Source organism: Perna viridis, chromosome 5, assembly GCF_037379345.1.
Source record: "Perna viridis isolate PV_CMFRI_1.1 ecotype Kerala chromosome 5, ASM3737934v1, whole genome shotgun sequence".
Lineage (NCBI taxonomy): Eukaryota > Metazoa > Mollusca > Bivalvia > Mytilida > Mytilidae > Perna > Perna viridis.
In genome coordinates, this window is record NC_142449.1 from 30,883,541 (window position 1) to 31,003,526 (window position 119,986).

General features: G+C 33.1%; 4 protein-coding genes and 1 long non-coding RNA gene across 6 annotated transcripts; 2 read left to right on the plus strand and 3 right to left on the minus strand.

Moving 5' to 3' along the window:
• Positions 1 to 14,853: 14,853 nt before the first annotated feature.
• On the minus strand, positions 14,854 to 17,097 carry LOC148617050 (antitrypsin-like). The gene has a single exon (XM_088584338.1). It carries the CDS (start codon positions 16,968 to 16,970, stop codon positions 15,816 to 15,818), a length of 1,155 nt encoding a protein of 384 aa, XP_088440464.1. The 5' UTR covers positions 16,971 to 17,097; the 3' UTR covers positions 14,854 to 15,815.
• A 7,278-nt stretch (positions 17,098 to 24,375) lies between these two features.
• On the plus strand, positions 24,376 to 27,325 carry LOC148617051 (neuroserpin-like). Its single transcript, XM_088584339.1, has 2 exons — positions 24,376 to 25,582; positions 27,179 to 27,325. The coding sequence occupies exons 1-2, from the start codon at positions 24,450 to 24,452 to the stop codon at positions 27,198 to 27,200; spliced, it is 1,155 nt and encodes a 384-aa protein (XP_088440465.1). The 5' UTR covers positions 24,376 to 24,449; the 3' UTR covers positions 27,201 to 27,325.
• Positions 27,326 to 28,900: 1,575 nt separating this feature from the next.
• Positions 28,901 to 30,654, minus strand: LOC148617052 (leukocyte elastase inhibitor A-like). The gene has a single exon (XM_088584340.1). It carries the CDS (start codon positions 30,576 to 30,578, stop codon positions 29,148 to 29,150), a length of 1,431 nt encoding a protein of 476 aa, XP_088440466.1. The 5' UTR covers positions 30,579 to 30,654; the 3' UTR covers positions 28,901 to 29,147.
• A 21,771-nt stretch (positions 30,655 to 52,425) lies between these two features.
• LOC148617053 (uncharacterized) lies at positions 52,426 to 73,605 on the minus strand. 2 transcript variants are annotated; one of them, XR_015922381.1, is made up of 3 exons: positions 73,308 to 73,605; positions 53,396 to 53,448; positions 52,426 to 52,593 (listed from the first exon to the last, which is right to left on the minus strand). It is a non-coding gene; the product is annotated as an uncharacterized LOC148617053 (long non-coding RNA). The 2 variants fall into 2 exon arrangements; XR_015922380.1 differs by lacking the exon at positions 73,308 to 73,605 and adding an exon at positions 57,781 to 57,822.
• On the plus strand, positions 56,423 to 119,711 carry LOC148617054 (A disintegrin and metalloproteinase with thrombospondin motifs 18-like). Its single transcript, XM_088584343.1, has 27 exons — positions 56,423 to 56,741; positions 66,094 to 66,145; positions 75,292 to 75,593; positions 88,923 to 89,070; positions 90,598 to 90,848; positions 91,275 to 91,358; positions 92,420 to 92,579; positions 93,110 to 93,215; positions 95,329 to 95,466; positions 96,469 to 96,622; positions 97,755 to 97,853; positions 98,922 to 99,070; positions 99,688 to 99,751; positions 100,236 to 100,347; positions 100,882 to 101,012; positions 101,644 to 101,767; positions 103,722 to 103,966; positions 104,305 to 104,434; positions 104,980 to 105,106; positions 105,930 to 106,137; positions 106,999 to 107,190; positions 108,159 to 108,362; positions 109,062 to 109,206; positions 109,829 to 115,402; positions 117,942 to 118,109; positions 118,840 to 118,936; positions 119,464 to 119,711. Exons 1-24 carry the CDS (start codon positions 56,694 to 56,696, stop codon positions 109,942 to 109,944), a joined length of 3,489 nt encoding a protein of 1,162 aa, XP_088440469.1. The 5' UTR covers positions 56,423 to 56,693; the 3' UTR covers positions 109,945 to 115,402; positions 117,942 to 118,109; positions 118,840 to 118,936; positions 119,464 to 119,711.
• Positions 119,712 to 119,986: the final 275 nt, after the last annotated feature.

Here is a 119,986-nt window from a genome sequence, read left to right on the forward strand (position 1 = left end):
TGGGGTAATATTTGAGTGCATTTTATTATTTTTCTAAATTTCCACACATTAAATAATGGGACATGATTATTCCCTTTGAAGATCTTTTGCCACTAGTGCAAACCTTATACATTATTTCATATTAAAATACTTGTCGGTGCATAGAATATAATATATCGAAGTAACGTGCACTTTTTTATAAAATATATGCAATGGGTAAAACGTGAGAAAAATAAAAACTTTGTGCTTTGGATATTTAGCCCATTGATCCTAGGGAAATGGGTCCTTGATTCTGCGACTAAGTGTAACTCTCTTTTTTTTACTTCCTATTACAATTAGAAATATTTTTGCGCATATGTTGGTTGATTGATTGGTTGGTTCTCTTTATTTCCTCCATACAAGGAGGGTTCTACATATGAAATACTCAAACATATTTACATCTCACAAATACAGAGGGAAAAATAATAAGAATAAGTACTGGTTCATGTCAAAAATAAATCATGGCTGATTACGCATAAAGCAAGATTCAATATATTACGAATATATATATATATGTGACAGTACAAATCATATTTAAATTCATGCAATTTGTGCATGTACTCTGCCATGTAAGAAATTGCTGATCCCATAAGTCTGACGACATTTTTCGAATAGTGTCGGTCATGCCACCAAGCATCGCTATCTTGAATTCACTGTCCTCCTGGTTGAAGAAAGAGATCGACTTCTCTATCGGAAATACATCCACTATTTCATAGAACATATCGTTTCGTATTTGGAGAAGATTCGTGCAGCTCAGAATATGATGCAGAAGATTGTCGTTTGAATAAAATTTACACAATGAACAGTTTCCGTCTGTATTAGGAATTGAACCTAGCTTTACGATAAGAACAAATTGTCTTTTTTTCTGTTAGAGTGTCGTAAATTTTTTAGTATTGGAGTAAATCAGATCTCTGTTCCAATGCATTTTTCTAACGGGGTTCCTTCGTATCTGTCACGAAAAATATAAAATAAATGTCTTTTTCGTGTTTGTATACGTTTATTGTATTTATCATTTGTGTTTTTCATTCATATTTATTATTCATTCATTCATCATACATCATTTGCATATTCATTGACGAATGACTGACGACGTATCGAGCACACCTTGCATGAACTAACTTAACCCTAACTTAACCTGTCTTCAAATACATTCCATTATAGGCGTTGACTTTAACAGTGGCTGACACCACCTCAATTGTATTTTTGCAGATTAGTTTCTGTCTAAATTGAATTTATTTCAATATTTCATAAATTCGGAATATCGGTTTTCATATCAATTATATATACTTTTAAATTATGCAATTTATTTATGAACGTTTTGGTTAATTGTATTTTTGCAGAATAAAATATGGCATCCTGAATTCGAAATAGTATTTAGCCACAAGGTAATGACAAAAATATCGGCGACAAATTTGGAGGCTCCAGCGAGATGCCAGCTGTAAATTCTGCCTGATTTACTGGTTAATTGCGTCATTTCCTTGGTTTATTTTGTCGTTTAAGTTAGTTTGGCCCAACGATTGTATGTTTAATTTTCATCGTCGTTTGGCCAATCGACTAACAACGACATGTATTAAGTTTGGCCCAACGAATGAATATATTTACAATTTTCGTCGTAGTTTAGCATAACGACTTCTATACATTCAACGACAGTTTGTAGTCAACGACAAATTTATTTCAATAGATGGTGATGCGAATTACTGAAATATTAATTCAGCGATAATAAAATAGAAATCATCGTCATGAAATGGTGAAAAAATTGTCACGTACATGTATTTATCATATGAGTTTCGTAACATAAATGGTGTGTTCGATAGCGAGTGATTATACTTACGGAGGCTAGCCAATTTAATATATTATATATGAAATTTGAGTACTCAGCGCTGTAAACAGTGTGTAAATATTTTTTGTTTGTGTAAATGTCTTCGCCCGACAGTACACGACAAATCTCCGCCTTGTAGAATGCGCATCATCTGTCAACTTTAAAACTAGTGTCCCTCATCGTAGTATTTTTGAAAACCGTAAAGAATCAAACCTGCTAGAACAATTTACAACGCTCTGGAAAAATAATGTACAATAAAAATTTAATCATTTTGAATAGTTAAGAAATCGTTTATTTTATATATTTTATATATTATATATTGTTGAAACTGATTTTGTTTATTCATAGTTGATTGACTTTCTGTTCATTATGATTACCTGTATATGTTTATAACATATTACCTGTATTTTTCAGATTTGGTGTACATGTTAGGTGTAATGCATGATTGAAGCAGGAGTCTTTGCACTTCCCTTTTTACACTTTTGACTGATGACTGAAATTAAGATGAGTTGATTGTGACCTGTATCATCAATTATTAATCCAACAATCATTTAGTGTATTGTCTTGTGTAATTTGTAGAGTTTTGTTTGTATACAAATATTTTTTGACTAGTTTTCAAAATTATGGCAGATAATAAGTCTAGATTAGAGGTTAAGAGTGAGATAGAATTGGACGAAAAAGATGTTCAGAAAATGATTCAGTATCTAACTGAACGCACTAAGTATAAAGTGGTGATTGACGGTGAATTTAATTCGATGTTTCATAGACACAGTACCCCAAAATAGGTACTGGGGCATGAAAATGAAGAAAATGCTCCTCCTAGATCGCCTCCGCCTAGTTGTAATTTTGAACTTTCAAAAATACCACCCGCTACGCCAGTTAGAAATTTGACGTCGCTTGCTATTAATAATAATTTGTCAAACTGGAAGAGACCCAGACTCCCTACGTTTTCAAGTGATCAAAAAAACTTTTGACGTATGGAAATTTGAAGTCAAGCGAACTAGTCTAAGTCGAACGTTTCGTCGTCAGTTCAACAAAATTGTATTTCTCTCGAACATCAGAAGCTTAAGGAAGTATGGAAAAAGCTTGACTGCTTCAATAGGCGAATGAATTCGATGGAATCGGAATTAAAAGAACTTAAAAGTAAACAAACTGACCACCAACATTTACCCCTCCAAGTAATAACAGAGGTCAAGGTCAAAGAGGTTATTTTAATAGCTCAAGTTACAAGAGAGGCAGAGGTAATTTTGAGGACGAGGTCAGTTTAGAGGAACAGGACCAGTGAAGTTAAGGATGATAATTAAAACGGGGAGTAGTCTCTAATGAAGGGCAAATTAGGGACTTTGCTATTTCATTTGATGAAAACAATAGCCCTGATAAAACTGAAAATTTGTACAAAAGAATGTTTGTATTTAGGTTACGTTAAGGTTGAGTTGAAGGTTCCTTTTGTAAATGGGAAAAGTTTACAAGTGCCTTTGCATGTATTTCCTGTTAAGATGATAATAGTAAGGTTCCAGTTGTGATCGGTACTAGTGTTTGAATTTATTCAAATATGATATGAGTGAGAATACATCTGGAAAAATTCCGAAAGCTTGGAATGTAGCTATGTCCTCTCTCACGAGTGAAAATACAAGTTTGGTTCATTACACAAATAAGAGAGTTGTAAAGTTGATGCCTATGTCTATTAAAACAGTGTCTGGAGTGGTTAGTGCTCAAGGTGACACAGGTTCTACCGTAGTTACTGAGAATTTAGATTGTGAATTGTCAGATTGGGTATCAGTATGTCCTAGGGTTTTAGAATTGAAGAAATCTGGTAAATGTAGAATTCCTGTTCGGATTTTTAATATGACGGCAACATTTTTTGAAATCAAGCCAAAATATATCTAATGTGCACTTAGTGATGTCAAGGTTATACGCCATATCGATGATAGTATTCAATATGTAGATAGTTCTAAAACCAAGAGTGGTGTTTTAGAGAAAGATATAAAGAAACTTGGTTGTAAGGTTGATGAAAATTTATCTGATGAGGTTAGACAAAGACTGTTCAGCTTGTTAGGCAAATGGAAGTCCGTGTTTTCAACAGGTCCTACAGATCTTTGGTATACAACATTAGTCGAGCATGAAATTAAGCTGACTGATGATACTCTGTTAAGATTGCCTTTTGGTTTGACTAACGCAGTAGCTTGTTTTCAAGATTGATGGAAAAATGTATAGGAGAGATGCATTTGAGAGAGTGTCTGATATTTCTTGATGATATTATCATTTTTTCAAAGACAGTTGAGGCACATTTGGAAAGGTTAGATTCTGTTTTTCGTCGTTTGAAGGAACATGGTTTGAAGTTGAAGGGTTCTAAGTGCGAATTTTAACACAGAGGTCAAATATCTAGGTTTTGTGGTTTCAGAAGAAGGTATTAACTAGATGACGAGAAGATTGAGGTAGTCAAAAATTGGCCAGATATTCAGAATGTAAAGGATTTGAGGAAAGTTTTGGGATTCACCTCGTATTATAGGAAATTTGTAAAAGATAATGGGAAAATATTGAAACCTCTTAACGATATTCTTATTGGTCATTGTACCAATATAAAGGGTAGGAAGAAGTCTAAGACTAAACCTAAACATCGGCAATGGGGTGATCTGGAGGCAAACGCTAAGAAAACTATTGTAGAAAAATTTACCAGTCCTCCCATATCAGGATATGCTGACTATAACCTCCCATTCATAGTGCATACAGATGCGAGTGGTGATGGCTTAGGTGCAGTTTTTTATCAGTGTCAAATGGAGTTGAAAGGGTAATATCATACGCAAGGAGAGGTTTGAGAGGTTCTGAAAAGTTATATCCTGCACATAAGAGGAAATTTCTTGCCCTCAAATGGGCCGTTACAGATAAGTTTCATGATTATCATTGTGGAAACCGTTTTGAGGTAAAAACGGATAATAACCCTTTGACTTATGTCATGAATAAAGCTAAGCTCGATGCTTCATTGGCAGACTATAATTTTTCTGCCACTTATAGAAGTGGTAAATCAAAGGCGATGCCGATGTTTTGTCTAGAATTGATTCAGGGAAGAGTATTAAAAGTGAAGTTGTCAAAGCCGTTTGTACGTCTATAGTTTTTTTCTGAGAATCCTGGTATTTTTAGCTCAAAGTGTAAATTCAGAGTCCGATGATGTAAATGGTCCTATAGATTTGTGTGATATAAATTGGGCCGATGAGCAATTAGCCAACCCGAATATTTCAGAGGTCCTTAGGCTTTTGAAAACCGGCCATAAGCCAAGAAAGCGTGTTATTGCACAGAAACCGCGTGAAGTAAGAAAGTTGTTGAATGAGTGGAACAACTTGTATTTTAAGGACGGTGTTTTATACAGAAGTGGTAGTTTACAGAGTGATAAGGTCCAACAACTAGTATTACCCGATGTTTACCGTAATGTGGATTTCACGGGTCTTCATGACGATGTGGGTCATCAGGGGTGCGATCGCAAAATTATTTTTGGTCAAATCACGATTTTTCTGGCCTAGCATGGATAAGGATGTTGAAAATAAGATATCCAATTGTTCAAACTGTATTTTGCGGAAATCAAAGGCAAAGAATGCTGCTGAGATGGTTAGCATCAAGTCATGTGAACCGTTAGAACTGATCTGTATAGACTATTTGAGCCTGTAGAAATCCAAAGGAGGTTACAAAAACATTTTAGTTATAACAGATCACTTTACGCGATTTGCACATGCTATACCCACGAGAAACCAGTCTGCGTATACAACAGCAAAGTGTCTTTGGGACCATTTTATTCAGCACTATTCATTCCCTGCGCGTATTCATAGTGACCAAAGTCGGAACTTCGAAACTAAAGTTATACGTGAGCTTTGCAAGATAGCTGGAATAAAAAAAAATCTCGAACGACACCGTATCACCCACAGGGAAATGGCCAGTGCGAGAGATTTAACAAGACTTTGTTAAATATGCTTGGTACATTGAATGATAACCAAAAGTCTGTTTGGAAAAGCTACGTCTCGCCGCTTGTCCATACGTACAATGCGACACAACATGAGAGTACGGGTTATAGTCCTCATTTTTTAATGTTTGGATGGCACCCTAGATTAACAATAGATGCATTTTTTGGCACACACTCTGGACTTTTATCTAGTAAGAATCCTGATAATTACGCTGCGAAACTCGAAAAACGTCTCAAGTTTGCCTACAAAACAGCCGCTAGCGAAGCAGAGAAAGCTAGTAAACGTCACAAAGCCAGATACGATTTACGTGTTAGAATTTCGGTGCTAAAATCAGGCGATCGAGTATTAGTCAAGAACGTTATTTTGCGGGGCAAATATAAGCTTACAAACAAATGGGAACGCTGTCCGTATATTGCACAGTCCCAACCAGACCATGGTATACCCGTATACGCGAATTCGGTCGTGGAACAAAACGTACAGTTCACAGAAATTTATTTTTACCGATTGGCAATACAGATATCTCATCAGCTTCCGACAATCCAAGCGATATATTGTTAAATAATCGCCACTGAAAGAGTAGTAATAATACTACAAACTTAATCACTCCGAATAGCGAGGAAACTAGGTGGTCGGTAGAAGAAGTACAGACTGATGGTGATCTTTCTGATAGCTCAGATGATAGTGAGGTGTGTTTGAATCGGTTTGTTTCGATGGGCGAATTAGTGAAATAAACGAGTCGTCTTGTTCCTTTTGCTCCAGAGTTTATCCCAGCTTTGCGAACGAATACTAGTCATCAAATTCATCTCGTGTGTCAAATTTAAACTTTTAAACATCTGGAGATAAATGTATGCACACTACGAGTTCAGAAGCAGAAGCAAGCGTTGTAAATGAAAATGCATCGCAAAATTTAAGAGTTGCAAATGAACGGTCAGAATCGTTGGAAATTAGTAAAGAGAATGACAGACAGTTGAATGAAAGTAGTAGACATAACAATAATATGGTAGCAGAACCAGAACAAATTGTAGTTCGTAGGAGCAATCGAATGTCAAGTCCGCCTGAACGTTTCAGAGATTATACCAGATACTGAAATTTCATTATTATGAGCGGAAATCGGTTCGTCGCGATGCACTTACCACATGCATTTGCTGATTTTCCCACATAATTATGATACATTTTTTTTAATTTGATTTTCAATTTGTTTTTTATGGTTTTTATTCTGTTTTTTATAGATATGAGTTCCTATGTTTATGCTTCAAGTAGAGGGAAGGGTTTGAAGGATATTGAAAATGCCATCGTTAATACTAAACCTGGTTGAAAATACTTGGACTTGTTGAATAAACCGAAAAGTAATTTGCAATATTCGGATGGTAGACAATTTGTGTATATCAAGTGTGGCATACCAGACATTTGCAAACTGGAAAGAGATAAAGCTTGAAATTATGAAGATTCGTTTTTTTATCTGGACAAAAGTGTTAATCAAGTATTTGATGACAGTGTTTGTAAAATTAGGCAGGTTTATGAATGTTAAAATCAGATTGGTTATAAAGTTGTCTTTTGTACAGTATGTACAATGAACTTTGATAAATGGAACCACAGTAGATTGAATCAGGGTAAAAGATCATTTTTTGAAGTATGAAGACAAGTATGTCGTTATGCAAGATCATTTGAATTATCTTTTAAGTAGATTGAATCAGTTCATTACTGAACTGGATGTTTCAAAGACCTATGTACACCATTCACTCATTCATATGTTCACCAGAGATGTGCGGGTAGTAAAATCCGTTACAAATATTCGAAACTTGTTGATGGTGTCCATCCTTCTCTTGAATTTAACAATCAATGGTTGACACATTTGCAAAAAGTTATCTATGATAACGAACAGAAATTTTTGTAATTATGCTTTTTGTAGATTATGAATGTGTAAATTTTGACTTTTTATTTTTTTTTTATTTGAATAATTTTCCTTGCATTTCAATTTCCCAGCGCGGCATTGCCACATATGAAGTTGGTATACTTTATATAATTTTGAAGTAAATTTTAATCTTGTGATATAGAAAATTCGATGACGATTTTTTGTCCGAGGGGAGGACTATGTGATGGAAATATAAAATAAATGTCTGGTTTGTGTTTGTATACGTTTATCGTATCCATTATTTTTCATTCATATTTATCATTCATTCATTCATCATACCTCATTTGCATATTCATTGACGAATGACTGACGACGTATCGAGCACACCTTGCATGAACTAACTTAACCCTAACTTAACCTGTCTTCAAATTCATTCCATTATAAGGCGTTGACTTGAGTAGTGGCTGACATCATCTCAATTGTATTTTTGCAGGTTAGTTTCTGTCTAAATTGAATTTATTTCAATATTTCATAGTTTCGGAATATCGGTTTTCATACTAATTATATATACTTTTAAATTATGCAGTTTATGTATGAACGTTTTGGTTAATTGTATTTTTGCGGAATAAAATATGGCATCCTGAATTCGAAATATTATTTAGCCACAAGGTAATGACAAAAATACCGGTGACAAGTGTTTCTATTGACTGGTTGAAAATAGTTGTTTGTTAAGTATCCTTTAAGAAAAAAGGTGAATTGATATTTTACCAATAGTTCAAATAATTCATACGCGACCGAATTTTTAATGCATTCATTAGTCAACAATATTATTTTTTAAAGTTTACGTGTATAATTTAGGCTTCGCTCTGCATAATCGACCAAATAACAAAAGTTTCATTTTGTCTATGAATCAATTAACATTCCCCTAACCTAGGTTATTTATGTAGGTACAAGATGGGATCCGCTTATAGAATCTCAATACGAACCATGCGAAGTGACCTTGAGTGATTTCCGGTAATTCAATTTGTCGGTTTGATATAGGCCCACGTTTCACACACAAAAAGTGTTTCCATATAATACAGTTTGTTATTGTGTTCATACCTCGCGAGTTAAGACCTACTGAATTCAAAGAATGAAGTTTTTTTTTGTTTTAAATTTTTTCGGCGAATTTTCAGTGCCGTCAATTGTTTGTTTGGTTTTTTTTTTTTTTTTTTTGTTTTTTTTTTTTTTTTTTTTTTTGTTTTTTTTTTGTTATTGTTTTTTGTTTTTGTTTTTATTTTTGTTTTTGTGTTTGTTTTTTGTTTTTCGTTTTTTTTCGGTTTTTTTTTTTTTTTGTTTTTTGTTGTTTTTTGTTGTTTTTTTTTTTTTGTTTTTTGTTTTTTTTGTTTTTGTTTTTTTTCTTGTTTTTTGTCGACATTAATTTCTTTTCCGGTACACGTAATCTTGCATTTCTATTCAATTGTCGTTTCCCCCAGATTAGGTGTAGTACAATTTTGATAGACGCATTGTCACTGTGACGTTTTAAAATTCAAAGCATTACTTTTACTTGCGTTATTTTTCATATTCCATTTCTTCGCATATTCGAATACAGTGTTCAACATAACTTGAGATGTTACAATAATGACCGTCCACCATAGATTTTATGCTCATTTGTTACATCGTCTTGCCCGGGTGACTTTGATGTTTTCAGTCCGTACTTGTTTTTCTAGTTCGTCAACCATCATGGACGAACAGTCTGCTGTAACATTAGCTGTAACAGAATTTGACACGTTTTAGAAAGATTTGCATCACCGTGTTTATTCGGCTGTTCCGTATGTAACTGTCCGAAGTATTGTCCCTAAAAACTTCACCAGGAATAGAATTTTCTTTTATTGTAACTTATAGAGGACGGCAGTTTTTCGGTTTTTTTTTTTTCGAACTGTTCTATTGCATTCTCCTGTATCTACTTCCGCTCTCCTCATATTATCTATTTCTGTTCCACATAGTTTCAGCTTGACGTATACGTTTTCTGAAATCCCGTTTTGTTTCTTTGTATTCTATATACAGTTTATCTATATTGTCTCTGTTTGTCGTTGGCCAACCTCTTATGTCAAGGTCCGCGTTACTTAAAGTAAAATGCATGCAGTCAGTAGGTCTTATAGTATGGTTTGAAGTAAGAGTAAAACTTTCCAAATGGAATGTTAGAATTAACACACATATGCATTTAATTAGACATACAAGTGTTATATTGTTGAATATCGTTAATAGTACTACATTTAATTTTCGGAGCTTTGAAGTTTAAAAGTCTGATTTTGTTTTTTGGTTTTTTTTTCGGTTTGAGACATACGGATTTCCAAATCATTTGCATCGGACCATTTCATAACCTTTCTTTTTGATTAGCATATGTGTCACATATCAGATCAGTTGTCCGAGACACAAAAAATGGGAGAATGATCAGATCTCCATATGGACAATCCCCACATACCTTGAGATTTAACACACAATTAACTACAAATTTAGGTCGACATACATAATCAATAAAACACCTTTTCATCTGTGGCAACATCCCTTCAGCGCCTGCGTATAGAGTGCTCATATCACAACTCATACGTTATGCCAGAGGTTGCCGAAACTACGCAGAGTTTTTGTATCGCGCTAGATTTTGAACAAATAGGCTTCTGGAACAGGGTTATATTACTACAAAATTGAAGTCAGAAGTTTTATGGTCGTCATCAGTAACTCTTGGATCGCTACGATGTATCTGTCTGCGTTCCCTTGATTACTCTTTGAATATCCTTTTTTCTGTATGTATAGTTTGGACCAACTTTTCTTTGCAATAAAGGGATCGCCTTAAAGATATCGACCTATGGTAAGGGAAATAACTCTTGAAATCACTGATATGTTTGTATCATTTTCAATTTTACCAAATTCTAGATACATCTAAATGTTTCAAATATTCGTCTTTAAAATGGCGGATATGTTACAAAGTACATACTAGTATAACCACCTGAACCCCTACATGTATCATTAGTATTTTTGCCAATACTGTAAATAATATGCAAGTCATCAGCAATAGTAAACAAAAACCATAAACTCTTCATTTAACCAATGTTCAGTCAAAAAACGAATATCGGTATTATTTAAAGAAATTGCAAGTATGTCCTGCCATATATGACACCACGACACCTCTAATGGTCAACATTGAAATCAATGAAAGAGTAACATCAATAACCCTTATTGTCGCTGTCCTCCTGATAACCCTTATTGTCGCTGTCCTGATAACTGTTCTTGGTAAGTTTTATTGTAAGACACATATTCTCACAAATAGATGTCTATCGGCCAAAATGTTTAATCCTTTACCTCAGTAATGAAGTATATTTCTGCAATATTAATTCGTATTATGTAAGTTAAGAGTCCTCTGTTTTCTCGTTTTCGCAAGAGCTTAGTAAAGGGTCACCTTCACACTTTCTTTTTGCGAAAGGTTTTACTACTTACTGACAAGTTCGTATGGCTTATCACCTTTTACATTGTACAAACCTATCGTTTTGTGTTTGTCTCCTGACAACACTTTTGAAATATCATCGTCCGATGTAAACCTATCAGTCTATTCCGGAATGTCATCACCATGTGTTAGCGGAATACGATTACGGTTTATGTTAACTAATTGTTTCACTTGTTGAAATTCCGTTTACTTCTTCCTAGGTTCATCGATTGTGGTTGTGTAAAGTGTCTTTTTGTGCGCTAAAGGTCTAGTTTTACCACCGTTGTGTGATACATACGAACAAGGGTCTTCATATATGAGAAATGTAGTTTCATTGTTAGCTTTAGTATTTTTTTCAATACTCCCGTTATTGTTTGGCGCACTATCTACTTAAAAAACTTTTTTGTTAGGCTTTGTTGTTACTCATGTTCTTTGGTATATTCCTGATTTTTTTTTCTTGCGGTTGTAGCTTTTGTTCTGCATGTATGTTTGTGTTTTGTGCTCAGATGTCCTTTGTTTGGGCTTTTAGAATTGTCACTTCTTCTTTTGTTTTTAACTTGTTCTTAAAGGACTGAATTTCATTGTCTAGTTTCTTAGTCAAGACATCAATTTTATCGTTTGTTTGGTTTGTTGATCCTGAAAAACCATGCTTTAGCTCATGTAAGGTACTAAAGATCTAAATATTTTGATATTGTATTTATTATTCAATTTCGTGTAAATCTCATTTATTGCAGAACTGTCGTCGTCGGTATTTATGGTCCCTCTTCTACCCTTTGATATGCAATGTCGAAGCTCGGATATGTCACTATCATTCCCCAGATAGTGATGTATTATGTAGATATCATCAGCCAGTCTATCTGATAGAGCTGTACCACTTGTATTTGTTTTCTCAATACGTTTGCCGACTTGTAAATATGTTTCACGCTTGCAGATTAGATTTCCTTATGAAATTCATGTCTTGGACATCTGTGATTTTCACTATAAGTTCCTTTTTTCAAATGTTCTACGGTCTTTAATTAAAGTCATTTTCAGATGATTTTCAACCAAATTACAACTACATACAGTTAGTCGAGCACATAACAAGGTCACCAAAGAAATGTCAAAAGTTCTTTATAAATCCTGTAATAATGATTTCACTTACTCGATCTTTTTACGTTGACTTTTCAACTAGAGGAGCTTAAGAGGTAGACCTAAGGTAAGAGACGCAACTCTTACATATCATCGGAACGTTTGAATTCAGTATTTTATGTCAATCTCATGTAAGCATCAAAGTAACTTGGATTAATTTCATTCTGTTTCAAATGAAAGCTTAATAAGCATTGGTAAATTGAATATGATACAAACATTTCACTAATTTCAAGAGTTATGTCCCTTACCCTAGGTCTACCTCCTTAATCTTAAATATGTTCGGTTACTGATTTCTAAATAAATTTTGCGTGTTGTTTGGATTTTAGTTCTTCTTATTTTTCCCTTTTACATTGCCTTTTTATTAGCACTTCATTTTAAATCTTTATAAGATAAGAAACGGTAGAATATGTAAAATAAATTATGTGTCAGTAAATAAATCCTGAATCAAAGAAATGAAGCGGGTGAAATAGAATAAGAGATTTTTTAATCATAGTGCAAAATACTAGTAGGCTTTAGTTAAAAAATATTCAGTTGGAGCTGTCATACAGTAACGTAATTAGGTAGAAGTATTAATCTACTCATTATACTATTGTATTAATGTTTTGGCTCGTCAAATCTAAATTGATAACAAATCTTCAACTGCAAAACCGTTATCCCCATTTTAACTGAGCAACCGTCAATTATATACAACTCAAAATATTACTAAAATAAACTGAAATTAAATTATAATTATTATTATGACTGTTATATATTTTCGGTTTATGAGGAAATAACCTCAATCACGTGGTGCACACTAAATTACCTGCGTAGTAGGTTATTTTCAAGTGGGCGCCACGGGTATTAAGGTTATTTAAAATAGACCGAAAAGTATAAGTCATTCCTTACAATTTTACTTTATTATCAAAATTTAGTAAATCAGCAAAAAAGGTTGATAACGTCTCCGTCACATTGCAAAATCTGGTCTATGAGTAGATCTTAAATAAGTGTAAACACACCTTAAGGCAAAGACAACAAAAATTCATTGTAACTGTCAAACTTAAAGTAAAATAACGACAGAAACACGCATTAATGCACACTTTTCACTTGAACAACCTATAAGACATTATACATAATTGCATGGAGAAAAGAGATCAAGCGGTATATACATTGAAATGTCATTCCTTTTTCTATCCGTCCGTCCGTCATTACGTTTGTTATTCTGACTATTGTTAGTCGCACATTTGTATCAACAATTAATCCAAAACACTGGATGTGGCATAATTATCAGATAATGCCATTTTACACCTGCTGTTTTGATTTTTGATCCGAATGAGTTTTTAATTCTAATAAGCATCACATTTACTAAAACAGTCCATTCTGTATCATCAACTCCTTCTAAATCACTGCGTAGACTTTAATGAAACTTCAAGAAAATGACAATTAGAGTTCTGTTACTATGAAGTGTATCGATTTTGTTGTCGAGGCCTCCCAGGGCTCACTTAAATATGTATTTACATGTGCTGAAGACCTTTTTGGTGATCTCAGAAACCATATCCGTTCTTTTTGGGAGGGTTTTGTCAACCGGTCGTTTTTTTATAATTTACAATTCGAATAAATTATAAGTTTAATATACTGAACATGAATTTTACCAATAACTTATGCAGATGGTAAGGGCATTTGCTCCTCCTAAGCCAATGAGTGAATTTTCATGAAAGTTTTAGATTATAATTTTTGGTATGCCAATGCGCAACTGCTATTTTGATTTTGATTTGTATGAATTTTCAATTTGTGTTATCGTAACATGGACTGCCATTGCCTCAGGTTGATGGGGTACCCATTGTTTATCTGAAACTTCTGTTTTGTAATGAATATTGTGTAATTGTGTATTGCAATTGTGCACATTCTTTTTTAATTTTTTTTATGATTTCAATTTGGCAGAATTTAAGGTTTCTTGTAGTTTAAGTTTCATTCGGCTATGGACTGCGTAGATATAGTCTTACCTGATCTGGTCAGTAACAGGTTGATTTTCAGACTCCCTACATACTTCGGACGTTGGTCGGGCTCAGTTTAGGTTGTTTACGTAAATGTTCATGTTGAAGAATAATCAAGGGAACCAAAGCTATAGCGGTAATAAAAAAATTGTAATCCAGGGACAAAGACCAGACATGGAAATAGACATACACAACAACGAACATAAAGTAACTAAAATCATGCATACAAAGTAACAAAAGCAAATGAGCAACTCGGACTCCACTAAAAATTGGGAGCATGGACCAGGTGCACCGGTAGGGTAGGGAATTATTGCGATTTTCTCCTTGTAAAGAAAAAAGCGATTTTAGTTTTCGCTATTTAAAAAAAAGATCCCACGCTGGTTATCAAGAAAAATTTCAATGCGAGTTCTAATTGTTGCGATTTGATATCAGTTGGATTGTTCGCAATAAGTTGCAAACTTACAATGTTCGTATCGATTCATGCCTTGATACTCTTAATTACATGTATTTGTTCAAGTAATTTTAAGATCATGTCGATTTCATGTAGTGCTGTCTGAATATTTTATAAGTTTTCAGAGGGTAAAGTAAAAACTGTTTTTATTTTTTAAAAGCGTTTATGAACTATAAGGATAGTTGATACCAATACAACAGGCATGTTTTCATTTTAAATAATTTATTAATAGCACTCATAGAATTATTTTGAAGATGAGTGCATATTGTGATAAATTCATTTGCACTTAAAGCGTGGTAGTCGATGAGCATGCTTGATATGTACACTTCCGCTGGTGACTTTCTTTTGTTCTATCCCAAGCCCAATTACTTCGTGGAAGTATATGCCCCGTATGTTCATTAAATACCAAATATTTAACACAAAAGGGTTTATACGAGATATGTTATTAAAAAAATACAATGCTCAAATTGTACACTCCTCTTATTTTTAGCAATCAATCATTTGTTAGTTCAAATTTTTAATGAAGTTAATTCGTTAATGTAAAAAAAAATCATAAACTTGGAGAAATAAACGAGTAAAAGTTGTTAGCAAACTTGATAAGGTATAAATAAATCTTCTTAATTAGGGCATTTTAATTAATTTAATTAAAATTATGTGGTAAATTGCGAAAAAAGGTCACTTATTTTTTTTTGGGGGGGAGGAGGGGGGTGTGGGTTGGAGTGGGGGCTAATATTTTATCTATAAATGGACAATATTTTTTCAGCTAGTGCGTTTTTGTAAAGGTATATGACGTGGAAGTTACATTGTACTAGCAAGTTAGTTAGAGTTGTCTTCCTTTAAGTGATATCATAGTTCATTTTCAAACAGTAGAACTATACGCAACCATTGTTGAATTTCAATGCGTAGAAACATTCTGAAGTACATATCAAAAACAAAAATATATGATCTTTCGACTCAAAAACCAACTCCTACATGATACTCAGATGAACAAGTATTTCACTTAATATACATTGAAACCAGTATAAGCCGAACCATTTTTGGACTTTAAATAAAGTTTGTTCAGTTTACCCAGATGCGATATTTAAATTGATATAAGAGGCTTTAACAAGTGACCAGTTTAGAAAGGATTTGGATTACTCTGGGGTCGGTTTATACAGTTGTACCGTACTAATTTCCAATGTAACGTCCCATGAATATGACAACGCTGTCCTTTTTGTTGACATTTTGAATTATGTAAAACAAAAATGGTTTGTCAGCAATGAATCTTCTGAAAGGATTATTTTCTGCTTTACTCGGTTCTATTAATGTTTTCTGAACTCCATTCATTTTCGTCACAACGTTGTGCACTGCCCCAGAAACGTATATTCTTTTATGTCCTTTGAAAAGATTATTAAAATCATTTTCGATTGTGTTAAAAATTCTTTTGACGCCAATTTTAGGCAAGTAGTCTTTTAAATTGATTTTGTTTTTCAGGAACAATTTAGGCAATGTGATATCAATATTATTAAACTTTGTACTCTTCTTCAAATAATGCAAAGCATCCATTGTAACCATCGCCTCAAACTCTGGCAATGTTTCTGGATTTTCTGGCAAAATGACAACGAGATTTAACTGTTTACCTTTCAAAGGCAAAACTAGGACTTCGAATGCATTAAATTTTCCATACCTAGCTTTCTGAATACTTCTTATCATTGTCAAAGGCACCGTGTCATTTTTCGAGACATAAAAATCTTGTGCTCCCGTAACGGGGTGAAACTTTTTCTTCCATTTCATGTTGAAAGTCATTGCATTAAGAAACACTGCAATTGTATTTTTGGTAATCATATCAGGTGTTATGAGATTGTCAAACTTTCTTTTAGTGTATCTCTTTATCCATCTATTTATTCCGGCAACAGAACCTATAGGATTATGATGAAAATTTTTTCGCCTTATTGTCACGTCAAAATATTTTTTCGCTTCCTGTTCAAGGGTTTCATTTAAGATGCATTTCCTATCGATGAATATTTCATTCTGCAGATTAAATCCAATGCCTTTTCTTGGTGGAGGCAATACAGAGTCAAGCATTCTGAAAAGATGATTTGGCTTAAAGTGGTGTCTTCTGTGTCGTGGAAAAAACGCAGAGGACATTTGAGACTTAGTTCTTCCATTTGCACCCATCATAAGCAGCATAAGAATAGCTGAAAAGCTGTATGGAGATATCACAACGCTTTGTCCGTTTGGTGAGCCGACTGTTGTTAAATTTCTTGTAATGTTTGTATCCAAGGCAACATGATTGTGTGGCTGTAGTTTGGTGAAAGTTACCCAAACCTCTGATATCTCCATAGTTGTACAAACTAATTAAAGATAGCTTACACTTTTGCCACTGTGTTTTGCCCTTTTTTATATATCGCTTTTTAACTTCGATCTCTTCTTAACTTCTGTTCTCATATATATTTGATGTTGCAGACTCACTCGGTATATCTAATTTAAACGGAACAAATAAGATTCTACTAAGAAAGTTACATGAATAATAAGATTTACCGAGGTTCATTGTTTGAAACGTTGTGTTTGTAAAGATTGCAGTGAAAAGGTTGCTACGACATTGAAACATAATGCGTATTGGAATTACTTTATTGTTATGTGAACAATGAATATAATCTTCATCAGTTTGCAATTTGCCTACATCATATTTTTACCATATCTTATCCAATGTATAGTAAATGATTTTGCATTAATGGTTTTTATGACTTACTTTGAAACTTGGAACGTCTCGGATAGAAAAGAACAATTGCGCCAGGACCTAATAATACAAAAAGTGATATGAATTTTCGTGTAACCAAATTTAAGTTGTCATTAAAAAAAACTAAGACTGATTCGTTGTGTATTGTTGTTTATGTATGTATTGTTGTCATGTAGTAATTTTGTTTTTGTTTTTGTTTTTGTTTTGTTTTGTTTTGTTTTGTTTGTTTAGATTGTTTGTTTGTTGTTTGTTTTTTTTTCTTTTTTAGCTTCTTTTGCATTTTTCATCAAAATCCAAACATGCACACAAAACTGCATAATATTCAATGTTGTTTGCATGGCAGATAGTGCCAGAACATTGCTGTGAGCTGGTATCATGCCATAGTATCATTATATGCGGAAATCATTATTGAAAAAATTATTGTGCACCAATATAGTTCGCGAACATTATCGTTAGCTAAAACAGTGTCGAAACCCCATTGTGCGCTTGAAATTGCCATAACACCATTGTGTGCTAGAACATTGCTATAACATAATTGTGTACTACTTCCGTAACACAATTGTGTGCTAGAACACCGTTATAACATCATTGTATGCTAGAACATTGTTATAAACCTAACTATTTACTTGAACACTTTCATAACACCATTGTAAGCTAGAACACTGTTGTAACATCATTGCGTACTAATGCATTGTTATAACATCATTTTGTGCTAGAATCATTATCAACATCATGAGTGCTAGGATAGTGCAAGAATAATTGCCCCAATTACGTCACAGACATAAAGCACTTTTAAGAGTGAAATAATAACAACATAGAACAAACATAAAACAAACATGAATGTTGGCGTTCGAAAATAGGCGTAAGTAGTTAACACAACTTATCAAAACAATCATACTAAAAACAGATAGATACCTTACTGGTAGCAAAATCTAGCTTATACGTGTCAAGTTGTTGAAAATCATTTTCTGCTAGTACTGCTTGAACAAATATGTACTCTCTTAAAATAAAACTTTGAAAAGTTGTGCATCAGAAAGTCGCCATGTGCATATTATCAGGAATTCAAGTTTGCACAAAATCTACAAAACTTCGAATCTCGTGTTATTTTGTTCAGAATATTTGTCTTGGTTATAATATTACACCCTTTTTCATTGTAAGTGATTCATAATATATTGTTTAGGTGTTATGTCCGCAACTCATCGGAATTCTTGTTACCCCTTTTTATGTATTTTCTTGAATTTTTGTAGAATTGTGGATATCATCATACTTTTGTCGTAGCATAAAATAAAGAAAAGAATAATATATTATTTACTTGTACGCAAAATACATAGAAAACAATATATATACAGTTCCCACTGCCCACTTGGTCCATGTCCCGTTCCCAATAGCCCCATTCCCCATTGCCCTACCCAATCGCTTCATTCCCCGTTGTCCAATGACCCATTCCTCGTTCTGAAGAGAAAAAGTAAGTAAATGTTTAACCACAGACATGCGTATTACGAGATGCGCAAAGTTCTGTGATGTAGTAATAATAAATCAATATCAATTTTAGAATCTTAAGCCGAAATCGCGTGATACTATCGCCACTCCGATCGCGAGCTGCGTGATTAATAATCATGATTAATATTCTTAAAACAATAGATATATGCATGAATTGTGAACACATTCAATTTTGAAATTGATTATAAATGAAGTATTTATGGATATTCTTGATCATTTACATCAGATTATAAGGGGAAACCCTCATTTCCAAGTGTATATATTCCAGTCTTTATTCTGAAAAATAACATACTTCTGCAAATTTATGTCTGTGCAAACACATCTTATTTCAATAATGGAATGATATTATTGATTAAAATGTTAAATTTGTCAAAAATTTGCATCTTAGTTATGGATGCGACATATACATTTCAATGGCATATTTCAGCAAATTGTATGGGTGCGAACATTTTTATATCCAAAATCATTGCTTAAAATATCAAACGTAGCAATATCAGTATCATGTTTGTTGCGCCACTTGTATTTCTGTCCAAAACTTTCAAAATTACATATTTTGCAAAGTGTATGTGTTTGAGCACTTTTAATATACTTATCAGTCTAAAACTATTGTATAAAATGTTAGAATTGTCGATATAAGTATTATGTGGATTACTGTGATACATATACATCAGAGATAATTCTTAAAAAATAAGATACTTTTGCAAATTGAATGAGTGCGAACACTTGAAATTGTCTCAAATAGTTTAAAATGTGAAAATTGTCAAAATAACCATCATATGTGTGGTTGCGGTACTTAAAGTTCAGTCCAATTTCTAAAAAAAATTACATATTTCTGCAAATTGTATGCGTGCAAACACTTTTAATTTCAATAATGGTACAACAAAATTATATATGTCTGAAAAATTCTCAACGATGTAAGAACTGTCAAATTTGAAAAGCAAAGTTTTGGTCGTTCTCTCCGCGGGACTCGAACTCGTACCGCTGTGACTTCTGTGGCAACACCGCCTGCACAAAGTCCAGCGCCATAGACCACTCTGCCAGCTAGGCTATATAAAAATATAGCTTTCGCTGGCCGGGTCATTCCTCCTCGTAGGATTAATATAAGGCTTCAACTTAATACATGATGTATGGTAGTACGTTACAGTTCATCTGTGTTAATATGTAGGATAGAGGATCAAATTAACGATACATGTCACAAGGAAGCTATATTATTATACGTATCAGAATGTGACGACTCTGTTCGCTTCACTGCTCCTTTGGATCAAATTGATACAGGGGAGATAACGAAAGTTTAGAAGGGTCTGAAAAATTTCCAACGATGTTAGAACTGTCGAATTTGAAAAGTCAAATGTTTGGTCGTTCCCTCCATGGGACTCGATCTCGTACCGCTGTGACATGTGTGGCAACACCACCTGCACAAATTCCAGCACCCTAGACCACTCGGATATATATTATATTAAATATTTAAAATGGCAATATTACTATCGTATTGTTGGTTGCAACACTCATATCTATGTCAAAAATTATAACAAATGACATTTTTTCTGCCATTGGGAGCAAACATTTTCAATTTCAAAAATGGTGTAATATTATTTTTTTAATATATTAAATATGTCAGTATTAAAATCATGCGATTGTTTTGTGACAATACATTTATTTAAATCAAAATTGTCAAAAATGGCATATTTTTCAGAAATTGTATGAGCCCGAACATTTTCAATCGGTAATTGCCAGAAATTAGCTATTGTACTAAATATTAAAAATTTCAATAAATAATGAACTGCGATATACGATATATTCCAAATTCTGTTAAATGATGGGTTTTTTTTCTAAACACTTTCAATTGCCGTCATAGAAATATGATAGGTTCGTACCAAAGCGAAAAAGGCAAAACAAGTTTTTCGATTGACCATGCAAAATTATGCCCTTGCACCATTCCCTATATTCCATGCCCATTGCCCCATTCCCAATCTTCCAATTCCCCATGCCCCCAGTGCCCCATACCCCATAAAATGGTAAGATTATCCAATACAAAAACTGTAACCGAAGCAAACTTTAAAAAGCACTACATCGATTTAATAACGATTGTTGAATAGTTCATACAAGCACTTTTCACATTAAGCAGTCTATTACAAGTGTAAAATATACGATGCTAAGTTTGCATACTGTACTGTCATCTCATTGTTGGTGTGTCGCTGTTTCAGGTCACCGATTTTGATACCGATTTCTCTGTGTTTTTTTCTTCTGTTGATTCGTTTACAATCGGCGGCGTACTGCAATATTTGACATCTGGAAGCAGCCTCTTGGCGTTGTAACAGCTCGATAAACTTGAAATATTTGGGTGTGTAGTCAAGACGGTTTCTTAATCTTTAAGTGCCAAGTTGTTGGTTGTACTTGGTCCTACGGTGTTGTAATGGTTCAACAGATGAAAGTTGCTTTCTACCTAATACTCGGTCATGTAGTCAGCAAATCTTGTGGTGTTGGTGTCGGTATCTGCGTCCTCTAACTCTTGGAGAGCTTGAAAACAAACGTCCTCCACCTCCCCAGTTGGCCAAATTGGAAGAACTGCGACTCTTCTCGCCAGTCTGTGGAGGTCTTCGTTGTTCGAAAATGGAACTTGCAGGCCTTACTCTTGAGTTTTCTGCCAGGTACACCTGGTGTAGTGGAATAAGCAACCTTTCTTGGGGAAGCCAGGAAACACTGTAGATGCTGCATTATGTTCTGCTGTCTCGTAGTCAAGTACTGTAGTCTCTGGTTGAAGTTGCAGTTGTTCTTGTTGTCAGTAATCTGTAAATGGTTAAGAAATTGGTGTAAGCTGCTTGGACTTTTCCTGGCAATAACGCAAAGACGAGTGGGTACATCGCATCATCCACAAAGCTATGTCTGCCATGTTATTTAAGGGTGTTTTTTTTAATTCAATTAGCAATTGAATTTCACAATAAAATTAAAAATAATGTAAAAAATTATATGTACAAACTTTGCATACAAAATTGTGCAAAACATTTCATATTGAAAATTGAGAGGAAATATGAAATAGAAGATGGGATGGGACTGGTTGCATTTGATATTTCTGTGTATATAATTTATGCATTTATTATTTATACAGCATGTCTTATCTATTGTTTATTAAAAAAAAAAGTTTAAGAGGGTCTTCATGCAAAAACCAGGCAACGGGTGGCACATGGCAAATTTTCGTTTCAAAAAATGTTCACCCTTTCATATCACAAAACAAATGCATTCTTTCTGGGAGTTGAATGTTAGTTTTGGATTAACTGCAATGATTAATGTGAAATAAATTTCATAGAAAGCATTAAAATTCATTGAAAAAAGGGGAATAACTCTTTAATTTGAGCAACACTTGGTTGATTTGTTAGGGAACTTTACAATCATTTTCTGAGCCATACATTGTCGATTCAAAGGGAATTTTACATTACATTGGAACAAAAAATCAGTGGAATAAAATTTATCCTGTGCCACTCATATCATAGGATCTGCTTGTTTTGTTTACATTGACAGCCTCGATCTTCGAAGCATATAAACCAGCATTAAACTTGCATAAGTATGGGCATCTACACTTGTGGACACCATGGGCGAAAATAATCACAATTACATTGTTTCAATGACATCAAAATGTTATTCGGAGACAAATCTGGGGTCATTCTGAGCAAAATGACAAGTGTGAATTCATGTATTGCTTAGCCCTGGTAAAGCCAGTTCATAATGCATAATTATTTCCCATTTTAATAGAACTTATATAAATATATAGGCAATTGAAATAATCCTAAAAAGTAGGAACCATATTTGATCAATTTTGACAATGAAAACTTACTAATCATATAATTATTCAAAAAATTATAATGATATGAACTAAGATAGAAGTCTTGACAGAATTAAACCAAAGGCATTTGCGATGAAATTTAAAAAATCTTTACTTTTAAAAGTTTAACATGGTACATGCATGTATAATCGTAAGAAATTTGATAGCTCTCACTATGATTTTTCCATAAAATACATTTCTTGCGATACAAGTACATGTGCATTGGATAATTGAGCTGAAACACTTTAGTTTTTTATATTTGAATACTAGACCATAATATTAAGAATATATTGGATATAGACACACTTTGAGATTTATTTCTATTGTAATCATGAAAGTAATCGTGATTGCAGGGTAACTTGAAATGTAAATGACTAAATTGGTTACATGTAATCAGTTACTTTTATGATTAATGATTAATCATTACAATTATTACTTATAAGAATATAGTCAATGACAGCTGATTAATTATTACAATTACAAGTATTCCATCTCTGATCATGTGTGCTAGAATAGTGCAAGAACATTGCTGTGTGTCAGAATAGTGCCATGGCATCAGTGTGTGCTAGAAAGTTGTTATAACTTTATTTTTCCTAGAATCATGTTATAACTTCATTTTCCTAGAATCATGCCTTAACATCATTAGTGCTAAAATAGAATAAGCACATTGTGTGTCAAATAGTGCCATAACGTCAGTGTGTGCTAGAACACTTTTATAACATATTTTTGCTTAGTTTTGTTATTTTGTTTTTTTTTTTTGTTGAATCATACCTAAAATCATGCGTGCTAAAATAGTGCAATAAAATTGCTGCGTGTCAGAATAGTGCCATTACATAAAAAAAACAACGTCATTTATCAATGTGTATTACAATAGTGTGTCGCATCTACAGTGCAAACTGTGTGATGGAAAACTAAAATTCGACGAATTTTCCGCACTTTCTGAATTAAAGCAATGTTTACTAGCGTTATACTAAGTGTAAGTGTTTGTAAGAATCTGGTAAAGTGGGAAAAATCAGAAACATGCATGTCAAAAACCCACCGATCTGACAATAAAATATCATTCAAGGATACATTCTTCATTTGGAAAGACCATCTCTGCATCACTGGCTTTGCTAAGAAATTTTTAAATAGAATGTTAGAATTTTTTATTAAAAGAGTTATCTGCCCTTGAAATGTTTATTTTCTGTGCATTTCAATGAAATTGTAACTCAATGGTCCAGCATGATATGGAAAATCTTGTCTGTTTTCCTTGATTCTGATGGTGCAAATAGTCAAATTACACTATCACACTGAAATGGTTGTTTTTTTTTAAACAATGTTTCACCTACTGCCTGATTCTTACAGGAACTGATACTTAATAATATATTCAAAACAATAAATGGGCCTAGTATAGCTTGATAACGCTCAAAATACGAGTAAAAATATTACAGTGATTCATATATTTACATCTATGGAATTTAAGCGGTTTTCAGTGTATGAATGCAGCCAACAGATGTCACTAAATAAGGCTATGTAATGATTTGAATTAGTTTTTTCCTTATGTATGTAAATTGAATTTTCCAGGATATTTGTTTTCTATCCACATTTACCGTATATATTCATTGCCAGAATTATTAATCAGGTGATGTAAGTTAAAAGAAATAATATGATTAAACACAATTCTGAATAAATTTTTACGTATTCATTGCATAATGTTGTTATTTGTATTATTTATTTTATAACTGCTACTTACCTTATCCGAGAGAAGCAGTTTAAGTAATTGCAGATGGAAACAAAAAATATTCAGCCTTCTTTTGAAGACAGCTTGATAAGTTTTTCTTATGATATTTACCGGGAGATCGGAAACGATGAGAGCACCTGCGTTTCCCCGTATAGTATCATTTCTGCGCTCCTGTTGCTCATGGCTGGGACCGCTGGAAACAGTAAAAGCCAAATAAAGTCAGCCATTTTGAAAAATAAATGGGATGATCACGTTATTTATGATGAATATGGGATCTTAAAGGACTATATTTCTTACGGAACGAAAGGAGAGCTTTATGTTGCTACAAAACTCTTTGTCATGAATGGGCTCACCGTTACAACGGGTGTTCGTGATGTTGCGAAAGGCACTTTCGATGCTGATATAAGCTTTAAAGATTTCCGGAAACCCAAAATATCTGCTCATCACATGAATAGATACATTTCTAAACGAACAAATGAGAAAATAAAAGACTTGATTTCATGGAAGTGGCTTAATGATAATACCATTATGGTCCTTGCTAATGCTGTATACTTTAAAGGCACATGGGAGAGGGAATTTTATCCAAAAAATACGAGAAAAGCAGATTTCTTCTTGAAAAATACTAAGACCGAAAAATTACAAGTAGATATGATGGCCATGAAATCATTTGTGAACCTTTACGATGGGAAAAACTACTCAGCGATTACCTTGCCATATAAAGGAGGATCTTTTGAAATGATGATAGTCTTGCCAAAAGAAATTGAGGGACTGAAAGATTTGCAAATGTCCTTTTCACCTGATGATGCTAAACACATTGATAAAAATTTGAAGAATGTGTCAGCTGTTATAAAAATACCTAAGTTTACTTTTTCGGCGGCAACTAACCTGAAAACCCTGTTGCCGAAGGTAGGGATCAAAGATATCTTTAAAGAAGGCGTTGCCAACTTTTCAAATCTTGTCAATGAAGTTAATAGAAGAATATACGTGTCTGAAGCCCGGCACAAAGTTGTTATAGATGTTAACGAGAAGGGGACAGAAGCAGCCGGAGCAACAGCTTTAGTGGTAGAAAGGCGATCTAAGCATCAGCCAAGATTCGTCGCCGATCACCCATTCATGTTCTATATACGGCATGGATCTACTGGTACGATCCTATTCATGGGCCATTTCAACCCGAAGAAGTAAGCAGGTTGTCATTAAATTCATGTTCTCTTGTCGTTAACTTGTTAATGAATACAAACCATTCGCAGAAAACACAAGGGCAGCCATTGTTTAAGTGAAGTCAGAATTTTAAAGTCATGGAACAAGGACAAAGCAACAAAATCAGAGACAAAACAAGAGACAATATATAAAAGCAGAACTAAATCACAATAAAAACTTAATACAAACTGGCGATCCGGGCTGCGTCATTAAATGTTACCATGGAGAAACATGACAACGTATGTTTATCGTCCTCTATAACTTTCCCTATTTAGTTGTATATTTCATAAGTTCATATTTATGTATTCGCTGCAAATCAAGAAATGATGAATATGCTATGACAGGTTCATTGCCGTACAACCTGTATAATTCGAACTCCCCTTTAAACTGTAGGGGTTTTTTTTATTGCCTCCGTCGGTAGTTACGTGATTGCCTCGATTGCGGAAGGTCGTCATTTCGATCTCCCGACAATCACACAGAAGACTTAAAATTAGTATTCACAGCTTCTCGGCCAAGCACACGATATTTCGGAGACAGAATGGTGACTGGCAGGCTCGGAGTCAGAATGATGTGCGCAAAGTGGGTGACATGCCTATTAATACCTGCGGGTTTTTGTTTCTGTGAGATACCTGTAGCAAAATAAAACTCCGGCGCAATGTCAGACTATTAAACATATACGTTAAAGAGTAACCATGGGAACCAAGATTCTAGCGGAAATCAAAAGAATGTAATCAAGGGACAAAGACCAGACATGGAAAACAGACAAACACAACAAAGAACACAAAACAATCAAAATAATACATACAAAGCAACAAAATTAGCAATTGTTTTAAAATCCGTGAAAACAAGTCGGTTGTTTAATTTAGTTTAAACAGTATTTTATACAGTATAAAGCTGAAATGGATTGGGCAGCAGGCTAAGCCTATATAAGCCCTCCCCATGATACAAAATACAAAATTACAATTATCAATATAAAACAATATTTGATATATGAATTATTAATCAATGGACATGTGGCAGCAGGCCATGGCCATTTTGGACAATAGATTTCAGAGTAACATATGTAAACACAAGTAGTGCAATAGAATATAGAATAGAAGTAGGTTGTAGTTCATAACGCGTTGTACTTTCTGACAGAATCCGCATGAAATCATTCTGTGTATAAATCTTTCCGTATTAATTAACAATTTAATATAGCTGTAATTCGGTATCGTCTCATATGTCAGTTTTCAGCGTACAACTTAGTTAACTTTAGGAAATCGAGTTGGACTTTCTTTGACTACCTGTCGAAATTCCTGAGGTAGTAAACTGGGTAATGATTTTTAACTTTTTTTTTTGTTTTAAAACTGTGTCTGATAGAAATATTATATTTCCTTGTTAGTTCTCCAGTTGACAATGAAAGACATTTCACCAGGTTAATGATTATTCAATCATGGGGAGACTAACTATTTTCCCTGAAGTTGACTGCATTACTTGTTGTAAAATACCATCAAAACTTAAGAGTTGAAACAAAGGCACCTAATACGGCCTAGTACTTTATTATTGTTACAGTTGTTTAGCAATTTGTTTTTTTTTAGGTTAGCGAAGCGTGTTGCATAGGAGAACACGGTACAAGAAACGTATATATGTAAATCAACATGTGTAGCCAAATATATTTCAATAAATACAATGTACAATGATTGTAAATAAATGATATCCTGCAAAACCAGAAAGCACTTCATATTAGAAACAAAATAAGTAGATCCAAGAGACGCGAATTTTGGAACTCCCACCCCTAATGCTGCAAATTTGGTTGATTTCGTGCATTTTGGGGGCGGAATTAGAATATTAAAATTCTGGACCATCTCTCTGACTCCGCCTGTGCGTGAATATTGTAGTTTTAATTATTTGAAAACATGTGCTCGAACAGACTAATCTTGCTTTTTTGTTTATCATAACCAGGTTTGATATTTCTTTATACATGTAACACCAAAACAATCAATCGTATTTTGATTACAAATGAAGAGAAATGTTATCTCGGTAAAAAAAAATCATGTAAACAATAACTTTGTGTTGCCATGATAGACTAGTCACCGCCTACTGGTTTATAGAAATTTATACGGAGGAAAATAACTCTCACACCAGACTAAATAGTTTGCGGTCTTTTCTTACACAGGCAAAATTATTTCACATGATTTTCACATGAATTGAGCAAATAAACTAAGTGACACAGTTCACGTGAAATTTGGGCGAATGGAGTCTTCACGTGAAATTAACGCGAAATGTTCACATGAAATTCGTGTTAATTTCATGTTAATTTCACATGAATTTAATGTGAAGCTCGACTTTAACATGAATTTCACGTGAAAAATATTTGCCTGTGTAGGCTTATACTTCCTTTGAAACTAAAGCGATTTGAATGGTTGTAATTATTCGGTGATTTGGTACAAAATGTAGTAATTTTTACAATTTTTTCAGATAATTACTCAAGTTTAAGAGGTTTTATTCTCCGAGAAAACGTTAACTGTTTTTCCTACTAATATTCAACATGATGCGTTCAATCAGTCTGTCTGGTGAACGAGTTATTCCCCGCTGCATTACATTAAGTATAAGTGTTTGTAAGAATCAGGCAAAATGGGAAAAATCAGAAACATGCATGTAAAAACCACTCAAGGATGCTTTCCCTATTTTGAAAAAAAAAAAACATTATATGATCTATGCATCATTGGATTTGCTCAGAAATTGCTCCATTGTTTTTGACAGAGTTATCTGCCCTTGAAATGTTCATTTTCAGTGGCTTTCAATTGTTCAGCATGATGTGGAAAACTTTGACTGTTTTGCTTTATTCTGATGGTGCACATAGTCAAATTACACTATCAAAATGATGGGCTTTTTATACCATGTCTTTTTTTTTCTTTTTTTTTCCTTTTTTTGCTACGGAGTTCTACATTAAATTCAATATACCAGTTTTCTCAATATTTAAGATTTGAGGGATGTCTGAGTTTCTCTGTAGTCTCAGCAGCTGTATTGCCTTTGTTCAAGCTTTGTATCATTGTAGGGGATTTTTTTTAACTGTCAATTAATTAAGAGTCTAATAGATCCATCTAAATATTGCTGGGGGGGTCACTAAGACGTGAATTCATTTTGTTTTATTATGGTATTATGGTTGTGCAAAGTGGAGAGTTCCGTTTTTTCAAAAGGACGAACATGTTATCCGCGAACACCAAGGAAGATATCAAGTATATCCCGAAGTCTAATTATTTTATAAAATATTTTAGATATCATCAAAACTCCCCACGCGATGAAAAATGTAAAACTAGTAAAGAAAAGTATGCTTTTTAATAATAATATACATACAATGAAATTGTGCAATTATTTCTAAATGTTTCAAAACTCTTTCTGTCCTTGTAAAACACGTGGAAAATGAGGTAGGAATACTTTAATTCAAACAAGCTTAATCACGAAAACGTTTTCCCCTATGGTCATACCAATAAGCAGCAAGCTAAACATAACTTCGATAATTACAGTAAGAGACGGAACGAACGTATGCAGCTGCATGGGGCTTGACTAACTCCCAGAAGAATTTACCGGTTTGCTGTGTGCTGCCGGTGCGTAGCTTGATGCACCAGCATGACTGTACGCGCTAGCATAGGTCGAGCTATTGTTTTTTTCTGCTGAAATATTAGACGGTAAGGTATTAGAGATGTTATTAATAGATGCGGTAGAACTACCTGAACTTGAGGAATGTTCCATAGTAGTATTGTAGTTTACGATTCGTTCTTTTACCATAGCCTCATAACTTGTTATATTTCTTATGCTTGGTGACGCCTTTGACAGCGGGTTACCATAACGACCAATAAACAAAATTGTACCAGTGCTCTTTTCTCTGATGAGATAAATGAACGGACGGTCTGCGGTAAATTTGAAGACTGGGGGTAACGCTGACCTGAAGGAAATAACGAATGCGACCGCTGCCGCTGCTTCACTTCCCTCCTCGTTGACTTCGATGACACTTTCGTGTATGGCATCTGAGACAAACAAAAATCCATATTGTTGGTGCGGGCTCACCATGTGCTTAAAATTAGCTTTAGATGCATCAAAAATATCCTTTACACCTAGTTTGCACAAGAGAGTTTTTATATCGAAGTTACTTTTTATCTTGAATTTTGGGAGTGTAACTTCCGTTTCTACTGTCATCATGCCTTTGTAAAGTTTATTAAATGTAGATTGAGTTAGATTCCTTTCCAAAGCTGGTAGCCCTTCTTTGTCATCAGGAAGTATAACAACCATCGAAAAGTTACCTCCCTTGTAGGGTAACTCAAGTAACTTGCAGTTAAGGTCGTCACTTTTCCCAAATCTAAATTTAGATTTTTGATACATCATTTGGGTCTTTACAGTAGAGTTTTTGTTAATCCAAAAATCCATTTCTTTAGTTTTATTCGGATTAAATTTCGATTCCCACTGTCCTTTAAAGTAAATGACATTTAACAAAACCATGAATGTTAAGTCGTTTAAAACTCCATCTGGAATTATATTCTTTATCTTCCTGCCAGTACGATGCTCGATCCATCTATTTATCACCTTACGAGTGTGAGGCTCATCCCCGAAATCCATCAGTCCAACATGGAATCCAAAATCCCTTCGAGCCTCTCTTCTGAATTTATACTTGATACGCTCCACTTGCCACATTCCGAGAAACAACTGATTGGCTACAGCAAGATTCACTTCCGATTTATTTTTCGCTCTATACTGCAAGTTACTATACAAATCTTTGTACTGGTGAAAAATGTTCCCATCTGGAATTTTATCCTTGAACATGACTGTCTGTAACTGCTTTCGTGACTGTCCATCTGTACCCAGAATGAGTACCATAAGTGCCGCGGCGACACTGAACGGTGAGAGACAAACATTTTCAGTTTTTTCAATTTGGTTGTAAAATGACAAAGAGAAATCAGACAAAGTTACGTTAAAAGTGATGTTTCCTGCTAAAGAATTCATTTTTTTTTCCGTACTTCCAGTTCAAAATTTTCAGAAACAATGGCACTTCATTAAAAATCGCAATAAATTGGTTCAAAACAATTCTTTTAAGTACAGAAATACATGATATGATTGCTTTCTTCAAGGAGCTTAATACAGATTTTCTTGTAAATACTTCGACAATTCATCTTAATCTAAGACTTTACGTAAATAAACACTTGTCAATCATATGTTAAAAATGTTGCATTGTTTCTATTGACTATGAATAAGAAATGTACTTCGTGTGACACACCTGAATCGAGATATTACCTAAACGAAGCACTAACAACATTTATGAAGTACAACATGTGGCTTTGAAGCAGGTTGATTTGGTACATAAGAGTTCATTGATTCAGACAGTCTTATAAAGAAATGATCATGTCACACATTTAAGAAATTACGGATTAGGAGTGAGAGCTTTGATCAAGAGGATCATACAAGAGCAAACTCTGAATAATAAAAATTATGATTGTTGCATGATGCAAAATCTGTGTCACTTGCATATCTAGTTAAAAATGCTAAGAAAAACAACGCACAGTAACATAACGTGTATAAAAAATAAACACGTGACAATTGTACACAAAAAAACCTTTGTTTTTTGGTAGGTTGACCAATGTACTTGTGTCACAAAATCCTGGCTAGGGAGGATACTTTTACCCTTTCTGAGCACCTGGTGTCATTCCCGCGTGTGTGTGTGTGTGTGTTTACTGTCTCGTTTTCCATATCTGAAGTTTTTGTATGTAATTTTCTATCATTTCGAAGTATGCATGGTGTATGTAGGTCGTCTGTATTTCATGTTTCCACGGTTTGGCTATGTACCTTGCTCCTGATGTATCTGAATTTTCCTTCTTTTGTTTTTTGTTTGTTAGTGTATATACGTTTTGTTTTTCTTTCGTTTTGTTTTTATTTGAATCGCTTTGTTTGTTTTTGTATGAGTTTTTTATGTTGTTCCTTTGTTGGCAGTTGCAACGTTAAGGACTTCGTTTTAAAGACAGGTCGATACCAACTTAAGTCACAATCTTAGATAAAAATGTAAAAATATTGTCACAATCAAAAAAACTTACAGGCAATTAGAACCACATTGAATGTAAACGGTCAAATGTTTTTACTTCAAATGATATAAATAGCTTTGATCGTTTCTTCCGCAATCAATTTTTTTTATCAGAGAAAAAGTATTTACGTTGATTCTGCAGTAAGAAGTACCTTGCGGGATATAGTAATTAAACAAGGACAAATCTGCGTACAAATCATGAAACACATGTGTAACGCCAAAAAAAGACAACAGATGGAGACCAAATCTTTCGACATAAAAGAATTGAAAAAGTCGAAACAGAAAAAAGAAAATAACAAAACCCACAAGTTTAAACCTGGAAATGAAGATAATCAATTCAAAAAATAAACATTGTCCACAGTCAGGAGAAGTTGGTTGTGTCATCGTGTCGTTTTTGACTTTTTAGTTTATTTTGAAGAAGTGTCATCGTTCTTCTACCGTGGATTTTATTACTAAGAGGTGTGTTTACACTTAGTCTTGTTGAGGACCTTTTGGTGATCTCGGAAAGTATTTACTATTATTATACATGTTATACGATGATACATTTGTTGCGTTTCACCATATCTTTTCCTGTTTCAATTTTTTTTTCGCAATGCTAAATCTGTACACTATTTCGGATTTTGTATCGATCTTTGTAGCAGCTAGGATCTAACACTCTAAAAGGTTTGAAGTATTTGCAACTTAATCATTTTATTTCACTTAATATATACAGCGATTGCAATAACACATATTGTTCAAATGCTAATTAAGGTACACTCAACCCAAATAATTTAATCCGAAATATATTACTTCACGTATTATCAAACCTATATTGAACATGTAACATGTTGTATATACGTGGGCTGAATTAGGTAGAAGACTAAGTATTCTCCTGAAGAAATAGTAAATGAAATGAGCTAATAATGAATGACTGAGCAAAAAAAGAGGAAATAGAGGGAAGTAAACGAATGAAACATAATAAACCGATGGTTAAAAGTAGTTTGACTGAATATTGTTTTCTGATTCTTTTGTTACGCTTATTAATTGTATGCATGATTTTTGCATATGGTTTATATTTATATATATATTTTAATACAGCAATTTTTTTACGCTGCGGCAGTCACTAAATACAGTTATTTACTGTAAACATTCATATAGATAATATTTGCGGTGCAATGAAATGCAAACTGTAGTCCACTTTAAGTTTTCCTCTTCCGCTCTCGAGCAAAAAGTTGAAAATTGAAATAAATTGGATCTCATAATACAAACCACTTTTTCATGGTAACTAAGTTAACACAAAGCTACGGAGCCCCTGATAGGGAAATACATGCGAAGAAACTAATATCTTATTGTGCGCATAAAATAGATACTGTGCGTTCAAAATTCCATCGTTCATTATTATCAGTAGTGGCCATTGGTTAAAAAATGTATTTGCTTATTTTTTCACGTTATATCGGCATTTCTAGCAGCGAAGTGTAATTCCTTTTGCAATTGACAAAGGTAGAAGAATTGAAGAAAAGTACCAAAAGGAGAGACCAAAATACAAGCAAGGATTCAAAGAAGTTCTGAGTGTTGGAAAAAAAACTTACACACACCATATGTTGAGAGAGAAAAAAAAATATTGATTTGGTGCAAATACGAGCAAATAATAATCTGGAACTCTTCATTTCTTGAATGGCACTTTTGAAAATCTCTAGATCTGCGATTGTAGTCGGATTTACAATTATAGTTACCTCCCTTTCATTTACAGGTTGAACCAGGCATCAAATTCAAATTATAATATTGATTTTGATACTAAACAGGACCAAACAAATCAGTATTGTCAGTACTCTAATAAAATGTAAAAAAAACAATTAACAAGTGCTAAATTACAAAACGTCAGTCAATATAATATACTATATTTTATTTTATGGACATCAATTTACTTATAACGTATACACCTGTTTCAATGTATGTCAAAGGAACGAAGTAATAAACAAAATACGTATTCATTTTTTGGGAAAATTAACAGGTTCTTTTGCTTGTCATAGCAATATAGGAATGATTCATATAAATTCTATGCTGATATGTGTAAGAAAACGCTCTTAAATTATAAAGAAATACTGTAAAATCAGTACAAAAAGGATGTTTCAGAATTCTTAATAGTTTTTCATATTGTAATTTGCACATATTTGGAAATGACGTCTTGTCATTTAAGACTGTAATTTAGTCTCCAAACACCATTTATATCATATAAAATATATGTAAATCGCTTTAGGGTGTAAATTCTGCTGCAGTTTGTCAATGGGTCATGATGTACCTATAAATTTACGAAATTAAAATTGTAGTATTTTAACAATAAATTACTGTTGGATAGTTTTACCGACAACTCCTTTATGACAAAGGACATAAGTTAGCTTTCTGAAATTCTGCGGCAGTTTTACAACGTCAATGTTATAGAAGTCTTGGTTGTGGTAGAACATCGGGATTCAAAAATGACATTAGCTATTTAGTATTAATTTCCGTAAGGAGCGATATACCAGCGTAATTTCTGGTTCATTTCGGAATTGCTTATTATTTCTGTACATTTCCTGAGTTTGAGACTTCGACAGTGATTAATTTTGTATTGTTTTTTTTTTTTTTTTTTTCTGCTTTTGTTTTTGTTTTTGTTTCTCTTTGTTATTTATTGACTAGTATTTTGTAAGTCTCAGTGGTACTCTTTGTTGTTATATAGAGGGAATATCCGAATATCCTACCAAAACCATTATTCACACTTATTGAAATAATCACTACAAGGAGAAAACAAGAAGACGTCACACTTAATAAATTTTGACTTTCATAACAGTTCGGATTTTTTGTTTTGTTTGTTTGTTTTGTTTTGTTTTTTGGTTTGTTTTTTTTTTTTTTGTTTTTTTGTTTTTGTTTAATTATTATGGTTATGATACGTTGATCCTCTCTTCACTGTAACAATGCTTTACACCAGATAATGGACGGGACGATCGTACGTATAGTAAACAGACCCGGCTATAACTACCTAAACTTATTCGCGCCCTTGTGGGTTGGTGGAAATAGTAGTTCTTATCACTTTTGATTGCCAGACGAATTGGAAGTAAAATTCGTAACGTAATGGAAATTCGTATGATCACCAAAATACTCCTCCCTTAATTTCATCACGTGTAGTGTTGTTCATGGGACAAGCAGTGAACGAAAATGGCAATGCCGTCGAACTACATTTTTTTTTATTTTACTTGCAAAGTTTCATTGCTCTTTTGGTAAACATTATGTTGACTTAACCTGCTTTGGTCAGATACTTTTCACATAGATTGTTGTAATTCATTTCTTGAAAGACTCATGAATGCTAGAACAGCTTAACGCATTTACCATGGAGTAATAGACTACTGCCTCCCGGGAATACATCATTTACACGACAGTAATTTTCATTAGATATGCAAAGTATGCGGATATTTTTGTCAATGTTGTTATTGGAAGTTTTATTCTTTTACGCATAAATCATTTCTGTGACATATTTTTATTATTTATATTAATACGAAAACCTACAGTTTCTTGTTCATGTTCCCGAATTGAGTCAAATGAATGATTAAGTACAAGAAAGAATATATCGATTCATTGTTTTTAACCTGAAACAAAAAAATATCAGCCATTGAATGCATATTCCTTGTTGCCTTATTCTCAATTTCTTTTAAAATAATAGAATTCCCGCTTTACGATTCCAGATTTCTTCTCGTTAAACGAAGCCGGACATCAAATTCATTAAACAATGGCGGACCCAGAGTTTTAGGTAAGGGGGGGGGGCAAAAAAATTCTTGGCAGGATCACCGTTGAGGATCACGAAGTGATCCGAATTTGCTAGGAGGGTTTGGCGTCATGCCCCCAAGAAGATTTTGAAATATTAAACCTCAAATCCTGCATTCTGAGGGTATCTTCAACAATTTTTCAACAATTTTTAAAAATTGCAATTTTCTAAGGGATCCGCCACTGATTCTGTTACAAAATATACAACCAAAAAGATCACCTGTTTGTCTGTTTAAACCGATGTATATACATATTAACCCGGTCCCCATTTCAATCTCCCATTTCCCATACGCAAAAAAAAAATCTGAAACTCTCTGGACTTTCTGTTCGTTTTTAATTCTAAAATAATAAAATCTAATTGATCCCAAAACGTAATATATGGTTTTGCTAATTAGATTAGTATGCTTCTTTCTTTTTTCTGCAAATATTTGTGTTTTTACGACAAAAATCAAATACAATGCATATTCATGCATGTTCAGCATTGAATAACTAAAGACAAGAAATTCACAGGTTCTTAACGGATTAAATATCTGATAATTTAACTCATTTTGTCGCCTACGAGAAGTAACAAAGCGCTGTGCAGATGTAAAAATTTATGAACTTGATAAATGTACTTTTAAAGTTTTTGGCAATAAACAGTAATCCAATACATTGAAAACTACGAAAAAAAGATAGGAATAAAATTGCATAAGCAATTGATGACGTCATTAGTCAGGAAAGTTGATAAATCTTCCTAAAACGAGTATAATTTTTCAGAAGTTATTTACTCGTTATGTGTTAAAACTTCTCAAGGAAATAAGCAAACTGTGTTAATTACTTTATAACCTGCCGTGTCGGTAATAGCATAGATTATTGGTCTAGAGCAGAACATACTATACTTTATTGGTCGAACATTCCAATCAAAATACATGAAATAGGGTGAACAATTACACATTACACCTTAATTTACAGAGTCGATAATTTTGTTTCAGTTTTGTCCACTTTAAATCTGTGAGTCTGGTTTATGTTTTATATTATTGTATTAATCGGTGACTCCTGTGTTTCTAGATATTTATGTTTTTATTGCGTTTTCATTTATGGCTAATCTGACCATTAATCACGACTAAGACTACAAGACGAATTTGTAAATAGGTGTTACATGTGTGGAAAGGTCCTCAATACAACCTCAAACGTCTGACCCCAAAATAACATCAGATACATGACAAGTGGCCTAAAAGTTACTTAATGCCAGCGGTGTAACCCAAACAATGCATTGTAGTTACCCGAACACCCAAGTTAATGTAATTTCTCGTAAATCACGGGAATATCCGAAAAGATCAGTGACACTATTAGAGTGTCGTGTCAGTAACATTATAATATTAATACTCTTAACTATATATATCAGATCAAGTTTTTAAAGATAGTTTTCTGATAAAACACAATTTTTTTTTATTTTTTTTTATGCGCATACAATAAATTCTCGTATTTCAGTTAATTTCTACTTATTAACTATCTGATATAAATCGGTATGTGGCATACATTTCTCGTATGATACTTCGTGAGCAAATTCATAGCGACCTAGATTCGAAGACATTCACCATTTTTGCTGAATGGTGTTATGACAAATGACCTTTTTCTGTGTACCAAAATACCAATTTTTTTTTATAAATATTCCAAGTTTAGATACTTTTTATTGAAAAACAAGGTCAATTTAAAATTTGACTTGCTGACCCTGACCTCCCTGAACAACCTTAAACATTTAGATGGTTCTAGAATTTCTATAAGGCGTGTGTTCATTGCACGATTTTGTTTCCATGATCACAAGAATCCTTTAAAATGGCGAATCCACATAGGCGTTCCATTTGTACCAGATCGCAAACAACACCGTTGGTTAATAATTATAACATAAACTTGAACTGCATTTTATCTTAATTTATTTTCAGCTACAAACAGCTTGCAAGTTCTGAACCGGAAGCCAGTGCCTTTAGTGCGATATTGTAATTTCAAATTCTATGGCAGATTACATGTATATATTCTTCGACACTTGTACAGGAAGTAGCTACAAAAAGTGAAGGTAAAAGGTCACTTTGGTTTACACTGTTATTTAAAAAACAAACATTTTACTGGTCAAACATATGCCGAACTTCTCGTTACATGGGCTGCTTTTTTCAAATATACGGAAGACATTAGTTGGTCTTATTTATATAAGCGTTAAAACTTAAATTCATTTAAGACAACACATGTAAGGCCAAATAATTACTGTTACGATAATATACGTACATGTACTTTAATATTGACCATTGAACAAAAAGATCACCCGGTCATATTCTTTAAAATGCGGATAATTACGTCTCAAGTGTTTGACACAATCTATACTTCAAGATTTCTGAGTTCTACAATATCACTTGAGATATAAAAATATTGTTTTATTTTGAAACTATACTTTACTTTAAAGGCATTCAACCATTTTCTGGAAGCAGAACCTATGGAAGCTCAGTGGAGACATATAAATAATAATGATAACATCTGTATATCAATATAGTATATTGCAAACTATATAGATAAATTCCGTATCATCTTCGAACAATATCAGCACTCGGGACAAAGGTCCTTGTGTTGATATAATTACCCTATAAATAGCACGATATAGCATTTGATGCAGATTTAATCGTGAATTATTCTCTAAATATAAATTTATCATATGGTAAAAAGATAAATATTTGACATTTTTCATTTTGCTCTTGTTATCAGCCCAAGGCTGATGTTGTTTACCTGGCCGATATCAATTTTTTGGGATGATAACAGAAGCAATATGAAAAATAGCATAACAAGTAAGAAGGCGGTTCTTGAAGAGGGGGTGCTTGGCTGATAATAACACAGAGAGCATGCTGCAGATGTAGGGAGCTGATCAATTTTTCAAGTTAAATTGATAATTATTTGGTGTGCTTTCTTCATGTATTATGTTTGTTCCTTAAATCTTATTAAGATTTGAAGGCAACTGTTTGTCTAACCTTCTTCACACATAGTCATCATGTTATTGTTGAGATACTTGCATTCTGTCGTTAATTTTCAAACACATCTAACTTTATCATGAGATATATCTTTAATATTCAAATTCAAATAATATAAAAATGTAAATTCGGTAGTATTAAGAGACTTATTACAGATGTATTTTTCTTACGGTTTTGTGCATTTATTTCAGCATGAATACATCGTGAATCATTTGAAAATTATAGGAACGTTACTAACTTGCTATTTTATCTCTAAATCTTCTTTCAATGCTTTCTTAAAATATTGAAATACGAATTAAAAAACGAAACTGAATGTGTTATTTAAAACACCTTGCGGTATTATTTTATTTTACGTTAAACCTTTAATTCCTTTAAGTAGTCAAAATATTACACCCCCTAGGTGTCATCTGTGTCAATAGGGACATATTTAATATAGTTACAATATTATTTTTGTCATAAAAAAATTGGTGTTGTTTTAACAATACTCCAGTGCATTTCAAATGGCATAAATGTCGAAATTTTAATGAAAAGATTGTTATTCACCGATATTTCAGAGCAGGATCTAGGGGTATGTTACAGGGTTTAGAACCCTGACTTTGACTGCGAACATTTGTTCATTTTGTGCTAATACAACATCGTCAAAAACCCGCATAAGCATTTTGTATTCTGATATATCCCCACAAATAATGTTGCGTGGAAAGTTCTGAATGCATCGCTTCAATAGTTTCACGAACATCATTTTATACTTGTTGACCAACATTTTAGCATCGATTTCCATCATGCATGAGGATAAATTTATCCACGTTCATATAGTTTTCTTTTTTTTTACTCACCATCTGACTTGCACTTTGTACCTGTTTAGTCATGACCTGTTGACCTACACGATATACTGAATGCCTTTTTTTTCTAATAGTTTTACCCGTCTCATGGTCGTCAAATTTAATGAGTTTATCGCTCTGATGATCTGTTGATGACCGGCGAAAAAAAGAACAATTTCATATCCTTTAATATAACCTCTTAATCACGTTTATATATTTGAGAGCATCAGCTTATCGCTTTATAAAGATAAATAAATTCATATTTTACTAATATAAACCTCAGAATATACAAAGATTGTCATGAATTCGTACGTAATGGTCAGTGACACGGGACTTTACATGATAAAGAGGACACATAAATTTTATCATATGAATTATTAGATTAATGTCGTTCCTTTCACGTCTCTTAAATAAGTGATTAAATAATCTTAAATGATGTATTTTCGCTTGTTCACACCTTTTTGACCAACTACAAGTAGTTACTTGTCCTTGCTGTCAAGATACGCAGATGTCCCGTGATTTAAAGTACTATTACTATTGTCATATCCTTTGTAACCTACAATATATTGATTTGTAGATTTCTGCATTTGATACGGTTTTTATGTGTAAGTGTTTGTAAGAATCAGGCAAAATGGGAAAAATCATAAACATGCATGTCAAAACCCAACCCATCTGACAGTTATATCACTCAAGGATGCTTCCTCTTGTGATCTCTGCATCATTGGATTTGCTCAGAAATTTTTCAATAGAATGTTAGAAAAATGGGGTTTTCGACAGAGTTATCTGCTCTTGAAATGTTTATTTTCAGTGCATTTCAATGAAATTATAACTCAATGCACCAACATGATATGGAAAATCTTGTCTTTTTTTTCTCAATTCTGATGGTACAAACAGTCAAATTTAACTTTCAAAGTGGTGTTTTTTTTTTATACAATGTTTCACCAACTGCCTGATTCTTACAGAGACTGACACTTAAGTATTTTTTTTTATTTACCTTTCAACGTCGAATTTGTATATCAGGTCAATTAACAGGTATTAGCTGTACTGCATACATGTATATCTTGTCGATTACTTTAAACGTTTTACCCTACCGATGCACATGGTCCGTGTTCACAGCCGTTTGATTTGGTATTTTGTCCACTTTGCTCATTAAGCATAGGAATTCTCATTTCACCTCTGGTGATGCATTTCTTTTTTATTAATCATGGAGATTCCCGCTTCATCCGTACCGAAGTAGAGATCCCATAAATTAGCAATTTTTAACAATGATATGGTATTTCAAAGATTTTCAAGACATACTAATCCATCGATGTTACATAACCTTTTACATGTTTGCATTTAATAAATGTTAATTTTAAAGATAAAATAGCTAATAAATTTTGTATATCTTCTTAGTATCTACACAGAGATGTGCATCTAGTTACAAAAAAACCAGATGATGTCATTTAGCATTAATTTGAAATATGTTGAAATAAAGTTTGATATTAAAGTTTGCTCTCATTTTTGAAATCATTAGACTTAGGAATAAATCATGGGACTTGAAGATATGATGGTGTCGATTTAAACACAATAAAGTATAAAGCAAATGTCTTCCTGAAACAATTATGCAGGAAAGTTTCTATCTCATTAAATTATTTCTGATTTAAAAAAAAAATACTGCATTTTAGTTATCTTATAGTCAGGTTTAACCTACATATACTTTTGAAATGGAAGTGAAGATTGGACAATTTTGATAGTCGGAATGCAATAGCAATAAACGTTGACTTGTTTATTAAACGTTTCCTGATTCTACTTCCGGTTAGTCAGGTATGCCATTTGTAAACATTGAGCACAAACTTATGGAGCATGATGAGAGATCATGAAAAATAAACACCGATACAACGAATAACAAAATATAACAATTGAAAGCATTCAAAAGAAAACATAGGAAAAATCTTTTAAGAAAAGTCAACACGGACAGAAGCATGCAACATAAGAATATATGAAAGGCATATATATCTACTATGAGCATTGTTGAAAGATATGAAACTATGCGACATTGTGTTACTAAAAGTGTTTGTCCATTCTTTTTTTTTTATTTCTTATTTGCTTTTTAGTTTGTTTGGTATTTCTGGTTATTATAAGTTGTGCGTGTTTTTTTTTTTTTTTTTTTTTTTTTTTTATGATTGTAGTTTGCTTTTTTTTTATTTAATTTGTTCGTTTTAAGTTTTATTTTGTACTTTGTACTTACGAAAATCCTTTTCCTTTTTCACATATACATGTAGTAAAATGTATGTTTCGGTACGTATGGTTATAACTTATTCATATAATGAAGACATGTAGGCTATATTTATTTTTAATTTGCATATCAGAAAAGAATAGTTTCCTAAATGAAGACCTAAAGACAGTTCAATACGAAAAACGATTCAAAAAGAGAAAGATATGAAGTCATCATTATTGAACAAAAAACGAAAACAGCATACCGAAATAAACATTAGAGCTGTTTAGAAATACAGCAGCAGTCAACGTCATTGTATTTAGACCTACGTGAATTCCATCTCGTGCTTACATAAATTCATTGGCGTACTATAGCTTCTGATACTTTTATTGAACTAGCGTTTATATAATTTACAAGAAAGTAAGTAAACATCGAGGTCTTCACACCTGTGAATTAAACGTTCAGAAATATTATGATCTTCTGACGTCGATGATTTATATTTGCCTGAAGTATGTCTTCGTCTACGTCGTTGTCCGTATTGTTGAATTCACCTTGACTTGGTTGAGATTCATTGACTTATATTTGATTTTTCCCTAAACAGGCCAGTGCCTACAAGTCAATATGTAAAACCAAATGCAAATATCCATTTCCCAAATGCAATTTTAAAAAATCTTTTTCTACTGACCATGATAAAATAGATACTTAAATTTTGTCGTTCACAATTTGAAAATATTTCATAGTTTTTGGGGGTACCTATAGTTACACAATAAAGTAGAAAACGATGAGGCTTTTAAGAAATAAAAATGAGTTGTAAATTAATTTTTTAATAAATCATTCTTCTCTGAAAAACACAATTTTGGGTAATACGAATATGGAGAATCTTCAAATTTAATGTTGTACACCTTTAATTTCTTGCTTGGAAATTCAGGGGTGCCTCCGTCGTCTACCACTTAAGAAGGTGGACCTAGGGTAAGGGACATAACTCTTGAAATCAGTGATATGCTTGCATCATATTCAATTTCACCAAAGCCTTTCAAGCTTTCATTTGAAACAGAATGAAATCAATCCAAGTTACTTTGATGCTTACATGAGGTTGACGTACAATGCTGAACAGTTTAAGGGAATCTCAGCCCAGTATATCGAATGAATGAATGAATGGATTTAAAAATAAAAATAATAATAAATTACCCTCAACCTATTTGCATCAAAACTACGTTATATGTTATATGTTGATTATTCAATTATTTTAATGCTTCTTTGATTTCTGGTGATTCTGGTGGATGATCATAAAAATGTAGAGAACGGAAAGACTTTTGGTATAAAATAATATAGAACATTTATCCAATTACTTTAAGTGTGCATTCAGATGCATGTCTGGTTATAAACTGACTTGTACTTTCCGTTTATGTGAAACGGTCATGATCTTTAAATAACATAGAACGAAATATTCCATTATATTTGTGTAATTTTTTCTCCTCATTGAAACCATTTTAATTAAGAGATAATTCTGGATGCCGAGCTATATTCTTATTTTAACAGTGGTAGACATTTGTCATTATTTTTCACCAAGCGTCAGAGAGGTGTACAATCGTGAGTAATATAGTGCCTATCCATGTTAAAATAAGCATAAAGCCCGGCATCCAGGAATTATTTTCTTTTTTAACATGAAAATGTCATTTTTGTCAGTGGTGCGTCCTTGGGAAAACGAAATTAATGTTTAACTCTTCCAATCACCTATCCATGGCATTGTTTACAATAAAGCGCAATTATTTCAACTGTTTCATCAATAATATTTTAAATTCATGTATATAATTATACTAAGAAGTAACATTTATAATTAGAAAACGAAAATTGAATCGCATTTACATATAGCAAACCAACGGATTCGTATCAAGACGTCAATAAGGTCGTTAAGGTTAGTCTAACAAAATATTAACAAATCACGATCCTCTGAAACACATTACATTCTTTGTGAATTACATTTCAATGAGATCATGTCCTTCAATGCTTCGCCGAAATCAATGTGGCCAAAACAGCCACTTTACATGTGTCATATAGCCGACTGGTATTTTGAACACGTTAATATTTCTGTGTTCTTATGTTGTACGCCAAGATCGAAATCGAATACGGGCGTTTCTTAAGAAGTACTATTGAGTTTTTGCTTTCATAATTAGTAAACGATTTCAATCGATGAATACAATGGAAAGCGACCCGTTCATTACAATGAATATTGCTCAAATGCGAGCAGGGTTATACGCTATTTCGAGACCTTCTTTGTTTACAAAGTGTGTCACGCCATGTTAGAATTGTCTTTTAATGGCGTTTTTAAAGGCATGATTCTTTTGTGGAACTATGCTTAAGAAAGAACCAAAAGACTTATGCTTTGTTTGTTCCCACTGGCCTTCAATAACAGACGGCAGATATTTTAAAATGTATTCAAAAGTCAGGTCCATGTAATAAAGGCATTCACTTCTCTTATCGGTATTTATAGTGTCTATCCTTTGACGCCAATGTCTGACATGAAAAATGCTTAAATATATTTTGGGGAGCCACTGTGACTTAAAGTGCTTTTTTAAAGTTTTGAAGCCCTTTTCAGATTTTGCGGGTATTATCAGTAAGTTTTGTGTGATATTCTTCCATAATCTTACCTTGATATTTTTAAACACAGAAGATACACTTGAACTGCTTAGCTGACATTCAATAGTTCTCAAGGTGCACTCGAATAACACTTAGGAGTTAATGTCATTCTTCTTTTGTTATTCTTCCCACCCGTTGAACTCCTCTAACACTGCACGTTTTTGACTTCCGTTTTTTAAACAGTACGATGCTACACGAAGTTGTACATTGTATTTAATTTCTAACTACAAAAAATTCTTGAATATTTCAAGGACCTTGTCTTAGTTTTCTGTTAAGTTTTATACTATTTTCTGTTGCTATTTAATAAAAAAATATATTTTTTTTACTTAGAACGGAATATTAAAGCATACATGTATTCCTGTAAGTGGGCAAATACTTGAATTTCGAGATGAAACTAGACCAGGAGACAATTATGTTTCGATTTTCCTTCTGCGACTCCGTCGATCCGCCAAGGGGGAAAAGCTTACTTTGTTAAAACTAAAAATTGGCGACGTTATGGGGAAACTAAGATATACAATGCTGAAACACGTGTTTTTAGCTGCCGACAAATATAAGCAAATATTTAAACTTGCACTCGATTGTGCCAAGCGGAGTAAAAATGTCCTGTCGGCACATAACTTTCATACTTTGTTGTAAGGAATTCTTTCGATCGCCTGGCTAAAAGGCAACTGACGAAAACAAAGAATCAGTTAAGACAGATATTTATTTTGTTACTATACAATTACTTAGCAAACTAACCAATAATAATAAAACAATGAAAAACTTCGTTTGTCTTGGCCAAGACAATTTATCAAAAGACTGGAGAAAATAGGGTCATCGGTAAAAACCTTGAAGTAACAATTTACATACTTTTTTTTGTTATATCTCGACATAATTACAAGAAAAATATACACTTCATCAAGCACTCTTGCTGTGAGAGAAGATACTGCCTGGAAGATACTACATACAATAAACTTTGCCAAGACATAAACACCCTCATTAACACAGTTATGGTCTTTGCTGTTCTTGCATATTGCAGGATGAAATGAAATCTACCTGTTAGATTGTTTTAACTCGTTGTGGTGCATATGATCCTCTATTGTGTCTGGCTCGATAAGGTCTACCATAATCTAAACAGCTGTCTCTTGGAAGTTCATCTCGGTAGAGTTACTAGTAAAGATCTGATTAAGGTGAAAATTCAATTTAAGAACACTTGATAAACGGTATCTTATTGTCTTGTGATAGATTCAACCTTAGAGTTGCATGATAATATCGAAATTTGCACCTGGTGCAAGCTAGTGCGTTTTAACCTAGGATCAAACAAAACAAATCGTTTATTTTCTCTGCATTCCATTTTTCGAATACATCTATTTGAATACATGAACGTTTGTTTGTTCTTTATCTTCCGTTCTTACATGTAGGTTGGTGGATTGGTTACTGGTAGTTTTTCGGTTGGCAGGTTGGATGGATAAGTATTTACAATCTTGCAAAACCTGTTCAAATCAGTGACTCTCCCTATTACAAAAAATATTGAGTTCTTCAGGTGATATATATATATATATATTACTATTATTATTATTATTATTATTATTATTATTATTTAATTGACTTTTTTACATCACTGTACATAAAAAAAGGTTTCTGAACTGACAAACAAACGTGCCGAAACTTTTGAAATAAGACCGTTAGATCCATCCATGTTTGTTTTCCAATCCAACTGTTCAATATATAATACAATGGACAAGTAATATAGTCAATCGGCCGACTGACCTACGACCTAAATCTCTTTGATTAATAAGATTATGCCCTGTATTTAGAATGAATGATGTTTAGGCATATTAAAGACGAGCTTCCTTCAATAGAAGGTAAAAACATTCCCACTGAGTACTCGTATTTCTTACAAATGAAGCTATTTGACGATTATGCTGACTGAACAAATCTGAAGAACATTATTCCTGTCGAATTTTAACATTAAAAGCATGTTTGTCAAAAACAGTGTGAATTAAGGGGGCGTTCACAAATACAATACGATAACTGTTCATCGCATTTGCTCTTTATGTGCATATTCTATACACGTTGACCGGATAGGCGGTGTTGCACCGAGCTATATTCTGTGACTTATACAACTACTCATTGTCTAAAACTACATTACAAGGTTTTTGGAACAGCGCTTTGACATTTTAAAACCCAACCGTTCTGCTCAATATCTGTACAACTGATTAGTCAAATTACCCATTAACTTTCTTTTCACCATGCAAGTGCTCTATTCATACCAATGCTTTATATCTTGTACGGGTTATCCAAATAGAGGAATAAACGTTACACTTAATTATGTGTCTTTTGTGTCGTTATTGCGGTCACAAAACACCTATAAAGCCACTAATACAATACTTCATTTATTGATATATTTTGATCTCTTTTATAATTGTCGACTATTTAATCTTAGTATCAAAACATTTGCTTTACAAGATTACGAGAAGTAGACTATGGATGCTTTAGCGCAATATGTATTCAATTTACAGAAATAATTTTGTTATAAGACGGAGTTTATTGTAAACATTGATTATGGATAAAGATATTACCAAAAACCACCGAACACTAAGGAATTGTCAAAAGGAAATGTTAAAAGGCGGATCAAGTAAAATCATCCAACATGCAAAATAAAGTTAAATGCTGTCAAATAAAAATAATAATAGTATAGAAAGACACTGCGTAGTGTTATAAGACACGCTATAGTATAGTTATACACTTTATACTTTTGACCAAAACACTGTAGTATAGATTGACACTTTATACTTTTGACAAACTCAGTATAGCATAAATTGATATTATTGAAAAACACTTCATAGTATAGATAAACACACACTTTAGTACAGAAAATGCTTCATACTGCTGACAGACACATTTTTGTATAGATAGACACACAATATTATTGACAGACACACTATAGTTTTGATAGACACGATGTATTGTTTGACACACACACTATTGTATGGGTAGACGCACCATGTTATTGAAAGACACCCTATAGTAAAGATAGACAAAGCATGCTATTGACAGACACACTATAGTATAGATAGACAAAGCATGTTGTTGACAGACACACTATTGTATAGATGGACAATGCATGTGTTGACAGACATACTATTGTATAGATAGACACACCATATTGTAGACAGACACACTATTGTATAGATAGACACACCATATTATTGGCAGACACACTCTAGTATAGACATACAAAGCATGTTGTTGACAGACACAACATATTGTAAAACATAGCAATATAAAAGCACTGTTATGTAACTCTTTTTAACATACTGTGGTAGAACTCATCTGTTCTGGATTTGGCTTCCTATTAAATTCGGTATTTTTTGTTTTGCTTTTTAGTATACTTCTTCTATACAATTTACTTTTGAATCTTGATCTTGCGTATTTGGTTTTTTTTCTAATGCTGCTGATGAAAAATTAATATTGAAGCACGTGTACAGCATACCAAAATTTGAAGGGAAAATATATATGGTTGGTATTGGTTGAATTTATATAATGTCTATCATAGAGCACTATTACTGTAACGATGTTCTGTAACAGCACAAATTAACCCCCATAATACATTTTGATGGTTTAAGATTAGTGAAATACACGTACAAAACTTAAAGCAATGTGCATTCATGAAATCCCATGGGAAAAAAATCCCATGAATTTCAAATTGTAACTACAAATTTATTTTAGTAAATATTGTAAAACAAAATGCATTTTATTAAATCCCATGCAAATCTGCATCCAATGGTTAGTCATATGACATGGTAGGTTGAAGAAAAAGCGGCGCAAGATTTGCAATTTAGTGTTTTGCAAATTTAAATTGTCTTGTGTTCAATGTAGATGTCATAATTTCTGTTTTCTAGCTTACAAACGTTGCTTTTATTGCCATTTTCATCAAATTTGAGGTTCGTAACTCAAAGTCACGAGCTCATATCGGTGTGACCCATTGTCATTCAAGCGACAACCGGAACATAAAATGGGAGAAACATATCCCCTACCAGTTTTTGAATTTGCCTGTCAGTTTTTGAAATGAGTGCCATTTTGCTGTATAATTGCATATATCTCAGCTTACGCTGTCACCTTTCAAAGACATCTGTTAACATAAGAGTTTGTAATTCATGCGTTATATAACACCCTTTTTGATCTTTTTCTCGTAAAATGAACTTCGCCACTTAATACCATATAATTTAATCTATTTGAACCTGTAAATTAACGCCGAATTTCTATCAGACGAAATTACATTTGTAACAATATCTTTAAAGTAGAATGGTTACACGCAGTAGTTAAAATATTTAACTTTGAAAGTTTAGTAGTACCTTCGGCAAAAATCAACACTTTAGAGCCGTAATCTCCATAACCGGAAATTCGATATACATAGAGACGATATTATCGCTTGAATCACAGACTTCAATAATTCAAACATCATTTTATCATAAAAGAACTATAATATAAATATATGTTTAACTGACAAGTATTAATACTTTTCGCATTTTTATCCTGAGACCGAAATATTGTTTTTTCATTAGGCTGTGTGTATTTTCGACTTGATTGTTAATTTTGTTCTTGTCTTTGATTTGTTTTGTTTTAATTTCCCGTGTTCATTTGCATTTTGTTTTTGTTCTTTGTTTGTTTATTTGTGTGTTTTATTTTTTGTTTTGATTTTTTGTTTTTGGGGTTTTTTTTTGGGGGGGGGGACGGGGGTTATCACCAAGCACCTCACTTTTAATACCATCGTTCCTGGTTTATTTTTACATTCTTTAATGTATTTCGATGAACACCCCTTAGTTCTTATGAAAACTAAACATTGCAATACACATATTTAATACATGCATGAAAAATACTGCAAAGTAAACGATTTTAAAATAATTTGTTTTCACCAAGAAGAGGTATGATAGCTTTATCGAATATGGTAGGAAATATTTGTTTATGTGCACCAAACTTTCGAAATCAAAACAATTAATATGATATTTAGATATAATACCGTAGGTAAAGTTGTGTAACTCTAAATCATGTTTTTATTATCAGGTGTTCTATAGACCTATATACTACCGGCTTAAATGTTTTGATATCATTTCCTCCCTAGACAATCTTTTGTTTATTTTTAACAGCTGCAATATGCATGTTGTCTTTGCTTATGAAATCATATTGTATCTACCACCTGTAAAATATGTTTAAAGGATAAAAAATATGGCAACGTGTATGCTCTGGACGGGACCGAATGCGTGGGTACGCATTCGTCGATGCATATGGCTTGACCTTCCTTACAATGTCATTAAGTTTAGATGATTGTTTGATTGATTTTTTCTGTCTGATTGATCGGTTGATCATTGAATTTCGATCGTTTACACATTATTTTCGAACTTGTGTTTGATGTATTCAAACACAAGAGCAGTTGAGGATCTTACAGCTTCGATCGAACGTGCGATAACAGGTATCTCACGTCTACGGCCTCCAATTTTTTATACGCTACACGTTTTGTGCTGTATTACTAATTTATGACCCATGGAATAACTGTCCGGTCGGGGTAAACGGTCATACACAAAACTACCAAGGCGGTTCCAAGCATATATGTATATAAAGGGTTTGAAGATTTTGGGTAAATCTTTCGTTTTCGGGGTTCTTTATAAGTTATATCTCACAGAATTGTCTCTTATACTACACTTCTTAGTTCATCACATGTTAAGATGTTAATAACTTATGAGAAAGACATGCTGTGAGTAGAGATAGTTTTCCTGCCTAAATATGCAATGTATCATTTGTTTTTATTTTGATAATATCCCTAAAGCCACTGGACTAAACCAATGCACGTCTTTCATGCAACAGAATGGGTTTTCATTGAATATTTCTCAAAAATGAATAATCAATTAGATGAAATTAGTTACATCATCTATGTTTGTCTAAATTAGCAAATGACGGGTGCACCGTTACCAGTATATCCGTTTGGTCAAGTCCATTCCAGACCGAAGTTTACAATTTGCCTTACAATAAGAGAAACAAAAGTAAAATAGGCGTATTGAATTCGTACTTTGGAGCCTAGTTCCCATTGCGTGCAACTGTCAAAACTGTCCTCATTGACTCACCTTTAAAAAACAAATGGCATTTCACTTTTTGAATACATACACGGTGGTATATCATTTTTAAGACTTAAATTATAACTAGGTCAACATTTAATTGGAACGAAATCGGTTTTATCTTTTCTCTGGTGCTTTAAATGCTATTGTTGTTATTATAATATTTAACAATGTAATTGTCATTCTTTAATAAAACTCTATAAAAAGGATTCGTACTTTTATCGAAGTGTTCCATCAATGAATACCATATTAAGAACCACGGAAATCTATGATTATAATCAATGTTGGAAGATAAAGACAGCACCAAGGTAACAAAAGAAATAACAAACCACCAACGAAATGAAATACTCGTACCAAAAGCCTAAACCCTACCAAAACAATTTTCAACATTGCAGAACCAGGTTTATTGGTACTTTCAGTTGAAAAGTGCTTCAAATAATCACCATTTTAATCGTATTGTGTTGTTTCTAGCTATATTGGGGGTCATTATGATTTTGAATATGCAAAAATAATACATTTCTTTAATTTCCTCATCACATTTTTTACATGCACCGTCACAAAATTCGAAATAGTACTAAATCAGACATTATCAACATTATAAATTATCGAAAGCTGAAAAAAAACGCATACAACATAGCTACAATGTCCCAAGTGGCCAATACAGTGTACTTCATTCCAAATCCCACAAATACATCGTTCTTTCTCTCTCGATATTGGGTGTTCAACCAATGAGTATATAAATTATTACATGGGTGGTAGTCTTTTTTCAGTATGATCCTATTTATCGACTGAATTAATTGGTTTATTTAAATCTCTACATTTTTGTGTTTGTTTGTTTTGTTTTTTTTTTTTCTCATTATGTATTTTTTCTCTTTTTCAGTATATGCTTGCTTTACGTAGCAACTTTATCTTTAATATGAGTTAAACCACGAACCTTTCGAAGTTTTGAAATTTAACTTCACATGTGCTTATTTACAATTATCTTTCATCCACTATTGCCCGTCACAAATATTTTTTTCTCAGTTACAGTTCGTCCTCATTTCAAAAAACAGATCTTTCATTTCACGCTAATGAACAATCCAGCTTTGCCCAATTACAACCCAATAACGACTGCACTCACAGCAATCATTTTCTTTTCGACCAAATTGTAAAAGTTCAATGGGTCAATTTCCTCTTTCTGGCTCGCGAACAATATAAATATTTTTCTCCAAATATTTATACGAGCAAAAAACTCATTCTATAACCAAGTTTACGACAGAGCCGAACACAATAAATTCAGTCTGCTTTGATCTGACCTAGCCATTGAGGTATCGTGAACATAAACATTGCCATTAAGTACCAGGTAATTAGCTAGGTGCTCTCCTCTGATAGAGGTAATTACTGACCGAGCTTCCATTTCCTATTAACCTGACACTAGAAATATACATTTTAAGCGTTTACAATCAAGTTCTGCTAACCTGTAATTGCGAATACGTACAGAAAAGATAAGGCAGGACTTGGAAGGGGTGATAAAACATCTAAGCTACTAATGTGTCCTATCAAACTATAATCCATAATAGCATGATCCATAAACTGTTTGTATATTAATGATTTCGAAATTAACGACTTCATGATAATTATGCGAAAGACTGATATGTGTAGATATATACCTTAAGATGTTTCATTTCCAGTTTTGTGAAAATCTTTGCAATGGAAAAATAGAACTTGACATTATACAAAATTTTATAGTTTTTGTTAGTTTCCTTTTTTTATTTTGTTTTTGTTTTGTTTTGTTTTGTTTTGTTTTGTTTTGGTTTGGTTTGGTATGTTTTGTTTTGTTTTGTTTTGCTTTTGTCTTCTTTTTTAGGGGGGTGGGGTGGTCGTGGTCCCTTTTACACTTGCCAAAGTAGTCCTGGCGAATCTTGTACACAATTTTAATGAATATCATATGTAAAGATGACGTGATATGCTTCAATCTCAATGAAGTCCACTTACAGTAAGTTACACCAGCACTTCAAAATTTTACAGTCAATATGTGTATACAGAATATTAGGCAATTTTTTTATACTGGCTTTATCATGGGTATTTGAGGTCGAGCCCGTTAGTGCGAGCCTGTGAATCTCGTGAGAAAACCTGTTTCAAAAACCAATTGCCTAATATTCAGTTTATAGGTAATTTGTAGGTAATATTTCATTTTCATTTTTTTTTTGTATGTGAAAAAAAAATCAAATTTCGACCTTGAAAACGGATACATAACTCTTGAAATCAGTAATATGTTTTTTATCATATTCAATTTCACCAAAACCTATCAAGCTTTCATTTGAAACAGAATGAGATCAGTCCAAGTTGCTTTGAGGCTTACATGAGATAGATGTAAAATGCTGAATATAAACGTTCCATTGATTTGTAAAAGTTGTGTCCTTTACCCTAGGTCTACCTCCTTAATTCACCAAGTGTTATTGCTGAAAAAGACGTTTTAATTTAGGCAAAAACAATGAGAAACAGTAAAATGTATAAGTGTGTAATAATCGTAAATTATAACATCTAGTTCAAAACAATCTGCATTACCTCATTTACAAGGTCAAGTTGCTACAAGATTGAAGTCATCACTACAGAAGTTTTATGGTCGTCATCATGAACTCGTGGATCATTATGGTGCATCCATCTGCACCATGAAAACTGATTTATTCAACGGGTCATAGTTTTCCTTTTCTCGTTTGTCTACCCCGGACTTTTTGTGAGCAACTCCGCGGGTGTTTCTAGAAAAGCAGAGGACGCTTACCCTACCAGTGCACCTGGTCCATGCTCCCACTTTTTAATGGAGTCCGAGTTGCTCGTTTGCTTTTGTTACTTTGTATGTATGATTTTAGTTACTTTATGTTCTTTGTTGTGTATGTCTGTTTTCCATGTCTGGTCTTTGTCCCTGGATTACTTTTTTTTTTGATTATCGCTATAACCTTGGTTCCCTTGTTTACTCTTTCATTGTTGTTAACAAAGCACAGAATTTGATGTTATGCTTGAAGATATTCAAACGGCGAAAATAATCTTTGAGTTTCAGTTGTTTACAACTTATAATGTCAATTGTGTAATCCGGTTGGATGTAAGAGCTCATTACAGCGTCTACTAAATATAAAGAGAATGGATATGGTGAATACGAAACAACTATCAGGATGAAAAATGTCAGCTCAAAACCACTCATGGGTCTTTAATGAACGTCATATAACCAGCAGGCTGAATCTAGCCCCAAAACAACATTATACATACCTACAGCGAAATGTTGCCCCATTATACATGTACTCCAGCAACATAAAAGTAAACTAAAAAAAAAGACGCATATGTGGATCACAATGGTAGAGTACTCGAAAAGTTAATTTCTTGACATTGATTATGATTATAGTAAACTTTGAAGTAAGTGTAGTGGTTCTATTTTAGGTTAGCCAGCGGGCCCCTTTCTGGAATTTCCGCCACTGGTGCGTTTAAAAAAAATCCAGTGTCTTGCTTCCAAATATGATGCTAATTATTGATATCAAATTGGAAAGATTTTACGTTTACATGGTATTTTGATGAACAGGCGGACAGACAAACACACAGACTAAAGGAAAAAATCATTCCTGTGTACATTACATCAATTTTTATTGTATTGTACACTAACAAACGAACGCAAACCAACGTTTTTTCATAATTTTTAAATTCATATATTACTGCGCTGAGTTTTTTTACCAGTTTTTCAGCAATAAACTGTAGGACATTATTTTTTTTTAATCTTAAATTATGATAAATTGATTCTTATTAGCCAGAAGGTTTGCCCTAGTAATTAGATTTGACTTACTTATTCAAAAAATGTATTATGCTAGCAAGATACTTTAAAGAAACGCCCTTTAGCCAGCGGATTTGGTCAAATTATGAGCTGTTTTAATTCATATAGTGGTTAACTCTTCATATGAAATTGTAATTAAATTTAGTATTAATTAAGCAAGAATTTCTTGGCATTTTATTTGTTGTTTTCTTGGTATTTTATCTGTTGTTTACGTCGCTATACATTGTTTTTTAGTTTTGAAGCCTGGTTTAAGAAGAGGGCGGATCCATGCAGATTTTAGAAAGGGAATCCAGAAAAAGGGAGACTCAAGGTTATTATTTGCCAATTTTTCCCAAATTAAATATTTTTTTTTCAAATTGAGGTTCAAACTATTATTATTACTTAAATCAGTTTTTGGAAAATATAGAAATATTTTCTTACTAACATGTAACTTAACCCTTTTTTCTTGCACAGATCAAGTACCAGCCTATAAAAGAGCATCTAGGACCATTTTCACAGCGCATGCCCAGGCCCAGTTAGTACTTCCGTGAGGTATATGCAACACTCTAACAGTATTTAAACATATTTTTGCTGGAAAGTAATGCTTAAATATCACTCACGGAAGTGTTAAGATTTTAGCAAGAATTGGTCTATTACATCAAGTTCGGAGTGAGAAGACGTAGAAACAAACAAATTCAAACTCTCTCAAATCTGTCTCTTTCTTCTTACCATACCGATGCACTTGTTCCATGCTCCCAGTTTTTAGCAGAGTCCGAGGTTGCTCATTTACTTTAGCTTCCGTACGCGTATTATTTTAATTATTTCATGTTCTTTGTTGCGTGCCCCTAATTAATTTGTGTTGTTGTTTTCCGTGGATTATGTTTCGAATCTTGGTTCCTTTAAATTCCCTCACAAAGAAATGAAATGTTTGCTCCCTCCTGGGCAACTGACCACGCCAAATTAAGGCAAACTAGAGTAATAGGTCAGTAGTATCATTTTATCTTATCAGTTATGATTACTTGTTATTATGATTCATACTTGTCATTTTTGCATATTAAAAATATTATCAACCTTCAATTTGTTTTATCAAAACCCATACAAGTCATTTGCTTACAATGTAAATAAGTATCATTAGCGTAATGTGGGTTTAATCGAGAGTTTTGATTATTTTGAAATGACAAAATAATAAAAGAATGTAACCGAACTTGTAAAATGACACATAAACAACTTTAATTAAATCTACATGTACTTTTTTGAAGACATAATAGCATTTACAATATCAATGATGACAGTGTTTAACACATTCGTATAGTTCCAAAAATAAATATCAACGAGATGTAAAGGATCGAAGCATTTTTCCCGTTGTTACTAATTTCAAGACGAAGTCAATCCACCATGGACTGGTTTTGGTTCAGTGTCCGATTGCTGTCTATTTATGAATTGTTACCTACCACCCATTTTTTTTGCAGGATTAACCCCTGTTTTTAGCCGCCCATGACTGGATATCCCCATTAGATGAAAAATTCTTAAAATTGTACTCTGTTTTTACCCGATCCATCTTTTATGAAGATTTTTTATAAACAGTTTGGAGTTCTACTTTAGCAAGGTTTCAGTATCATTATTAAGATAATTTTTGCAATCGGAACTACTTAGTCCTTCTCCTTTCACAAGAGATTGAACATTGTACCGGAAATAGCAGAGTAGTCCCGATTTTATTTTAAATTCTGTACCAAGATGTACAGCAGCATAATTTGAATTGAAAATATCAGGCAGCGTGAAAAAGTTCAGATTTAGATAGAGAGTATGAAATAGGTTTTCAGGTTATGAGATGTTCAGACGTCCAAAAAGCTAAAGAAAAGGAGTATCGCGTTCTCAATTAACACATTACTTGTAGAATTACTATTAACTAAGTTCTACTTTATAATCTAATACCTGTTTCTGGTATAAGAGACGTCCTTACCTAACAAAACAACGATCTCATTCATAAACATACAGTAAAACTTTCAACACCAAATCCCTTTGGGTTTACAAGTGTTTGTGTGGTAAAGGCATATGTTTTGGTAACGCCATTTCAAAATGTATGTATTTTGATATGAAAAGGTTCCAGATTGCGATTGGTATGATGGGGTTTTCTGTCAATTAAGGGCTAGGGTCGATAGGTTTTACTATATAAAATGATATCATGTCTCATTGACGTATTGGGTATTCAAGATACTGCTCAAATTTACAGTGTCAACATGGAGCGTCCTTGGAAGAAAATCGTATTCTGCTCGATTCACGTAGTAAAATTTATCAAATTTTATGTTAGTAAACTTCTATGTAGGTTTAAATTCAGCTTAAGTTTTTTTCCATAACAATACCACCCCTTTAATACATAAATTTGTCTGCGTTCACCAGACCACAAAACGACCTCTTTTCATTGGCTGCCCGGTGTGATATGAATTGTATATATACGCGAATACAACTTATTTATGAATGAATATCAAAATGTTCCATGCACTTAAAATTATGATAGTAGCATAGAGTTCATCTGCCTACCTACTATTCCACTTGATAGGGAGAGCAAAATGATGATTGTTACTTTCATATGTATAAAAAATGAATAGAGAATATTTATTTTAGTTTGTTTAGTAAATATTTATCTTAGTTGTTGTATCAGTTCATTTGGAAATATGATAAATGACATGTTTTGTGATAATTGGTGAAAATATTTTAGACACCTTTATGAATAGAGTACGATAAAAAATCTTATGGAGTTACAAAACCATGGTAATGGAGAGAAAGTTATTCTATTTGATATTCTGTTGTATGCAGGTAAGTCTATTTAATCAATCATTGCTTTTGATAGGTTTTTGATTTAAAAAGGTAGGCTCTCAATTTTTTTCCCTAGTTTATTTTATTTTATTTATTTATTTTTGTTCAATGAATACAGTAATTGGACTGACAGGTGTGTCATCTTTTGGATATATAGTAATATTATGACTGGGTCTATATTATGTTACACCTAGTTTCTGATCGAGGTCCATAAATATGGGCTAGATAGCCCCTAAAACCTTTCTTGATATATAATGACCGCACGAAATACATTATTTAAAGCAGTTTTTTCCTTGTTTTTCGTTTTTATCTATTCGGTTTTGGTTTTGTGTCACATCCATGTGAGGTTAAAAAAATAACTTATTGATGTATAAAGAGTCAACTCTATACAATTTTAAAAATTACAAGTTATGACAATTATATTGTTTTGTACAAATGCCTATCCATATCATTTTGTCATTTAGATGACACTGTTCATTTTGGGACCATTTCAACCTTGATGTGATATGATAGTGTCAGTGTAAACTTCTTTTATCCATATTCTTGAAATTACTTATTATGACAGTTATTTCTTACTTTACAAATTGCTGGTTGAGCAATTTTCTTTGATTCAATTAAAGAAAGCAGAGATACGCGAGTCTCGGTTTGAATTGAACATTTGAATAGCCACCTGTTAACTCTTACGTAATAGGAGAAGTTTATCTAATGTTAAGCTTTATCGACTGTTATTTAAGAAAAGAGATATTCCAATCCAGTTTGAAATAACAGGTTGCAAGAAACAAGGTCATTGTAAAGCGGGACATCCTCTTGCCCTTCTATATCTTATCTCATGAACGGAAGTTAAATGCCTTAAAGTAATAGGTTTGAAGACTTTTGTTCTTAAATGAATTCGTCCTTCAAAATGAACGAAATGAAACAAGAGATTAACGCTTCATTGTTTGTAGCCAATTTTACGAACTATTCGTAATCACGATTCGACCGTTGTTCTATTTTCGAACTTCATTTTGATACGTCTGACTTATAGACCTGTTATGCTTACCATTATTATTCATGTAGTACTTGGTCCACGCTTAATGACGTCATCGAAGCATATATATATATATAATATTTGATTGACGCAAGATTGAGATAGTTACCTTCAAAACGACCACTGAGAGGTTACTATTGTGACGGGAAATTTCTCGATAAGGACATACATGTACATGTACTGTACAGATCATCATAACATTAGGCTACATGCTTATCATGCAAGCTAGATGACGTTCCATGGCGTAGGACTATTATTTCTATTTACGTTTAGGGTGAGTGAAATTCCGAAATGCAATTTTCTAAAACAAAAGATACAAAGCTTTATCCACTTCATCATATTGACAGTTACGTGTTCATGTTTTTGCATATTATAGTTACCGTATCGTCTTCTTCTTACTAATTACTATTTTTACATAAGCAATTTTGCACTCTGATACAACAGCAGCATGCAAGCTCGGTGCCTAAAATATCACTCTAAGAGGCTGTATCAACTTTGGCATGTTAGAGATTGTCTAATCTACTCTAATCATACCATGCTCATGTAGGTAGCAGATTCCAGTAGTCGAGAACTGATACGTCTAAGTAGGGACACGCGACTAGTAGTTGTAGTTTCAGTAACCACGTGACTATTATACATATCAAACAGCAGAGAAGGTGTTCTACGTAATGGAGTGTTAATTACCTGAAGAGTTTGTCATTGTTTTTACGTATTTAATATATGTTTGTACAATAGTACTATTATTATAGTTACTCATGGTTGTATGTATAAGCTTACAAAATGGGATTTAGAACAAGAAAATTAAAGGAGGTTCCAGGCTACCAATTGCTCAATTTAACTTTAAAGCTTTTCAACAAAAGGGGGACCAACTCCAATTTTTGGAAATCTCTCGTTCAGCTACTGGTTACTGTTAAAGCTCGAAAATGGTTACCCGCGCTTTCCTTCGAACAAAAAATGAAACACATCTTTTCGGAAATGACGGTATTGAGACCTGTTATCTATAAATACGTTGGATGCATTACTAGATTGTGGTTCCCTTTAAATCGACATATCTTTTAGGGCATGACGGTATTGAGGCCGGTTATGTAAATATATTGGATGCATCACTAGATAGTGGTTCTTTTTAAAGCGACACATCTTTTAGGACATGACGGTATTGAGACCTATTCTAGAAATACTTAGGATGCATTACTTCTTCGTTTTAATTTAAAATATGAGGTTAAAAGTTACGAAGCAATATAATAAAGAAGAAATTGTAAATATATGCAGGAAGAAAAATTACAAAATTACCGAACAGATAAACCCTAGGCAATAATGAAAAGGTAAGTCTGTATAACAAATGGCAATATCCGGGTAAAAACCGGAAGGTTTGAAATGAATCACCGCATTGGTCCGGGCTTGGTACACGCATTTGATGATAACAAGATTTTGTTGCACAACGCCCAGCAGTTGGATCTTTATAGGTCCAAAGTATTTAGAAATCGGTAGCTAACATAAAAGCAAAGCGAGAAATTAACCTCCTTTGAAATACTATAAGCCACAATTACCTGTTATATTCGGAAACGAAATATTTCTTAAATACCCTTAATATATAATATTGGACCTCGTAAGAACATTAATGTTATTTTACAACTCAGTTTGTCAACTGTTCTTTTTTCTCCTTTTACAATTAATAGAAACATTTAAACAGATTTATGCTCCCACTCAATGTTAAAATTTATGGCCTCGTTGACTTCAGTACCAAGTGCGTAGTTGGTGATACTTTGGTGATTGCCTACAAGTAACATACTTGTTAAGCAGTGGATAAGTGTGAATGATTTTTATTGCCATTCTCCGCTGAACATAGCCCTATATAAATAACTACTTGTAGAAGTAACTAGAAAACACGCATTAGTATTTCGATGACGAATTAACATTCGTTGTACAGAGGGGTAGGGTTCAAGTTATATATATATATATATTACGGTATAATACAAGTATAACTTCGTACAGCGTAAAACTTATGTTATATTTTGCTTTGTAAATATCAAAACATTTGTTTACCAAATTAAGTTTGTCTGGTTGAGTTAGGTGTTTCTCTGGTTCTAAAAGAACTTACAGGCAATGGCGGATACATTGGTTATCCCGAGACGCCCGTCCCCTTTATGCCAGGAAATTGTGATTGACAATAACGAAACTAACTGGAAATCACTAGAGCCATCCCCCTCCTGGTTTAGAAAGTTTTCCGGTCGTCATGTTCATATACCTAGTAGGTTGTTACAGATTTAGAAAGTATTTTTACAAACTTCGGCTTAGATGGGTTTACAGTTTATATGTACTTCGATTTAAACAGGGTTCAATGTTCAAAAACTCTTAAAGACTTTTATTAAAGGATTGAAGATAGAAGAAGGACGAGTCTTAGAGATATGGGTAAAGCCGTGTTTAAACTTATGCAGTAGATGCAAAATTCTTAACACGGACTCCCTGAGATTTCAGAGATCAAAACGTTTAATACTGTAAAGTGACTTACCAATGAAGTTATTTTCTCTTCTATTAATTACATGTACTCAGTAACGCCACTTATAATATAAATACCCATTTAGGTGGTAAAAATACGGTTTTACTTCGAGTAAGAACCATAAAAACTGAATAATGAGCAGTTGTAATGGATGAGATGCTTTTCGGTCAAGGTTAAGTGTCTGTCATTGTAAGCAAGACCATAATGAAAACTACATGCCTAAAAGAAGATACAACTCTGTAATACTAAATTCAAATAGCATTTTCAATTAACTCTGTTTGACATGGCTTAATCTCCAACCGTCAATAACTACGCTAATCCCAGACAAGTTCCTTTAATAAACCTCTTCAATGCCTGACCAAATAGTGACCTACGGTCGTCCATTCATTCGTATGTTGAACGTGAGTAATTGAATAAAATGATTGAATTGTCCGAGTTATATACGTGGACTACAAATAGAAGTACACATCTACACGTAGCGGGGTCTAAGGTGTCAATGTATCATCGGTAGCAAAAGTCTTAACCTTGAATATAGGGAATAAAGTATATTATAGTTGGTTTTTTTATGTTTTTTTTTTGTCTTGTGCACTGAAACCTGTCCGAAGCGCCTCCTATTGGACTTTAAAATTTAACCGGTTTAGACAGGTGATCGGTTTACCCAAGTTCAAAATACATTTAAATTGATTTTAAAGGGACTTTCAAAAGTGTCTGGTTCAGATCGGTTTTTCGTACATGTATGTATGTATAAATCATTTGGCACAATACCTGCTGTATTTGCATTCACACGACTATACTATAAAGTCAGAATTATTACACAGGGCATAGGCCTTCAAAATAAAGTAAAATCTGTCTTACAAAACCCAATTTGAGTATAAAATTCTCATATATGATTACCATATTAAAAAACCAGCTTAAAAACTGGTCTTTTGTTAAAACATATTTTGCCTCAGTGGCGAATGCAAAGGGGGCTTCGTGGGCTCTATTGTACCTAATTTTGACTAAAAAGTATTAGCCTAGAACCCCCATTTTTCTTTAACTTCTCCTGACCCCCTCTTTTCAACATATCTGGTTCCGCCAGTGTGCTTCGTACATGTACATTCTGCTAACTAGAACACATAATAAATAGGAAGCAGGAAAGCTTCATCATCAAGATATAAAGAAGGGTGGGAAGATCAACAAAAAATGAACATGACTCAATCATTTTACGGTAGCATTTGATAACCCAACTGTCAGATTATCACATTTGGGGTAACGTAAAACAATAAAGCACCAGATGTTTAAGGTGAATTAAGCGTGTACTTTCATCAGGTTTCAAATTCTATGTCAGCATCATTTTTAATAGCCTGTTCGAAATGTTCTAATAACCTGTTAACGACTTGTCTGTATATTTTCATTTCTTACCTAGACGAATTACTGCCTCGAATTCGGCATACATTAAACTAAAGGATGGGTTATTGAGCGTGGTAAAGAATACTCGAAAATTGCATCGATAATCTGACAGGTGTTAATTAATAAGCTTAAATGTTTGCAATTGTAAATTCGGGAAAGCTTTGAGAAATTTACACCAGACATCAAGTCATCGGGTAGGGATCACAGATAAAAGTGTCTCGATCATATAACAATTGTACTTTTATAGACCATTTTATACCCGATTATCAACTTTAATTATGTAATAAAATCCGTGTTTTAAAGTATGCCATGTTATACAGGATGCATGTCGTAATTGTTTAGAATCATGTTGGAGGTTACGTAACTGTTATATAACGTCACTCGGGAGTCACTTAATGCTGGTGTGAGGTCTTCAAGGTGGCTCATAACATGTACTTAATCTGCAGATAGCTTGTTTAAATTGTTTATTCATTCAGATGAGGTTAATTCTGAGAATGTTAAATGATTCTATTCATATAGCCCCTTTCATAGACTAAACACGTCTTTGATTGCATTTTGATCAAATTTAATGATATTCAGTCAAAAAAGTGCTTTGTTGTATTCGCGAATGGGACAATGTTTATTATATTTCAATCATGTATCAAGCCATTCTGGTGATTTTCCACATCTTGGTAACATAACGTAACGTAACATAACGTAAAAAGATATAAATCACTTTAAAATACCGTAAGACACGAATCGTTTTCGGATCATAGCAGTAAATGTTTCCGGGAAGATAGGTCGTAGTCAAATTTCCAATCTGCATATGGGAATCGTAATTGTATGCAATGTAAACATGCATAATGCTTGGTGTATTAATGAAGGTGTATCATTATTTGTAGTAAAAGTAAAAGAACTCCGAGCAAAGCGCACTAAAGGATACCCCCGCACACCATACTCCATTAACTATATGGGTAAAAAATAAATAAACCGAAGTCGTCTAACAGGGTTGGCGTCGCTTCAGTCCGAAATCGAATCCCAAGACACGGCATACCTTTTTAAACTTTTGTAAGATATCATGTGGCTGTGATATGCATTTGCGGAGAAAGTTTTTCATTGATATACTTAAAACCGGGGGTATAATAACATTGAAGTTAGATATAGATGCAGTGGAATGCCAAGATGCCTGTAACCTAGTGTGCCGTAAAATAATATAAGGTACAAACTAACCACGGTATGTGGTTGAAGAAGACTTTTTTAAATGAAGCCAATACATACTTTCTACACTTTCTATAATTATCTAAAATTGAAAATAAGCATCAAGTTCAAAGTTAACTATTGTCATCGTCATGCAAATCAAATTGAATAAACGGGAGCAATTAACAATATGGGAAGTATTTTTAGAAACCAAATATCATTATAATTTAGATGTGACTTGTAGAATCTCATTGGGATATCAACCGGAGCATTTCAGTGTTTGAACCAACTTTTTTGTTGGTAATAGACCCTTTTGTGGTAAGTTAATGAGCATGCTCAGTATACACACCGAGGTAGGGCTTGGATTGAACAAAAGAATTTTTCTCGCTGAAGTGTGTATTCAGCATGCTCTGCGCATGTTTATCGAGTTGTCTACAGTTAGCACAAAAGGGTATATTGTTTTCCTTTTGTGTATTATCTGAGCAAACAAAATGACCAGTAATCGCTGGAACATCCATATCAAAATCACCAGATCCGCGCATGAATTAAAGCATACTTCTAAAATAACATCGAGGAAGATATTAATACTATACAATTATTCGTTTTGTGAAATATGATTGGACAGAGATTTTCAGAAATCTAGAAGAGCATGTATGCTAAGTGGTAACGATCACCCAAAAAAACAAAAAAAAAAACCGTAACGGACGCTTATTCGAACTCTCTTGCACAGTATTTCATAGTTTATACTCCCTCTGTCACACCCAACTCTAAGCCTTGCCTCATTATGCATATTAGCAAATAAAAACATTAACAGCTTCGGGGATTTGTAATGAGTGTAATTGTTCATGACATGTGAAACATTTTTACCCTGTATGTTAGCGCGAGGGAATACTCATACAATGAAACCAGTAAAAAAACTTTTTAAAATGTCCTAACTAAACAGTCTTCAATGTCCTTTTAGTTGATTTAAATGTATGTTAAACCTGAATTAACTGAACACCTGTTTAGACCGAACAAAGAAATTAAATAGCACTGAAGCTAAGAATCATGGCAAAATGTGATTCATGGTTAGAAAGCCTACAAGTTTTTTATTTTTGATATTTTGTTTAAATTGCTATAGTAAACAGAACTTAACATTCGGTTTTTCATATAACCTGTTCTCTTAGGGGATAAAAAATATACAGAGGCACTGTAAATTTCAAAATTAAGGAAGCTAACTCTGCAAATAACACTCAAATACAATAGAACCTATCGGATTTTCAATGTTGATGATCTCCTAAGAGCAGACAAATTGGAATGAATAGTTATACATTTCATAATACAGACCCATAAAACAACTTAATATAAAGTATAAAAATATGTAGCCTTTTGGGGGTGTATCACATTTTTCAGATTTTGCATGTTTCATACAAAGACAGCTACTTAAAAGTTCAAAGGGGGTTCCGTTTTAAAAAATCCATTGAAATGAAATGTACATTTACTTGCTTCTGCGCTCATTTATGGAAATAGGGGAAATTAAAAATGATAAATATAACACCTTTTTAGTAATAACACAAAATCTCAGTCACCTAAAATATAACAAATACGCAGGAATTATAACAAGATAGTAAATAAAATGAACAATAAAATAGAAGAGAAATTTAAACACTGGATAAATTAAATTTATATCAATATAACAAAATATGTGAAAATCGCATATTTCCAAAACCACATCAATTGAAGGGATGAATTTATTATGGAAGAATGTGAAAAATAGATTATGATTTTAGATCGTCGTTTAGAAACTTATGAATGCAAGCAATGAGTTGACTGTCATTGCGGAATGTTTTAAAAATCGACAGCGTATCCGTTTATTCATTTAATATAAACAGTGTTGTCGAAAAAAAATTACCTTAGTTATTTTTTTTTCGTCAGTGAATAATGTATACATATAATGGCTTAAACGATTATCTAAAACTTCACTTAGATTAATCTGGTGGTTTAGGAATAGTTGTCGATAAAAAAATGATACTTTTCTATCGCAGCTAATGTCACATTTAAGGTTTGACTGACTTGCTGAAACCCTAATTCAACCCAATAAAACTTCAAAATACTAGTAGTAAGAGTACAATGGAATCCTGTACTTGATATTCCTGTCAGGTTTCATAAAAATCCAGCGAATAGTATTATTGATTATACAAACATATGGCGAGCAGACAGACAGACGCACCTTAGAAGCACTTACTAGTGCTCTATATACACCTCTTATTTCATTTTTGTTTGACGGTCAAACAAGTTCTTAAGTCCTCCAAGTTTTAAAACTAAAGACCCCACAATAGCAGGAAATCAAATACGGAAAAGTGAGTCCGAAATAATTACTCTTAATCTAAAATCACACTTAGAGTTTAAATGGAAACTGTATTTGCAAACAAGACGTCAACTTTATAAATTACCACAATTAAAGCACACTTTCAGGGTTAATTTATTGACAGTTCTACAGATATCAAAGGTTTGAAAAGAGACAAATCAGGCCTATATAACCGCCTAATAACCATGATGTTTTATGTCTGTCATAGTCAACGACCTGACTAAACAAAGGCAGCTATAATATTATCTCGTAGCTTCGGAGATCGGGTGAAACTGTGCAAGCGTGTTACGTTCCATGCGACAATTTTGACTTACCATAATGAGTGTTCGTGACTACCGTCTTTTTTCGTTTCATAATTTATGTGGTCATCTTTTGTTTAAATCAGTACTACCACACACGCACTTCAATACAAATTGTAGTTATCCTAGGGGCTTTAATGGACATTTTGTGCATTTAATGCTTTCTTTTATTAAGATATCTTAAATTTCCTTATAAATCTTCAACTGCAACCTGAAGTCGAGACGACCACGTGATACATGTCAACATTCAGTTATAGGCCATTAGGTGCTATGTCTCAGTAAGATTCAGGTAGTGGATGAAACTTGATTTGAAAGTACACAAAAAATACATATTCATATTTTTTGGAAAAGTAAACTTCAATTTCATTGAAATTCCCTGCAAATGAACTTTTGGCGGTCAGACCTCATTTCAGATATGCGTGTTTTTTTACTTGCATGTTTAAGATTTTCACATTTTGCCTGATTCTTACAAAAACTTGTACTTTGATGTTTAAATGAGATTTAACAAATGGCTGATTATTGTTACAACTTACACAACAATTACTTTCTACGAAAAGTTACTATTGAAGAGGGTGTAATACAAAAACTGATTTTGTTTTATTTTTGTTTTTTTCTAGATTGTGACTCCTGTAATTGCAATCAAGAACTCAGGGAGATATATACCCACAGGTAGGCATCTCCTAGCATTATATAATTTCATCTATATAACTATTCAACTTTTTCATTTTCTATAGCACATCAATGATGTTATAATATTCTAATTATTATATATAGTTAGAACTACTATATTCTGTATTGCAACTTTCACCGTTAGTCTGTAATGGAGAGTATCAGTGCCCCTCCCCCTTCTTTTAATGTGCCTTTCTGTTCTTCGGAAGAAAATGAAAATAACATTAGTCATCATTCCCGAAATATCTTAAATAAAATTCTTTATAATTGAACCTGTATGCATTAAAACGGCAATACAACAAAAGCATAACATATATACATGCTCTTGATTTTGGTAAAATACACAAGATAGTCATTATTTATTATAATTGTGTCCTGCAACCACTATTGTCTGGCTGGAAGTCGATCGAGTCAGTGGGTATACGTTTCTCATAGAGAAACCAAGTAATGTACGTACATTTTTAAGCTTCTAATATGACACCATATTTAAAGTGCTTATCTATGTTTGCAAATTTATTAATCATACATAGTTTTGGTTTACCGCAACGAACAGTGCAACTTTATGAGTAACGAATCAAAAACATAAAACAGACTACACCAGACTTTAGGAAGATCCCAATTTTTAATATTTATAAGCAGATCAAATTTACATGAGACTTAAAATGGAGGATTATATATACATGTAAAGTAGCCGTAGCGTAACAGTACACATTTCAGCTTTGAATTAATATTTGCGACCATCTACATATCTGATTGATTGATTTTGGTATAATGTCCCATGCAATTCAGGACGAGAACAAATGATTAATCGAACAGACCATGCTCTGTACTAATCCGATACGCTGAACCAGATCTCTGTTGTATTGGTTCACCGAAGCAATTCCCCGCAGATAAGCATGCCGCCTCGCTCAGACAACTTCAGTTCTGATTCATATTCCCTGAATACCACGTGTTCAGCGTAGAAGCAGTGACAGTCAGTCTTTGGTATGACCTCGGCCGTGGATCGAAACCATGACCTCCCGCACTGGAGGCGAGCACACTACTACCCCGAGACCACTGAGGCATTTGTGTCCATCTACGATAAAGAATAATCCATGACCTCCCGCTCTGGAGGCGAGCACACTACTACCCCGAGACCATTGAGGCATTTGTGTCCATATACGATAAAGAATAATCCATGACCTCCCGCTCTGGAGGCGAGCACACTACTACCCCGAGACCACTGAGGCATCTGTGTCCATCTACGATAAAGAATAATCCATGACCTCCCGCTCTGGAGGCGAGCACACTACTACCCCGAGACCATTGAGGCAGTTGTGTCCTAATAACCCTACTAGCATACGTAATAATAAAACTGGTCAAATTGTATTTGGTTTCGAAATTCAAGGTTGTTTTATTGGTAACAAATTATAATTATACTTAGTTTGTTCTATTTGAAAGGGTGGAATTGATATTTTGAGTTATGTACGTATTTCAGCCGATTTGGAATTAGGCACACAGGGGACATACAAAATTAATGGTTAACTTTGGTGAAATACAAATATGACTGTGTGTTCAAACAGTCGTATTTAATTTCAACTATACAAAATACTCTCACTCTTCATGTCAATTACGTTGTTGTTGTTGCAAAGTTATAAAAAACTATAGACATTTTTTATGAGAAGAGTATCTCCTTCGTTGTTTAAAATTAGACACTACATGTAGGTAGCGATGGAACATGCGGTCAGAATTCATTTGTAAGGCATTTCTAAAATATGAAAATCATTTTTTAGTTTGAAAATTATAGATATGTACGCTTGTCTGTTTTGAAAAATAACTCTTTGCTTAATTATTATATTTAATTCATGTACCTATAACTATTGGTTGGGTTTGTGACCTAAGATTAAATGACATCCGATCCAAAAATCGTCAAGTTCAAGATCAAACGATTTTTTGTAAACGGAAAAATCACATAGAAAAGATAAAATAAAAAGAATATTCTTGTAGCATTTTAAAATCAGATATGCAATTAAAAATGATCAAAACACACTGTTACACTTTTTGTCGTAAATTATTCAATCAATCATATTTCTTGATATTAAGCAGACATTGATGTAACACGCCATAACCCCAAATTTTGATTGATTTTCGTAGTTGTGTAACATTTTGTATCAGTTTATCGTTTACAATCATTAATTTTATTGAGCTAAAAAAACAAGGTTTATCAAAAAGATTAGAAAAACAATACACCATATATTATTCCCACGAGGAATCTTAATACAAAATTTTCAAACTGGGATTTATCGTCTGATTTTTGGCAAGCAAGCTTTGATGATTAGCTTCAATGATAATAAGTTATCTTGCGAGTACAGTCGGTCTCATAAGCGAATAAAGAAATATATTGGTGGGAAAGTGAAGCTTTTAGTAACCACACATTCTTCCCTGGTATAAATGTGGCAACGGAAAGCAAAGCGCTCGTCTGCTTCTAATAAATTGGTGAACCGAATAGGGAACCAAAATTCCTACGGAAATCAAAAGAATGTAATCCAGGGACAAAGACCAGACAGAAGCTTTAATTAAGTGCTAGTTATGTGTTTTTTTCTTCAAATTATGTTTTTAAGCTTTTGGGACTGTACTAGGCTAATATCAAAAGTTTTTTTTTCTTCAAAGAAGTCAGAGTAATGTATTTTTTGTATTCAAATGCCGTACTAGTCGTATTTTATGATGTATTGAGAGCTGCATTGTTCTTTCTATTAGGCAGAATTCACATCTGAAAAAAAGGACGTTTCATTCTTTTTCTTAGAATTTGGCCTAAATCAAGTCGACGGTGACTGAAATGTACCATAAGAGGAGCTATGACGTAGAAATATATGGGATATCCCCATATATCAGAAATTAGTTCCTTTTAATACACCAAAAAGGCGTTGGATGCTCTTCGACCCTAGATCTCTCTCAAACAAAACAGACTTTTGCTTTTTTAAGTCAAAACCGGATAGCACGGATGCTAAAACTGAACGGAAACTGACCTACATTTAATATAAAAATAGGGTAACGCAACAACTTATTTAACATCTTCAACAACCACATGTTTTAACAGGTACACGGTTGTTTCAAAAACAGACATTTTATAAATTAGACATCAGTAAGATATATGTAACTGGGTTTTATCATAATAGTAAATCTGTGATTATCTGAAATATCGTTAACTCCAAAGAAATGTTTTACAAATCAAACAATTTCTATCATAAAACAGGTGGCGAGATTGGGTGCTTATGATTTTGTGTTAAGTAGAGATTTCCAGCGATGAACATAAGAAGTGATTTAGTTTTATTGTTTATCATGTTATCTTATTGTTCAATGACATTATTTAACCTGGGAGTGGATATTGACCTTTCGCCTTGAAGGTTATTGATGATGTAAATATCGGCAGAAAATACCGAATAATTAAATACGTAAAAATCCGAAAACATGGCCTGGACGTGAAACAAAGACGATCTATATTCACAATGTAGCGAACCGAATGAAATAGATCACACACACACACACACACACACAAAACGACAGAACAGTGGGAAAAAGAGGTAACACAAGAAACTAACGCACTAGAAATATAAACTTCCAAATGAAAACCGTGAGTGGCATCAGGTGGCCCGGAACGGTAAGCATGTCTTACTCCGTCAGGGGCACACGTTATATTGCAAATGAGTATAATCCGGTGATAGGCTATCATCTATAATGCACAAATTCACAAATGGGTCCCGATAAAACAATCTACACTAAGGCGATGTCATTTATTGAATTACTTGTGCATACATATCTAACTGGTGCTGTGGAAGAGTGAAAATCGCATCTTTCCGGTTCGCAACCGAAAGATACGACCATTCTTTCATTGCGACCGTTTCTTTCAGTTAAATCTCATATTACGAATAAGCAATAAAACGGCGATTTATGGTTTTGAAGGTTTATTTTTCTTTGAAAGGGTAATTTTTCCATTCGTTTTGAACAGAAAGAAAAACAAATACATAATGAATAACACGAGTTACAGGTGTAATGATCTCGTCATATTTTGTGATAATATAAATAAGAAACTCGTTATAGACCAAACATTCGGTGATATGGTTACACCATGGAAGTATAATATCTAGATATTATACTTCCATGGTTACACCAATGTTATTTGCTTCCTTTTGTTTCTGAGAGCTTAGTCCACAAATCATTTTTTTTTACTTTTAAGTGATCCCCTTTCCTTAAATTTTCTTTTAGTGGATTTTTTTAAAAAAAATATACATAAACCCGTGATATTGAAATAGCAGTACGCAACTTCCCTTTCTGATTATCAGAGAAAAAATACTGCAGTAAAAAAATACACTTTCTGAAAAAAAAAAAAAAAAAACAAATTCGGGGCGAATGAAGACTAGATAACTTATCATGTGCTCTGAAATTAAAAACAGTGCTATTCAAAAAATCTTTAAAATCTAAATGACTTGGTTTATATTTGAATTTCTGTGAATAAACAGGTGCCGACATTGGGCGATTAGGGCTGGTTCCATGTAATTGGTTCGAATATTGGTCATAGTTTATGATTTAGGTCTATCATCGATCTGCTTTGTCGATCTTAAAGGTATATAGATACGTTTTCTCAAGTTTAATGGAAGCATCAACCTTATAACTTTGATTTTATTGCATCTACGTGCTGTTATAGAGATACCATAAACCATAAACTAACCCTACTGTGAAACGGGTTATCGTGGTACCCATTTTTAAGGACTAGAAGTTAAAGGGGTAATTCCCCTCTTAACGATTGAGATGATATGATGTTGGTATTATCTTAAAGAAGACAGAATCATCTAAAAATCTTGATAGAAAATTGACTTCGATAACTTCGAAAGTAAATAGACTGAACTATTTCAAGCGGACTCCGAGATTGTGGAAAACCATAAATCTATGCTATCCTCATTTGGTCTCTCTACCAGGGACGATGATTGTGATTTACCGTCGATGTACTGGATTCCTAAACTCCACAAGAATCCGCACAAACAACGGATCTGCAAAATGTACCACCAAACCTCTTTCAAAACTTTTAACTTCTACACTCACAACTGTCAAAGAGGGTCTGCAGTCCTATCACAACACTTGTTAATCCCGTAGTTTTATTAATTCAATGTGGATCCTGAAAAATTCGGAAGATCTTTTGGAGACAATCAGTTCAAGACTATTATCAGAATATAATAGCATTAAAACCTATGATTTTTCAACACTGTATACTTCTATTCTCCATACTCAGTTAAAATCCCGACTTAAAAACATTATACATCATTGTTTTTTCCAAAAAGGATTATACACCTAGATGCAAATATATAGTTCTTGGTAGAGATTCCTCATATTATGTAAGAAATTACTCCAAATCATTTTCCAATTATACGAAGGAAGATGTTTACAAAATGCTGGAATTTTTAATCGACAACATATTTGTCCTCTGTGGTGGACGTGTTTTTCAACAAACGGTCGGCTTTCTGTGCTCCTCTACTTGCTGACCTATTCCATCACTCTTATGAGGCTGACTTTATAGCTGATCTGATCCGAAAGAAAGAATATCGTTTAGCTAGATCCTTTAATCTCAGTTTCCGCTATATAGATGACTTATTATCTTTAAACAATCCTAATTTCGGGGAATTGATACATCATATCTACCCCAAAGAACTTGAGATAAAGGATACTACAGACACTGTGAAGTCAGCCTCATATCTTGACCTACACTTAGAAATCGATGGTAAAGGAAAACTATTGACCAAACTTAACGACAAACGCGATGACTTTTCATTCAGAATTATCAACTTTCCTTTCATCTATGGCAACATTCCTTCAGCACCTGAGTATGGAGTGTTCATATCACAACTCATACGTTATGCCAGAGCTTGCCGAAATTACATAGACTATTTGTATCGCGCTAGAATTCTAACAAATAGGCTTCTGGAACATCATGAACTCGTGGATCGTTATGGTGTATCCATCTGCGCCATGAAAACTGATTTATTCAACGTGTCATAGTTTTCCTTTCCTCGTTTGTTTACGCTGGACTTGACTTTTTATGAGCAACTCGGCGGGTGTTTCTAGAAAAGCAGAGGACGCTTTTCTAGAAACACCCATGCTCCCAGTTTTTAATGGAGTCCGAGTTGTTCATTTGCGTTTGTTGCTTTGTGTGTATGATTTTAGTTACTTTATGTTCTTTGTTGTGTATGTCTGTTTTCCATGTCGGGTCTTTGTCCCTGGATTGCATTCTTTTGATTACCGCTATAACCTTGGTTCCTTCGGCTCAGGCGACTGTGATCAGGTAGTTGATTTCTTTAATGTCAAGAATCGATGTGTTTGTTTTATAAGTTATCGAAATGTGAAAAAATTCGTGAACAATACTGGTTGAATCACGTGGTATCCTGGTTTCTAGTACTCGATCTTCAGTAATATTCTGAACTCATGGTTATTTCCAATCCTCATGCACAGGCCAAATAATGGCTTCCGGATTTACCATGATATATACCAGACAGTTAGATGAAAAAAGAACTACAAGGCATGACCCTATAGCTAGACTTTACAGAATAAAAATCCACGAAGCTAATTTTTTTAATTTACTGAATTATTGAAATGAATTACGTAGTATGGCAGTTTGAAATAGCTAATATGCCCTGTGCACAGGAAATTGGGCTATTTCCATGGCGTTGATGTTGGCATGTTTCTTTAATATCTTATTGTACACGAATAATCAATGGGGGTTCTAATTGACCAAATGGAGGGGCGGTCCAGTGATTTAGTTTTTTGCTACTTAATCAACCAAACGTTTCAGGTTTAAAGGAGGGCACCTCGATCTGAATCCAGGGCACCTCGATCTGAATCCAACTACGATCATATATTGTTAGATAAATGGTGAATCGGAAACAAACAAGGCCGTAAAGTATTTTAGTCTTAAAATAGATAAAAGAAAAGATTACTTGAATTAATTACAAAAATAAAGAAATAACTAATATATCGCATAATGAATGATACGGCTCTGACAAACTGCCGTATGCAAGAAAAGTGAAGGAATTGTATAGGTAGATGCACCGGTGGTTCTTACGTCAACATCAAAGAAATGTTTGACATATCAAGCAATGTCAGTATGAAAACAGGTGGATGAATGACATTGACTTACGTTAAAATTAATTCTCTGCAACGACGTCAAGTGGCGAACGAACGAAATGATTTAGTATTGTTATCTCTTTGTCATACTGATCTTCCACTATCATTATTATCTGTGCTAAATGAGAACACCAAGATATTTATTATGCCTGTATCTGTGTCTGTGTATTCCTTTCGCATAAATAATATTAAATGGTGCCAAACAGATTTTGCAGCACTGCTTCAAGTCAGGTTATTAAAGTTATGTTTTATTTAGAATAATATATATTTTCTTTCTCCATCGAGCCCATAGGGCGAATCATAAAATTCGCCGAATCTGATTAGGTTAGTATGAGAAAAAATGTCTCATTCTTAATTCATGCTTAATTTCAATGAATTTCTAAATTTCTAAATATAATTCACTGGGGTTCAAAGTAGGCTGGACAAGCAGGCTAGATCTTTTACCTAAGTACTTTGGACGTCTTAATCCCGTCTTAATGATATTGTGGTATCAGAGCTTGTCGGTGATACTATGTCTACCTTTATCATTCTGTAGAATCTCAGAGAATTTGCGAGATTTCTATTAATACTAGAAATTACGGCGAAACCAATTACACATATAGCAAACTGAATTTCAAAAGTCAAGGTCGAATTCAAGTTGAATAAGGGCAGGTATGTGGAAATAATGAATACAAAATACGGTGACAAAAATTACAAAGATAATACCCCCGCTTCAAGTTGAGTTTCATTGTTTGCTTGTTTGTTGGGGTTTAACGTCCGAGCAGCAATATTTCAGCTATATTCAGACGATGAACATGAAATTGATGATAAAATGAACATGAAATGATGATGAAATGAAAAAGGGATGGGACACAAGGACAATGGGGTCGAGAAATTTTGATTGCCACTGGAAATAGGGAGAGGTGGGTAGCGTCGGGCAATTTAGCCTACTGTGGCGGAGCCCTACGGTTCCTACTCCGGGGGAATACCACAGTAGGGTTCTTTAACGTGCGAGGAACGTGGCATCTTTCCCAACCAGGTGCACCACTATGGTTTGCGGTCAGGTTTTCCGTATTATAGCCTGACAACCCCAGCATGTAACACACCAGGGGTACCCCATTCTACCACCTGAGGCACACAACCCAGTCGCTCTGTGGGCAGTGCGTCCTAGCCCCCGGCTAAGGTTCTGAGCACTATTTAGTCGCCTTTTACGACAAGCTTAGCGCTGCTGCAGGCCTATTCTTTAGACACCCGGACCTGCACAGGGCAGTTGAGTTTCAAGAATGTTTAACGTAAAAACCTTAATTTAGAGTTTCTTCTTTGGAGTGCTTCGAGAGTATTATTATTCTTCCTGTGAAAATTTACCAAAATCCCCAAAACAGTTAATGAGGAATTACGCTTACTACGAGGTTTAAACACGTAAATTAACATATTTAGTTGGATTATCTACCTTTGAAGACTTTCAACAGTAATAATATTCATTTATGCATATCTTCATACATTTGTAGGATGTGAAATTTTCCTATAAAATTTTCCCAAAAACCCTTTGGTGGCTCAGAGGAGCTGTTTTTACAGTAAAGTGGACAAGCAAGCGGACAGACGGACGGAGGGAGGACAGACAGACAGGCGGTCTTTTATGATTTAAACCAAACTTTGTTTGTGGGAGTATAATTATAATAACATGACTGGTAATTATCGACCAACTGACCAGAAACTTTGCAAAACCGTACAGTTGTTAAAGTAGAAATACCATCCTTTACTTCTTATACAATGACACAAAATTTGCGGTAGTTAACTATTACGACGACATCGTCGTCATCGTCGCCATCCGCAGACGCTGATTTGATTTCCGTGGAAGAACTTAAAAATATCGACGAATTTCCCTGCTTTGAATTGTGTCCTGTATTTATGTATAACATGAATTTATTAACAAACTTGAGTCAAGTGCTCCTTGACTCATATCAGTGTTAAATCCACCTGCCTGACTAAATCGTTTCTTTTTATTGTTTTATTCACAGATTACCAGTTCATTCACCCTATAGTTCTAGAGTATCCTACATCGTCCATGCACACAAGTCAACGCCATCGACGTAGTTTAGATAATCTCAGGGAAGATCTTCTTCTTAGCTTCACTGCCTTCAATCAAACATTCCAGCTTCATCTAAGACGCAATAACCATTTTCTGGCGGGAAATTCAAAAATACAATATCGCCATGGCAACACATCATCTTCATCCGAAAATATTGGTGGAAATTGTTATTTTAGAGGCAAGATTTCGTCGGTTAGAGGAAAGGCAGCTGTCTCTCTTTGTGATGGAATGGTGAGTAGAGATTGCGTAATCTTTCTTAAAAACACCAACTTTTGGTATGTTCGTGCTTTTTGCAGTTGCATCACAAAAAAGTCTTTTAGTCCAGTTTCCAGTTTCATTTCGTTAGTTTTCCACTTCTCTGAAGGCAACAGCAGCCATTCAGAGTTTCATTGGCAGTATAAAATAGTTTCAACGCGTGAATATCTTAAAAATAAAAATGCATTATGATAAACACATTGAAAAAAGCTGGGCAGCTAAATGAATATTTCATAATACGTTTTGAATGGACCTCATTGTGACTTATGACGGGGAGCTGCATTATTGTTCCTAGACTAATGCCGGATTATACTCAATTTCAACATGACGATTGTCCCTGCGGAGTAGGACATGCTTAACCTGGTCATCTTGAGCACCTGACGTCACTTCCGTTTTTTGTGGGAGTTCATTTTGCTAGTGCTTTATTTTTATTTTATTTTATTTTCTGTCATGTCTTGTTTTCTTCATCTTCAGTTTTTATGTTTAATCTATTTTATTCGGTTGTGAATACGTAGGTCGTCTTTGTTTCCTGTTTTCGCGTTCAGGCTTAATTTAAGTCCGACCGTAAAAGAGTAATCAAGGTAACCAGGATTCTAGCAGAAGTCGTAAACAGAAACACACAACAAAGAACATAAAATAACCAAAATAATACGTATAAAGCAACAAAGGTAAATGAGCAACTCGGACTTGGAGTGAACACAGAAAACAAAGTAAAATAATGTATATCGGAATGGTCCCATTATTGAAGGTTCGGTATTTTTGCCAATGTTTTGAACAGAGCGGGAATATGTGTAGAAAAAAAAACTTGAGGACATGGTCGTTTATCTAATAAAAGTAGCACAGTAGTGTAGAAGGATTTGTCATTCCCCATATGTCTTGTGTTGAAACAAACGTCGAACTTGAGAGAGGCCTATTTTATAAAGAAAGTAGCACAATTAAATGCCTTATTGTATTTATTTCTGACTTTGTTGCTACGTTTTACAGATCAGTGAAAAGCCTTTGATATCCCCAATTGGATTAGTCTTAATACTGGAATGTTCCTTTTTTTAGAATATGTGCGTTCCAAATGTAATGATTGACGCTTATTCAAACTTGACGGGATTTCGATATAATCTAGTTATTTTCTCTTTTATAAACAAAAAAAAACCGAATATTTGATCTCAAGGTCTTCGAATTTAGGTCCCAATGAATCACAGTCTCGTTGGAATACCTTTGAGCTACATGGGAGATAAATTTGGAATTTTAAAGATAATATAACTTATACAAATACGTGATAATTACAAATTATATAAAATCTACTTTAATGTACTAAGTGATAAAACGGTTGATCACAGTTTATTCAGGGGTATCATTGAAACTAAAACACGGTGTTTGCCTTTTAGCAAACTTTCAACATATGTAGATTACAAGTAGATTCAAATTGCATAACTTTATTGATAACTTATAAAAAATATGACGTAACTTGAAATTTGTCAACAACTTTCAAACTCGAAATCAGACATAAGGTCAGAAGGGTCAATACTGTTTAGAAAAGTGTGTCACTCATCGTAAACATATCTGACAAATTACCATCAGAAGCACTTACGGTTGTAGTACATGTCTACTCCTGCAGCTTACTTGCACGGGGCGATCTTTCCCGCTAACCACATTGCATCTTTACTTGTAAGGGGTGATCTTGAAATAGTTACCTCTTTCTCTCGTTATACAGGTGGCATCTTTATTTGCAAAGGGGATTCTTTTCCATAATGCAGGTTAGATCTTTACTATAGCAAGGGGTAATTCTTTCCTATTCTTTAATAGCAAGGGACGATTCTTTCACTGTTACACAGGTCAATTCATCTTTGTTTGCAAAAGACGATTCTTTACAGTTATACAGATTACATCTTACACATCAACATCGATTTCACTTTCTGGAGTCTTAAAATAATAGAAAAAAGTACAGCACAATAGTGCGCTGTGCGTCATTATCAGAAGAAGTCACATTTTTATAGTTAGACGTTCAATATATTATTCATATATGTAACTACCTGCCGATCATCATTTTTTAATCTTCTTTTTTTATTAATTTGAAAACAAGAATTAGTCAACATTGGTTTAAACATATTTGTGGGCTGATTTGTTCTTTCAGATTTCGGCCTGTTTAACATTGCCTATTTATGAGTTTTGTAATACTCGAGAGACAATCCTTCGGGTGCATGTAATGCCTTCCCAGATAAGCCTCAAGGAGCAATGGGTCGCATCTTGTTTTATATGCCAAATTGAGATCAAAACTCTTAATTATATTGTTCACTTAGAAAAACAATGCTCCTTTGGGTTTTAGCAACCGTTCTAGTTCGTGAAATCTTAATGTACGAATCAACGCATGATTCATACGGGAGTTATAATGTCTATGTAATGTGGCAACGCCCTTCTTTTTTTTTTTATAACAGCAATGCCGTTCGATGCCTATTTTTAAAGCTGGAAAGTCCTTTGTTTTTATATAGAGTTCTAATATCGTCATTGCTTTGATTTGGAAACGATGTACCAGTTCCTTTTTCATCTCGCCATTGGAATTTCGTAAAATATGATGAAAATCATGTCTTTCGTCATATAAGCCCCCAACCGTTTACGCAACTGAAAACCACAACTATTTTTTTTAAAGAGCGGTATATAACAAAGATTTAGTGCACATTTGGCCGACTTTATTATTATGTCTTCATTGTGAATTTCCTTCATAATCCTTCTTAGTTCATACTTCCAAATACTTGACAGATTATGGATGTAACAAACTCAGTTTATAGACGCATCTGGCCTAAGATCGGACCCGCTTCTGTGATTGTCAGTTATTTTCAGCAATTTTTTCGAGCATAAGAGGCCACTTGAATCCGCAAATGCAATAATTCACCACAATATAGAATAAAAAGTCACACGTTGCTGTTGAGTACTACCACAGGCATTTGAAAAACATAAAAAAAACTAGTGTACCATTTTTTTCTGAACCCTTGAATTCGTTTACATCTTTAACATTTTTTCCTGTACTAGGCTCTATATTCTACCTTCTTTATTTTTTTTCAAAGGATATGCATATTGTTAAGTTAATTCAGCTTACCACAATCTTTGAAAAAGCCGCGGGGCATTTTGCATCACTTCAAAAGTGGGCCTTTGTGCATTTCGTTATTTTCGTCTGTAAATATCTGATATCAAATATATTTATCTTCAATTTAATATAGTGCTCTGTTATTATCAATGACAATATGTCGATCTAAATTTTTGGCAGCTGATCAAATTTCAAAAGAGAAAAGATAAATCAAAAATATTAAATGAGAAAACCTTGTTTAAGAAGTGAAAAAAAAAAACGTTTCTGCAGATGCCGCTTTAGGGTAATATTGTTCTATTTTATTGAGTCCGATCAAATTAGAAGTTTTACAGCGAATTTACTACAACAACTCACTTGATAAGATCTATTTTGTAACGGAATGATGAGCCTAGAAGTTACTTTTTTTTATTTTGTTTCATTCGATGCGTTGCATATAGTACCGTTGTTCTTTCATTTCCTTTCCCTTTTAAGTCGCTAACAGTGCGACTTCTTGCACTCGTAATTTCAGTAATTTACATTCGCATATGATTAGCATAATTATATATTACTACTCAACATTAAACTGCTGATGGGTGCCGTGTTTACCGTCATAGCTTCATAACTCTAGCTTCATACGAGACCAAAGTGTACCTCTTAAATATCATACACATGTGTTCTATGTTAGTATTGAACATAACCCAGTTTCCGATTCATACACGGGGACTCCTTACAATTGAAAATATTGGTCATATATATTTATAGCCATTGCCAGTTGTGTAATCTGGTTCCCTGGTCAACATCAAAAGCGATCCAAAGATTGCTAACAAAAATTGAGAGAAACTTGTGGAACGAAAATATTACCCTTACTTCCTGGTACCCAGTTGTTTTGTTTGAAAAACATTCTGGTCATTGCGGTTACGGAAGAGTAATCATATCAAGGGAACCAGTATTCTAGCGGAAGTCACCCGATTATAGAGCATATCCCATTCGTGCCATTTCGGATGTTGAAAGCAAGCCAAAATCAGTGACTAGAATATTTGACAATTGGCAACTTTGAAGATTTCTGTCTTGGATTTTTTGTTGTTGTTATTTTAATTTTCTTGTTTTATTAGTATATTTCTCTGTGTGTAGTGCTTGTACCATAAAAGCTCTTTTCGGCTCCTTCAGCGGTCTCACAACATCTGAGCAAATGTACCGACGGTTTCGCTGTAAATGAGAAATAAGAGATTTGATTTTAAATGACAATGTTTTCTCGCTATTGTTGGATAAGTACTTACAAGGTGAAGTTAAATTAAGTCTAAACTTTGTGAAGATGATCTTGATAGATAACGGGGACATAACAACCTACGGACCGACTTGACATGACATATACTGACAGTTCTTTTCAGTTGAAATTATGTCATACTTCAGTCTTATCTAATTCTCGTTAAAATGTATTCAGTGGGCTATTCAAATGAAGTGCTAATTTGACACTTTTTATTGACCACATGAGAATGAAGTGAATAGGAAATGGGCCATTGGTACATGCTTTATGCCTAAATTTGTAAACGCTGAGTGTTTCAGCGAGTTTTCTCGTAGTTTAAGGTTAATGTTCACTAACAAACGCCTTGAATTGAAAGAAAGCCTTTGTTGTGGTGAAGACATGATTTTTTTCACTATCACAGCCTTGTAAATATACAAAATTCAGTATTTATCCTAAGAAGTCAAATGTATTTTTAAAACTACATAAATTTTGTACAGACTCAAAGCAGAAATATGTCACATTCTTAAAGTCTCGTGATGCATATCGAAAGCAAACTGACCATCTCATATCTTTTCAATGAAAAACCTTTTTTTTTCCAGGTATACGGCATAGTATTCTTATGATCATTTAATTCATTACAGATTGTTTTCACTCTTTCTCAATGATGTTTATGCCATGTTACTTTGAAATACGGAACTCGATCATTTTATTTTATAATACCAGTTCATATAAAATTCTTACACTTCCTGCAGTAAAGGTGATTCATTGCGACTTTGTAGAAAACCTCACCGGACACAAACGATGATTTTTCAGTCTAGATAATACGTTATATTTTTACGTAACGATAGTCCTTACTGTATTCATACCTCTATTTTAAAAAAAAAACTAAGATAATTTCAATTTCCGCTAAAATCAACCTAATTAAACAAGAACGAAAACTCTTACAAAGTGTCAATTTCATACACAATCTATAACATTTTATCATTGCACTTTTTTGAGTGCAACAACTGAATAACAAACTCAGACTGGTTTTGTGGTTTGTAGACTACTTCTGAATCAGAAATAAAAGTGAACTCGATGGGTTTTAGACATTTATGAATCACCTCCTGTCTGAGTTTATAAATTAAGACTGCAACTTCATGTAAGTTAGATCTTCATATAGACCAATAAATGAGAAATGAGATTTCTGCATAACATGAATAATATCGACAACCATCATTTCTATCTGATTTGTAAATCTTATTTAAAGTCGAATTTTGCAAGTTCCTGTGTCCATTTCTAGAAAATATCACTGAGAACATGTATTATGTCAATATTTAAAAAAAAAAAAAACAATCGACTCTGGTAATAATAAATAATGCATGCAAACCCTAATTACTCAAAGTTTTCACGCTTTCAAGTTTCGAGAGTTGTCTGCCTTTTATGATGTGTGAATTTTAAGTATGTTGGAACACATTTCAGCAATAATTAGGTCAGCCTATCATGTTCTTATGGTTACAGATACGTAATGCCAGCCAAGAGTTTTGTTGGATTTTAAGTTGTGTCAACGGGTATCCATGCTCTCATCCTTTGTTTGAAAACATTTGTTTTGCCCCTGGTCTCAAATTCAGACAGACGAATTAATAGCTTTATGAAGCTGTAATCCATTTATGTGTGTATAACTGACTAGGGAAAAACGTACGTGATGAGTTTATCCATGCTTATTTTCTTCATTCCTTCCCTTCCCGATATAGTTAAACGATTGATCGATGAGTGTTTGATTAACAGAGTTCACCAATTTATTAACATTTAAATTATGACGATAGTTGAACGATGACCAGATCGATCGATTAGTTACAATGTAAGTCCGGTTCCCCTCTCGTCTTTTCTCTGTCGTTCCCTCATCGATCTGTGCATGTACACAAACTTACCTAGCTTTGAACGTGGATATTCTTCGAATCTCTAGATAATTTTTTTTCCAAAAAAAAAACAAACTTGATATTGCTCGATATATTGGATAATTGCAACATTTCAGAATAAACATTTACATTTAGTTAGCATTTATAACATAATAACAATGTAACCCTTCTGTGTTGGATGTAACAGTCAGTTGTCTATTCGTATTATCTGTATAATAAACCACCACAGTCATCAAAGCACCCTTCTCAGCATACATAAGCATTGCTGAAATCCATGTCTTACATCTTATTATGTAATCCGGCGTTTTTGCAACGATGAGCAACTATTTATTCGATGTAATCATGAGACCTTTATACCCACTCTCGTAAAATTCAAAATCATATCTTTTGAAGAGGGCAATTCAGTGTGTCAGTAGCTCAGTTCTGAACAAATTTGATAGACATCGCTGCTATATCGAGAATTTGCTTCGAAATGTGAATCTGGTTGTGAACTGACATAAGACGCCCTTTATACAGTTTTTAAATTAGGAAAGAGTTTCTATTTCTTCATATCAGACCTCAGCTGCTGAACGGATAAACTTATAGATATGTAGACATTCATGAAATACATTCGTATATTAATCAAAAGGCAACCGAGGGCGTCATACGTGCAAGTAGACCTACTTTTTGCAATATGTGCAAGGAAACAAATTAATTGCATGTCGAGCAAAACTATTTGGCTTTTCCGGTCACAGTTCCTACATTTTCATGATAAGGTTATGAGCGGATTTTCTTGGTCGTGACATGACCAGCCCACTGCACGATAAAAACTATTGAAATAATGGAGGCTAGAATAAATCTATCCAACCGATGTATTTACTAGTGTTCCATGACATAGCTTGAATGTGGCGGGGGTATTGGAATAAGCATGAAATGCTCACTCTTCCGGAGAACCCGAGTTCACCATCGGTTTTAAGTAGAGTTGTTCATCACTGTTGGTTTCTGTGTTTACTTTTTTCCGACGCAGTTGGTATAGTTTCACTTTAATTTTAAGTTTGACCTTGAAGACGTTCGTCTATGGAAACGCAAGTCACCTGATTGCAGTTCTGTTTTCTGATTTTCCAAATACTGATAACTTTTATTCAAATTTTAACAGTATGTTATTTATGTGACGCCGAGTATAGTGGCTTCGAAAAAAAAACTATCGAAAATTAAAATTGAGTGCCATGTGTTTTTTCCTAAATGTAAAAAAATAATAAGTAAAAAGAACGAAATTTAATTTTATCTTTTTTTTTTCAACGGTAGTACTTGTTACTTTTTGTCTTCTGTTGCATTCCTGGTATGAATCCTCAGCTGATTTCTGTCCATTAATTTCCACTTGTTTGACACTTCAGTTTTCCTACAGAGCATTTTTTTTTAATTAGCCAGAAAATGAATGTGATGTGTGCTATGTAACTGAATGGGCTATCGTACAAACTCGTCTCGGCCGTCCGAAAAATATTAAGCAATATTTTTTTAAATAAAACATACACATGCATTTGACGTTATTGCAATCTCTTGTATTAGAATTGCTTCTATTATTCAGTTTGAAAAAGAGGTGACATTGCTGTGTATACCTACAATTTGTAGATTACAGTTCACCCAACTCATTCCTATGCTAGATATATCATCAAAATATATTAAAGTAACACACAGCTCATTCATTTTTCAATCCGTAATGCACTTACTACTTGCTGGTGTCCATTTATCAAGGTGCACCGTCCTGTCAACATGCAACCTATATGCACAATTATGTGCATTAAGCTGATTTATAGGTCTTGGTTTTGTGTATTGAATCACGGTTTAGAGAAAGTGAATAATACGTTTTTAATTGTTCTCTTAACTGTAAGGTCGAATAAAGTGGAAAGAGTCGGCTTACCGGAGTATCACTGTTGAAAGAAAAGTATCTTTCTTACGCCTTTGAGTAATGATAAGGATTTATATGACACCGCGAGTTGTTACCAATATTGCCTTGCTTGTTCTGTTGTAAAAAACTGTGACAGTTTCTCGCAGTCTCAATGACAGTTGACTAATTATTTAGTAACAAAAACTTTCCTTTAACAAAAGACGAGAAAGCAGACAATTAATATTGCGTATTCAGATATTATATGAAAGATACTGAAAGTTTTGGTGTACGAATCTTATCGTTTGTTTTATTTGATCAAATGATTTTTTTAAAAGCATTTTTAAAACATGTTTTTTTTTCAAAAAGGAAAAAAAGAAACTGGGTTTAAATACGAAACTGTACATTATATGTACATTATATAGCGGCATATGACTCATTTGGGTTTCCTCGAGAAAGGTTAGATTCGTGCAAAGTCAGGGTAGGAAACTCACTCAAATTCTAGCCAGTCCTGAATACAATTTTTCAATACATTTACTAGATTGCTATATAGATTTCTGCTAAATTTAACCAGCCCTGCCAAAAAATAGCCAGTCCCGGGCTGGCGGGCAGGCTACTATTTCTAACCTGGCAAAGTAGTTTTTTTATTTACCCATGCTTATGAGGGGTGATATACAGTCATTGCCAACCATGTGGATAAGCTTGTTCTTATTTAGACATACTAATTGAGTCATTCAGACAATGTATGCAGTGATATTACAACGCTTAATTATACTTTCAGTTCAGGTGATTTTTTTTCTGATTTTTTGGGGTTTCCCTTTCAATAACGTTTTCAGTATCACGAAAGGTGAAATCTGATTGACAGAGTAGAGAGGACCTCTGAAGAGAAAGTGGATCTTTTTATGCATTCGGTTTTTTTAACCGTTATCAATATTTAAAATCATGAAAGCTAAATTCTTATTTAGAAGTGTGGTCATTTGTGCAGGGAGTGGATCTTTTTTTGTGCAGATTCCTTGGATTTTCACCTTTAAACAATTCTTTTGAAATCATGAAAGTTGATATCTGCATGATTGGCTGATCGAAAAGTTCATTTGAACAAAAAGTTGTGACTGAGTTGGTCGATCCTCTCTTTTCGTAATTTTGAGTCGTTTGAGCTCTCAAACCGTAGGCAAATGTTGGGGTGCAGCTAATATATCTTGGATTGCTTATACAATATAAATTCAACCTTACACCTATAAAGGTAGATCTAGAAAGAAGTTGTTGATCAATATGATTCTTATTCATTCTAATCACAAATGTCATATGACTAATCCTGGTACAGACAAACGTCTCACATCATTCTGTATATAGAATATTACCAATGTAATATTCAGACGCGCCATCTTTTGAGGGCAAAAATATCTGCGTCATTGCTGATTAAAAAATCGACCGACTAAGAATAAAAACACTTGCGCTATGTTTTGTTTTACTCGTTAGTAAAGCTTAATTTGTATATTTCATGTGACTAAGTATATTATCCATTTTTTAAAACCAAGAAAGTATAGTCGACCTATTGAACTCATTAACATTTTTGAACAAGTTCACGTGCAAATACGAAATGACAAAGTAAGAAAAATGAGTTATGTGTGTCATAATCAATTACAATGCTTGACTACTTATGACCCCATAAAATTACCACCCCGTCGAAATAATTTGCCACCAAATGGGATATATTAGAGGTGTTAGTTAGACGGGGTCAATTTACAATGCGAAGTGACGGCATTAATCAAATGTTCCCTAATATTACCATTTAGACTATCAATCCCGTTATGGCTCATTATGTATAAAGTCACAAGAATGAATGCCCCTTTAACACGCTGCATATATTTAAAACTGTTAGACTGAACTGATTTCCAAATCAATTTAGATTCCCAAAGCTATTGTGTCAGCCCAGCCATAAAATCATTACATGGGGATCATTTGCAATTTAAGTACATATGTACATATACATGACGCGGACATGTTGCGGGTCAAGAACCAATTTGTAAATCTTTATTATTATGTATAAATATGCCAGGTCTGAGAAAATAAAAATACCCCATACCCCCTCCAAAAAAAAGAAAAATAAATAATACCATTATTTATCAGTATATAAAAATGCCACACTTTGAAAAGACACGTACAAAAAGATAATAATAAAAATAAGAGAAAAAAAATTGAAAAGCCACATTTCTTAATTATGCCCATAAATGCTGTTTTAAAACGTTCGTTCCCTTTTTTATAGAGCATATATACAATGCACCTAATGTCCCAGAAAACATTTTATAAATGCAAAACTTTACACCTCACAATATATTAAACAATTTTTAACCTCCCAAAATAATACCATAGTTATTTCCCACCTCCCAAAAAATATCATGATTTTTTCACACCCCCACCTCCTCCCTCCATACCAATGGTAAAAAATGGCCCCCAAGAATAGTAATTTCTGAGAAACCCTCCAGGGATCAAGATACACCATCCTCATTTTTATAATGTATGTATGTATGTCCCTGGCCAATTATAGCGCATTTTAAAGAGCGAAGGATGCTCCTTTTTCTTCTGTGTTTAATCAACCATAGGGACTTTTTTTGCGGGGAAAGGGACATAACTACAGTTAAGCGCACATTTAACCATGTTCAGTTACAAACATTTCTCTGATCTGGATATATCCCGCCATATTTTTAAAGAACTTATTTTTTCTTGAATATTTTAGTATAATTATCTGTAAAGTTGAAGAAGCATTGGTCGGCTAAAAGCAAAATTTCTGGGAATGAGAATAGATGATACGTTTCGCCTCGGTTATAAATTTCCATGCAAAGTATTTGGAATCAATCTCCAGTGAGTAAAAATCACAAAAAATCTAGTGTCTCTGTGTACAAATACACACAATATACCAATTTATATGCCTATGGCTATGATGAATGCAAATTTTATGTAAAGAATGCATGGCAGTTTAGTAAAGAATCACATTTTTTGTTATAATTTGTTATACTTATTTAAAGAAGTGAATACAATATTTATAAAAACTTTGGGAAACACTTGGATGTACGTACATGTATCGCCGCTTTTCTGCTGTTGCTGTTGTCAAGAACCTAACCCACCTCGGATGAAATATTATTTCGATTTTATAATCAAAATCACAGCATAGCTTTTCTAAAATAGGAAAGGCAATCATTTACTTGTTTGGAATTTGCAGCTGTCGTCTGAATTTTGTTTACGTCGCATGTAAAGTATTCCCACCATCCGTGGAGAACTGTTCCAGTATCTGCACAGATTGAAACTGAAATGGATTCCATTAAGGGATAAAACATGTGAAGTATTGCAAAGTGCCTTAAAGTTATTGATCATTTTGAAAGCGAGCGGATATGGGGTTGGAAATTTTTTTTTTTTTTTTTTTTTTTTTTTTGGGGGGGGGGGGGAATATTAAAGTTATTAATTTTTTGAAAAACAACTCCCCCATTAGTTAACAAGACAGATCTTCAAATATTGATTTTGCTTGCTGCTTAAATATAAATGAAAATATTGCACTTGCGAAGCAAAAATTTTATAAATAATGTGATATTTTATTAATGAAAACAGTAAAATATAATTGGGGCGAAACACCCTGGCGCAAAACCAATCCGGGGTGAACAGGTAATCGGGGCGAAATGACTCGCTACCTCAATTTCACCACCAACTTCCCTCTGACAACAGACAAACCTCCGAATTTAGAAAAAAATGGCATAGAATGCCCTAGGTGGCAGAACAAAGAAAATATCTACAGCCAGTGGCATAGCAAGAGTTAATTAATGTGTACGCCTATTTTACAGCGACTGGTCAGGGGCCACTTAAGGCCCCAGTGGGTCCAAGGGGCGAAAGCTCCTGAGATTTAGTAAACGTAGACAATGTTTGTAATTGAAAAAATACCCCAAAAGCAAGTTGAGATCTTTAAAAATAATACATGTAGTAGGAAATTAAAATTTTACAATTTTGATGATTCTTGTATGTTTGCCCGAGTGATTATTGTCTTACTGTTTCTATATTGTATTGTGTCATTTTCCAATTTCCTTTCATTATCAATGATTTGCTTATATTAGCAAGATAAGTTAAAATTCATTTAATAGCGAAACGTTTAAATTTGTGTACTATATAGATCAAACAAGCTTCAGCTATTGGTATCAAAACATGCAAATGGAAAAAAACACATCATGCAGGTATTAATCAACCTCTTTACTGGTTTCAGAAGAGTTTACAGTTCTAGTCAGTCTAATAATTCCTGTTTTTGCGTGATGCAAAACTGTCAACTACTTTCTCTTCATTTATGGGAACTTCCCGGTGAATGTGCGACAACCCGAATGATTTTTTTGTTGTTGATGTGTACGCCCGGGCGTTTTGATGTAAATGTAGCTCCGTGCCTGACAGCGCCCATTTCCAAAAGGAATTAAAGCATGGTACACAGCTTAAATGTGTGTTGATGGTTGACTTGTACAACTATGTGTATTTACCAACCTTAATAAAAGAAAATACAAACATGTACATGTACCTTTATCTTTATATAATTTGGATTTAGAAAACCAGGAGCTTTAATTTCCCATAGGTCTCTCGTGCACATGCAGTCATATTGTCACTTTCATGATGTCTCACCTATTCTTGTCAATCATTACCAGATCGAATCGGTGAACAGTTGTAGATTAAACTTATTATTTCTGATTAATATGGTTAACTACATGTATCATGATCAGATGTGCCTCATTCATCACAAGTCACAATTTTTGGCACACACCACTCTACGTTTGGTCCAAACAAAAGTTCCTATTAGAAGTTTATCAATTACAAAAATAGACATCCATAATTTAACAAGTATCTTTTTTTAAACTAACTTTTAATGGGTCAAGAATCTCACAGATTTTGTTACAATTTCTTTAATACAAAGTATATGTGTTTATGCAATTTATAGCTTTACATAATATATACATGTAAATGTTCAGTTATAATGAAAAAAAATTATTCAAGCACATTGCCCATTGAAATTCTGATTGCATCTAGAAAATACTGTAGTGTAGCCCAGTCTCAAATTATTCAATCTTACTTACATGTACATTGTATAGGCAACTTTATACAAATTTATCTCATCAGCAGTAGGGATATATGGGTTTTTTGTACAATCTGCCAATCTTGGTAGAAATTCTGAAGTTACTAATAATTTTAATGGGTTAATTCTATATTTGTATTTTTTGTTTATTTTCAGAGTGGAGTCCTTCAGCTAGAAAATGATGACTACATATTTGAACCAACACCACGTCACCTTCTATCAACATCTTACATGGATGATGCTGTTTCACACATCTTATACAGAGCATCCTCTTCTATACATAATCAACATTTTGATATTAATTGTAAGTTTCGTTTTATATTGGTACGCATGACTCACTCTAAACCTTTTGCACACATGTCAATGGGCTTAGTATGAATTTATTGTGAACTAGCTGGAGGAATGTGAAATTCTTAAAATGTAGATGTAGCTCATATGTACATGTACATGTATAAAATGTATTTTCTAACTTTTATTCCCACACCTTCTTGAGAGAAAATGACTATAAGGGAAAAAATATATACATATCTGTTTAAGGTTACATAGGATGAAAAAATAGGGTAGGTACATGTGGTTAAAAATATTTTATTTCAAAATTTAAAATTATCGTGAGTCATGATTTAATAGTGCTCAACTGAAAAATGATAAGTTAGTGGCATTTCAACAGAAAATACAAATAAAATGTCACAGGATAGGCATAAAATATAGGGTAGGTTACTGGTAGAGTAACCTTAAACAGACATATTTTTTTCTTGGCCTAAGTTGAATTGGATTAAAATTATCTACATGTAACTCTCCATCCAATGGTGGATGAGCCCTTCACTGAAAAAAAGTATAATCATTGAATTTTCCTTACTTTTAGCCAGTCCTAAAGATGGGAATTACATGTAAAATTAAAATTACAAATTTCTGACAACAAGTACATTTTGTACCTGTACATATAGTGCAATTTGAAAGCAGCAAGATTGAATTTTTTGCATGTTATAAATGTATGCCTCTGTTATTATCATAACTTTATGATTTTCTCACTTACTTCAAAACATTAAGACTTCTTCATTTATGTTTTAAACTTGGTTAAATCAGTACATTTTAAATCTTTAAGAGATAAGCGGTTTAATAAAAATAGTTTAATGAACTTGCAATAGTTTTTATCATGGAAAAGGGAAAATAACATGTACTCTGGTAGCTACAATAAAACATGCTGGAGACCATTTATCCTGTTATTCATAACATGGAAGGTTGTTTTATTTTTGCAAGACGTTGTATAATTGTGCTTTATTTGAGATGATTTGTTTAATTGTACACAGGCAAATGTGCCACACATGAGAATCATATGGTTTGCATCATATGATTATCATATAAATCGAGCACCATATGACAATCATATGTTTCGGTATGCATATGATTATCGCATGATAATCATATGTTTTTCACTAACATACGATTATCATGTTTTTAAGCCAAAATTACCATATGAGAATCATATGATAATCATATGACTATCATATGTTCAATATCAAATGATTGTCATATGATTACCATATGATTATCATATGAATCGAGCACCATATGTTTATCATATGTAGCACATTTGGCTGTGTAATTCTCCTGCAACTGTTATGAATTATACAATTCAACCTGTCTTAATGAAACCCTGAAAACTCATCAAAGTCAGCAAAGTCTCATCATATCATAAATTGGTTCAGTTAAGACTGGTTCTATGTACATTATGATATTAGCATTTGCAGGTAGCAGGAAGCAATACTATTTTTTTTTTGCCTTACATGTAATAAGATGAAATTTTAAAAGACATGATTTCTTTTTTTCTTAGTTTCTGATTACTCAGGGAAGAATAAAAGTGATATTTATTACAATCCTACCAAACGGAAGGATGACACTCCAACAGATTCTCAACTTCAATCAAACTCTAGTTACACATACTTTAACCCAACACGGAGAAAAAGATCTACATCTAAGAAGATTACGAAATCTGTTGAAACACTTGTTGTCGTAGATAAACATGTTTACTGGAAACATGGACGTAGCAATATTACAACCTATATACTCAGTATATTTAATATAGTAAGTATAACTCTTTTTACTTTAACCAATTATTTTACCCCACAAGGATTGGTGGGTTACAGGAATAGCTGTCCATATATCTTCAATGAATTTGATGAAATTTTTCAGGAAGGTTAGTTATTATACATTGTATGTACATGTAGTTGTACATGAAGGAAGGTATTTATTTGCAAAGGGAGATTATTGAATTTAAGGGCATTATAATTGCAATTATTACTTAACTACTCAATTTGTTTTAATGAAATGTAATAGAAAGATTAGGCATCCTTACTTGTAAAAATGGACTTAAGTTTCAGCTGACAAGAAGGTTAATTTGGTAACTGTAAACAGACATACACTATACTTATTCTCGTTATATGTATATTTTATTTTAGCTGTTTAATTTTCAAATGCATAAAAGATTAAATTCCTTTACTTAATTTTTAGGTATCTCAGCTATTTCAAGAGAGTGGTAATGGGTACAGAATAAAGATAGTAGTTGTTGGTCTGGTAGTGTTGGAAGATGATGAGGTATCATAACGAATATCTTTTAACAAATTGTTTATGAGTGTCCAACAGTGATGACAAAGATAGAGATATATACATTTGTACAAATAGACCTTTTCCATATTTCTGGCATTGACTTCGTTTGTTTTTTTGTTGTTTTTTGTTTTTTGTTTTTATTTTGAGCAAAGGGAAGTAACCTTCCAGCCTGCTACACTGGTTTACTGTCTTGATTTGAGCAATGGACAACAGTAGACTTCAAATTTGAATATTTGACTTATTGTAGCTGCAGCCAGTACTTGTTATTTTGAATAATTTATTTCAAATCATTTTGCTACTTACCAAAGTGTAAATAGTTTAAGTTTCAAAGAAAAATTTTAAAAATGTTTACTGTTCTTCCTTTCCCCAATGAGACCACCAACTGGGTTGTTTGGTGTTGGTGGGTTACATCCTTTTGAAAACTTAATAAAATGGTTTGCATCCCGTAAATATGAAAGATAATCATTGCCTGTAAGACAACTACTGTTAATGTAAAAACATTTAGTGATGACATTTTCACCTGGGGATCATTTTCTTGCATATTTTGTGAATGGGAATGCAGCAAAAATTACCCCCACACAAACATTTCCATAATTACAGTATGTTTTTCTGTCACCATTGTATCTTTCAAAGTAATGGTCTCTTTCAATACAGAAGGTTTCACTGTGTTTAAAGATAGGTAATTTAATCATTATTTTATCCAAAGTCTAAATGTAACAAAAACTTAAATGATTTGCTGACATTGAGCATTATGCTTAAAATTATGTTTATACTGTAGACACTAATGATATTTTCTAGAATTGATTAAGGAGGTAGACCTAGGGTAAGGGACACAACTCTTACAAATCATTGGAACGTTTGTATTCAACATTTTACATCATTCTTATGTAAGCATCAAAGTAACTGACTGATTTCATTCTGTTTCAAATGAAAGCTTGATAGGATTTGGTGAAATTGAATTTGATACAGACATTTCACTGATTTCAAGAGTTATGTCCCTTAACCTAGATTTACAACCTTTAGCTTGGAAGCCTGTTCTCGTTTTTTAGCCAGGACTGAATATACAGAATCATGCAGACAAGACATTAAACAGTTTCTGTCAGTGGCAGGCCATGCTAAAACATGGAAGACGCCAACCACATGATCATGCCATTCTCTTGACTGGACTAGATATATGTGCCTTTAGTGACCACCCCTGTGATACTCTTGGTATTTATTATTTCTACAAAGTTTATGATTCATGTAACATATTTTAATTTTTTTTTTCAGTAGTGCAAGGATCAGCCAGTTCTGATAGTGTGTACTACTTTAAATAAGCATTAAATATTCTACTCAATTTTTCAGATGCTTCAAGACTTACATTCTAGTATCATGAATTTGTACCATTTTTTATTTTAATAAAACTTATTAGTATTGGCATATTTGAGTTATTTGTCTCTGACAATTACTAAAAGTAATAAAAGAAATACAAAAAGAATACAAAAGGCAACTTGAAATTACACCTGGCACAAGCTGTGTAACACTTGAAAAATTGCTTTAGACTGAGAAAATTCTTTTAAACTGTGACATTGTCAATTTCGAAAATTTTGATTGGATTTATCATGGAAGTTTAAAATATTCTCAAAAATAAGTATTTCTGAAGTTTTGTGGCTTCCAGGCCTACACTGATCTATTTCACTTGACCCCTATAATCAGGTTTCTAGCAGCTATTTACAAGTTTATAAACCATATTGTTTCAGGTTTTGCTCCCATCAAAGGAATGTGTGAAGATGCTAGAAGTTGTATTATAACAGAAGACAGTGGTTTATCTACAGCTTTTACCATTGCTCATGAAATTGGTCACAAGTAAGAATTTCCAAATTAATTAAAGTTGTGTGTTGGGTCACGGCTTATAAATATGGTTGATGGGTATTGTGGCACTTTTTTTTGTATTGAAGAATACAGAAAAGCGTCTATTTTATTATGTGTGTGATTGGGTAGAGAAAAACGTGCATCTCATACCTATACATTTAAATCAGGAACAGCCCTTGGCTCACTGTCTCAATGAATTTTGTAGGAAACCTTTGATCAGAGCATTTTATGCATATTAAAGAATTTAAGAAATTTGACTATTTGATACAGGGACTCTTTTTACAGATAAAAAAATCCTTAAATAGTTTGATTATTTTGCTTGTAAATAGTCTTTTTTTTAAATTTTCTTTTGTTTATACATGTAATTTCTGTTTGTCCATAAAGTTAGTCAGCCACATATGGTAGGTGTGCACAACAAATTTAAACATTTAATGAGGTAGACCTAAGGTAAAGGACACAACTCTTACAAATCATTGGAATGCTTGTATGCAATGTTTTACATTAATCTTGTGTAAGCATCAAAGTAACTTGGACTAATTTCATTTTTGTTTCAAATGAAAGAATGATAGGCTTTCGTGAAATTGAATATGATACAAACATATCACTGATTTCAAGAGTAATGTCCATTACCTTAGATCTACCTCCTTAACATATACAGTAGAGTTAGTTTATAACAAATCTCAGGGACCTGTCTTAGTCATCGTTGTTATATCATAAACTTTTTTTTCAAAATTAGGATTATCTCCCCTATTGTTTTCTTAAAAGTGGTATTATCGCTTTAGACGTAGCAATATTGGTGCATTTTTTCTAGCAGTAAATTAAATAATTGTTTTGTAATGTGTATTTATTATTAATGATGAATAAAAAATAAAACAATTGCTTTTGTTGCTGTTGTAGTTGCTTTTATAAACTCTTTTTCCTAAACTCGCATACTTTCTCTTTTATCAGTGTTCTATTACGTCCTTAAGAATTCACTACATGTGTGAGATGGGATAGGATAGTCAAAGATTGTAACACCTCATTTAATAAGATAGTTGTCCTTCTGTTTTGGTGCCCTGCTGGACTTCTGTGGTTAAACTTTTGATCGTTATGGTGTATCCATCTGCACCATGAAAATTCATTTATTCAACGGGTCATAGTTTTCCTTTCCTTGTTTGTCTACCACGGACTTGACTTTTTATGAGCAACTTGGTGGGTGTTTCTCGAAAAGCAGAGGACGCTTACCCTACCGGTGCACCTGGTCCATGCTCCCAGTTTTTAGTGGAGTCCGAGTTGCTCATTTGCTTTTGTTACTTTGTATGTATGATTTTAGTTACTGTATGTTCTTGTATGTCTGTTTTCCATGTCAGGTCTTTGTCCCTGGATTACATTCTTCTGATTACCGCTATAACCTTGGTTTCCTTGATTACTCTTACATATTATTGAGATCAGTTGCCTTTATCTTCATACTGGAATTTCAATTTTGTGAAGAATTTTTGTCATCGAACCTTTTCGAGTCTGCAGTAATTTACACAGCATATTCGACAGCTTGAAGTGTGAAAAACTATCGTTTGTTGAATCATTAAATCAAAAATGATAAAAGTTCACAATCAGGGATGTTCTTTGGCTAAATTTTTCAATGGCTTGGGTGTCATTATTTGATTGATATTTTAATGAGTAATGAAACAAAAATGCAGGTAAGATTAGCTGATCTTCAAACTGTGTTCATCAACCGTGAAATTGTTGATTAATCAATTACGATCTTCAAACTATGTTCATTAACTGTGAAAGTGTTGATTAATCAATTACCGTGGGTAGCAGACAACTTGTGTCCGATGTTTACATAACAATTAAATTGACTCTTCGTTTTATCCAGGCAAACTTCAGCAATAAATCTGTCGCCGGGCCATAAGGAATACTTCGTTATATCCCTGATTTTGCTATAACGAATTTGTTATATCAGTGACAAAATGCATTAGATTCAAAACACTGGGACTGGGAAATATGTTCTAATTTGTATAAACCTGAATTCATTATAAGCCTGTACGTTGTAAGCGTACACTGCTGTAGTCAATGATTTTTGTGTATTGGGATTATCTACAATTAGGGCATTACTCTTTTTTTGCAGTTTTGGCATGATGCATGATGGGACAGATAACCCCTGCAGACCTAGTTCTGGTACAATAATGTCTCCAACACTTAGTTCTAGGACAGGGCTGTTCAGATGGTCTCGTTGCAGCAAACATTACCTGGACAGATATTTCAAGTAAATAGATCCAAAAATGTTTTGATGTTAATACCTTTCTATAAGTTTGATAAAAGAAATAGTGTTAGGATCTAATCTGTCTCTTCACCCATTATACCACAGATTTAGAATTACATTGGTACACTCCTTGAGACGATTAGGTTTCCTGCACGCATGATACCTGAATGAACCCTAAATGCTTACCAAATGCACGATAAATGACCGCTTCTAGCGCAAAAAGATTACACGTGTAAACGTACGATAAACGATGCACGAACGCTAAAATAGGAAACGTGAACGTCTCAAGGAGTGTAACATTCAATCTAACACTATAAATGAAATTTACCAACCCTGCAAAAAAAGAACCCACATGATCTTTTTTCAGTAGAATTGATCAAAATTACATACAAAATGTTCATTCACTTTTTATTACATGCAATTGTATGCATGTAGAAAGGAGGGATTCATTGAATTGAATTTTTTCCCGTGTAATTAGTTATTATTTATTACTCACAGTCTGTCTCACTTTTGGTAGTTTGTTGTGGTGGTGAAAAAATCTGGTGATGTCATCACTATTGGTTTTAAGTATTTGTTGGTCATTCCTAATATTAATCCAGTATTTTTTTTTTAAAGATATTGGTAAAACATTGAAATTTTATACATTGTGCAGTTTGATAAATAAACCCAAGCAATTACTGTGAAGGTATTTTAATTCATGGAAACCAATTTTCTTTGATTAGGGAGGAAACACAAGTTTGTGGATTCTTAAATTTGTGGTGTTTGAGGTTTTCAGTGTACACATCAATGGAAATCTCCTTTTTGTTGGGAACTGAATTTCATGTTTTTACCTACCCACGTTAACCACAAAAATTGGTACCCCACACACAATAGTACTTTTACAGTATTACAAAATATTAATGCTAGTTCATTGAACAGGACAAATTCTATTGAATACTTAAGTTCTTGTGAACATATTTTGTTATTTTCTTTTTTCGATTAGTTTACCTTTATATGTATTTTCAGCACTATTCAGTCATCTTGTTTAGACAACAAACCTAAAGGGTTAGGAGAACTTCAGTTTCCAGATAAACTCCCCGGAGAACTGTTTGATGCAGATACTCAATGTCGATGGCAGTTTGGTAGAAATGCTAGGCTCTGTATATTTGACTTTGGGAAGGTTTGTGATGTTCTACAGACATAAAATATTGAATTCTGCTTCTTTTCCGCTGGACCCATCTCTTATCTGTTACTCTTCCTATACCACTAAATGGAATTGAATGAAACTTTCACAGAATCATTGCATGTTCCCATTGTGCTCCTATTTTAGATTTTTTTCAGAATCAGTTTGGGGGTTTCACATAGCAAAACATGAACTTTGTCATTTGTGAATATGGGAAAATGGGAGGACCCATCTCTTATCCAATATTTCTCCTATACCACCAAACAGAAATGAATGAAACTTTCACAGAATCTTTATTACATATTCCCATTGTGCAGATATTTTAGATTTTGTTCCAAATCAAAATGGAAAGGGTGGGGTATCAAGTTATGCTCACAATTTTTGTCTGGTCTATATATAGTATTCATCACTTCCCACAGCAGATTTGCATATTTTTTTTGGTCAGCTGAATAAAATCATATTAGGTTTTAAGTCTTTCAATAATTCTATGTAGAGGTTATTAAAACATTTAATATGGAGGGGTGATTTATCCTCATGAGGTAAAAAAACAGCTAAGAATTCTTTGATTTATTTTTTTTCTTTTAAAGTAAATTATAACATTGTTTTTATTCAAGTTAATTATTCATTGACAAAGGATCAAGACTTTCCAAGTCAGAATATTTTATGCCATGGTGAAATGCCATGCATAGCAAATGAGATTCAGGACAAAACCACCTAGATTTAAATAAATGATACCGTCAAACAGTGACATTTCAATATATTCTTTCTTTTTAATGCTTTGATTAATTACATATATATTTAAAAATACAATTTAAGAAATGATACATGTAATAATAGATATGTAAACCTTTGTTACAGTTTATGAAATTAAAAAAGAACAGAATATTAGCTACTATATGACGGTTTAAGGAGGTAGACTTAGAGTAAGGGTGATATGTTTGTATCATATTCAATTTCACCAACCTTTTCAAGCTTTCATTTGAAACAGAATGATATCAGTCCAAGTTACTTTGATGCTTGCATGAGATTGATGTAAAACAGTGAATACAAATGCTCTAATGATTTGTAAGAGTTCTGTCCCTCATCCTAGGTCTACCTCCTTAAAACTATCTTGTATTTTCAATTTCAGAGAGAAATCTGTCAGAAATTGTGGTGTTATAAAGGTGGTTTGTCATGTGAGACGAAGTTTCTCCCCGCTGCAGATGGAACCTCTTGTGGTCCTGGTATGGTAGGTAGGCACATTTCTTCTCTTACTAACTTCTCTGTGCATAAAGAATACTGTGAAAGTACTATGAATAGTGGGGTACCAATTTTCATGTTTTTCGTGGGTAGGCCAAACCACGAAATTTGGTTCCCAACAAAAAGTAGATTTCCATAGATGTGTAAACTGGAAATCTCAAAACCTGAAATTGGAGAATCCAAGAACATGTGTTTCTTCCCCAATCCATGAAAATTGGTATCCACGAATTAAAGTACTTTCATGGTATGCAGTATTCATCAAATTCTCAACAAATGAAACTAAAAATCATTTGCTCTATGAAATAGAATAAACACTTTGTGTTTGGTTTCCAATATTCAAATGTATTCAGTCTTTTTTGTGGTTATGTTTTCTTTTTGCTACTGGTCAGAGTAGATCTGGCCGTTTTCAAGACAGAAGCAATTCTTACCAATTTGCTCACCAAAATTTTATTTTCCACAACGAAAATCGTAAGATAGCTCACATTTTAAAGGAAAACGTCAACAACCTGTTAGATGTTTTGTCTTAAATTTGGGGCATAAACTTGTGTCACAGGAGATGTAGAAAACAAAAAAATTGGTTGGTTAGAATTACTTGCTAGATCTACTCCTTAACCAGTATATTCAAGGGATATGTTGAGAAATTAATAATTTATTATTACTGATCTAGAATTAATTATTCAAGGATCATGAAAACTGTAATAGCAAAATTAGAAATTATTGTGAAAAAATTCATTTTTAGCATAAGGTAGTAAGAAACATTTTCAGCTTATTGGAGAATAAGAAAAAGTTGTTTTGAAATGTTCTACCTATTTTGAAAACTCTTATTGCATTGTAAGCAGTATGTGCTTCACCATTCTCATTTTATCTAGTAATATATCTATTGCAATATTTCAGCAACATCGCCACTTTATTGGAAGATTTGTCATGAAAATTTTCTCACCCTTTTTTCAGTTATATTGGTTTTAATCTGCATGCCAGTGTGTGCTTATAGTTTTTATGCAAATCATCTTCCTAACTATTTAATGGATTACATTGAATTTTGGTTTGGTTATTGTAGTGGTGTCAACTGGGTAAATGTCAGTCCTATGGAGGACTTGGTCCACAACCGAGGAATGGTCACTGGTCCACATGGTCTGACTGGGAGCAATGTTCCAGGACCTGTGGAGGAGGAGTCAAGATGAGATCAAGGCTCTGTAACAATCCATTGTAAGTAGATTACCTAATCTTCTGATCGCAAGAAAGTTTGAAATGAGATGGTAAAAAGGTAAAAAACATATTTATACCCCACAAAACATATTGCAGGGGTATGATGTTTCTGACCAAATTCTCTGTGTATCGGTCATAACTTCTTGTCGCGTGGATAGCGCCTCCATTTTTTGATGGATCTCCTTATCTGGGTTGACATTGGGGACCACTTTTATGGAGGGCTTAGTAAAAAATCAATGATCGAGGTGTGTCACCTAGGTAGCCCTACATTTTTTTTTAATGAATTTTCCTCCAAACTTTGGTGAATGGTTAGTAGCAATAAAATCTTGGATGGGATTGATTTTCACAGAAATTAGTTAAGTGGACCACTTTTTATTTGTGTATGAGAATTAAGTTTTGTAAAAGTGCATATGTTTGCAAGTGGGGTATTGTAAGCATGCTTACTAAGATTCTCTATTCTTATCTCCTGTGGTACTCTCCCTATCTAAAGTCTTGGCATTTTATGACATCAAAACAAAAAAAGTATGAAAGAACATATTTGTTCATAGTAGTATTCACACAAATTATGTGATGCTGGATTGTATAATAGAAATATAATATCCTGTATGTTTTTACAGACCACAGTATGGTGGAAGGAAATGTGGAGGGAAATCTATGATGTATAAACTTTGTAATTTACAGGTAATATCATAAAAACATTTCCATGTTTACATGACAAGGAGTTTTTTTACTGAATAACAATCCTTCAGTATCTATAATTGACAACTTCAATTTACAAAAACTGAATTAATGTCTGATGTGGCACTGTTTCTTTGTACATTTTTTTTTTTGGGGGGGGGTATTGCATAATCTTTGCTGTGTGTGTCTATTTTTCCTGTCTAGTCTTTATCCTTGGAATATATTCTTTCAATTTTTGCTTGGATCTTGGTTCCCTTGATTACATGGTTTGTCCAGCAGTCTCTTACAGTTTTTGAGTTACAGCTTCGAAATTTTGTAGGATGTTTATACATGTTATGGAAGACTGATGAGTTAATCAAAATAAATCTAGGTTGTGCCTAAGACAGTCAATTTAAAGATTGATTACAGTCAGAAGACAATAAGTAATTCTGTGATCATTCCATGGAAGGTATATGATATTGTAGATGTGATTATTTCTGTATTACAGAAGTGTCCACAGGGAAGTGTTGACTTCAGAGAAGAACAGTGTGGATTTTTCAACAAATACAGATTTAGAGGCTTTATGTATCACTGGACACCCTATAAGAGAATTTATGATGGTAATGTTGTACCATTTTTTGTTTTTGTTTCAAGCTTTACACAACTAAACTGAAGGGCTTTTCCGTAAAAAGAGTGTGTCCTGGAGACAGAATGGCAATACATTTGTCTTGTAAGAAAAATTCAAATTGTACCCACCACAAACACGTTAATAAATCAATTGTTTTGCCCCAGAGACATTTTTTGCCTAGCCCAAAGGAATTTGTTCTAAAGTTAAACATATCCAAAGTATTTTATACCCAGCCCAAAATTTACCTCTGAATACAAGCTTTTCCCTTTACTAAAATTGATGTCAATTAATATACTTTTCTGTGGGTTATAGTTCACCACAGAGTTTCTTCCTTCTTTATAAACCTACAAGAAAGGAATATTCTTGAAAAAAATATTGTTTTTTTATTACTTTATGTTTAAAGTTTTTATGCATGAAAAGGATATTCTTGACAAAAAGATAGTAAACTCACTTTTCATACTGTGATCTCCCTATCTCTGAACTAACCACAATCTTGTTATACAATTTGATTGTCTCCCCTTCACAGAACATGACCAGTGTAAGCTGTACTGCCAGGCAGATGGGTTTAACTTTTACCATGCTCTGTCTAAACAAGTAAAAGATGGAACTAAATGTAATGATTACAGTGAGAATGTCTGTGTTCAGGGTAAATGTAAGGTCAGTACAGTTGTTTGAGATACATTGAGAGGTTTAGTATGTTAATTTGAACTGTAAATGTATCAACTTTCGTGGCTTATGCCAAGTGTACGTATTTGCACATGTCAATTTCCATTTAAAAAATGATTAGCATAATAGTGTTAAAATCAAAATTTGTATGTTTTACTTTTTATGCTTTTCTGTCTAACCATGAAAATAGCTATAATAAGTACACAGCAAAATTTAACATGTTTACAACACATCGTCTCTGCTAGACATAAAAAGGTGTGCAGTATTTCTCTGATCGTTGATGCTTCTCTATGCTTTTCAGTCTTCAGAATACTTGCATAATTATTTCATTTTGATATCATAAAATCCCTGTATTTTCTCATACTTACAATGAAATACTTCTGGAACCAAAATGTGAAAATCTTCCTATAAATTCTTAGGGACAAAAGACAACCACTTAAATTGAAAACATGCATGTATTTGAAATTAATGTCTTAATTTCACATAATGTTTTCAAAACTTGCAAAATTCTACAAGTAATATCCAGATATGTGTACACACTTCTATTGTATATATTATACGGAAGAAGTAATGATATGTGACTTCTAATATTTACATGCAACTTTTCATTATTTTTATTTAGAAAGTGGGATGTGACCTTATCATTGACTCCCCAGCAAAGGAAGATGAATGTGGTGTATGTTTAGGGGATGGATCTTCATGCCAGAAAGTCAATGGTAGATTTGACAGACAGTTACCCAGAAATAGTAGGTGTAAAAATATAATAAGTATACTTGACGTCACATACAACACATTTTCGAATTGAAGCTCTACTTTTTAAACCGTCAGGACTAACCGCTAGAGTTGTCTCTCTTTTATTTAATCTGAAGATAGTTCGCATATATGCATGACATGTTAGTACCAATGAGTCGCTTATTAGCTTAAATCATGCGTAACAAATCCTTACGGGAAAATCTCATACTAATATCCGCCATGTTGGTTTCTACGGGACGATTTGTTTACAAACGAAGTTCGTAAGATCCCGTCGAAATCCGGTGACAATGGTCTGCTTGATCAACTTCTCTGTATTGTAGGTTGTTCGCGTAAAATAAATCCGAGATATCCGAAATAACGCCGAAATGCATTCTGGGTTCTTCGGTATTTGGACAAACCATTTAAACATAAACAACATCTCCTAGCAACCCGATCACTTTAAACATGGCCAACTTTTTACAATGTAAATATTGGCACCGAGAATTAAAATCTGACTGGAATTTAACGATTCAATGTTTAGGGAGAAGCTGTTTGGCTAAACGAATGAGCAAGTCATTTAAGACAATTTAAATGACAGTAGGTGTCAATAAAGTCGTAGAAAATATTTTTATTCAAATTTTAACAGTATCTTATTTATGTGACGCCAAGTATAGTATGGTTTTATTCTACCGTGCTTCATAGTGCGGTTGAAAAATAAAAATTCTAGTTTTCCATTCATGTGTGTGTGAGCCTATCTGATGTATTACATTACTATAGAAAACTATTAATTAGGGCCCCACCATAGGCGGGTCACCCTATAGTAATCAGTCTGTCTGTCCGTAACAAATTAATGTCTGCTCTATATCTAGAGAATTGTTATGATTTCATACTTTATACTTAATATGTATCTTAACCAACACCAGAGGGTGTGCCATAATGTATGTACAACTTCTTAGGTCAAAGGTCAAGGTCAAAAACTTTGGTTTCAGTTGACAACCCCATGTCCTGTGGTAAAGATCATGTCCGCTCTGTATCTTGAGAACTGTTATGATTTCAAAGTTTATACTAGACATGTATATTAACCAACACCAGAGAGTATGTCATCATATTTGTACAACTTCTTAGGTCAAAGGTCCGCCTGTCGGTCGCACTGTCTATCCGTCCATACTTAACAAATTGTGTCCACTCTATTGCATAGTTACGTTGATGTGTCAACACCCCAAAAAATTTTTTTTTTTAAATTTTATTCCACAATTTTCTTGATACAAATAATTTGCTTCTTTATGTTATATTTTTCTTATTTAAAGTAAAACCCATACATCCTTTTTCCTCAGAAAATTTTCATGTCTTAATCATTTAATTCACATCCTGTTTTGGGTGGGTAATAATAGATTGAAAGCATAATTCTAAATATGTGACAAATAGCTATTGGACTGCACCTTTAAAACATATTCAAACATCAACCCATATATCCAGAAGTCACCTAGTGGTCAACAATGAATTCACACCATGCAGTCATATCACTTTTATACTATGAAAATAAGTTCAGGATATTTATCAGTTTTCACTAAAAATCTTAGAATAAAATCGCACATAACGAGACCATATAATAACTTCAAATAATGCTTCATATCAGCTTATTTACCACATGTTATTGACAGCGGGGCCCACAGAGATGGCTCCCTTCTCTATATCTAGTTGAATACAATTTCATATCATAACCTCACAAGATATTCCAGTATAATCTCTTGCTGCAATGATGTTTGTACGCAGCTAGGTTAGCCAATCCCAAAAATAAAATGTAGCTCCTGTGTGCACTTCATTCATTCTCTTTACCAGATAACATTTAGACACTTTCATATCTTGTTAAGTTACTCATTCACTTTGTGTGCTTATGAAATCTTAAATTATTATGCAGTATACACTCGTCCTATTCGTACATTTCATTTTCTTTCTTTTTTTTCACAGCTTACTTTCCATTTATGGTGCTACCAAGAGGTGCTCGTACAATCAAGATTGCTGAAGATGCATTATCTAGAAACTATTTTGCTGTTAGAAATATTTATGGCAAGTACTTTCTGAATGGCAACTGGCATTTGAACTCGAATGGTGTATATATGATAGCAGGAGCTAAGTTTATATATAAAAGGAGCTATATTGAGCCAGAGATATTACATTCTGATGGACCCCTGCAAGAAGATGTGGTCATTGAGGTAAGTTTTTTTATGGGGATGTCATTGGCTTTTTCATTGATTTTAATGCTGTTTTAATTGATAGAAATTTATTGAATAGAAGTTGTTGCGTCCATCAATCTGAATTTCTTTGCAATTATCTTGAATTCCAATGAATGGATTTATTTCAAATATAGTATTTGTCTTAATAAAGACAGGGTATATGTTGTATTAATTTGATTGCTGTCCAATTTAATTTTTTTTTAAATAGAACTTGCTAGTACTGCTTATATAAATACTTGTTGACATAAAATCAAGAAATAAAATCGGAAGAGAAACAATAGCATACATTTAATATTTAAATTCACATTTGTCAATAGATTCTGACCCAGGACAAGAATCCTGGTGTAAGCTATCGGTACACACTTCCGAAAGCCGAAGAAAGACCAAAGACTCGCAACTATACATGGACTGTCAAGCTGTCATCCTGTAGTGAACCATGTGCAGGAGGTAAAATTATTCTGAAAATTATAATATGACAACTTTTTATTTTATTGTCCCCAAGTCAGGGATGATTTTGTTACCGTTACTTTTTTTTCCTGTATATTTACTTCCGATTTTGCCGATTTCTGCTTTGTAGATCTTGTAAAGTCTTCTTTACTAAGTACAACATTACCCCTCTGTTCAGCCATCTAACACAGTTATTTGTGGAGGAAACTATTGATCAGATTTTTTTCAAATTTTGTCAGCATGCTAGTTTTTTTTTATTTTCTTGATCCTGTAAAACTGTGGATAATAAGTACATATGTATTGTACTGCAATTGTTAATAATCCACATATTTTGTTACAAGTTTCATGCTCTTAAACTAGGTAATAAGAAAGTTTCTTTATTAGGAAATTCCTATATCAAGTTCAAAAACAAAAAGGCGACAAAGAAAAAGCTGAAATCACGGAAACAAAATCGAAAAAAAAAAATAGGGGAAAAAATCAATAAATTTAAAAAAAAACATTTTCTGTCACTTTAAGAAATTATGTGTTGTTTAATATGGTTGTAGGTGTTCAAAAGTCGTCTGCTCACTGTTATCGGGATGATGGCGAAGAAGTCAATCCAGAGGTGTGTGACCAGTCTAAACGTCCATCCACAGGTATATCGTCTTGTAACAGACAGCCGTGTCAGCCTAGGTAGGTTTATAGAGGACAAAGTCCTCATAATAATTCTTAAAAAAGAATTAAACCTTTGACCTTAAAAGAACTGAGTGCCTGAATAGGGTCTGACAGGAATTTAGCCTGCAATACAGAGTTAGGATCTTTACTAGTTACATATTTTTTTTTAAAATGAAATGTTTATAGCCTACATTTTAAAAGTTTTGTTAAGTTATGGAAAAAAAATCCATGTTAATGTAAAATTGTAAAAGGCATGGTTATTTAAAAAATATATCAATACATTTAACTTGGTCCACTCACAGGTTACTCCTGCCTCATATTATCAATATTATCATTGTATTCCTGAGTATGGAACTAGATTTTATGGAAGGAAGAGGTAATGCTTGAAAATAAAAAATGCTGAAATGTAAGAGATAAGTTGATTCAAATATCATACATAATATTTAAGTGTCTGTTTCTGTAAGAAACAGGCAGAAGGTGAGACATGGTATGAAAAAAACCCATCATTTTGATAATGTAATTTGACTATTTGCACCATCAGAATCGAGGAATAAAGACAACATTTTCCACTTCATGTTGGTACATTGAGTTATAATTTCATGGAAATGCACTGAAAATGAACATTTCAAGGGTAGATAACTCTGGCACAAACCTCATTTTTCTAACATTCTATCGGAAAATGTCTGTGCAAAGCCAGTGATGCAGAGACTATATAATGGTCTTTTCTTTTAAGTAGAGTGATATTACATTGTCAGATCAGTAGGGTTTTGACATGCATGCTTCTGATTTTCCCCACTTTGCCTGATTCTTACAAACACTTACACTTAAAATTTTGTTTAAGATGGTATACTGGACCATGGACAGAATGCACAAGAACTTGTGGTGGTGGTAAACAGAAGAGAAGAGTCCACTGTAGCCAGAAATTGTCTCAGGCGAAAGAGAGGCGAGTTCGTCGTAGTAGGTGTAGCCATTTGAAGAAGCCAGCCAGAAAAATACCATGTAACACTCAGGAATGTCCACCAAACTGGCATGCAGACAGATGGTCACAGGTAAGGCCATTCATAGTTACTTTTTTTTATTCTCAGACCATTTTTCATATAAGAAAACTGATGAGGCAGAGAGGCTTTTTTTTTTACCATCACACTTTTAACATTGATTACCTTAGATTTTGCTTTTATTGATGAAATGATAAAATAAAGTTATAAAGCACCCTCAGTTGATGAGAGAGGACATGTGAATAAAAAATGATGGATTATATACTTATGAAATACTGTTTATGTTTGAGTACCTTTTTTATGGGATTTTATTGTTCATTAAAACAGAAAATACAATTTCTCACAAAAACTGGACTACAATGCCAAAATGAAATCCAATAATTAGAGCCCCAAAGAGCCCTGCTAAACTTGTACCACAATCAACACTTGTACTGTAATATGGGGAAAAAATCATGGATATGTAGAAGTTAGGAGGATAGTGAATATTTTTGGGGCACCCCTCCTCAAAATGTTCTTTTTTCCATCTATTTATGTGTGTAGTAAACAGACTGGAACTACTATCAGTAATTTATTTCAATGGAAATGTGAAATAGAGAAAAAACGCAGAAAAATTTATTTACAGATTTAGTATAGACCATTCTAAAGGATTAAATCTCCTTATCTAAGCCAATAATATAGTTTATTCAACAGACTTATGTCTATATCACAAAGCCTGATTAAGAATTTATCTTTACTCGCAGGCTACATGTTTTTAAAAAATTAAGTAGCCGTACACCATCTTGAAATTTTTCAGTTTGCTAGTTTATAAATCTATTTTATCGTTATCATTACTTTTTTGTTTTTGTTTTGCAAACATCATAATTAATCCTTATAGTTATTTGTTAATGCCAATTTTTATTTTATTTTCTTTTAAAGTGTTCTGTCACTTGTGGTTTTGGTAGAAAATCAAGGGAAGTAACTTGTCAGAGCCAAACAGCTCGAGGATCTGTCCGACTTCCAGACAGAATGTGTCAACACCAACCTGCAATAGACAAGACAGGACGATGCCAGATGGCAGCTTGTCCACCTGTTATTACATATCAGTGGATAATATCCACATGGTCTCAGGTTAGTTCATGCTTGGCTGTGTTTTCTATTCCATGGCCTGCTGATGGCACTACTTTTGAAAAAAGGTTTACAGAATTGCTGCATGTATTTATCCCCCCTTCAAAGTTTGGAGATATATCATCCTGTCTGTCAGTCTGTCCGTACATCCATTTGACTGTTCACATTTCTTGTAAGTGTAACTCCATCTGAACCATCTGAAACTGGAGCGATTTTGATGAAATACAGCAGTAGGGCATCACATATAGATGGTCATGAAGGAATATGATATATTTTTTGCCAGAGGATTCCAAAGAGAAATTCATACTTTAAAGTTTTAACATTTGATATTTTTCTCCATTATAAGCAGGAATATTTTTTTGTGAGCTCGCTCACAGTATTTTTAGTTCATTTTTGTTGTTTTTTTCTAATTTTTGCAGTCTAAAATTATTGAACGAGAGTTGTTACAATCATCTCAATACATTGTTTCAGAACATTTGATTAAAATTTCAAAATGTTGAACTAAATACTCTTGATCTGTATCTTTCAAAAACCAATTAGAAAGCCTTGTAGTTCTTGAGGATGAAAGACACATCAATCCAGTTATCACTTATTATGATCAGCTTGTTAAGTAGACTGAGATCGTGAGGCCGTGATGTTCCAAGTCTTCTCTTCTACCTTCAAATACTGATATTTATAAACATTACCACTTGGTGATGGATTTGGCTTCCTATTTCAATAGTGTTTGTTTTGAGTACTTCTTGTATACAATTGTTTGGATTTAGATCTTCCTATATGTTTGATTTTAATGCTGGTGATGAGAGGTTACTCCTTGAAACATGTGTGTATCTCATCAAAATTTGCAATATATACGATTGGTATTTATGTATTTTGAATCAAAGTCTTTGTAATTTAATATTGAATTTTGATCATTATATGCTACATGATTTTTTAAACTGCATGCTATTTATATGCAATTATACCCTTTAAAGTGCTCGGTTACATGTGGGTCAGGGAGGAGAACTAGAGAAGTCAAGTGTGGCCGACAGGAGGATAACAATGAAGAGATGGAAATGGTCAGACCTCAGTACTGCCAGAATCTACCGCGACCTACTGTAGGTCTTACAGAGACTTGTCACATGGTTAAATGTCCTCAAAAGACCAAGCCTTACTGGTATACTTCACCATGGTCTGAGGTGAGGGCCAATAAATTTATCCTGCAATTAAGCATAATGTACCTTAACACAAATAACCAAGCTCACTGATTAATAAGGTTTCAGACTGACAGTTTTTATTCCCTTATGCAATATTACTGAAATAAATGTTTTTGTGTAGATTTTGTTAGCCCTATATATTTGTCCAGCAGATGTAAATTAGTTTCTGTTCCATAACTTTTGAACTGATTTCCACGTACCTTTAAAGTTTTGAAGAAATGGTTTTTATCCAAAGTAGTTTTAGTTTCAGTTCTGTGGTTTTCTCTGAGAAATTATTGGCAAGACTTGATTAACATAGGCTGTGTTTTCAACAAATATGGACTTAAGGTTTTTTTTTGCCTTGCAAAAGTCACAATAAACACATAGATAATTTTTTGAAATGGCTGTACACCAATAAGAAGTTTTCCCTTTGCACATTAATATGTTAGCTAAGTCACTAGCTAAATACCATTTTTTTTGGTTCTTAGGCCATTCATTTTTTAATTGAAAAACAAAGATGGAAGGAGGTTAATTTTAATGCCTCAAATATTTTTTTTAATGTTTATAGGCAAAGAAAATTATGAAGTGTGTTTGTTTTATCAGTTAAAAGGAATAATGGATGAGTGTCTGGGATCCAAGAATATTTGTAAATTATGCCTGGACATATGGCCTTTAATGGTTATATTTTCTGATCATTTTTAGTGCTCAGTAAGCTGTGGGAAAGGAGAACAGACAAGGCTGGTTCATTGTTTAGATGAGCTTACTCAAGAATTATCCTCAGGTTGTAATTCTTCAAGGAAACCAGCTGCTCAACATACATGTACTCAATCTACTTGTCCTAAACCAGGTATACATAATGATAATGAGATAGTATTGAAGACTATTCACTGTAAGATTCAGGCAGTGGGTGAATCATGGTGGAAAAAACACAAAAGTCTTTCCATGAAATCTTCTTCAAAAAGTTATCTGAAATGCAGAAATGGCATTCAGCTCTTTTTTTTAAGTGTAAGTGATTTGAGGTATAAATTATATAATGCAATACAGTTTCATCATCAAAGGGTGGTAATGTTGATGAAAGGCATGGGTCTCTTCAAAGGGCAAGGTTGTCAAGAAAATGAAGTTGGGGGCTAAGCCTAATGATAGGTTTCAATCTAGAACACTGATTTATACTCCCTTTTTAATACCCATTTATTGGAATTGGGGCTATATTTTCAATTGCTTGTCTGTCAGTCTGTCTTTCAGTCTTACACTTTTCTTTAACAGATTTCTCATCCTTTATCTGAGGAAATGCTTAGATACTTACATGATAACTTGTACCATGTCTTCTCTCTCCATGTTCTTCACTTATTTACTTCCTGTTTACCATTATTGGTTGATCATGACGTAGTGTGCAACATCTTTTTTTATCTGCTATCTCAGTAATTTATTTAGGTTACACATATAAAAGTTTGCATTATTTTATATTCCAGATCCCTCCTGTACTGATCATTTCAAATGGTGCTATCTTGTTCCTAAACATGGAATTTGTCATCATAAATTCTATGGATCCCAGTGCTGCCAATCATGCCATGAAGAAAATAGTTGAAAAGCTGTCATCTTAGTGGCAATATCATCATATACTTTGATTTCTGGTACATGGGTTTTGTTCATATCGGTTTGTTGGATACATGTGGAACTGCTATTTTGAATTTTCTTTCTTTGTTTTAACAATGTTATTGGAGAACTTTGTAAATGGTATTTAAGTATGTTCATTCTCCAGTTTGGACATTTTAGGAGGTAGACTTAGGGTAAGGGACTCAACTCTTACAAATAATTCAAATGTTTGTATTCAGCATCTTGCATTATTCTCATTTAAGCATGAAAGTAATTTGGATTGATTACATTCTGTTTCAAGTGAAAGCTTGATAGGCATTGGTGAAATTGAATATGATACAAACATACCACTGATTTCAAGAGTTGTGTCCCTTACCCTAGGTCTTCTTCCTTAAGATATTGGAAGAATTCTATGGAGGAATTGTTCACATGTGTCACAGTGTTAATGTTCAGGGAAATGTTTCATGCAATTAGATTTTCCTTCTGGGATCAAGATGTTGTAATCCTTGTGCTAGGCTTTGGTTGTTAGATATGATCCTTGACATGATTGTCTTCCTAAATGCATATTTTTTGTTTATTTCAATTTTTATAAACTGTTTTATTAGAAATGTTTGAATTGGTGAATTGATATCTTTAAAAGCTTTTTATTATAATACTAGTATATGTAAAAATATATGGATTGATATTTGGAATGGATAATAATATTTTATGGAGTTTTTATCCTTATGCAGTTATCAATTTTAAATATTGGAATTGATTCTGAAATAACCATTGTGTCCATGCTTTGATTTATGGCATTAACCTGAACTTTAAAGTTTTTTTCTTTGTCTCAATTCTGAACAAAAATTCAATTTTAACTTATACATTATAATTGATGATCAACACAAGATTGATAAATTTTCACTTTAGTCGGCTCAGACAAAACAAGTAAAGCAATAATGTGAAAGTACTTTAATTTGTGGATACAAATTTTAGTGGATTAAGGAAGATACACAAATTCATGAAATCTTGAATTTGTGGTTTTGAGGTTTTTGATGTAAAGCTCCTTTTTCGTACTGGCTCACAAGCGAAAACCTTGAAAATTGGTACCCCAAGAACAATAGTACTTTCACAGTAGTGTGAAGATGACCAATGAAAGTTTTATGCATTTTTGATTCCATTCTGAAATTACTGGGCTGATAAATAGAATGATCAATTAGTAAGAGGGATTGGAAATTTCATTAGTGTACATTTATTTTTTGTCGAGTTTAAAATGATATTATGTACACAGCTGAGTGACTGATTCTTTTATCTGGTACAATCTGGTACTGTATAACAAAATGAATAAAGATTTATTTTCATAACTCATGGATTTGGTGTTACTGTCAGGAATAAGATACCAGGAGATATTGTTCAATGCAGTCCTTACTCATCTACTCCCAGTGTATTATACATGTACCTCAAGATTTTTTTACAATCAAATTATTTATATTGACAATCTGTGGTATGCCCCTGCCTTGTATGCTATCAGATTAAGGAGGTAGACCTAGAGTAGGGGACACAACTCTTACAAATGATTTGAACGTTTGTATTCAGTATTTTACATCAATCTCATGTAAGCATCAAAGTAACTTTGACTGATTTCATTCTATTTCAAATGAAAGCTTGGTAGACATTGGTGAAATTGAATATGATACGAACATATCACTGATTTCAATAGTTTTGTCCCTTACCCAAGGTCTACCTCCTTAAATGATGTCTGACTCTTTATTTTTAGGATGATGCCTTGTACTAGGCTGTGGTTAATGGTGATACCGGTATTTTTTTACCCATATTAGGGAAATGGCAGGGGCAAATGTGTTTTACTATCTTATTTTATCTTTTTTGTTGTATTTTACAAACAAAAGGGTACAGGTTTGTTGTATAAAAAGAAAAATATATTGTATTCATTGTATATTTTAAATGTCAATAATATTTGCTACAATTGTGTAATTATTTATCACTGTTATTTTTTTTATGTAGAATTTTAATTCATGTCTGATTATGTATGAAAGATGTATTTGGTATTTTGTATTGATAATTATGATTTATGTTGCATTAACATTTAGAAATAAGTCAATATCTTGCTATTTGACTGGTAAATTGGACCTTAATCGTTTAAGATAATAATTTTTACCATTAATTTGTACAGACCCTTAATCAAATGTAACCTATTGATATTGTTGGCCCTTTTTTTTAACTACCCCTTTCTCCCTTAACTTTACAAGGGAGAGGACTCTCAATATTATGAGTTAACTTAGACACAATTCTTTTTCCTTTTTTTTCTAGCTAATAAATATGTTCTGTAAACTTAAAACTCCATTCTTCTTTTTATGAAAGAGTAATCAAGGGAACCAAGGTTATAGCGGTAATCAAAAGAATGTAATCCAAGGACAAAGACCAGACATGGAAAACAGACACACACAACAAAGAACATAAAGTAACTAAAATCATACATACAAAGTAACAAAAGTAAATGAGCAACTCGGACTCCACTAAAAACTGGGAGCATGGACCAGGTGCACTGGTAGGGTAAGCGTCCTTGAAAAAATTGGGATTTTTATACTCCCTGCAAGCAAAGTATGGGGGCATATAGGAATCACCCTGTCTGTCCACAATTCTTGTAAGCCCAACAACTCCTCCCAAACCGCTCAAGACATTTTAATGAAATTTTTGTAGGAAGGTTGGGTATCATATGTAGATGTGCATTAAAGAATACAATTACTGTCTGAGAGTTTTACATGTTAAAACCTCGTAAGCGTAACTCCTCCTAAATAGCCCAAAGGATTTTGATGAAATTTTATAGGAAGATTAAGTATCATATGTGAGTGTGCAGGAAGGAATACAGTTACTGTTGGGTGACGCCAAAATAAGATTATCTAATAAGCGTTTTTCATTTAAGTCGATATTGAAGTGGGAGATATTTTCTTTGTAAGCTTGCTCACAATATTTTTAGTTTTAATTCGGAAAAATAGAACAATGAAGTAAATGTAAAAAACTTTAAAATTGTAGTTTAATTTATTAGTATTATAACATATATCAAGAAAAACATGATCAATAAAGAATCTACAGTGAGTTTATTAATTGAGAAAAATAAATTTTCAAAGTTGTTATATCAAGGCTTGCCAAGTTATTATAAAATATGTAAATTTATATTTCGATATGTGAGAAATTTAATGATCAACAGGCTAAAGTTGTAGATTCTGTTTCTCTTGATTTTTCTAAATAAAAACAATCCAATTGCAAATTCATGTTATCTCTGTCTAATATACTGTACATATGCAATAAAGAAATTTCAGTTTGTAGAGTTGAAAATTCAATTTATGAATTATTTAGGTTTAATGGTTGGTGCCAATTCACTAACTAAACCAAAATAAATATAAAAATTTGTATCTTTTGAATAAAAATACTATGACAGAAGCAACATGGATACTTGTATTAAACTCCTTGAGACAAGATTTGTTTACTGTAAACTGAGAAATTTGTGTGCCATCTTTTATTTATTCGTGGTTTCTGTGGTCAATCTACTTTGGCACAGTTTTAAATTCAAAATCATAGTATAATGTCCTTGGGGGAAAAAAATTTACATTAGTTTTTTATTTTCATGTTACTGCCCTAGTAACGAAAATTGCTGCAAAAGTTTCTTGGTTTACAGTATCAATCGGTTTATCTTCGTTTCTGTTACTGGAAGCTTTAAACATCTATTCCCCAAATTATAGTATAATGTACTTCAAAAGAAAGTATTCACGATAGTTTTATTTTCACATTTTAGCTTTAACCACAACAATTGCTGTGAAAATTTCTCAGTTTACATTATCAATAAGCTGATCTGTGTTTCTGGTACTGGAAGCTTTAAATTTATTCATTTGTTAGGTTCCTCAGTGATGTTTGTAATTTGTATCTACATGTAGCTCTTTTTTTTTTTATATTAAGTACATGTAATGGCTAATTGTATCTTTATGTATGAATATATTCATGCTTCTTTGTCAGTTATACACAGGTTTATATGTTAAAAGTGCAGATATTTTTGCTTTCTTAACCAGACTAAACATAAATTCCTGGTTCTCAGACTTGTCTTTATTTTGAGTGTGCCTCATTAACCATTTTATGGTCCTATTCATAAAATAAAAAACAAGAAATTGACTATGTAAAAAGAAATGTCTCTTTCCTTCCCTCCTTCACTCCCTCCCTCCCTCATGAAAAATGGTCTGGGTGCCAAGAAATTAACATAGAGTTGCCTTAACATGTATTTTTTAAAATGTGTTAAATGATAATCATATTTTTACATGAACTATGCATTCTTAAAAGTAATAAATGTTTGTAAATTATTTTTGTGGATATTTATATGTTGCCAGTGTAACAGAACAAATAAATGTATCACTTGACATGGTTGTCTGTCAATTTCTTTTCATCAAGCACACCTTTTTATAATTAATAGAAATACTGTGGAAAATGTTTTCTTCTTAGGGGTACAAAGGAAAAGGTTCACTAACTACCAAATATGGCCTTATCCCAAAAATTAATTTCATTAGTAAAAATTCAACTATATGGATGTTTGCTATATGAAAACAAGTTTAAAATTTTAATATTTTACTTCAGTACCATTTTGGAGGGGGGGGGGAGGAAGGTAAAAAAAACCACAAAAATCATAGATTTCTAGAATTTTTTGTTATGATGCTATTTTAAGGAAAAGTAATGGTATTTGTAACCATGAATTTGACAACTTCTCCACTAAATATATTACCGGTATTTGTTTTATTTAAAGCTATAATTCTTTAATGAAGTTTAAAAATTCAATGAACAAACGTTTTACTTACTGTGAAAGTACTATTGTTTGTGGAGTACCACTTTTCATGGTTTTCGTAGGTAGGTCAAATCATGGAATTTGGTTCCCAATGGTAAAGGAGATTTCCATTGGTTTGTGTACTGAAAACTTCAAGAATTAATGAACTTGTGTTCCTTCCCAATTCCACGGAAATTGGTATCCACGAATTTAAATACTTTTCACAATACTACTGAAATTGTCAACTGCAAAAAGAAAGAACATTTGTTATACAAGATTCCCATGAAGCTCATAAGTACAGTTAGACATTTTGTGCAATTTTTATATACCAAAGATCTCCCATATTGTTAACCTACTAAACAAGTATTGAGGGTAAAACCTGAGGACTTCTGTAACAAACACTTTTTGGGTGAAATTTAGAATACTTCATCTAAAGAAAAATATGATTGAAAATGTGCATCATGCTTCTTAAAGTTTGATTCTACCTAAGTGATGATTAATAGAGGCTTATGACAATGTTTATATTTCCTATGATCTGATAAGGTAGATGGTTTGGAGATCAGTGGAATTTGGACTTAAAATGGATACTGATGAAGATTTAAATTTCTCAATTTTCAAGCGAGTGGCAAAATGGCTGTGAAAAGTATAAGTGAGTGATGAAAGAAATTAATTGAGATTTCAATATTCAGCATGTTGAAGCATGTGCATGTACCTAAAGATTGAAAGTAGTCTTGCATCAAGGAGGTAGACCTAGGGTAAAGGACATAACTTGAAATCAGTGATATGTTTGTATCGTATTCAATTTCACCAAAGCCTATCAAGCTTTCATTTGAAACAATGACATCAGTCCAAGTTAACTGTGATCCTTACACGAGATTGATGTAAAATGCTGAATACAAACCTTCCAATGATATGTAAGAGTTGTGACCCCTAGGTCTACCTCCTTAAGAGAGAGATATTGCAATAGAAACAAGGTATTTTCTGGTAATATTGGGAAGTAAAAGAATATTTTTGGAACTATGACTTCCACAAGTTTCTGAAATCTAGAATATGATTTATTTAAAGAAGTTTTATACAATGGGTGATTGTTAATTTTGTGATTAAAATCACTCTATTTGTGAAAGTGGGTTCACATTTGAATATAAATCATTTTCTGAACATATTACATAAACAGAGAAACTACCAGAAACAATGAAAATATTCATTGAAAAGTACATGAATATAAAAATATGCATGAATTGTCTCCCTTTGAGCTTTTTATCTAGATTCATTGAAAGGTGTACAGACTTGTTTTATTGATATTGCTGCTGTTTGACATAATGTTACAAGTGCAGCTTGCCAAAAGGTCACAATCAGATATACTGTTAACATGCTGCATGTACAGTGCAACATAACTTCTTCATTGAACAGAATCATGCAAAATGTGATTCATGGTTGGAAAGCCTTCATATTTTTATTTTTGATATTTTGTTTGAAATGTTATGGTAAACAGAAATTAACATGTGGCTTTTCACATAAACCATGCTCTTAGAAGAGAAAAATTATACAGAATGTATTGTAGAATTCAAAATTAAGGGAAATAACTCTGTAAATTACACTAAAATACAATAGAAACTATTGGATTTTCAATGTGGATTTTCTCCTATGAGCAGGCAGATTGGAATGAATGAAAAAACATTTCATATAGATCCATAAAACAATTTAATAACGAAAATGAAAGCGTTTAACATTTTTTTTGTTATATAATATATTTCAGAATTTGCATGATTCTTACAAAGACTGCTTCTTAATAAATGGTTTAGAAAATTTCACTGAAGTATCTTTATCAATTTTGAAACCAATTTTTTTCTCCATTTCAAATAAGTAATGTATTTTCTGTTTCAAATCAGAACTCTGCTTTCTCTAGACTCCTGTTTGTTATTAATTTTTATTTTAAAAATCAATTTTTTCCCCATTTCTAATAATTAAGTACCATTCTGTGTAAGAATCAGGCAACGGGTGGCACATCATATTTCTCAATTTGGTCTTTTTTGCCGCAAATACATTGAACACATCTAGAAAACAACTGAACAGCTATTTAAATTTATCCTGAAGCATTGGTGATGTAGATATTTTTTGACTGCTTATTATAAGGAAAAAGTTCAGGAAAATTTTCTGCCATTTTTCCACAGTGCATTTCAACTAAATTTGACCTATCAATATCTTAAAAAGACAAACTTTTCAAACGCTTTGACAGTAATTTCTTGGGGTTATGAGGTATAAATACTTGGATTATGCAATAAAATGTCTGTGTATTTTTTCTTCATATGCCACACCTTATACACATTTTGCCTGATTCTTAGACAGAGAAGTACTTAATATTTTCTTTTTAAAATCAGAACTCCCCTAACAATGGGGTGTGTATGTTTATATGCAATATATCACAAAAATCAACTAGATGTCATTGCAAAAAGAATTGTTTCAAAGAGATCATGATCAAACCTTTAAATAAAAGATGATTACATATCATAACCTTTCTAAATCAAACCCCTTACAAACAAGGATTTGTTCAGTTTAGGCAGTGGTGTGGTTTATACAAGTTCAGAGTGCATTAAAACTGAAACAAAGATGTCTGGTTAATACAGATTTCCTGTTTATTTTAGATGTGGTTTAGACAGGTTCAAAGTGCATTAAAACTAAAACAAAGGTGTCTGGTTAATACAGATTTCCTGTTTATTTTGGGTGTGGTTTAGACAGGTTTTACTGTTATTGTATAGTTAATTGAATATTAATGTATTTGTGATGTATGTGGTACTTGAATTCATTTGAAAATTATTCAACAATTGGTGGTTTAAAAAAATAATTTCAAAGAACCAGAAACAGATTTGAACAATTGTTTTTCTTACATCTCATACATTAATTCCCTGTTGGTTTATTTTTGCATGAGCTTTGTAGTTAGATATATGCAATATATCACAAAAATCTCCTTGAATGTGGTTTCAACTTGAATAAACTGCACTCTATCATAACAGAAAGTTAGCTATCAAGCAGGGGTATTTGTGATTTTGTGTATATTTTTACTTTAATAGTTGTGGAATATGGAATTTCTTCCATAATCTAAATGGTGGCAATCATTATTATAGCAGTTACTTAACAGTAAATAAATGGAATAATCATTTACCATTCATTTTCTTTTAAATACCATATAGCCTGATGACCCTAATGTAGAGAGTGAAATAAATTTACAGTCTGTAAGAAAATTGTCATCACAGGATATCCCCACATCAGTAATATGTAGATGGGAGATAATCCAGCAACTCCAAAGTAATGGCTTCATTCTCATTATTTCATGGTAGCATATTGTTCGAGTAATTCAGGTAGGTTTTATAACAATATGAATCAGAGAGAAAAATGTGTTTCAAATTGATAAGAAATGTGTTAATGTAAAACTTTCATGTCAACATGAGATGCAGTTTTCCTTAATCATTTTTAATAATATGTGAATATTACGTATAAATATGCACATTTTATTAACCTACATGTACCTATTCCCATAAAACTTCATAAAACTACAACAAGGAACTTTAATTGTCTCCCCTTACAAGGCTCTATTTGTGTAAATTTGCGGGACTCTCACTTATCAAAGATCTCTAAGGAAATAAATTACAATAATCCAAAATGTATCGCGTCAAATCCTAAAGGATAATCTTTTATGATTTCATATTTTATGAATTTTCACTTTGTAGTGTAAGATAGCAAACAGTTTCAATTGCATTAGCGTGTTTATGCTGGTACAGTGAAATCTTTCCCAACCAAACCTTTTTTAGACTGAAAATTTTCTTCGGTTAAGGCAGGTGTTTGATGTACACAGGTTAAAATCAATGTTGAATTTGATTGGAATGGACACCATAGGATGTTTGGTTTACACAGGTTTCCAATTTTTCAAGGTACATTTTAGACAGGTCGCACTGTAAATTGATGCATCTCATGATATTGTATATCATACAGTCTAATATGACCAAAAAATGAGTCGGAAAGTCTAGCCAACTTGATAAACAACATTTACAATCAATTGTCATAATAAGTTAATGTGTTGAAATTTAATAGGTGTGTAACAAAGGTCTTGCAGCCGTTGAGAAGATGTCCCTATGCAATGATGAATTGGCTGTTAGAAACTTTGGTGGGCCTACTAATGGTGTTCCTGGTAAGATTGTACTTGCTATAGGGTTGGACTTTGTTACGATTGAAAAAAAAAAGATTGCATTATTTGCTAGAATCAAAAGAATCAAAAATAAAAAAGTAAGGATAAACTTAACACAAAAAAAAAATGTATTCAAGACTAAAATGTTGATCCTAGCCCCCCATAAATATCATACGGAGCAACCACATGATTTTTTTTGGATATATTTTTTTGTGTTAAGTTTATCCTGACTTTTTATTTTTGATTCCAGCCTGTATTGGATTTTTTTTTCATCATATATGAAAATATGACAAATCATTGTAACATTAAAATGTTCACAAAAAACATTTCACAATATTTTACAACAATTGTATCCTGGCTTTTTTTTTTACCCTAATGGTCATCCTGAATATTTTTTTTACAATATGCTACCATCCCTCTCCCCCTCCCCTATAAAAATTAAATGGTTACTCCCTTTTGTAGAAATGCTCATGATCAGATTTTTCTCTGGCTTTCAAAAAAGTGTGAAACTATGTCATCATTATTTTCAGTACAACTTGACAATGCTGATTTTCATGACACCAGTATCTACATGTATTGTATCTAATAAGAAGAATGATGCTAATTGCATAACTTTTTGAGTACTTACACATGTAGTAGAAAGACAGTTTGTCTGTTTCTGTGCCTTGGCAGTTACAAAAAGATTGCATGTGACTTAAAGTTGCATATTTTCTAAGTGCATATGCTTCTGTGCATGAACTTCTGATACATCTTTACAAAATAAAATGATTTTAGTGTGGGTGTTGTTTTTTAAGGATATTTCATGACTGGCAATGTAGCCAAATTGACCTTTTTACTAAATTTTCCATGTTTATAGTATTAAAAGTTAAGAGATCATTTTATTTGCCGCCCAATCTACTAAATGGATCAAAATTATTTTTATATCCCTGCTCCAAGAGACTGAGGGTTACATTGTGACCCTAGTGTCTGTCAGTCTGTTTTTACAATTTGAGTATCCTGGTGATATTTCAGAATTATGGAATTTAACTTAAACACTTTGTAGTTTACTTTAAA

What these genes read in the sequence shown, in the direction of transcription:
- LOC148617054 (XM_088584343.1), top strand. Translation starts at nt 56,694, where the DNA reads ATGGTAATGGAGAGAAAGTTATTCTATTTGATATTCTGTTGTATGCAG. An exon ending in CTATAAGAGAATTTATGATG is followed by an intron (nt 100,348 to 100,881) that starts GTAATGTTGTAC and finishes TCCCCTTCACAG; the next exon opens with AACATGACCAGTGTAAGCTG. An exon ending in CAGACAGTTACCCAGAAATA is followed by an intron (nt 101,768 to 103,721) that starts GTAGGTGTAAAA and finishes TTTTTTTCACAG; the next exon opens with CTTACTTTCCATTTATGGTG.
- LOC148617051 (XM_088584339.1), top strand. Translation starts at nt 24,450, where the DNA reads ATGGAAACAAAAAATATTCAGCCTTCTTTTGAAGACAGCTTGATAAGT. An exon ending in GGCCATTTCAACCCGAAGAA is followed by an intron (nt 25,583 to 27,178) that starts GTAAGCAGGTTG and finishes GTTTTTTTTTAG; the next exon opens with GTTAGCGAAGCGTGTTGCAT.
- LOC148617050 (XM_088584338.1), bottom strand. Translation starts at nt 16,970, where the DNA reads ATGGAGATATCAGAGGTTTGGGTAACTTTCACCAAACTACAGCCACAC.
- LOC148617052 (XM_088584340.1), bottom strand. Translation starts at nt 30,578, where the DNA reads ATGAATTCTTTAGCAGGAAACATCACTTTTAACGTAACTTTGTCTGAT.